General features: G+C 38.0%; 4 protein-coding genes across 5 annotated transcripts; 2 read left to right on the top strand and 2 right to left on the bottom strand.

The window, feature by feature from the left end:
• Positions 1 to 50,901: 50,901 nt before the first annotated feature.
• On the top strand, positions 50,902 to 52,762 carry LOC137826773 (ethylene-responsive transcription factor CRF3). The gene has a single exon (XM_068632910.2). The coding sequence runs from the start codon at positions 51,525 to 51,527 to the stop codon at positions 52,485 to 52,487; it is 963 nt and encodes a 320-aa protein (XP_068489011.2). The 5' UTR covers positions 50,902 to 51,524; the 3' UTR covers positions 52,488 to 52,762.
• A 15,352-nt stretch (positions 52,763 to 68,114) lies between these two features.
• On the bottom strand, positions 68,115 to 74,095 carry LOC137825819 (ubiquitin-conjugating enzyme E2 10). Its single transcript, XM_068631605.2, has 5 exons — positions 73,775 to 74,095; positions 73,607 to 73,685; positions 72,416 to 72,543; positions 72,006 to 72,110; positions 68,115 to 68,444 (listed from the first exon to the last, which is right to left on the bottom strand). The coding sequence occupies exons 2-5, from the start codon at positions 73,674 to 73,676 to the stop codon at positions 68,301 to 68,303; spliced, it is 447 nt and encodes a 148-aa protein (XP_068487706.1). The 5' UTR covers positions 73,677 to 73,685; positions 73,775 to 74,095; the 3' UTR covers positions 68,115 to 68,300.
• Positions 74,096 to 96,634: 22,539 nt separating this feature from the next.
• On the bottom strand, positions 96,635 to 100,897 carry LOC137826708 (SUPPRESSOR OF GAMMA RESPONSE 1). Of its 2 annotated transcripts, none has more exons than XM_068632797.2 (6): positions 100,588 to 100,897; positions 99,246 to 99,378; positions 98,767 to 98,953; positions 97,744 to 98,240; positions 97,165 to 97,470; positions 96,635 to 97,075 (listed from the first exon to the last, which is right to left on the bottom strand). In XM_068632797.2, the coding sequence occupies exons 1-6, from the start codon at positions 100,593 to 100,595 to the stop codon at positions 97,022 to 97,024; spliced, it is 1,185 nt and encodes a 394-aa protein (XP_068488898.2). In that variant the 5' UTR covers positions 100,596 to 100,897; the 3' UTR covers positions 96,635 to 97,021. The 2 variants fall into 2 exon arrangements, with proteins under 2 accessions (XP_068488898.2, XP_090150752.1); XM_090294626.1 differs by lacking the exon at positions 100,588 to 100,897 and adding an exon at positions 99,999 to 100,482.
• Positions 100,898 to 110,947: 10,050 nt separating this feature from the next.
• On the top strand, positions 110,948 to 114,018 carry PDV1 (plastid division1). The gene is made up of 2 exons (XM_068631523.2): positions 110,948 to 111,356; positions 113,006 to 114,018. Exons 1-2 carry the CDS (start codon positions 111,045 to 111,047, stop codon positions 113,516 to 113,518), a joined length of 825 nt encoding a protein of 274 aa, XP_068487624.1. The 5' UTR covers positions 110,948 to 111,044; the 3' UTR covers positions 113,519 to 114,018.
• Positions 114,019 to 144,179: the final 30,161 nt, after the last annotated feature.

Below are 144,179 nucleotides of genomic sequence, written 5' to 3'. Positions count from 1 at the left end.
TGGATGTGATGCGATGATTCCAGTTGAAATCCAGGAAAGCTCGCCGAGATTCCAGAACTTCGTGGCGGAAGACTCGAACGAAGAAAGAAGAATGAATCTGGATTTGCTGGATGAGGTCAGGGAGGAGGCGAGAGTGAAAGCCGAAGCGGTAAAGAGAAGAGTTGGGCGATGGTACAACTCTAAGGTAACGTCAAGGCAGTTTAGAAGCGGCGATCTGGTGATGAGGAAGGCCCATCAGTATGAGATGCATAACAAGTTATCGCCCAAGTGGACGGGACCGTTCAGAGTAACCGAGGCGCTCGGGAATGGCGCCTACCGTTTGGAGACGTTAGAAGGAGGGGCGATTCCTCGCACTTGGAACGCCACACATCTCAAGTCGTATTACAGTTAAAGCCTTGTAAGTAAGACGAATATGAAGAGATTTGAATAGTTTCTATTAAAACAATTTCAAGGGGGCACTCTTTTTTCCCTAAGGAGGGTTTTTAATGAGGCCACCCAATAAAGAAGAGTTTTCCAAATTTTAAAGCTTCTGTGTTTGCATGCTTATGGCTTCGAGAGTTTTAGGAAAAAGGTCTTATTACTCGTATGTGATCTAGGGCAACAGTAAAATCGTATTGCATGCTCTTAGTTAAAAGTTTTAAAGTCCCCATCGTTTTTCGGCGATCGGCGGCATCAGTTAAAAGTTTTAAAGTCCCCATCGTTTTTCGGCGATCGGCGGCATCAGTTAAAAGTTTTAAAGACCTCGTCGTCCTTCGGCGATCGGAGGCACCAACAATGATTAAAGACCTCAACGCCCTCGCGCGTCTTGAGGCGAGAAAGAGATAAAGTCCTCCTCGTCTTTGTGCGAGTGCAGACGAGAACAGGTTAAAATACCTCTCTGCACCAGCAGATAGAGGCAAGATTAAAAGTCCTCAGTGCATCTAGGGGGGGTGGAGATGTACACCCTGAGCAAGTTGAGGCACCAGATAAAGTCCTTCTCACCATAGAGTGAGTTCAGGCAAGATAAAGTCCTTCTCACCTTAGAGTGAGTTCAGGCAAGATAAAGTCCTTCTCACCTTAGAGTGAGTTCAGGCAAGATAAAGTCCTTCTCACCTTAGAGTGAGTTCAGGCAAGATAAAGTCCTTCTCACCTTAGAGTGAGTTCGGGCAAGATAAAGTCCTTCTCACCTTAGAGTGAGTTCGGGCAAGATAAAGTCCTTCTCACCTTAGAGTGAGTTCAGGCAAGATAAAGTCCTTCTCACCTTAGAGTGAGTTCAGGCAAGATAAAGCCTTTCTCACCTTAGAGTGAGTTCAGGCAAGAAAAAGCCTTTCTCACTGAGTGAGTCCAGGCGAAATGAGCTGAAGGTCAGGGGTGTTTGTGACCTTAACTGGTGGGAAGGGAAGGAAAATGCCTTTCCCCCTTTAAGTGAAACATCAATGTTGACCCAGTAAGACCAGATCATTGTTCTGAAACTCAGGGAGGTAGAGAAGGATCCGAAAGGCGCCTCTGTTCCCAGATGAGGGAACAATGATCAGGTCAGGAAAAGAAGAAAGGTAACATCGCCAGAGCCTTATGGCATGAAAGTTCAGATCAGAAGAGTTCCGGGTGATGAGAGAAGTAGGGGGGATTTCACTTGGCAGATCAGGTAAACTGTGTTTTAATAACTAGTTTGAGTCAAAACCTGCTGCCTAGTAAGTGATTTTATGCTAAGGTTTGTTGCCTTAAGTTCACAAGTTTTATTGAACGTCATCGCCGAAGAATTGATAGTTGCTCAAGTTTACTTTAAGTTAACAGTTTGCCAAGTTTGTTATAAGGTTAAACAACTTGCTCGAGTTAAAAGCAGTACATGGAGGGTCAAGTTCAAGTATTGCTGAGTTCACGCAGTTAAGCAAGTTTCGCCAAACAAGGTATCACCTCTGACGATCGATGTCCTCTATGCACTTAGCGCTAGAGCGATAGAGAAGCAAAGTGAAGTACGAAGAACGATGACTGATCAGTCTTGCCTTGTCGGAGGAAACTTTTCCAAACAGATTCCTACACAACAAGCTAGCAGACAGGCTATGCCTTGTCGGTCATCCAGTACAAAGCAGTGCACAAGAACTGTTAAGGACGAAGCTAAGGGAGTTGTTAGTCGTGATCAAAGTAGAGGCCAAGATCAAAGAGGGCATATCGCGCTAAGCCTAAGCTGGTTAACAGTTAGTCGTGTGCAAAGAGAAAGACAAAGCTTAAGAAAATACGAAGAGAAAGATATGCGTCTGAAACTAGTATATATTAAGCGACAAAGTTTATACAAGTTCAAGTACAACAAATTGTGCAGAAGTGTAAAATTACAAGAAAAAAGAGATAAAGAGCTCAAGGAGGAGGGATGAGTTTTCCATCTACCACTTCGTGATAAATGCTGAACTGGGAGAGGTCCAGATCCGGGAGAATGCATTTGATCTGCTCAAGTGCCAGCTCGAACCCATCAGCAAGGGCTTCAGCGCCCACGCCCATAAGGTCAGCATTCTCCACTTCGAGTTTTTTCCTAGAGGCCTCCGCAGCATTCTTCTTGGTGGTAAGGGAAGCAATGGAAGAAGCAGCTTCTTCCAATTGGCCCTTCGCCTCAGACAGCTTGCTCACCGCCTCCTCAAGCTTCTTCTCCCCAGTGGTGGTCGTTTCTCTGGCAGACTCGAGATCCCCCGCCAGTTGTGAGTTCAGTTGGCGTAAGGAGGAAGTCTCAGCCTCCAGGTGGGTCACCTTGCCCCGCAACTCCACCACCTCGCAGTCCAAGACATTGATGGCTTGCCCCATCAAGATCTCAGTCTTGATGGTCTCTTGGACCTGCGCTAGGTACTCTCCCCTGGCTTTTTCCACCATGCCCCTCATCAGATCTACGGACCCCTGGGCAGCCTCGAAGTCACTTTGCAGTGACTCCTTGTCATGCTCAAGCTCCTTGATCCTTTTCTCCAGGGCTATTTGCTTGCGGTGCTGGGTGGAGAACTCCAGGGAAAGCACTATCTACTTCGCCAGGTGCATGTCCACCTCCTCCCCGTTCCACTCGACAAGCTCCCGGCTGCGAATGAGCTGTCGGACCAAGGCAATGACTCGGCTGAAGTTCTCATTGCTTGCTTCAGAGCCGCTTGGTCGAGAACTGGCCCCGCCGCCTTCAGCGGTAGCGGCGGAGGTTGGCGGTGGTGGTGGCGTCACGAGAGGTCCCGGGAGATCCCCCGAGCGAGCAAAATCTCCCCCAGCAGGTGGAGCGGATTGACCAAGTGGTTGGCCTGCTGGGGAAGGAGATGGTGATCGAGGGGTTAAGGATGGCAGTTGTTGAGGAGAGGGAAGGCATGTTGGCACTGGGACAGGCTGAATAGAAGGAGGCGAGGGCGAGCCTTCCTCTATCTCCACTACCTCAATCCCCTCAGGCTGAAGAGATGAAGCCCCCCCAACCGCTGGAAGTTTCCTCTTGCGGTGTACGAGAAGAGAGCCAGAGCTCTTCCGTTGAGGGAGCAGGAGCAGCAGCAGCAGCAGATGAGGGAAGGGCCTTCACCAGCTTTCTTCTCTTCCTTCCTGGCTCGGGGCCTTCAGCTGGCGCGACCGAGAGAGGGGGAGCGGCGATAGGTTCGGTAATGGAAGAAGAGGAGCCAGTCCCTTTCCCCCCTTTGAGTCTAGCAAGCTCCAGCAAAGCTTTCCTCCTTTCCTTCCCTGACATCGTATCTACATCGAAGGGAAAAAGAAGAGTTAGATGGCATAGTTATGCAAGTGAGTCAAAATGTGTGCAAGCATGCATGAGAATGTGCAAGTATCCTAAGAGGTGAAAGAAGAAGAGCCTACCTATGTATTTTTTCAAAGCCAACACATCAAACTCATGTTTGATGAGAAGAGCAGAGTTGTACTTGGCCCCCAGGAACAACCCGCATAGCTCGCGCTCGTGGGGGGCCATGGCTTCGAGATCCCAGGGTTTCTTGAACTCGACCCTAGGAACCCAGTAGAGGGGGTACCCCCCGAGCAATGTTGGACTTTGTGGGGTGGCAGATATCATGTAGAACCTGCCTTTCCAATCTTTGAAGGATTGCTGATACAGGCCCAAGAGCACCCGTCTAGCGACCCCATTCAGACTAACCCAGGACCTGTCCCCAGGGTTCTTCGCCTCGAAGAAGTAGAGAAACACATCCACGGAGGCGTTAAGCCCGAAGTAATTGCAGAGAATCTCAAATGCCCGGATGAAAGCCCAGGCATTTGGATGGAGTTGGCAGGGTGCGACGTTCAGCTCCATCATCAGCTCCTTCTCGAATAAGGTGAAGGGCAGGCGCAACTTCAACCTCTTGAAGATGGCGGAGTAGATGAAGGTGAAGGGCACCCCATTGGTGGCCCTGTCATCCGCACAGATGGGCATCCCTTGATGTGATTCCAATAGCCACATAGAACAAGATTCTTGACACTTTGAGGAATCACCTTGAGCTGGAAAATGTAGAGGCACTTTCTTAGAAGTTGGATCATGGTTCTAAGATCAAGAACTCACCAATAACAAGTACCAAATCCCAAACTCATTTGGATGAACCAAATATTGTCAAATTGAATCAACAAAGGAATAGAAACTAGATTAACCGAACAGAATTAAGCTACTAAACAAAAGAACCGAACAGAATTTAAAAACAAAACAGAATATAGGTGCTGAAAATAGAAAAACCGAAAGCTAGACAACTCAAAAACACAAGGTAACATGAACAATTGAAGAAGAAGAAAGGAAGGAGAAGAGAATGCTCATGAAGATGGAAGATAGGTTGGATGATCACGCCACTAGAAGTATGGATGCTCCTAGATGAGTGTGGAAGCCGCCACTTGAGGAAACCATGGTCCTTCAAGATAAGACTAGAGAAGAAGCTCAAAGCTCTCCAAATGCTCACTCCAATTTTGAGTATAGTTTCTTTAGATAAAATTCAAATCTGAAATTTACAAGGAAGGCACCTCTATTTATAGCCTAAGGTGCTGAAAAATGAAAGCTAAACAATTCAAAAATTCCCTCCAAAAGCCACTAGAACCGGCGCTAATTGCCTAAGCAAGGAAGGTGTGATCCCTTCCTTCACTTTGGCACCCCCTATTCTACTCCTACACCTATCTACTAATACACCCCCCTAAAGGTCCTATTTAAAACCTAAAAGATGCTATAACAAAAGAGGTTTCTAAGGTTTTCCTCTAAGCACCTTCAACTAAAGACACTACAAAAAGAGAAAATAAATGTCCTCTTGCTCCCAAGGTTTTGAACATGCTTCTTGTAATCCTTTGAGGTGGACTTTGACCTCCATGGGCGTCCTCCATTTGTGCCTCCACCTCTTCTTGAGCTTGATGAGTGGCCTCCATGTTCTCTTGGGCTTGATCTCCATCATACTCCCCGAGTTGGAGAGAATTCGACCACGAATTCTGGAGACCTACAGAAAAAGGAGTTAGATCGCTGACATTAAAAGTATGACTACCTAAGAATGTATCAGGCATATCTAACTCATAAGCATTGTCATTAATCCTCTTGAGGACTTGGAAAGGTCCATCCCCTCGAGGCATTAGTTTGGACTTCCTTTGAGTAGGAAAACGATCCTTCCTCAAGTGAAGCCAAACCCAATCGCCCTCATCAAACAACAATGCTTTTCTCCTCTTATTGGCAAGTTCAGCATACTTGCCAACCTTCTTCTCAATTCTCTTCTTGATGTCTTTATGCAAAGTTTCCACAAAAGAAGCCTTTTCATCCCCATCTTTGCACAAGACATCGTCAAGAAGGGGAATAGGAAGAAGATCAAGAGGTGTTAAGGGATTAAACCCATAGACCACCTCAAAAGGAGAATGAGAGGTGGTAGAATTTACTACTCGGTTATATGCAAACTCAACATGGGGTAGTAAATTTTCCCACACTCTAGGATTCCCCGAAATAAAGCATCTCAATAGTTGTCCCAAAGTTCTATTTACCACCTCGGTTTGACCATCGGTTTGTGGATGGCAAGTGGTAGAAAATAAAAGCTTAGTTCCAAGCTTGCCCCACAAGGTCTTCCAAAAGTGACTCAAGAACTTAGGATCTCTATCGGACACTATAGACCTAGGAATCCCATGCAAGCGAACCACTTCTTGGAATAAGAGGTTTGCAATGTGGCATGCATCATCCACTTTGTGGCAAGGAATAAAGTGAGCCATCTTTGAAAAACGATCCACTACCACAAAAATGGAGTCCTTTCCCTTTGATGTCTTGGGTAAGCCTAAGATGAAATCCATAGATATATCTACCCAAGGCATTGAAGGGATAGGAAGAGGAGTATAAAGACCATGGGGATGCATTTTAGATTTAGCTTTGCGGCAAGCTATGCATTTATCACACAAACTATGAACATGTTTATGCATATGAGGCCAAAAGAAATGTTCATGCAACACATCCAAAGTTTTAGCAACCCCAAAATGTCCCATTAAGCCCCCCTCATGAGCTTCTCTAACAAGAGATAATCTAATAGAGCATTGGGGAACACAAAGACGTTTTCCCTTAAAAAGAAATCCATCTTGAATAAAAAAATCTTTGTGTCCTCCCTTAAGACACTCTTGATAGAGGAGAGAAAAATCAAGGTCATCATGATAAAGTTCCTTAATGTGATCAAAACCAAGATATTGAGAGGTTAAAAGATTTAGCAAGGTGTATCTTCTAGAAAGAGCATCCGCCACAATATTTATTTTGCCTTGCTTGTGTTTGATCACATAAGGAAATTGCTCAATGAATTCCACCCACTTAGCATGCCTCTTGTTAAGTTTGTTTTGGCTTTTCAAATATTTAAGAGATTCATGATCACTATGTATCACAAACTCTTTGGGAAAAAGATAGTGTTGCCAAGTAAACAAAGCCCTAACAAGTGCATATAATTCCTTATCATAGGTGGAATAGTTGAGATGACTTCCCTTCAATTTCTCACTAAAATAGGCTATGGGGTGGCCCTCTTGAAGGAGAACAGCCCCAATACCTATACTTGAAGCATCACACTCAATCTCAAATGTCTTAGTGAAATTAGGAAGGGCCAAGATGGGAGCATTAGTCAATTTTTCTTTCAAAGTATCAAAAGCATTTTGTTGTGCTTCTCCCCAATGAAAGACCACATCCTTTTTCACTATGTCATTGAGTGGTGCGGCAATGGTACCAAAGTTTGGGACAAATCTTCTATAGAAAGAAGCAAGCCCATGAAAACTTCGGACCTCATTCAAAGATTTCGGTGTAGGCCAATTTTGAATGGCCACCACCTTGGTTTTGTCCACATGGACCCCTTTACAACTCACAACAAACCCTAGGAATTCTATATGATCAAGAGCAAACATACATTTAGCAAGGTTAGCATACAAATGTTCCTTCCTAAGGGTTTCCAAAACTTGCCTAACATGCAACCTATGGTCATTCAAAGATAAGCTATAAATGAGAATGTCATCAAAGTAAACCACAACAAACTTATCAATGAAAGGTCTAAGAACATGATGCATGAGGCGCATGAAGGTACTTGGTGCATTAGTTAAACCAAAAGGCATAACTAACCACTCATATAAACCAAAGTTGGTCTTAAAAGCCGTCTTCCATTCATCACCCGGTTTGATACGGATTTGATTGTAGCCGCTTTTAAGATCAATCTTTGAAAAGATTTTTGAACCATGTAATTCATCCAACAAATCATCTAATCTAGGTATGGGATGCCTATACTTAATGGTTATGTTATTTATGGCCCTACAATCCGAACACATTCGCCATGTGCCATCCTTTTTTGGCACTAAGATGATAGGCATAGCACAAGGACTCATGCTATCTTGCACCCACCCTTTTTCAATCAAAGCCTCAACTTGTTGGCGAATTTCCTTGGTTTCACTTGGATTGGTCCTATATGCGGGACGATTTGGTAAAGAAGAGCCCGGTATCAAATCAATTTGGTGCTCAATCCCTCTCAAAGGTGGAAGTCCATTTGGAGGATCTTGAAACACATCTTTGAACTCTTCTACCAAATTTTCCAAGTAATGAGGACTATCAACAAGTGTTTCTATGCTAAGAGTTCTAGGGATGGCTAAAAAAAGAGGATGATGAGCCACTATTTCCCTTTCAATGTCACGCCTAGACACAAGGAGTGTAGGCTTAGAACTCTTATCTTTTTTATCTTTTTTATCTTTTTCACTCTCCCTCTTTTTCTTCATGATAACTTGGTCCTCATGGACTTCTCTTGGAGAGAGAGATTTTAAAGTAACCTTGTGACCATGGAATTCAAAAGATAATTTGTTGGTAAAGCCATCATGTAAAACTTTTCTATCAAATTGCCAAGGCCTTCCCAAGAGAACATGAGTGGCTTCCATGGGCACAACATCACATAATACCTCATCTTTGTATTTTCCAATGGAGAAATGGATGAGGACTTGTTTATTAACAATTATTTCTCCTACTTCACTAAGCCATTGTAATTTGTAGGGCTTTGTATGAGAGATAGTAGGCAATCCAAGCTTATCTACTACTCTTGTACTAGCCACATTTGCACAACTACCCCCATCCACTATCAAGGAACAAATGTTGTTTTGAATAAGACATCTTGTATGGAAAATATTTTCCCTTTGACTTTCGTCAAAAGGTTGTGAAACTTGTCCAAGAAGTCTTCTCACAACTAACAAGTCCCCTTCAAGTGGACATTCACTCTCTTCCTCACTAGATGCATGAGAATGCAATGAATGCTTTGAAGAATCCGAATCATGCTCACTAACTACAATGCCCTCATGCATGTACATACTTCGTTTTGAAGGACAATTTGCAGCAATATGACCATAACCCATACATTTAAAGCATTTAGTGTTAGATGTTCTAGTGGGAGACTTAGGTCTAGATGTTGATGGCTTAGATTCCTTGGGTTTGAAAGAAGAATCTTTGGAAGGATGTTTTGAAAAAGAAGTTTTGTTTCTCCAAGACTTGGAGTAGTATCCATTATTGGAAGCATTTTTAAAAGAGTTTTTCTTAGCAAGTTGGGCTTCCACCTTCATTGCAAGATGAACTAAAGAGCCCAATGATGAATACTCTTGTAACTCAACAATGTCTTGGATATCCTTCCTTAGACCACTCACAAACCTAGCAACCATGGCTTCTTCACTTTCTTCTAATTCAATTTTAAGCACAAGCGTCTCAAGCTCCTTATAATATTCATCCACATTTAGCGTGCCTTGTTGAAACCGTTGGAGTCTCAACATGAGGTCTTTCCTAAAATGTGGGGGCACAAACCTAGCGCGCATATGATCCTTTAAAGAGTTCCAAGAGTCCACGGGAGGACCCTTGTGATAGATAATGTCCTTTACAATCCCATGCCACCATTTCATGGCATAATCACTAAACTCTAGGGTGGCTAGCTTGAGCTTATGCTCATCTTGGATCTCATGGATCTCAAAAATTTGTTCACACTTAGCCTCCCAATCTAAATACACATTTGGATCACTAGAACCATTAAAGCAAGGTAGTTTGACCGAAGGAAGCTTGGACTTTGCATCATGATAGAAGCCATTGCCGTAGTGAATTCTTTCCCCTTGGTGATGATGTCTTTGTCCATGGACTTGGGGTGGAGGTCTCCTTCTCCTATGCTCATCTTCACGGCCAACATCATTTGAAGAAGCTCTTGAAGATGGTCTATGAGAATGATGTCCATCATGGATAGAAGGAGATGGTCTAGTTTGTTGGACCTCCATCTTTTGCAATTTCTCTTCCAACCTTCTAATTGTTCTTTGAGCTTCATGTAATTCACCAAGAATTGAAGCTTTGGAAGGAGAATTCTGCTTGTAGGATGCATCACTTGAAGATCCAGCCATTTGTAATTAAAAAACAGCAAACACACAAAACAGCAAACAAGTTAAAAATTAGCAAAAACAGTGAGCTTTGTAATTGAAACTGCCGAAGTGAATTTAAGGCTGAAAAAGATATCACTCTCAAAGAAATAATGTTCTTGCACCAATCTGATCTTGAGGCCTTGGAATCCTCAAATGAAATATGTCAAAGCAAGCACACCAATCTTAAGAGCAAACCACCACAAAACCAAAGAAACAATAAAGACAAACAAGAAAAGGTATAAGCAAGGAAAGGTAATTGCAAAAGGAATACTATATGTAAGACAAACTCAAAGAATAAGAATGAAAGACAATCAAGAAAATAAAGAACTCAATGAGAAAAGTAGGCACACAAAAGAATACCTAAGGAAAAGCACTAGAGTAGATGAAGAAAACAAAAAATATTAGCTACTGGAAATTTTTTTTTTTTTTTTTTATGCAAACTGTGCTTGATATTCACTGATTTAACTGGAACGTTGTAGAGCGAACTGGATTATGAAATTTATACCACAGAAACTTCAAGATGTTAACTCAAAAATGGCACTGGAATCAATTAAAAATAGTAAGCCAATTGAGAGAAATAAATTTTTTAAAATCACTGCCAGATTACCGTGTTTTTTTCGGCAGAATTGTACACTTTATTTTATTTTATTTATCATTTTTTGTGTACTTCGTATTTTTGAATGATTCTTTTTTCTATTCTTTTCTAACACTTTGAATATCTCAAATCCAGAATTTCAGAATTTTCCAGTAAGTAAATCAATTGAAATAAGGAAAAACAGTAAGCACTTTTTTTCAGAAACAGAGGAATCCTAATAGGAATAAAAAAACAGGATGATGAACTAGCAAAGACATAATAGAAAATGATGTATTGGAACTTGTATAGGTCTAGAATACAAGTATGAACTCAATTCTAAAAAGAAAATGCACAAAGGATCAACATCAATTCAGAAAATTATATGACACCAAAGCAAGAAACAATCAAAACAATAAAAGTACTACTAGAAGTAATGACATATATGGAATAACATGACTAAGACAAAACTTGACATGATTCAAAAATTAAAAGACACAACACAAATTGTAACAAATGGAAGGAAGCTTAAGGTAAACTCTAGGAAGGATAATGCCATTCCAAAAGAGCAACCATACTCATAAGAATTATGAGTGCCATAAACCTTTCCACAAACACTTGGAGCAAAAGAAAAACAGCAAGAATACTCAATTAAAATTCTAAAACAGCAACTAAAATTGCAAGAAATTAAAAAGAGCTCTTGAAATAAAGTGCACACAACTCAACAATTAAACAAGAATGAACCTAAGACTCATGATACCACATGATGTGATTCCAATAGCCACATAGAACAAGATTCTTGACACTTTGAGGAATCACCTTGAGCTGGAAAATGTAGAGGCACTTTCTTAGAAGTTGGATCATGGTTCTAAGATCAAGAACTCACCAATAACAAGTACCAAATCCCAAACTCATTTGGATGAACCAAATATTGTCAAATTGAATCAACAAAGGAATAGAAACTAGATTAACCGAACAGAATTAAGCTACTAAACAAAAGAACCGAACAGAATTTAAAAACAAAACAGAATATAGGTGCTGAAAATAGAAAAACCGAAAGCTAGACAACTCAAAAACACAAGGTAACATGAACAATTGAAGAAGAAGAAAGGAAGGAGAAGAGAATGCTCATGAAGATGGAAGATAGGTTGGATGATCACGCCACTAGAAGTATGGATGCTCCTAGATGAGTGTGGAAGCCGCCACTTGAGGAAACCATGGTCCTTCAAGATAAGACTAGAGAAGAAGCTCAAAGCTCTCCAAATGCTCACTCCAATTTTGAGTATAGTTTCTTTAGATAAAATTCAAATCTGAAATTTACAAGGAAGGCACCTCTATTTATAGCCTAAGGTGCTGAAAAATGAAAGCTAAACAATTCAAAAATTCCCTCCAAAAGCCACTAGAACCGGCGCTAATTGCCTAAGCAAGGAAGGTGTGATCCCTTCCTTCACTTTGGCACCCCCTATTCTACTCCTACACCTATCTACTAATACACCCCCCTAAAGGTCCTATTTAAAACCTAAAAGATGCTATAACAAAAGAGGTTTCTAAGGTTTTCCTCTAAGCACCTTCAACTAAAGACACTACAAAAAGAGAAAATAAATGTCCTCTTGCTCCCAAGGTTTTGAACATGCTTCTTGTAATCCTTTGAGGTGGACTTTGACCTCCATGGGCGTCCTCCATTTGTGCCTCCACCTCTTCTTGAGCTTGATGAGTGGCCTCCATGTTCTCTTGGGCTTGATCTCCATCATCCCTCGAGGAGGAATGCGTATACGGATGTTAAAGTCGTTTTCCCTGTCGACGGCGCAAGAAGGCTCATATGGGTCGTTGCTCAGAAGGGATTGGAGGTGACCCTGCGGTAGTAGGACGGAGGTTTCGGCCAGCAACGCCAAGGGAGCCCAGTCGTAGACCCTGGCGTTGTCATGGTAGGAGGTTGCATCGGGTGGAGGCGGCGCCGGTGCACTTACTGAAGGCTGTGCACCAGAAGACGAAGCGACGATTCGAGCGGTTTGTTTTAAACGAGCCATTGCGAGTTAACTGCAATGGAGAAAAATGAAGGGTCAGAGGAATGGAAGAAGAAGAAATGATGAATGGTTCGGTGAAAAACAGAGGAAGGGAAGAAGAAAGAGATGTCCAGGCAAAAAAGAGGAAGAGGGAGAAGCAGAAAGCAGAGTGAGGGGCGCGAAAACCCTAGCGTGGGTCGAGAAGAGGAAAAACAGAGAAGATGAATGCATGATAATGAAAGGATCAAATGCAATCGGTGAAAAGAGCCAAAATATACCAAGGAAGAAGAAAAACCATACCTTTGAGTGATCGCGAAAGGTCTGGAAGCAGAAAGCTTGAGGAAAGATGGGTGCGCAGAGAGAGAATTCGAAGTGAGTCTGAGAGTGTTGAAGAAGATGATGAAACAGTGAAAACGCGCGCCTATTTGAATAAGGGAAGCGCTAGCGGCACTCCACGCTGGCCGTTGATGCGGCCACGTGTCGCGAGATTAAGAAAGGAAGTTGTAACGTTAAAGGGCAACACGTGAGGTGGCACGTGATGCGGTCCCACTTGCGACGTGGACCGAGAGCGCGACCACTTAGTCTCTTCGCTGAGAACGAGTTCACAGCTCGAGACTAGGGGGCTTGTGATCCGGTCGGTCATCGGTAGTCGATGACGTCAGCAGCAGATAACCACGTGGACCACTCGCACGGTGACACGTGGATCAGGTGGCAGAGTAGTCATGGAGGAGATCACCCGGTATGGTTATCGGTGGTCAGTAAACGAGTGGCCGCCGACAAATCAGTTCCAAGATAAACACCCGGGGGAGAACGCGAGAAGCAAGAGAGCACCGATCAGTCATCGGGTGCATGGTCATCGGGGTTTCGTGTTAACACGCAGTTAAACTGGGACTGAGATTCCCAGCGAGAGCGTTACGCATGGACCTCGCATGATCATACCTCAGAGAAAGAAGGGCTCCTCGTCGGTATAGTCGTGCACGAGAGTGGCCTGAGGGAGTCAGAAAACCGGTCAGTGATTGATTACTCTCTCAACCCATTACGTGCATGGCATCGTGAAGGGGAAATCGCGTATGCAGAGAGCAATGCTTGGTGAGTGTGCCTAGTCCAGCCACACCTGGCGTTCTCCTGGGAATGTGCGATTCACCCAGTTGGAAGAAACGCGCTAAGTTACTCCGCAAGGGAATAACTTAGGCGCACAAAGAGATGCGCTAGAGCCCTGCAGGTGGGGGCACGTGAAAGATTAGATGCGAGTTGCATGCCTCCACGTGTCACTGTCTGAGAGGGGCGCGGCCCAGATAAAGGTGCATTCCGTGTCGTGAAAGGTACAGACAGAAAACCCAGACACCCACGACCCTGACTGTGGTACGTTTTCGTACAAAAGCATAACAGAATTCTGACACGCGCAGAGGACAGCGTAGCAGAATTCTGTTAGGCACAGACACAGAGGGGGATAAAAGGAGAATCAGAGAGAAATACACACACAGTGCTTTTTACACACATTACTTTCTAGTGATTCTGGGATCTAACTTGAGCGTCGAAGTGCAAACGGCCGCTAGAGGCGCCGTCTGTGTTTTTGCAGGTTGCGTTCGGAGTTCCCAAGAAGGAGGTTCTAAGAGTGTTCTTGCAGATAACACAGTTGCCAGAGGCGGGTCAAGCAAGCGACAAGTCAATTCCTCCACGCTCGAGTTGTCGGCAGGATCAGTTCTTGAGGGGATCAAGATGAGCATTCTTAGTGTTGGTGTGTTGGCCAAGAGAAGTGTGTGTCTTGAGGGGATCAAGGTCACTTTCTTGGTTGTGTTGTAAGACTGGATGTAGCTCTGTGTTTAGAGTGAACCAGCATAAACATTTGTGTGCATTCTCTCTTTCCTTAACTCTTTAAATTCAGTTTTGATATTTGTTTACTGGTATAAACAACCGATTGTTTTTGTGAAACAACCGATTGTTTTACTAGTGTTGTGCTTTTAGCTTTGTGTTTTGAAAAAGTGATTTCTCAATCAAGGTTTTCTCGAAGTAATTTCATTCAAGGCTTAAAAGTTTGCGAAAACCCTCTTTAAACAATTCACCCCCTTCTAGTTTAAAGCCTGTACCGCCCAGGTAGTCGAAATTGATGACGTGGCCGCAAGCAATAGTATAGGCGTGTTGAACGGGACACCTGGCTGGTAGAAGGGAAGGACGTCGGGAGGTTCGTGTGATCGCCAGTCGTTAAGTTGGCGTGCCCCGGTCTCTGGCATACCTAAACCGGCGGTCACCAAGTTTGTGTTGTAGTCGCCGGCTGCGAACCCAGGCGACAAGGCGATCGAAGATCGTCGAGAGGATGACATCGCCGAAGGATTAGGAAAGCTTGTTCCAGGCTTTCGAAGCAAAGAATGAAGTCGTCAGATGGTCATTCCCTAGCTGGCCAGAGGTTGAGGTCGGGGAACAGCTTACCCGAGCATGCACAGTGAAGTAAGTAAAGTAGAATATAACGGCGGCCGGCGAGACCACAGGGTAGGTGTGTATGAAGACACCTGTACTCGCCACGTAGAAGAGATCACGCTCCAAGGCAGTTATACGCTGAGTTGCTTCCTGCATAAGTAACTTAGTCGAAAAGCCTGAAGAGTAAGAGGTGACACTCAAGTCAAGGATGCTCCAGATGGTGACACGTGTACAGCTGGATGCGAGCCACGTGTCCAGATGTGTAACTGTCAGGAGAGAGAAAATGCACAGGTATATAAGGAATCCTAATGAACTTCTGAGGTACGCGCATTTTAGAATACTTCTTTTACGCTTGCAAGAACTTGAGTACGCTGAGAGAGAACATTGCACGGTTCCTGAAGTTCTTAGTTTTCTCTTAGTATTTTGGTGGTTCAGTCACTGACTTGGGCGTCGGAGCGCGATCGGCCGCAGCGGCGCCATTCTGTCTTTTGCAGGTTCTTGAGGTGAATCAAGGTGAAGGACGAAAGCTAGCACGGTGCGAAGTCGATCCAGATTTGACGAGGCAAGGCTCTTGCGTTTTGGTCAATAGGCAGGATCATCAGGCGCCCACCGTGGGGCCGTGTAAAACCTGTCCCCATCCACAGCGTGAGTTCTTGAAGTTTCAGTAGTTTCTGTGTGGTTGTGCGCTGGTGCAACCATTTTTCGCCGTTCATTCAAGCTGTTGTTCGGTAAACTCGGGTTTTTCACCGTTCGTTTGGGTCTTGTTCGGTGAATTCGAGGTTTCTACCGTTGTTCGAGTTTTAATCGGCGGAGTGAGGTTCTCCACCGTTCGTTCAAGCTTTCGATCGGTTTTCTTGGAGTTTCTTGTCGTTCGCGCGGTGTTCAATCGGTCGTTCGGTGTGTTTCTGTTTGATTGCGTTTCTGGTTAGGGAATCGGGGGTTTGCTGAAGAAGTGGTGGTTCTGAGGAGATTTTGTTCGTCGAATTTTGGTTTGCTGAGTTTTCATGAGAAAGATGAGAAGCAACCGTTCAAGTCCAGTTGTGCCAGTTGCCGCTGAAGGCGCCATGACCATGGTGCAGATGATGGAGATTATGCGTGCACTACAGGCGAATGTGGAGGCCTCGCGCGTAGAGCAGGCAAAGATGCATGAGGACCTAGTCGCCTCTCAGGCCAGGAATGAAGAGCTCAGCAAAGTGACTGAAGAGTTGCGCCAAGCTCTTCAGGAGCAGAGAGGCCGCCCAGTCGCTGAAGAGGTCGCACCGTCGTCGCCACCTCGCGTTTTCCCTATGCCATTTGCTCAGGCGATCACAGACACGCCTATCCCTGCGAGCGTGGTACCCGTGAAGGCTACTTTCACCGGCGTGGAGGATCCTGAGGCACATCTCACCACGTTCCACACGCAGATGATGCTGTCAGGAGGCTCGGATGCTGTATATTGCAAAATGTTTGTGAGCACGCTCCAGGGAACAGCGCTGGAATGGTTTGTGAGCTTGCCTACCGGTCACATAACCAATTTCCAACAGTTTTCGAAGCTTTTCGTCGAGCAGTACATTGTGAACAAGGCACCACCTAGGGTGTCTTATGACCTGTTCGACATAAGGCAATACCAGGGAGAGTCCCTCAGGGACTATCTGAATCGTTTTGGAGCACAGATGGTCCGCTCGCCTGCGAAAGACGAGGATATGCTGGTATACGCCTTTAAAAAGGGCGTGTTGCCGGGACCTTTCTGTGAGGCGCTGATCAGGGCTCACCCTGCCACGTTTGCTGAGGTTAGGCGACTTGCGGTGGCCCACATCGCCGATGAGAGTGAGGTCGCCGAGAAGAGAGGGAGCGTGGCCCCCGCTAGGCCACGTGCCCAGACCAGGATCCAGCCACAGAGGGTGCTGGAGACAGCGGCGGCCAAGAGGGATCAAAGGACTCGCCATCCTTATGATCCAAGGAAAAACAAGGGCAGGGGCCCAGGCCGCCCCAGGGAGTACAATCGCCCGCCACAGCATAAGTTTGTCATGGGGTTGGCGGACCTGATCGCCATCCCCAATATAGCAGCCAGGCTCAAGGCACCTGAGAAAGTGGGCGACAAGATGTTAGGGCCAAAACCAGACGCCTGGTGCGAATTCCACCAGAGTTTTGGTCACACCGTCGATTCATGTTTGGCACTGGGATACCAGCTCGACGACCTGGTCAAGAGCGGTTTCCTGAACGATTACCTGCTGGACAGGAGGACGGGGGGCGCGTTGAGCTCCCAGTCGGCGGGTGGTGAGGCTCAGCAGCATGAGATGCCCACTCATGGAGAGATCCACACCATCGCAGGAGGTTTCTCGGGTGGTGGATGCACCGCATCACAGAGGAAGAAGTATGCAAGGTCTGTGATGACGGTGGACATGTTCGAGGACCACTCGCCAGATGTGGACATCACGTTGACAAGAGAAGATCTCAGGGACGTTGTGCCTCATGACAACGATCCCATAGTTATCTCGCTTGTCACGGCGGGAAGGAAGGTCCACAGGGTACTGGTGGACCAAGGAAGCTCGGCAGATGTGATGTTCTGGCCGACTTTCACACAGCTGCAACTACCCCTTGACCAGTTGAGGCCCTATGGGGGGTGCTTATACGGTTTCGCTGGTGAGCAGGTGGAGGTTAGGGGGTACATCGAGTTAAGAACTACATTCACAGATGAGGCGGGCTCGAGGACGGAGAAAATCAAGTACCTCGTCGTGAATGCTCCCTCAGCATATAACATTCTGTTGGGAAGACCAACACTCAACAGAATAGGAGTTGTGCCCTCGACCAGGCACATGAAGGTGAAGTTGCCGTCTATGGAGGGGGTGGTGATCACCATCAAATCTGACCAGAAGGAAGCGAAGAAGTGCTATGAGAATAGCCTGAAAAATAAGAGGTCAGTAAGTTACTTCACGACCACCCCGCCTCCCGGGGTGAAGCCCAGGTCGATGCTGGTGGAGGAGACCACCGGTAGCGATGTCTTCATGGTAGATGCTGAAGCAAGGGAGGAGAACGCCGATCGGGAAGAAGAGGCGAGGAACCGCCCAGAGGAAGCGAGGGAGCTGGGAATCGCCAAGGCGGTGATCACCAGGGAAACCCGACCCAAACCCATCGAGGAGTGGTTCGAAAGGGAGATCGGGGGAAAGGTCTTCAAGCTGGGAAGATCTTTGGAGGCTGAACTCCAAGACCAGATCGCCAAGGTGATAGAGCGGCATCTGGATGCTTTTGCATGGTCTGCTTCAGACATGCCGGGAATCGACCCCGACTTCTTGTGCCATCACCTAGCAATGGACAACCAGGTCAGACCAGTGCGGCAGAGAAGAAGGAAGTTTAACGAGGAGAGGAGGCAGGCGATCAGGGATGAAACGCAGAAGCTCCTCGCCGCAGGCCATATCAGGGAAGTTCAGTACCCTGAGTGGTTGGCCAATGTCGTGCTGGTGAAGAAAAGCAATGGGAAGTGGCGCATGTGCGTCGACTTCACTGATCTGAACAAGGCTTGCCCAAAGGACTCGTATCCTTTGCCAAGCATAGATGCCCTGGTCGACAGTGCTGCAGGGTGTAAGTTGCTGAGTTTCCTGGACGCCTTCTCGGGGTACAACCAGATAAAAATGCATCCTATGGACGATGAGAAGACCGCCTTCATGACCAAGAGATCGTGCTACTGCTACAAAGTGATGCCCTTTGGGCTGAAGAACGCGAGGGCCACGTACCAAAGATTGATGGATAGGGTAGTTGCACCAATGCTGGGTAGGAATGTGCAAGCGTATGTAGATTATATGGTCGTGACCTCGCCGGAAACGAGCAAGCACGTTGCGGACCTGGAGGAGTTGTTCACCACAATCGCCAAGTTCAGGTTGAAGTTGAACCCCGAGAAGTGCATTTTTGGTGTGGAGGCAGGGAAGTTCTTGGGATTCCTCTTAACTGAAAGAGGAATAGAGGCAAATCCTGATAAGTGTGCTTCCATCTTGGCGATGAGGAGCCCGGCTACCGTGAAGGAGGTGCAGTAGCTTACAGGTCGGATGGCCGCCCTGTCTCGTTTCGTGTCGGCTAACGGAGAGAAAGGCCACCCGTACTTCCAGTGTTTAAGGCGAAACAATAAGTTTGCCTGGACGAAGGAGTGTGAAGAGGCCTTCGTCAAGCTTAAAGAGTACCTGGCGAGCCCGCCGGTCTTGTGCAAACCGTTGATGGGAACCCCTCTCAGGTTGTATTTCGCTGTGACTGAGAGGGCGGTGAGTGCGGTGCTCGCCCAAGACGAAGACCAGGCTTAGAAGCCTATTTATTTCGTCAGCAAGGTGTTGCAAGGCCCGGAGGTGAGGTATCAGGCCTTGGAGAAAGCTGCACTGGCTGTGGTGTTTTCGGCGAGGAGGTTGCGCCACTATTTACACAGTTTTACAATACTGGTGATGACCGACTTGCCAATCCAGAAAGTCCTGAAGAAGCCTGATGTAGCTGGGAGGATGGTGAAATGGGCAGTGGAGCTATCGGAGTTCGACATCAAGTATGAGCCCCGAGGACCGATCAAGGGGCAAGTTTTCGCCGATTTCGTGGTCGAGCTCTCGTCGGAGGCAGCACGAGTTGAAGGGGATGGTTTTCGTTGGGTGCTCTCGGTGGACGGATCGTCGAACCAGCAGGGTAGCGGTGCTGGAGTCATCCTGGAAGGGCCCAACGGTGTGTTGATTGAACAGTCCCTGAGGTTTGCCTTCAAAGCCAGCAACAATCAAGCAGAATATGAGGCGCTGATCACCGGAATCTTGCTGGCCAAGGAGATGGGAGCTAGAGTGCTGATGGCTAAGAGTGACTCGTTGTTGGTCACGGGACAAGTAACAGGCGAGTTCCAGGCCAAGGATCCACAAATGGCGGCTTACTTAGCGTACGTGCAGGAATTGAAGGTTTCCTTTGTCTCCTTTGAAGTGGTGCATGTGCCCAGAGAGCAGAATGCCCGAGCAGACTTGCTAGCTAAGCTCGCCAGTTCGGGCAAGGGGGGTAGGCAGAGGACGGTGATCCAAGAAACTCTGAAGACGCCTAGAGCGTTTGTGGCAGATCACATGGTCCTTCAAATAAACAAGTCGACGGAGAAAGGGGTGAGGAGTCACAGGTCTTTGACTCAGGAAACCTTGAGATCGCCGAGAATAAGAGCATGTCGGGGGGAGAAGGTGAACATGACGCAAGTCTGCGCTACGCATGAGCCAGACACATGGATAACACAATACCAGCGATGCCTGGCAGATGGCCTTCTCCCGCTGGATCCGACGGAGGCTATGAAGATAAAGAAGAATTCCAGCAAGTTCACAATGATTGATGGCGAGTTGTATAGGTTTGGGTTCACACACCCACTCCTGGAATGTGTGCACGGAGAGAAATGTACAAGAATTATGGCCGAGCTCCATAAAGGGATATGTAGAAATCACGTCGGGGGTCGAGCTCTGGCCGCAAGAACCCTACGTGCAGGTTACTACTGGCCAACAATGAGGGAGGACTGCAAGAAGTATGCACAGTGTTGCAAGCAATGTCAGCAGCACGCCGATTGGCACAAAGCACCTCCAAAAGAGTTAAAATCGATTTACAGCCCTTGGCCGTTTCATACGTGGGGAATCGACATCCTAGGACCTTTCCCATTGGCGATTAGGCAGATGAAGTACTTGGTGGTGGCAAATGAATATTTCACCAAGTGGATCGAAGCAGAACCAGTAGCCCAGATCACCGCACACAAGATCGAGAGCTTTGTGTGGAAGAACATTGTGTGTCGGTTTGGTGTGCCTAAGCGCCTGGTGTCAGACAACGGGACTCAGTTTGCGAGTCACCTGTTGAAGAAGTTGTGCGAAGAGGTAGGAATTCAACAAGTATTTGCATCTGTCGAGCACCCTCAGACAAATGGCCAAGTAGAGTCCGCCAATCGGGTGTTGCTAAGAGGCTTGAAGAGGAGGCTGGAGAAAGCCAAGGGATCGTGGGCTGAGGAGGTACCCCGCATAGTTTGGGCGTACCACACCACCGAGCAGTCAGGAACCCATGAGACCCCGTTTAGCCTGGTCTATGGATGCGACGCAATGATTCCAGTGGAAATCCAAGAGAGCTTGCCGAGATTCCAGAACTTTGTAGTGGAAGACTGGAATGAGGAAAGAAGGTTGAATCTGGATTTGCTGGATGAGGTCAGGGAGGAGGCGAGAGTAAAAGCCGAGGCAGTGAAAAGGAGGATTGAACGAAGGTATAACTCGAAGGTGATGCCGAGGCAGTTTAAAGAAGGCGACCTGGTGATGAGGAAGGCCCATCAGTACGAGATGGAAAACAAGTTGTCGCCTAAGTGGACGGGACCGTTCAGAATAACCGAGACACTCGGGAACGGAAACATTGGAAGGAGGGGCGATTCCTCGCACTTGGAACGCCACACACCTCAAGTTATATTACAGTTGAAGCTTTGTAAGTAAAAACAAACACGAAGAGATTTGCAAGTTTTCTGTTAAAACAGTTTGAAGGGGGCACTCTTTTTTCCCTAAAGAGGGTTTTTAATGAGGCCACCCAATAAAGAAGAGTTTTCAAAGTTTAAAGTTTCTAAGATTGCATGATTGTTGTTTCGAAAGTTTTAGAAAAAGACCTTGCCACTCGTATGTGATTTAAGGCAAGTTTGAAGTTATGTTGCATGCTTTCTAAAAGTTTTAAAGTCCCCATCGCTTTTCGGCGATTGGCGGCATCAGCATCAGTTAAAGTTAAAAGTCCTCATCGTCTTTCGGCGATCGGAGGCACCAGCAATGTTTAAAAGACCTCAACGCCCTCGCGCGTCCTGAGGCGAGAAAGGGATTAAAGTCCTCCTCGACTTTGTGCGAGTGCAGGCGAGAACAAGTTAAAAGTCCTCAGTGCATCCAGGGAAGAGGAGATGTAATCCCTGGGCAAAGTAGAGGCACCAGATAAAGACCTTCTCGCCGTCGAGCGAGTTCAGGCAAGATAAAGACCTTCTCGTCGTCGAGCGAGTTCAGGCAAGATAAAGACCTTCTCGCCGTCGAGCGAGTTCAGGCAAGATAAAGACCTTCTCGTCGTCGAGCGAGTTCAGGCAAGATAAAGACCTTCTCGCCGTCGAGCGAGTTCAGGCAAGATAAAATCCTTCTCGTCTCGAATGAGTTCAGGTATGGTGTGGAGGGTGGAGGAAGTTTAAAGGATGGCTAAGGTAGGTTCAAAGAGAACGCCTAGCTATCCGGCTTATTGTTCTGAAACTCAGGGAGGTAGAGAAGGATCTGAAAGGCGCCTCTACCCCCAGATGAGGGAACAATAGCCAGGTTATGAAGGCAAAAGGAAGCTTACATCGTTGGGACCCTATGGCGATCAGAAGAAGTCCAGGCGATGGCAAGAGTAAGGCCCCTTTTCGATGGAGCAGATCAGGTGAACTATATCTTAAACTATCAGTTGGATTGAAACTTGTTGTTTAGTAAGTAGTTTCATGATGAAGTTCGTTACCTTAAGTTCACAAGTTATTAAAATGCCATCGTTTAAGAGTTGATAGTTGGCTCGAGTTTGAAGCAGTAAGTAAACGATTGAGCCCACAGAATCGTTAAGTTAATTTGTTTAAGCGGTTTCTACAAGGAAAAGCAAAGTAAACAGAGAGACCATGTGCAGAAGCGGGAGAAGTTATAATAAAGGTGGTATCAGTTCAAATGCATAAGAAGAAAGAAGAGTTATTACAGATAAAATTTGTGCAAAAAGGAACAAGCATTAATTCCCAGGGAGTAAGTGATGGAGGGAGACGACTAATCTTCAGAAGGCACGATCTTCCCATCCACCACTTCATTACATATCGACACCATGGAGAGGTCGAGCTCGGGGTACTGGCAGGCGACTTGCTCCAGGGTGGCGTCGAATCCGGCGGCAAGGACTTGGGCAGAGCTTAGTTCGAGCTCTTCGTTTTGTTGTTTGAGCCCCTCGGTTTGCTGCTTCAGCTCGTCAACTCGTTTCTTCAGTTCTTCAGTTTCCCCACGAGTCTGAGCAAGGTCGTCAGCAACCTTATTGCCTTCGTCCCGCGCCTAGGCCAGCTCTGCAGCAATTTTCTCGTTTTCCTCTCGAGCCTTGGCGAGCTCGTCCACGGCGTCGTCCCTCTCCTTCTCGACCTTTCCAAGGAGAACCTCCCGATCAGCCGACCTCTTTTCAAGGTTCTCTACCTTGGCTGCATCCGCTTTCATCGATGCCTCCAAGTTGGCCACCTTAAGCCTGTAGGGAACCAGCTTGCTCTCCAGCTCGATTTTCTCTTGAGCTAGGAGGTGCAGTTTCTGGCGTAGATCAGAGGCCTCCTTGCGCGCAACCCTCAACTCGGCACTCATGGCGTCCTCCACCCTTGAGTGATCGATCTCTGCCATCATCAGGTTGCAAGACAGCTTTTCTGCCTCGATCCTTATCAGGCGATTCTCCTCCTGGAGTGTGGAGATCTCGTCCTGAAGCTTTTTGTTGGAGCTCTTCACAGCCTTTGTTATGATTGAGGGAAGGTCCTCTGCCATCATCCTTTGCTTAGCTGTGAAAGGCCCCCAGACTTCTTTGACCAAGGGGGGAAGGCTTGCAGCTGCTGTTGGTGGAGGTGCTGAAAGAGCCTGATGTTGACTCTCACCACCACCCTCTTGAATTGTTTGAGCAAGGGGGGCTTCCTGGCGTGGTGGTGAAGTGGGGGACTCGGTTATGAGTATCGGTGAGTTGTGAGCACCTTCATCCCCACCTGGTGCGGCTTCAGCAATTGAGGCGGTCGAAGGAGGACCCTCTCCAGCAGATACGAACGGCGTGGAGGCACTAGGAGGGTTCTCCATGAAGTTGGGCTCGTTGCCTTCAACCGCAAAAAGCGCGACTGCCAAAGGTGTTGCTTGGACCAGCGGGGTTGGGGCTGGGGAGAGGGCGGTGTTGGAGCTGGAGGAAAGGGCGGTGTTGGTGTTGGGAGAGCGGGTGGTGAAGAAGGTGCTACCCTTTTCCTTTTGGTGACAAGGCCGTCCTCAGTCGCCTCATCATCCTCATCCTCATCTTCTTGAACCACTTGAGGAGTTTTCCTCTTTGGTTTCCTTAAGATGAGCTTTTTTCGTTGAGGGGTGGGCAGTGTCTCTGGAGGGGCTGGGCCTTGAGGAGGCGATCTACCCTGGGCAGCGGCGATCTCCACCACCGAGTTAGGCACGGTTTGGGAACCTGTCGCCAACTTATGAGTTCGGGCGAGCGCCCTCAGTTCAGCTAATTTGCCTTTGCCCAACATGAGGTCTGCACAGGGTAAAAATATACAAGTAAGCACGAAAGCAAAAGCAAAATATACGAGTATGTGTGCGAATAATACAAACAAATGGCGCATGAATTAAAAACCAAGTCCAGTGCGCAACAAGCAGGACGCCCGATGGTAGATAACAGAGATGCGCAATCAGTTCCAACACCAAAAGAAAACCTAAATGTTGAGGTAAGTGCTAACCTATGTGAGCTTCGAGTTGGTCCCGAGGAACTCGAAGGAGATTATGGCAGAAGTGGGAAAGGTGATGTTGGCGGCTGCTACTCTCTTCCAGAAAAGGCACAGATCTTTGTCTAGCTCGCTCACGTTGTCGGGACTTCTGGGCCTCCTAAAGCTCTCTTTGGTGTCTTTGTTCCCCTTGTGTACCCAGTACAAGGGGAAGCCGTCAAGCAGGGAAGGATCTTGGTTGTTGGCGCACACCTTCACGAATTTTCCTTTCCAATCTTTGTAAGATTGCTGGAAGATGGAGAGGATTGACCTCCCAGCGATCCCGTTCATGCTGATCCAGAGGCGGTCTCCTGGATTCTTAGCTTCAAAGAGGAAGAGGAAAACGTCAACCGAAGTTGGCAGTCCCAGGTGTGCGCACATGATCTGGAACGCCCTTACGAACGCCCAGCTGTTGGGGTCTAGCTGGGCGAGGGCGATGTCGAGCTCAGTTAGTAATTCCCTCTCGAAGCGAGTAAAGGGAAGTCGGAGTTTCACCTTCTTGAAGAACGTCGTGTAGAGAAAGCAGAACCACTCGCCGTTGCTCGCTTTATCGTCAGCACAGATTGGTTCATCCGGGTGGCAGGGCAGTACGGCCATTTTGCTGTCATGCTCCTTATGGAATGAAAGATCAGATTGGTCCCCTTTCCTTAGTCGGTGCACGCCCAACGTTGTGTTTATGGAAGAGGTTTCTTTCAACAGAGTTGAGGTGGCCCACGGATAAAGTTTCTTATAGTCTTGTGTGGCGACGGAGGCTCCTCCGGCGACTGGTGGAGTTGCCTGAGCGAGATTGGGGTGAGAGGTTGCAGGCCTCTCAGCCTGGGAAGAAGGAGCACCAGATGCTCGTGGTAAGTTATGCGCTTGGGGTGGAGGGTTTCATGATGAAGGAGGACGATTTGCGGTGGTTTTCGTACGAGCCATCGCGGGAACTGCAAAGGAAAAAGGAAAAAGGGTGAACAAAGGTTACAGCAATCGACTCGATTGTGGACGAAGAATGGAGAACGAACGAACGGGAGTTCGTTGTGATGAATGTAATGGAAGACGAAGCCCTGAGTTACGAGAAGGAAGAAGAAGAGGAAACAACCCACAACGTATGCACCAGACAGATAATGGATGATGCGAATCGGTTAAAATACAACAAGTATCAACAGAAGAAGTAAAAGAGGTACCTTTCGATGATCAGATGAGAGTTGAAGGGAGTTGGAGATTGAGGGAGCTGAGAAGCGTTGTGGGTTTGTAGAGAAAACTCAAAGTGTTTTGAGAATGCAGAGAGATGATGAAACAGTAGAAATGAAGGGGTTTAAGGGTTTTTCAAACGTTTTTGGAAGCGCAAACGACAGCTGAAGATGACCGTTGATGAAGCCACGTGTCGAGCGATTGGAAAAAGGGGTTTGGTGGAGCGTCAGAAAAGTAGAGGGTACGAACGTTTGGAATTCCGTGCCAGCACCACGTAGATCGGCAGTGACGTGACCTCTTAGTCTTTTCGCTGGACAAGTCTTCGCTTAAGACTGGGGGGCTTGTGTACCGCCCAGGTAGTCGGAATTGATGACGTGGCCGCAAGCAATAGTATAGGCGTGTTGAACGGGACACCTGTCTGGTAGAAGGGAAGGACGTCGGGAGGTTCGTGTGATCGCCAGTCGTTAAGTTGGCGTGCCCCGGTCTCTGGCATACCTAAACCGGCGGTCACCAAGTTTGTGTTGTAGTCGCCGGCTGCGAACCCAGGCGACAAGGCGATCAGAGATCGCGGAGAGAATGACATCGCCGAAGGATTAGGAAAGCTTGTTCCAGGCTTTCGAAGCAAAGAATGAAGTCGTCAGATGGTCATTCCCTAGCTGGCCAGAGGTTGAGGTCGGGGAACAGCTTACCCGAGCATGCATAGTGAAGTAAGTAAAGTAGAATATAATGGCGGCCGGTGAGACCACAGGGTAGGTGTGTATGAAGACACCCGTACTCGCCACGCAGAAGAGATCGCGCTCCAAGGCAGTTATACGCTGAGTTGCTTCCTGCATAAGTAACTTAGTCGAAAAGCCTGAAGAGTAAGAGGTGACGCTCAAGTCAAGGATGCTCCAGATGGTGACACGTGTACAGCTTTATGCGAGCCACGTGTCCAGATGTGTAACTGTCAGGAGAGAGAAAATGCACAGGTATATAAGGAATCCTAACGAACTTCTGAGGTACGCGCGTTTTAGAATACTTCTTTTACGCTTGCAAGAACTTGAGTACGCTGAGAGAGAACATTGCACGGTTCCTGAAGTTCTTAGTTTTCTCTTAGTATTTTGGTGGTTCAGTCACTGACTTGGGCGTCGGAGCGCGATCGGCCGCAGCGACGCCGTTCTGTCTTTTGCAGGATCTTGAGGTGAATCAAGGTGAAGGACGGAATCTAGCACGGTGCGAAGTCGATCCAGATTTGACGAGGCAAGGCTCTTGCGTTTTGGTCAATAGGCAGGATCAAAGCCATATATTCTAACATTATGGACTTTAATTATTGATAAGTTATAATTCAACCTTAAATTTAGGAATTTAAACTTTTTACATATTTTTGGATTATGAGATGAATAAGAAGTATTTATTCCCAAGTTTGTGCTTGTTCTTGCCGGTTGACTTGGTCGCCGCTAGACTTATGCAGGCGAGCTTGGACTCTGTCTGCCTCGTGGTGGAACTCGTGTTTTCCTTAATGTCTGAATGTTGTTCCTGTTAAGACAGAGGGAACCCTGATGACCAATAGCACTCCGCCTATCAAGTCAGTACATGGCTATAATAAACAAGAAGTATCTAATTTAATGCTTAGTAAAGTCTTAGCCAAGCGTTAGAAACAGCGTACCGTAACCAAGGATCTTGAGTCCCTTTTATAGAGTGTCGCTAGGTTAGATCTTGCGGTAACAACTTCTATTATGAGAATCTTATCTCGAGTAAGGACATATTCAATGGGAGAAGATCCCACTTCAGTGTGTGTAATCTTAACAGCACAGCTGCGCAGAATCTTATCTCCTAGGAGTGTATCAAATCTTAACAGAATAACCACCTGAATACCCACTTGGGTATTGTTCCCCATGATCAAATCTGTTTTAAAGCACATTTACATGCTTTTACGTGTCACTGTACCATGCATATTCCATTACGTATCCTGTATGCCAATGTTCTATCAAACCCTAGCGCACTTGGGCTTAAGTTAACAGAGTATGTTTTACTTATACTAGACCAAAATGCACTATATGCACCCTTGATATGATTCCAATAACATGATAGAGATATAATATGAACATGTTATGGATTCAACAAGAGTTGGAATATGATTAGGCACTTTTTAAGAGTTGGATCAATGTTCTTAACATTCAAGAACTCACTAAAACACAAAAATCAAGCCAAACTCACATAGGAACTCATTTTGAACAACAAACCCATGGATAGAAACTCAAGAACACAACATATAGTATTTATACCCATTGTGGACTTGACCAAAACAGCAAGAACAACCAATTTGCACCGACTAAAATTGAATATAAGTGCAACAAATGAAAGAGGACATCATAAGGAAGATATTGCACCGATTGAAAGTGAAAACAAACAAGTAGAACAAAAATGGGTAAAAATGGACTTATGTGGATGAAGCTTTTGGAATGTGCACGCCACTTGAAGGATGGTTGGCTTCAAGATGAGTGTTGTTGCCGCCACTTGAGAGCCCAAGAATTCACTCAAGATAAGACTAGAAGAGAAGAAGACACAAGTCTCTCTCACTCACTCACCAATTTGGTAGAGGTTCTTTATTCTCAAAAATCAATCTTATCATTTCAAAGACCTAAGCACCCCTTTTATAATAGAGAGGGTTGGTCACAAAGTACAAGAGAAGCTTACAAAAGAAGCTTTTGAAAGGTCACCTTCTAACTCCTTCTATTCTAGCACCTAAAGGAGTGTGAAGAGACAACTTTCTAGATTTTTCCTAAAACTAGCGCCTAAAGTGCTATACAATGGAGGTGTCTTTAAGGTTTCCCTCTTTAGCACATCCTAAAGCTATTCTATATTATTTACAAATTTATACAAAAGAAACTATAAAGAGAGATATTAATTGGAGCCCATTCTTGAATGCTTGTAGTCTTCTTGTTGGCTTTAGGCTTGGTCCTCTCTTTATTTAATTCTTCTTTAATTTTTTAGAAGACTAGAAGGAAGAACTTTAAATGCTTGGGTGGATGGCCTCTTCCTCCATTAGTGAAATCCTCTCTTACTTGATCTCCATCATGCTCCTCGAGTTGGAGAGAATTCGTCCACGAATTCTGAATCCCTGCATATAACAAATTCAGTTTACTATCAAAATTAACAGTTGAATAAGAAAAAGGAAAACATGACTTAGAATTTGTAAGCAGTGGGAGTTCAGAAAAGGAGGTCCTATAGACTGACCAAGTTGGAAAAAATTGTTTGGGAATGATGATATTTTTTAGAAAAAAGTCCTCTTAAATGGTGAAAACCATTAGGAGGTATGAAAAAATCATACCTAACATTCTTTAACCAAGATGGTGGTGAAGTAAGAACCTTTGGTAATAAAAAAGAAAAGGAAGGAAAACACCGTGGAGGTGAAAGGATAAGACCCATGTCATCTTGGCCTTTTTGGTCTTTATCATTTTCTCTTTTGATAGGTGGTGGAGTTAGGTTTTGTTTTACCTTGTTTATCATGAAGGTTTGTTTTAGTGGACAATGAAGAGCTATGTTCCCAAAACCTAAACATTTAAAACATTTCATTTTTGAAGTTTTGGTAGGTGACTTAGGAGTAGAAGGATTTGGAGTATAAACTTTTTTTGGAGAAGTGGTTTGTTTGGAAAAATTCGAGTAGAAATTTTGTTTGCATCCTTCCTAGAAGATTTGTAGAAACCATCATCATGAGTATTTTTAAAAGTTGTTTTCAAAAGATATGATTCCACCTTGATGGCTATGCGAAGCACTTTCTTTAAACAAGAGTACTCATTTAATTCTACAAATTCTCTAATATCTCTTCTCAAACCACGTACAAACCATTTTATCTTTGACTCTTCATTAGCATTCATATTCATTTTAGTCAAAGTTGTTTCAAATTCTTTAAAGTATTCATCTACCATCCTATGTCCTTGAGGAAGCCTTTGGAACTTCAACAAGTGTTCCTTCCTAGAAGGAGGAGGAACAAACCTCGCGCGCATACACTCTTTCAAATCATTCCAAGAAACTACGGGAGGTCTCTTGTTATATCCAATGTCCATTACAATGCTATGCCACCATTTCTTGGCAAAATCTAAAAATTCTAAAGAGGCTATTTTCACCTTTTGGTCTTCATGGACCCCATAGGCTTTAAAAATTTGTTCACATTTAGCCTCCCAATCTAAATACACATTAGGATCACTATCACCTCTAAATCTAGGTACTTTTACAGTTTGAAAATAAGGCAATGCCACATGTTGGCGCCTATCTTCACGTTTATGTATTTTCCATTCTTCCTTTTTTCAAAGCTCCCATCGGTGTTGGAACTCTTTAAAACATGCCCATGATGATGTTGGTTGTGAGGAATGGAAGAATCTTTGGAAGAATGTCTAGGAGAATGATGTCTTCCATGGATGGAATGTGAGGATCTTTCTTGCTTCAATTCAACTTTTGTTAATCTCTCTTCCAACCTTTGCATAGGTTCATCTTTGAGAGCAAGGGCTCGTTTTGCTTCTTTTAACTCATTAAGAACATAAGCTTTATGAGTAGCATGTGGTTTGGAAGATTCAGCACTTGAATATGTATCCATTGGACAAAGAAAACAGCAAACACAATAGCAAACAATATTAAGAAAAAAAAAACAAGATTAGCAAATGGAACAATTATAGTCATGTACTGAAAATTAAAAGTCACTCAAGTCACTCCAAGAAAGAATACTTCCCTCAACCAATCTGCTCTTGAGGTCTTGTAACTCTCAAATGAAATATGTCAAAGCAAACATACTCTTTCTCAAAGCCAATACACCACAAAACTTAAAGAACAATAAAAGACAAGCAAGAAAAGGTGTAAACAAGAAAGGATATATCAAAAGGAATACAAGAGATAAGACAAAGACAAAGAAAAGTGAAGAAAAGACAATCAAGAAAATTAAGGTACTCAATTAAAGGATGACACACAAAAGAAACCTAGAGAAAAGCACTAGAATAGATGAAGAAAACAAAAACAGACTACTGGAATTATTTTTTTTATAAACTATGCGTGACTTTACAGATTTATCTGGAACTGTATAATGCAAACTGGATTATGAAATTTAAACCACAGAAAGTTAAAGATCTTATCTCAACAATGGCACTGGAATTACACAAAAATAGTAAGCCAATTAATTGTGATAAATTTTGCAAAATCACTGCCAGATTACTGTATTTTTTTGTGCCAGAATTACACACTGGACGTATTTCATTTATCATTTTTTTTGTACTTGGAATTTTGATGTAATTCTTTTTTCTACTTTTTTATAACACTTTGAAGAACTCAAATCCAGAATTTCAGAAATTTCCAGTAAGCAAAGAAATTTGAATAAATCGAAACAGTCAGCACGTTTTCAAGAAAACAGAGGAAACCTAACTGGAATGAAAAACAGAATTAAGAACTTCAAAAGACATAATAGAAATGATGTTTAAACCCTATTACACAAGTATGAACTCGAAACTAAAAAGAAAAAGCACCAAAGGATCAAGAAAACAAACACATAAAACTGTACTCAAAATAAAATCAAGAAACAAAAATTATCAACAAAAGGACTACATATAATTGATAACATTTTTTGGAGAAACTGTTGAACCTTGTGATGTTCAATGTTTTGAAGAATCCAAATCCTTTGAAGGATGTTGAAGCCCTGCTTTGCTTGTTGTTGCTGTGCTGGTTTAAGCTTTGTTCTGGGGTAGTTTATATGTTGTAATCCACCCTTGTATTAAATCTCAAGCAATTAGCATCTCAATCTTTATAAAAGTAAAATGTTTTTCAAACTAAGTTGAAACAACCGATTGTTTTGTCGAAACAACCGATTGTTTATACTTAGATGTTTTGAGAAAGATTGAAAACTTTTTTTGAAAAGTTGAAATTGTTAAGTACCAAAACAACCGATTGATTCGAGGAAACAACCGATTGTTTGTTTTGGAACCATAACAGAAAAACTGTTTTGTGTTTGACTGAGCTTTAAATGCTTTAACTGAATACGCTCCAGTCATTAAATGCTTTGACCAATCTTTTAATGCAATTTAAGAGTTTGTTAAGATTTGATAACAAACTACATCTTTGAATATATTAAGAAAAACAAATTTGAGAATTAAGATAATCTTTTGACAAAGTTTTTCAAAAGAGTTTTTCAAAGTGCTGAGATTGCTTAAGAGTTTGTGATTGATCAAGGTGCTGGAATAGGATTCTACTTGTATTGATTTCAGATATTCATCTGTAACAAGTGTAATCTTTGTAATCTGTTGAACAATTCGTTTCTGTGTTTGCTGAGATTGGCTGTGTGTTCTTGAGGTGTTCAAGATCAGCAATCTTAGTGTTGGCCAAGGAGAGTGTGTTTCTTGAGGTGTTCAAGGTCATTCTCTTGGTTGTTGTGTAAGTGATCAAGTGGTGATTGCTTAGTGGATATCCTCAGGGTTTCTGAGAAGACTGGATGTAGCTCTGGTTTGGAGTGAACTAGTATAAACAACTGTGTACAATCTCTCTATCTCTATCTCTTTAAATTCAGTTTATTAGTTGTTTGCTGGTATAAACAACCGATTGTTTCGCTAAAACAACCGATTGTTTTTCTGGTACTACAGTTTTTGCTTGCTGTTTTGGCTAACTGAATTGCTGACTCAATTGGTTTCTGAGATAAATTCATTCTAGCTTTGAAAAGTTTGCGAAAACCCCTTTAAACAATTCACCCCCCTCTAGTTTAAAGCCATCTTTTCTAACAGAAACATGACTTTGTCAAAACTTATAAGGATTCAAAAATCAAAATGGCACAAACACAATGTAATAAGAACAAGAAAATAGCAAGAAAACTCAAAAATAAACCTAAAACAGAAAGGTAACAACAAGAATGTAAAATTCTTGAAATAAAAGTGCCAAAACAACTCAAACACACATAACACTTTTAGACCTACTAGGCCTTATATGCGAAAGATTATACCAATGCATGAATGAGAGATAATATGGACATACCTGAGCCCAAACCTGTAGCCCCTTGTTCTCGACCCAATCACCGAGATGACCTACTTGTTGCAGGCACCGATGTCTGATCTCCAAGAACTGAGCTCTATGCATTCTGGTCTATTACACAAGTCCCTAGTCTCAAGCTGAACTTGTTTCAGTGAAGAGACTAAGTTGCTCGCCCACGGCGACCTGCGTGTTTTGTGATTAGCGCACAGTGCCTTGAGGTGATGTCTCACCATACTCCATCGTGAGCGTACATGTGGCCACATAAACGACTAGAACGCATTGCCACTTATGCTTCCTTGTAATCAGCTTCATTTTGTAACCTTCAAAACAATGTCTAACACTTTGTACATATATGCTCAATCTATTTATGTTATTATGCTTTCCCTTTACATGGCTCGACTAGCATATTGATAATGCATGCTCTTTAATAGACATGACTGCCATGGCCTAACCAATTAATGCATTTAAAGACTTCACATCTAAGCAAAATGGACATCATGATTAAATCTGATTAACATGAAAAAAGTGATTCGCTATGCGTCTCAAGTAAAGGACATAACCAATTATCTTTAACAGGATAATCATTTTAATTAAATGTAACAAATTACCGTGCACATTCATCCCTAGGACAACTTGTACCTGATGGTTGTAGTGGATGTTCCCACCTCACCTGTCATGTTCCAGACTTAAGACAAGCCAGGGAGAGCTATAATTCAGGGGTACCTCACACATCCCTCTAGGATGGCTGACTAGGGTGTTGACTCTCCCCTTAGGTCCTGTTCCAAGTGTTTCTTGTGCCGAACTGGGTTACCCCGTACCCATTACTCGCATTCCCAGGGTGTGGAGTCTTTACCAAGACAAACTGACGCCCCTGGTGGAAACAATTCCAGTTACAAATTTCTTTCACATGCCTGAGCTTAGTATTCCGCCAAGACATAGTCATTTTCCTGGTCCAGTTCAATCCCAAAACGACAGCGAGCTGCAATTAGGGGCACCCACACTTGAAATTTTGCTAAGCGGAAGGTCCGTGCGCCTGAGTTGCTATGTACCTGTTCAATGGCTCAAACCACAACGGTGGAGAGCTGCAACTTGAGAGTCGTTATGTACTTGTTCGGGTGCTCGAGCCACAAAGGTGGTGAGCTGCGATCAGGGGTGCCCATGTCCAGATTGTCTCTAAGCCAAGGGTCAGCGCACCTGAGTCGTAATGTCCCTATTCGAGGGTTATGGCCACAGTGGTGGCGAGTTGCGATCAGGGGTGCCCATGTCCAGATTGTCTTTGAGCTAGGGGTCATCGAACCTGAGCCGCAATGTCCCTATTCGAGGGTTATGGCCACTGGTGGCGAGTTGTGATCAGAGGTGCCCATGTCTAGATTGCCTATGAGCCAGGGGTCATCGCACCTGAGCCACAATGTATTTGCATGATTCCAGACTTGGAGTGTTCCCAAAGGGAAAATACCTTTGCTTATTCGAACACACAGGGCACTTTTGTGGATATCTTTCCAGCCAAGTCGCCACAGGGCACTTTCGTGGATATCTTTCCAGCCAAGTCGCCATTCTGCATGTCAATAGAGTATAATGACAAAACATATTTCATAAATCATTCTCCATTGGGTGACCTCGTTAAAAAACCCTAGTAAGGGAAAAAGAGTGTTCCCTTCATTGTTTTAAAGGAAAATATACATCAATTAATGTAAAACTCGAGATTGGCTATCAGTGGCGATCTCCACACGTGAGTCTTCTTCAACTTTTGGGGGTCGAGTGGCGACCACAGACGCCTCTCGTTTGTTCTTCAAACTATTTTCATAGCACTTGCGTGCCGCCTTCTGGTCAGACTTGATCACAATTACGCTTCCCTCGGGGGAGGGTAATTTCATCTTCATGTGCCTCGATGAGGCCACAGCGCCCACCCTGTTTATAATAGGTCTGCCTAGAAGAATGTTGTATGCTGACACGGTGTTAACCACCAAGTACTTTATATTAACAGTACGAGAGGAGGATCTATCGGTGAAGGTTGTCCTCAACTCCACATGCCCCCTCACTTCCACCTGATCGCCTGCAAAACCATACAGACTGCCGTCGTACAGTCTCAGTCGATCTGGTTACAACTGTAGTTTGTTGACTGTTGCCCAAAACATCACATCTGTTGAGCTCCCTTGGTCAACGAGAACCCGGTGTACCCTTCTCCCTACGATGACCACCGAGATCACCACTGGATCATTATCATGGAGGACCACATCGCTCAAGTTGGTATGAGTGAAGCATAAGTCAGGCTCGACGAGCTGATCAGACGCCCCGACCCCCACTGTCATTACCTCCCTTGCATATTTCTTCCGCTGGGAAGCGGTGCAACCTCCTCCGAAAAATCCTCCAGAGATGGTGTTGATTCGCCATGGATAGGCACCTCGTTCCTCTGTTCCTCCGACAACGACTCTTGTTTTGATTCCTCCTGACCTCCCACCAAATAATCTTGCGGGAGGCCTACCTTTATCAGCCCTGAAAACTGATACCCAAGGACTATGCAATTTTCCACATCGTGCCCAAAGACCTTGTCGAACTAGCACCAAGTATTTTTACCTGGCCCCAAAACCTTGTCAGTCTTTGGGGGAAACATCAGTTTGCTCACTATGTCGGGCATGGCGAGCAACTCCTTGTACGACACCTTGAACTTGGGCCCATAAGGTAGGTCGTCTATCGACTTTGACCTAGACTGATTCTTCTTTGACTCGTAAGGCGTCCATCGCGCCGACAACTTCTTCTTCGTTATAGTTTCATGTACCCTCATGGGTTGGGTACGAATTCCATCGCGTGGCTTGTATTGCCCAACATCCCCGTTCCCGTGCTTCGTTGTCATAGTTTCCTCTGCGATGATGTGGGCTATAGCTCGCCGCCTGATCTCACCGAAAGTCCTTGGTCGACTCCTTATCAAAGAATCACCAAATGGTCCTGACAAAACCCCTCGCACAAAGGCGTGGACCATCAGAGCTTCATCTTGGATGTTTAGCTCTACCACAAACACTCCAAACCGGTTCAGGAAATCCTTTAAAGGCTCTCCCTACCTTTGCTTCACCTCAAATAGGTCGAAGGGAACAGGGGGTGGAGCCTGGTTGGCAATAAATTGTTCCCTGAACAACGTAGAGAATTGGTCGAAAGTTAAGTGGCCATCAAGGAGGCCAATGCACTAGTGCAGCGCCGTACCGGTAAACATTCCCATGAGTAACTTACAGTATATAGCGTTCGTGCCTCCCAAAATCATCATCTGGGCATGGAAAACCGCCGTGAGATGAGCCTTTGGATCTTCTATACCTGTGAACGTAATTTTAGGAGTCACGAAGTTCGTTGGGACCACGACCTCCATGATTTCCTGCGAGAAGGGCATTGGACGGGCCCTAGCTCAGGCAGGCTGGATCTGCTCTCCCATGGAGCGTTCTCCCAAACGTTGTAAATCCCTACGCAATTCCTTGTTGGTTTTGCGTAACTCATCATTGGTGACACGCGAAGCATCCAGCTCGATCCTAAACTACTCTTCCCTGAGAGTCTGTTCGGCCCTAGACGCCGCCACCGACTCTTGGAGAGCGGTGAAGTTCTCCATGAGTTGTTGTATAGTGAGATCGTCGCCTCTTTTTGATCCTGTGGGACCTTGTCTAGTTGTCCTCATGCTGCTAAGTAGCTTCAATCACAAATGTGGATGAGACCTAGTTTTATCGGGCCCCACGGTGGGTGCCAAATGTTCTTATCGGTTGACTTGGTCGCCGGTAGACTTCTGCAGGTGAGCTCGGACTTCGTCTACCTCGTGGTGGAACTCGTGCTTTCCTTAATGTGTGGATGTTGTTCCTGTTAAGACAGAGGGCGCCCTGACAACCGGTAGCTCTCCGACGATCAAGTCAGTACAGGGCTATAATAAACAAGAAGTATCTAATTTAATGCTTAGTAAAGTGTTAGCCAAGCATTAGAAACAGCGTACCGTAACCAGGGATCTTGAGTCCCTTTTATAGAGTGTCGCTAGGTTAGCTCTTGCAGTAACAACTTCTGTTACGAGAATCTTATCTCGAGTAAAAAAATATTCAATAGGAAAAGATCCCGCTTCAATGTGTGTAATCTTAACAGCACAGCTGCGCAGAATCTTATCTCCTAGGAGTCTATCAAATCTTAACAGAATAACCACCTAGATACCCCCACTTGGGTATCGCTCCCCAGGATCAAATATGTTTTAAAGAACATTTACATGTTTTTACGTGTTAATGTACCATGCATATGCCATTACATATCATGTATGTCAATGTTCTATCAAACCCTAGCGCACTTGGGCTTAAGTTGACAGAGTACGTTTTACTTATACTAGACCCAAATGCACTATATGCACCCCTAGGCCCATTTAACAGACTTTTATACCTACCAGGCCTTATATAAGAAATATTATACCAATGCATGAACAAGAGATAATATGGACATACCTAAGCCCAAACATATAGCCCCTTGTTCTCGACCCAACGACCGAGCTGACCTGCTTGATGCAAGCGTTGTCTGATCTCCGAGAACTGAGCTTTACGCGCTCTGGTCCATTACAGTGCTAATTTCAAACACATTGAAATTTTCTTAGAACTCGCCCAATCAAGATCACTCCATAGGCAAACTTCCTCTCTAGAGCAAACTCGCCCAAGCGAGATTGCTCCTGAGGAAAAACTTTCTTTTTGGAGCAAACTCACCAAGGACTTGCCCATGCTCGCCTAAGACTCGCCCAAAACTCGCTCAGGCTCACCTAAGTGACTTTGCTCCTATGAAGTTGGTTTTTATTTTCGTGAAACTCGCTTGAGCAAGCAATATCTTGCTTGAGTGAGATGTCACTTAACCTACATCAAATTGGGTTAAATAAGGGCGTGATGCAGAGCCGTCAAGCACGAGGGGAGGATAATGGGAGATAGAAAACCCTAAAGGAGATAACCGTCAAGGAGAAACACTCTGGATCTTCTTTTCTTCCTTTCAATGCTTGTAATGGCCAATATGAGTGGCTAAGTCTTCCCTTTGGGATTGGGAGTAATTTGTCCAAACTCATACCTATTGAGCTAATATTTGTTTATAATATTCATTAAAAGACAAATGTGTTTAAACAAAAGAAATGGAAACAAGGTCCTTTATTATTTTTGTCAAAGTATCCATGAGAAACTAAGGGCCTTTGTTTTAAAACATATTTTTGTTCACTTTGTTTTAGTATTACTCTATCCAACAACAAAAAGAGTGTTGTTTTCGAGATTTTTGTAAAGACAAGTTAAAATTATTACCTTTTTATGAAAAAGAGTTCAAAAGAATGTATATCCTCTTAAAATTTTCTTTTATATGAGTTTCTCTAAAGGTTTGTTTATTTAACTCTTTTTCTTTTCTACTCTTTTCTTTTTCACTTTTTTCTTTTTCAATCCTTTCTTTCATTTTCTCATCCTCCTTAGTTGTTGAGGTGTGAGAAGACATCAAATTATTGTTTTTCCTTTATGAGTGATAGTTAATTTATTGGTAAAGCCATCATGGATAGATTTATGATCATATTGCCACAACCTACCAAGTAATATATGCTCAACTTCCACAAAACTTGACATTGTGTATGGAATAGGTTCTCACTTTTGTTAGAATATATGACCTTAAACGAGAGGGGGTTGAATTGTTTAAGAGAGGTTTTTGAAAAAAAATTGAGGTTTAACAAAATTCTTTGTGTGAACCTACAACAAGAGTCAAGTTAGCCAAGAATATAAGCAATTAAACAGCAAAGCAACAGAAAAACAATCGGTTGTTTCTTCGAAACAATCGGTTGTTTATACCAGTAAAGCTTAAAAACATAATTAAAGAGTTGAGAGTAAAAGAGAGATACACCAACAATTTATACTGGTTCACTCTTAAGCCAAGAGCTACATCCAGTCCCTAGAAAACCACTCGGTAATCCACTAAGCAATCAAACCAAATTACAACACACAAACCACCAAAGTAGTGACCTTGAACCCTTCCAGAAACACACTCCCTTTGGCAAAACACACCAAGAGTATTGATCTTGACCACCTCAAGAACACACAACACTCCTTGGCAACACAACACCAGAAATCCAATAGGTTGAGAAGGGATTACACTTGTTCACATTACAAACTGAAATCAATACAATTGTAATCCTATTCCACTCTCTTTGAAAAACCCAAAGCTTGATGTGAATGTTCAAATCTTATAATCAACTTTTTCACAACTGAAAAACTTAAATCTGTTTCTCTTGCTTGTTTGAAAACATAAACAAACCATTTATATGTTCCAAAGATTGGTCAAAGCAATTAATGAAGGAGCGTATTCAGTTGAAAAAACATTTAAAGCACATTCAACAACCAAAACTAAATTTTGTTAGGATTTTCAAAGAAACAATCGGTTGAAACCACGAAACAACCGATTGCTTGGCTAGACAGTTAAGTCAACCAAACTAAAACAGTTTTTAACCTTTTCAAAAACTCCTAAGAGTAAAACAACTGGTTGATTTGACAAAACAATAGGTTGTTTTTCACTTAGTTGGAAAAACACTTGATTTCAAAAAGGTTTTAAATCACATCAGTTTTAGATTCAACAAAGGAGTGGATCACATTCTATTCTACCTAGATCCCTCCCAAACATAGCAGCAACACCAGTCTTTCATCAAAAACTTTGGATTTGGATTCTTCAAAGCACTTGATCACTCTTGATCAACAATCTCCCCCTATTTGAAGAAGATAAATCCCTGATTGCTTGTGTTGATCTTGATTGAATCTGAAACTATACCTGCAAAACAAAAACTATGCAATCTAGAGCATCTCTCATAGTAGGTTATGATAATACATAAACTAGTTTTTTTGCATAATCACAAAAGCAGAAAAACCAGCCTAAACAAAGCAAAGAACATCTTCATACAAACCAATAATGCAACAGAAATTAAAAACAAAATAATAGTAGAGTTATAACAGTTTGTAAGAAAACACAAACACCATATTCTCCCCCTATTTGTCTTCACAAGTAGACTCTAGGAAGAGATTAAACAGAATATTCCAAAATAAAACAATACAAATATAGAAAGAACAACAAAGCCTTGACTTTCAAGCATTACAATCGGTTGTTTCGAGAAAACAACCAGTTGTTTTTTTTTCTTCAATCTTCTTTTCCATACTGCAGCTCGAAAATCTGATTCTGGACAACTTCAATCTGTTCATCAAGGGTCTAAAAATGTGTATCCATGCTTTGAAATCTATTATCAAAGTTCTGAAAGTTTGACACACAGAGATTATAAAGATTCCTTTGATTTTTCGCAAAGCCATCTAGCCTATTCACCATGTAGCTCTCAAAGGAAGACATTGAAGGAGTCTTATCTCCTTAATGTTTAGCACTTGTCCCAACACCAAAATCGGTAGCAGTTTGTTCTGCATCTGGAACATCCATATCAGAAGCTTCTTGATCTTCTTGACCATGTTCAGCATGAAAGCCACTTGAGGAACCACCTTGTTCACCATCCTTACTCACCCATTTTCCATTGATCTTAGTAAAACCCATCTTGCTTAGTGATCCATTGTTCACTTCAAAAGTTGACTTCACCAACCCAGATGTTTCTCCCTCAAGATTCACTTTAAAATAGTGTAAGAATTTAGAAATCAAGATAGAATAAGGATAATGATAATCACTTAACCTCATAGATTTTTGCATGTGCTCCTTGATGATATGAATCCAATTAATCTTGACTTTGCTCATTATGCAGTATATGTAGACAAGATCTTCCTCAGTTAGAATAGAATGGTTGCTTCCTTTTGGTGTTAGAATCCAAGTGACAAAGAGAACCAACAATCTTTCATTTAACTTCAGCCCTCCAACCGAGCATGTTCTTACTTGAGCATGAGGATTCTTCAAACAACTTTTGTAATATTGAATTCTGTTGAAGTCTTCCACCACACCAATGTTCCCTTTGTTGATTCTCAACCCAACATACTTTAGGTCAATCACAACAGCCCACACCTCATGAGTGATCTCCATATCCACACCCTTGACATGAGAAACGAAGATTGTTACCTTCAAATTTTAAGTTGGTGTAAAAAACCTGAATAAGATCCAGATAAATGTTTCCTTTCATCCCCAAGAACCTCTTCAGCAGCTGCTCTTTGAGAAGCCTTCTCACATCATCCAGCTTTTGACTCTTCAACCAGTTAAAAGAGACAATTTTTGGGTTGTTTATCACTTTTCTACTTGTTTCAAAGCGATATTTCTCAATCAATTCATTGTCTCCTGAAAACCAGCACTCAAGACGTCTTATTGATCTCACAACCCTAGTTTTAAACCTTTTTTATGATGAAGGAGTGGAATCCATGAAATCAGAATGAGAAAAAGCACACACAGAGAAGAATAAGAGGTGCAGCAAGAGATGAGCCAATGGGTTGTTTTTGTGAAGGAAAACATCTACAAAGGGTTTTATAGCAAAACAGAATCCTTCTTTGATCCTTTGATTGTAGTGGGTTTCAGTCTTCAAGGTAGAAATCTGGTCCAACCTTTGCACAGAAAAACGTCAGCCCAGAGCAGAAAAACACATGGTCAGCACATGTGACATTGACTAGTCATAAAGGCACTTGAATTTCCAAGATATGGAATATATTCCTTTTATGACAAGAAACAACTTTCTTCTTAACCAAATCAGACCTCATAACTGCTTTATTGACTCATAAACCCTTTAGAAAATAAATCTGAAACTGATAAAATTCGTAAAGAGATTAAATCAATTTTATGCAGTGCTGTCAGAGAATAAATAATCGGTTGTTTCGAGAAAACAATCGGTTGTTTTTCTGCAACAGCAACAATGTATGAAATTTAAGCAGAAACATAGAAGAATTTAAAATGCAATTTGTTCATATGCAGATGAAAAATTTAGTATGAATTTATAATAGAAAACCAAAGACAAAGAAGATCTTTTTGTCATGAAGTCCCTTCAATGAGTCATTATTTGTGATCAAGAATGCTTCTTTTGGCTTTCAAGACATCTTGAGCTGGTACATAGCCTTAACTCAGTTTCAGACACACTTCTTTTCTTCCAAAATCTTGATCAGATAACTCAAGACTTCATGCTTCTCTTAGTATCCCTGCAACACAATAAATTCAAGCAACAAGATTTGGTCCTTACAAATGTGGATTCTTTTGATTCAGCTTTATAATTAGAAACCTCACTACCTTTAGTAATCCATTTCAAAATACCTTTAGGAACATAATATTTCCTAATTTTACAGAATCTAACTGAGTGGCCTCTCTTCATGCAGTAAAAGCATGTAACAGCCGATTGTTTCGATCTTTCAATCGGTTGTTTTTCTTGCACTTTTGAAAAAGGCTTTGAAATTCCATTTTTCTTGTTTCGAGGATAAAACCCCAAACCAGATTTTCCAAAAACACATTTTTGGGATGCCAAGACAGTTTCAAAGTTGGATTTACCCTTTGAATGGTTGTCCACAGTTCTTAGAAGATAGTGGACCTTACTCTTAAGAGTTTTACAATTTTTACAAATCTTGGAGTCACACAAGTGAGAAGAATTTTTGCAATGCATTTCAAGTTTTTCAAAATCAATTTTTGACTTTCCCAATTCTTCTTCAAGAGTCTTGACTCTGTGTTTAAGCCAATTATTTAACTCTTTCAATCGGTTGTTTGAGAGAGCCAATCAGTTAGCTTCTTCATGAGTTTCTTTAAAAGCTTGAAGTAATTGGCTATAGTTTTCAGATTTAAGGAAGCACAAGAACTTACATCGCTTGAGCTAGATGACTCATCATCTCCTTCTGCAATCAAGCATATGTTTGCTTCTTCATCTTCACTTGATGAGGAGCATGATGAGGAGACTTCATTTTCATCCCAAGCAATATAGGCTCTTTTTGATTTCCCTTTCTTTTCCTTATTGCTTGACTTATTTTCCTTGCCTTCTTTATTTGGGCAATCAGCTTTAATATGCCCTTGTTCTCTACAATCAAAGCAAGTATAATTGTTAGAATTGAAATCACTAGTTTTCTTATTTCCATACCTTTCTTTGTTGGATTCTTTGATGCGGTTTCTCTTCAAGAATTTGCTGAACTTTTTGGACAGCAGGCTAAGATTTTCTTCCTCACCTGAGTCTTGCTTATTCTTGTGCTTGGCAGCTTTCAAAGCAATGTTCCTTACATGCTTGTCTTCACTTTCTTGAACATTGAGTATATTCATCTCCAACTCATGTTCTCTGAGCTTTCCAAACAAGGAGGTTGTAGTCAAAGATGTCAAGTCCTTTGATCAGAGATATTCGTGACTTTAGGTTGCCAAGATCTATCAAGAAACTTGAGAATATTGATGTTTAACTCCTCTTTGTCAAAGGTTTTTCCAAGACTCATTAGATGGTTGATGATGTGAGTGAATCTCTTTTGTACTTCAGCAATCGATTCCCCCTTGAGCATTCTAAACATCTCATACTCTTGTATTAGAGTATGTTTCCTTGCTCTCTTCACATCATTTGTTCCTTCATGGGTGACCTATAGAGTATCCCACATTTCCTTAGCAGATGCACATTGTGAGATCCTGACAAATTCATCCGAATTCAAAGCAGAGGTTGTGATATTCTTGGCAATGCAATCAAACTTGGCCTTTTTATTTTTAGCATCAGTCCATTGGGACCATGGTTTTTCAATAGAAGATCCATCATTTTCAATTTTAGGAATAAAATGGCCATTTTCAATTGCATCCCAAATTCCTTTATTAAGAGATTCAACAAAGATTTTCATTCTAACTTTCCAAAACTGATAATTCAAACCACAAAACAAAGGTGGCCTGTTAATTGAGGTACCTTCCCCAAAAGGTAGTTTTTCATCCATAAAAAAAATTTAGGATCAAACTTGAATATTTTTCAAGTACCTTGCTCTTGATGCCAATTGTTAGAATATATGGCCTTAAACGAGAGGGGTGGTGAATTATTTAAGAGAGGTTTTTGAAAAAAAATTGAAGTTTAACAAAATTGTTTGTGTGAATCCAGAACAAGAATCAAGTTAGCCAAGAATATAAGCAATTAAACAGCAAAGCAACAGAAAAACAATCGGTTGTTTCTTCGAAACAATCGGTTGTTTATACCAGTAAAGCTTAAAAACATAATTAAATGAGTTTAGAGTAAGTGAGAGATACACCAACAATTTATATTGGTTCACTCTTAAGCCAAGAGCAATATCCAATCCCCAGAAAACCACTGGGTAATCCACTAAGCAATCAAACCAGATTACAACACACTAACCACCAAAGTAGTGATCTTAAGCCCTTCAAGAAACACACTCTCTTTGGCAAAACACACCAAGAGTATTGATCTTGACCACCTCAAGAACACACAACACTCCTTGGCAACACAACACCAGAAATACAGTAGGTTGAGAAGGGATTAGGGTTTAGGGTTTAGGGTTTAGGGTTTAGGGATTCACAGTACAAACTAAAATCAATACAATTGCAATCCTATTCCACTCTCTTTGAAAAACCCAAAGCTTGATGTGAATGTTCAAATCTTAGAATCAACTTTTTCACAACTGAAAAACTCAAATCTGTTTCTCTTGCTTGTTTGAAAACATAAACAAACCATTTATATTTTCCAAAGATTGGTCAAAGCAATTAATGAAGGAGCGTATTCAGTTGAAAAAAACATTTAAAGCACATTCAACAACCAAAACTGAATTTTGTTAGGATTTTCAAAGAAACAATCGGTTGAAACCACGAAACAACCGATTGTTTGGCTTGACAGTTAAGTTAAGCAAACTAAAACAGTCTTTAACCTTTTCAAAAACTCCTAGGAGTAAAACAAGCGGTTGATTCGACAAAACAACACGTTGTTTTTCACTTAGTTGGAAAAACACTTGATTTCAAAAAGGTTTTAAATCACATCAGTTTTAGATTCAACAAAGGAGTGGATCACATTCTATTCTACCCAGATCCCTCCCAAACACAGCAGCAACACCAGCCTTTCATCAAACACTTTGGATTTGGATTCTTCAAAGCACTTGATCACTCTTGATCAACAACTTTAAGACTGCTTACATAAACAAGTTGGCTTTCAAGTAGCCTTCTCACCGAAGAACTCTCCTTTACTAGGGGCAATAATCTAGAACTTCTTCTTCACTAGGTGAAGAATGAAAGTCATCCTAACTTCCAATGTCTTGGTCTTTTAAAACCATTGTTCTTTTAAGAGGACACTCGTAAGAAATGTGCCTTCTTTCAGGACACTTGAAACACTGAAGACCTAGTTTCTTTAGAGGTTTCGCTATATTTATATATTTTTCATTTTCTCATTGTTTCTCTCTCTCTCTCTTTCTTTTTTTTCTCTTTCTCTTTTTTTTTTTCCTATCCTTTTAACGTGATTCTTGAAACCTAGATGTGGAATTGGAGGGGTATCCCTCCCTCTTAACTTCATGATTAGGTTGTGCAAGAGTAGAGTATTCTCTCCCACAAGCATATTTTATTTTTCATTGTTGTTCTACCCTTACACAAAGTTGAACTAGTTCATTTAGATCATTATACGGTAATAGCTCAACTTCATCGCTAATCTCTTGGTTGAGACCGCTTTAGAACTTAGCTATTATGATTCTAGGTTCTTCTATAATCCCCGCCCTCCTCATGAGTAACTCCATTTTTTGTCTATACTCTTCGATACTCATGTTTCTTTGTTAGAGTCTATAAAGTGTATCCATTAGTAAGATGGAATGTGTTGTTTTCATAGGAAAACCTTAAGTTCATTCCAATAATATATATAGGGATTATGATGAATCCTAAGGTCTCTCACTAATGAGGTCCACCAATACGCAATGTGTCATTGGAAACTCAAAGTTGCTAAGAACACCTTTTTTTCTTGATCCACTTGGTAACACTAAAAGATTTGTTCTACCTTCATCTCACAGTATAGATACTTTTCTAATTTTCTCTGCCATATAATGGCGAAAGATCTACCTAAGGTTCTTAGGGAAAAAAAATTTAAGTCTATGATGCCTAGCGGGTGGTTGATAGTAATCATCATTGTGGTGACTACTAAACACCCCTTCGAGTCATCATGATAATTCCTTCTTCTACTTGACCCCTCTCTAAGTTTTCTCTTAGGTTTTCTTGGTTTTGCATTAATTGATAAAACATGTTCTTAAGCTCTTATATGTCTCTTTTTGTGCTTTTAAGTTCATTTCCTAAAATTTCTTCCTCATGGTGGTCCTTAAAACTACCATGCACACTAGAATGATACATCTGGGAATGATAACTATTTTTTTATCAAGAAAATTATTTTCGCAAAGTTTTCAAAAGATTTTCACAAAAATGAGTGATAAGGGCAAGAGTTTAAAGACGTTTTTAACATAAAAGATACTGGAAGTGCACCAAATGAGCTCCAAGGAAAGAGAGGTGGGTCACCAATGCACTCACTTAAATATCAAGTCTTTTGTAGCTAGAACTTTCCTAGACATACACTTTCACAATTTTTTGTGAAAAACTTGAAAGTAAAAAAGAAAATCTCAATATTGTGTGCACGTGATTTTTCCAAAATCCTAATTTTCCTCAATACTTTAAAGTAAAAAAAAAATCTCAATACTTTAGGTTAATAGTCAGAATCCTGATTTTCCTTTGAGAATATGTACTAAAGAGAAACACTTAAAACTAGAAATGAGTTCCTAAGGTAGAAGTTCAAATGACATTTATTAGCCCTTTGAAACACTTCCACAAGTCTAAGCGCTTTTATTACAATGTTTTAACTTGGTAGATGAGATTGTACCAAATAAATATTCCCAAGACATCCAATAAATGAAAGAAAACTTAAAAACTAGAAAATTAAAACAAAGTTCCATGACAAAACAAGTTACAACATGAAGGCACAATTTACTATTAGTGACAAGTTGAAGTTTTTGTGATGGAATTTCCCATCACTAATCTGTTTTAATGCTTTGTTTTATTCTCTTTATGTGTTTTCGATCCAACTCTTAATTGTGCTTTCCTATCAAATTTTTTCACTCTTCGATAGTTCATTTTTTGCCTCTTAAAGTCATAACAAAAGTAGCTTCAACTATTCTTCTCCAACACTTAAAACATTACTTTAAGAGGAGGTGAGTTCTCAAGAAAAACAGTTAAACACTTAGACTTCAATTTAAGAGTAAGAAATTAACACCAAGAAAAGCTCAATTAGTAATGGACAACTTTCAAATGAAAGAATATAGATGACAAAACTCAAAGAATTCAAGAAAAAGACAAACAAAAATTAAGGCAAGTTTAGAAAGAAGACACTAAAAGAGGAACCTAGTGAATAATCACAGAATATGTGTACTTAAAACAAAAATTATGAAACAAGTTGAAGCAAGAGCATTTAAACAATACAAATGCATTTTCAATTAGAACTGAAAAGAAAAATCCAGTCAAATATGTTTCACATACAATTCAAGTCATGTAATCAACTAGAAAAGAAAGCTAATTCATCTAAGAGTGTAGAATGTACTTTGAGTTGTTCAATTCTTTTAGTTTTTCTATGAGTATGGTTCAACCTATGTTCTTTTTCTTTGTTCTCATATTTTTCTTTCTATTTTCATATTATGAAGCAATGCATTCATTTTTCTCCACTCAACTTTGCAAACAAGTAACAACTTAGGCTCAATTTCAACTCTAAATGGACTAGCAAGTGTATAGCATGTTCAACACAAGTGATTCAACTTAAAAACTCAAGGAATGAGACTAATAACCTTGCAGTCTGCACTTGCATTTATGAGACAAAATTTTAGAACTTTTCTTTTAAACTACAAGAAAAAAAATCAAATCAAGAATAAAACAAAGCACACGATTTGCTTTTCATGTTGTAGACATAGGAAAATTGTGCAAAATTTTAGTACAACTTCTAAGATAATTTTGAATAAGTAAATGAACTAAACAATCTAAGCAACTTGAAATGATTTAGAAAATTAAATTTATGTAAAGCATTGAAAAAGAAATCAAATTATGACCAAAGTAACTAGCAAAACAGGTCATAGAGTAACCAAGACACATGCAATTGATTCAAGAAAATTGGAAACATATAAGGAAAGTAAACTAACTTAAGCACAAAGGAATTATGAACAAGACAATAAAGAAAGAAAGGAAGGAAGACTTATCTCTTGAAGACCTCCAACCTAGCTTTGGTGCCAACTAATGAAAAATCACCCTGATCCCTAAACAGCGAAAATAAAATTATTAAAAGTTTCTATGTTCTTTGAGGAATTTAGATTTTCCTATCTTAAGGAAGGTTCCTTAAAGCAAATAAATAGAAAATTACTCTCATTTAAGACCTTAAGAGAACAAAAGGACAAACATTTAGCAAATCAAGTCTTATTCAATCAAAATGTGAGTTTTACAATTGGCAAGGCACTTTATATATAGATGCCTAGCTCCCTTGCACTCTTTGCTACAAAACATGTGGGACAAAATGCAAAACCAAGCTAAAAAAATAAGAATACTCGGAGCACCCATGCTTTCCATGCAACTAGCATGGCTCTATTTTCCATGAAGTAGGACTCTTAAGTGCTCTCCTTTGTGTGCAGCTAGTTCTTGACCTATTTTGACTAAGTTTGGACTTCTATAAGTGATGAGACCTAGGAGAGAGGCTGCCTACTGATCAAGCTCAACCCATGACCTCAGCACTCATCATACCTCAGAGGATTACTAGGAGTAGAGCATACACTTTGGATGCTGAGCATCAGTTGGTTTCCCTATTTGTAATTTCAGTAGAGCAGGTGTCGTTTAGTACAAATGGGGGGATGTCCCTAGTTTTTAGCTCATGAAGCCTTGTAAGGGAGGAATCTTAACCTAACTTCTAGAACTCTAGGATGATGGTGCGACATTGACCTTAGTCAATGACCTAGGCCACACCACATTTCCCTTTCCCTTCCTACCATCACTACTTGTTCTCCAAGGCTCCTCCTTTTATAAATAGGAGGCTTCCTTCATTGTATTTCCAAGTTGAATTGAATAGAAGAAAAGTTACTCTACACAATTTGTGTGATGATTAGTGAGGCTTGTTCCTCTTAGTCTTTAGTCTTATCTTGTGAGTTTTTTAGATCTCTCAAGCGGCGGCTTTCCAACACTTATCTTGGAGTAAATTCATCCTCCAAGTGGCGTGCTCACTTTCTCAACTCCATTTTCATAAGCTTCCTTATTTCTTCATCTTTGCATTTCATTTGTCATTCCATTCTATTCATAAATATGTTCTTGTTTGGTTTCTTTATGTCTATTCGAATATTATCATTTACTCTTGCTTTCCATGCTTAAATTTCGCACCTATTATTGTCATCATTGTCACCTTATAATTGTCTTTTCCTTTTGCCTTTGAGAAATAAACCTTCACATCTACTTAACTACTTGGTTAAGTTAATGTCCAGTAGGAATTTTCCTTAAGTTTTCACTCATAATTGCCTAAAAAATCTCAATCCTAAAACTAAAGTGTCACCTAAATGAAAACTCTTAAAATCAACTCACATCAATAAGTCCCTAATGAGGACCCAATTAGAATCCAATTAAGGCCCAAGTGTGCCTCTACAAAATATAGGAAAATAAATACCTATATAGAGAAAATATATTACTATACAATTTTTACAAGGCTAAGAAGAATGAAGAAAATCCTATTATTAATAATCTTCAATTTTTTTTTGTTTTTGGTCGGCAATAATCTTCAATTGTAGAGTCATCCTTCATGAGACATCATCTTCTCCTTTCCTCCTAGCCAAAGGTGTAGAGGGTGAATGGTTTCCATCAAGTTCCTACATCTAGAGTCTTTTGAATCATGTCAATGACTTAAGAGAAAACCTATAAAAACTACTTGAAATATTTGAGTTCATTAATACGGTAGATTACAATGCAACTTTTAAGTAGTACGGTAACAAATCGTAAAATGTATGAAAGCATTAACTTGATTAACATCCAAATGGTTGGTATATAAACCCTAATAATGATGATAAGAAACGAAGGGCATTAAGTATTGGAAAGGATGTGAGAGTCATCCTAATGTCATGATTTTGAAATTTATCGAATTCAACTGAGAGGAAATTCATGTTGCACTTGCTAGAATGATAATTTTTTAACTTCCTTTTGAATTTGTTAAAAATGAATGATTTAAAAAAAAATTATATATTTAAACATTGGTTTAAATTTATTTTATGTTGATGATTATTTTATGGTTATAACTTGTAAGTTTGAATAAATTGTATTATAGATTGTGTTATATATTTCCTGTCTTTAATTACTTTGGACAAATTTGTTATAATTTTGCTGATTAACTTTGTTGAAACTTCGAATTAAATTTTATAATATTTTTTATTAAATTAATACTTGAAAATTATAATTTTTAATAAAAAAATTAAAAATCTTAATACAATTAACTCAACTCAATTCATCTAGCTCCAAAGTGACTTGGGTTGGAGTCGGTTTAAAATATAAGAAAAATGCAGAATCTTAACTTAAGTTAACCCTATAATTTAATGAGTAATGATGCATTTTTGAAGATCCTGCCTAACTCAACCGGTTAATGTCTCTAACGGAAATCACCCATTCTCATTTTCAACATTAATAATTCAGAGCTTTTGTAAGAAAAAATTCTGCATCAGACCTTAAAACCTAATATAAATGTTAATTAATTTTAATATATTACCTGAATTAAACAATTAATATATATTTATTTGGGTATTCCCTTACAAATGTAAAATTTAATTGTTGTAGAAACATAATTTATTACTATTAATCATCCATTAATGTTTCTGTAATTTTCAGAGGAGTTTTTACTTGATACCCTAATCTCTGAAGTGTGTAGATTCAACCTCGATTGTAGTAATAGTGAAACAGAAAGAAGGCAGAGATGTGGTACAGCAGTTGTAGAACTGAATTGTAAATGGCGGCGAATTCTAGGTTGTCCACCATGTTCTTTTATCTCTGTCTGTAAAATCTTAATATAAAATTTTGTTTTTCAAAGCAAACCAAAAATAAAAAAGATTAAAATCCTGTTACTGCTAAAAAATTATTGACCAACACTTATGGGGGAGCTTGTAAACCCACGGTTGCTATTGTTATTGGTCAGCTCAAAATGAAACGTTCCAATTCAGCCTCTTTCATCATTAACTTTACCAAATTACGCTGATGCAATAAAACTTTATTTCACTCTTTATGGATTAATGTTGTAGTGTAACATCATGAAAAATAGGAAAAAGATACTACGGATTAGTCAAAACAATTTGACTGACTAATTCCTAATAGCCCTGAGTATCTTGCACTCACATGACAGCATCACAGTGTTCGAGATTTATTTATAATAATATAATAATATAAACATTTGTCACAATTATTGATATGTTTTTTCCACTTTAGATTCTTTTAAGAGCCAAATTAAATCACAATAAATTGGCATAAAAAAGAATTTTTGAAACAAAAGGGAAGAAAATATCCAGTGGGATTTTATATCGAATTTATTTATCGAGAAAGGAAAATAATAAAATGGTGCTATATTTTTCCGATTTCGGCTGATTGATCCTATAAAAGTGGGATTTGGGTTTTTGGGTCTTCTAAGGAACAGAAAATATTGTTTGTTTCTTAGTAGTTAGCTATAACCCATTCAACGCTACTAACACTTGGTGACTCTCTTCTGAAAACGCCACGCCACACATTTGAAAAGAGCCACCCAGAAGCAGAATCTGCATCTTTTTCCCATTTCTTCTTCTCCTCCCTTTTGAATCAATAGATTTTTCCTTTTCGAAGGATACCAAAAAGAAGTTTCAACGAAAGTCTCCTCCAGCCACTGTAGTAATTACTCAAAGAAACCTCTGAGAATCAGCTTGCTTTTAAAGCCCCATAGGAATTCAGAGCACATACTCACACGAGAGATGTTGCTATGTTTTGCTTTTTCACCCTCACCCTCACTCCATACCTTTAAACTTTTTCCTCTTTATTCCCATCTTTCTCTTCCGATTTCATTCTGCACTCACTCTAACACTCACCACTTCACATTTTAATTAATACCCTCTTTCCATTTTCACCTCCTTTTAATGCCTTTTTTGCCAGATTTCTCTCACACACAACACTACCTTTCCTCAATCTTCGCGTTCACACATCCCCCTATTTCTTCACACGAAACCAACACACTTTCTTCTCACACCAAACACTCATGGAACAACAACAGCAACAAAACAGCATCCTATGCAAATACACTGTACACAAATGTTTCATGAAAAAACACACAAAACCAAAAACTACTTCGCGTTTGCCCAAAGTTATTTCCATATCCGTAACCGATCCATTCGCCACGGATTCATCCAGCGACGATGAAAAACCCCCACGCCGAAGAGTGAAGCGCTACGTCAACAGAATCGAACTTCCACTCGCGTGCAAAGCAGTCGCTTCTAAGAAGAGACACGCCGGAGAAAGCACTGCTATTCGGGCGCCGGAGCCGGGGAGAGTGGATAATTCCGGGAACGAGAAGAAGTTCCGCGGCGTGCGGCAGCGGCCATGGGGGAAATGGGCGGCGGAGATAAGAGATCCCGCGAAGCGCATGAGGATCTGGCTCGGAACTTTCGACACCGCTGAGGAAGCTGCATTGGTTTACGACAATGCTGCGATTACACTTCGCGGCCCTGACGCATTAACGAACTTCGCGACGAACCAGGAGAAGGAAGCAACAGAAAAAGAAGACCCCACCGGAAAACGGGAAATGAACGTGGTGGTGAAGCCGGAGACCGAAGTCTCCGATTACGACTCAAGCGAGGAGTGCTGTCACAACCTCCCCTCGCCCACGTCGGTTCTCCGCTTCAACGACCCGGAGAAACCGGCACAGCCGTTTGCTGGTCGAAGTGGAGCGGTGGAAGAGTTCGAAGGCGAGATGATATCGTTTCACGAAAATAGGGAATTTTTGTTACAGGACATGCTGTGGGATGACGTGTTTAACTTTCCCGTTATCTTTGACGAGCCTGTTTCGCACTTGTTTGACGAAACGACGCGGTTTTCTGTTAATGACGGTTTCGTTGCTATTACAGATTCTGAAGAAAAATACTCGCCGTCAAAGTCTTTGTGCCAAGTAGACGATTATTTTCAAGACATTTTGTTAGGGTCAGATCCTCTGGTGGCTCTGTGAGTCTCAAAGACAAAAGGAAAATATATTTTTTTCCGGTGGCAAAAGCAAAATAAAAGTTATTTTTAACTATTTTGTTTAAATATTAGTTTGTTTGTCTTTTAGGTAACTGCATGTTATTATATATTGGTCGAGAAATTCCGGTAGCGAAAAAGGACGGGGTTGAACGAAATTTTGTTTAGATTCTATTTGTGTTTCCTTTGGCTAATAATGAAGGTTGTTGAGTGTAATGTATATTGTCTAGTATCAATCAATCCAAGTGTATGAAGTTCTTGCTAGCTCTCTGGTTTAGTTTGATTCTGGTTGCTTTGCTTTTCGCACTTTTTTATTCAAAATTTTGACACGTAATAGGAAAACGATAAAGGTACCCTCTTGTGTAGGGACAACGCAATGTGAACAACGGTGAAATGACCCTTGCAGGCGGTGATTGCGGTCGTAACTAGTGACCGATTGATCCGTCGTGCAATTGTGGTTAGGTGATTTCGACACACATTGCAAGTTTTTGTGTGACAGATTTCTAAAATCTGTTTCTATTGTTTCGTACTAATGTTCCTCAGCTAAAGCCAATAAGTTCGTTACTTGCTTATCAATAAAGAAATATGTTTTATTAACACTCTTTACCACTAATGAGGATGTGACACTGAACATAGCACACGCAAAATTGGTTACTCATGTGTTTGTAATTGGTTACTTATGTGACATTTATGGTCACCCACTCTTCATGAAAAAAAATCAACTTTTTTTATAAGAATCATATATTATTGTACTTACCGGTACTCGGTTCTTGGTAGTACTTTTGTGAATGCTTGGTTCTTGGACAGAGTGGAAGGACAGTTCGGTTGTTGGGCCTGGACGAGACTCACGCAAATGACCCTCTTCTAGGGATGGGCCCAAATCGCAGTAGGGTCGTTACGCGAAGCAATTTTATATGTTCATACTTGTAGATATATTTGGGGTGGTGAATATAATATTTGTCATTACTATGTATATTTATTGTTATTACGCGACAATATTTTTTGTTGCATGTTTGTTGCACGTGGCTAGTTACTATTAACCCTAAAGAAGATAGGGAGATGCATTAGTAACAGAAAGTGGGCCTGCGGATAGCACATGAAGATCATTGGTGCCCGTGACAGGTGGTTTTTTTGTTAGATGTAAAAGTTTAATATGATTATTTTCAGTCAAGATTTGTTTATCTCCAGGGAGAGTTGTTGCATATTGCATGTGCGGTGATAAAAGGAGAGTAAGTCTCTAGGTAAAGGTACAATGTTTTTTTACACACTTTTCTAAACGGTTGCTTTTGGTGAGCCCTAACTGACTTGATCGTTGGAGTGTAATCAACAAGTAGGGTGCCTTTTGCCTAAACGGAGCCTTATTCTAGCGCGACAGGGAGACGTAGGTTTGGTTCCACGAGAGGTAGATCCAAGGGAAGACAGTCAACACTGAGGTCAACCGACAAAACCGTCAACCGACAAGAACATTTGGCGCCCACCGTGGGGCCCGCTAAAACTTGATCCCATCCACATTCTGGTTCAAGTTTGCAGACAGAGATGAGGAATACGAGGTAAGTGCCATTGGGACAAGAAGGAGGTGAGGCTCCCACATTGCAGCAGTTTATGGAGACCATCAGAAGTCAACAAGAGGCCAACGAGCAATCCAAACAAGAGCAAGAGAGATTACGAGAAGAGTTACGCAAAACCAAAGAGGATTTGCATAGAGATCGAGAGTGAGATCGACGTATCCCGGGAGAACGAGAGTAGTACCCACGCACTATGTGGCACCCAAGATTACTTTCACAGGAGTAGAAGACCCTAAAAGTCATCTCACTGCGTTTAATGCCTAGATGATCATCTCGAGTGGGTTAGATGCAGTACAGTGCAAGATGTTCTTGGGCACTTTCACGAGTACGACAATACAGTGGTTCAGTGGACTCCCGGATGACCATATTACCTCTTTTGCACAGTTTGCCAAACTGTTTCGAGAGCAGTTTTATGCCAAGCGAGTTACACCCTCAGTCTTATATGACCTCTTCAATGTGCGCCAAAGGAAAGGGGAGACGCTGAAGGATTACCTGAATCGATTTTGGGCTCTCACTGTGAAACTCCGAACTCATGATGAGAACGTCATGGTATTCGCTTTCGAGCAAAGGGTCGCTCTAGGACCGTTTTGCGATTCCCTTATCAGAAACCCAATAGAGACTTTCTCTTAAATTAGACGAAGAGCGCTCGCCCACATTAATGCTGAAGAAGCGGTGGTGGCTAGAAACAACGGTTTGCACTCTCGGTTGGCTAAGCCGAAGAAGGTAAGCAAAGCTTCCCGGCCTATGAGGGTTAATGAGACCTCGGCTAGGAAGAAGGCAATAGCTAGACATCACCCTTACAGGAAGGGAGAATTCAAGGCAAGAGGCAAAGAGGATGAATTTTGTTCCAAGTTCCACATATCATACAAGGAACTGATAAGCATACCGACAGTGGCCAAAAAGTTGAGGTTCCCCCAAAAGGCTGACAAAAATTTGGGTGGAAGAAAAGATATTTGGTGCAAATTCCACAAGGGATTCAGGCATGATATTGAGCGGTGCATGGCTTTAGGCTACCAGTTGGCCAAGCTTTTGAAGGACGGTTTCTTAAAGGAATATCTCGAAGTCGACCAAGGAGAACCACAGAAGGAAGTTGTCCTAAAGGACCAGGCACACGAGGTCCCTGTGCACGTCGAGTTAAATATGATCTTTGATGGGTTTTCTGGAGGAGGCAACACGACTACCAAACGCAAAAGGTACACAAGGGCGGTAATGTCGTTAGAAGCAATAGATCACGATGACACAACAGAACTAGATCTCAACTTCATGAAGGCAGACTTGGTAGGTGTAGTCCCTCACGACAACGACCCGGTAGTGATATTCTTTGTTATGATAGGGAGAAAGGTGCATCGGGTTCTCATTGACCAAGGGAGCTCGGCTAATGTACTATTCTGGTCCATGTTTTTAAAGTTTTCCATTCACAGTTTCTTGCTTTTATCTTTTCTGTCGATTCTCTTCATCTCTTTTACAGTTTGTTTTCTCCAGTTTTTTTTTTATAGATTTTTTGTTTTCAGTTTGTTATGTTTTTTGCAACTGATGCAATTGTTTAGGGTTTTCTGTTCACAATTTTTTGTTTTTATCTTTTCTGTCGATTCTATTCATGTCTTTTACAGTTTGTTTTTCGCTTTCTAATGTTCATTTTTTATTCATCTAATTTCATCCAACTTTAATCTCATTTTTTATGTCTCTACAGTTTTTTTCCTTCCCTATTCAGTGTGCCTTGCATTTATCTGTTTTTTCCAATTTTTATTTACTCATTAACGGTTTGTTTTTGGATTTCTCATGTTCCCTTTTTCTTCATCTAATATGACCATTTGATCCAACTTTCATCCCAGTTTTTAAGTTTTTTGCAACTTTTTTCCTTCTTTGTTTAGTGCTTCTTGCATCTATCTTTACTGTCCATTTTTTATTTTTGCATTTAGGGTTTGTTTTTGGATTTCTCATGTTCCTTTTTTCTTCATCTAATTTCACCATTTCATCCAACTTTCATCTCATTTTTAAAGTGCTATGTAGTTTTTTTTCCTTCTTTGTTCAGTGTGTCTTGCATTTATCTTTTCTATCCATTTTTTATTTACTCATTCACAGTTTATTTTTGGATTTCTCGTGTTCCTTTTTTCTTCATCTAATTTGACCATTTGCTCCAACTTTCATCTCAGCTTTTATTTTTTCTACAACTTTTTTATCTTTTTTTTCACAGTTTCTTGCATTTTTCAACTCTGTCGATTTTTTCCATCCTTTTTTATCCTTTTTTTTTTCAACTCTCATTTGGGGTTTGTTTTACGCTTCCTGAGGTTCCTTTTTCTTCAACTAATTTGGAGTTCTTATCCAACTTTCGAAGTGTATTATTTTGTAAATATGTTTATGGTTCCATCATTAATTATGTGTAATAATGATTTATTGCTCATCAGTTCCAATTTTGTCATAATTCCTTATGTATGCATTACATTCGTTAAATGTAATTTTGATTTAATTAATTTAATTTAATTTAATCTGCTTCAGGTCATATCACTCCATTTTTTCGGAGTTGGGCCTTTGGCCTTATAATTTGACTCCATTTTAATGAGTTGGGCCTTCTAATATCAATCCATTATCTGGAGTTGGGCCTTCTAATATCACTCTAATTGTCTGACCTTAGTAATTAGTAAAATTATATAACTTAGTAAAATGTGAATTTTTTTGTATTGTTTCTTTACTTCTTCAGACCATGTCAAATTCAGATTCAGATTGGGATGAAATACTAAGGCTGCCAACCAAGGGCAGATTTAACTTCATGAACATCTACGGTGAGGTATGTTGTATTTTTTTAAGTTAATTATCATTACTGTTCTACAAAATATGATCAAAATTAATCATACAGTTATAAAAAAAATTGTAAAGGATATTGCTTTTTTTTATCATGCTTTTTCCATAGAGTTTGCAACCAAACTTCATGAGATGTGGCATCCTCAAGACAGTAATGGTGCCACCCATTATTTGTGGTACAACATGAATATGTTGTGTCTGGTGATTAAGGATAGGTGGTCAGATTTAGCAGAGTATTATCACTTTGAACATGATCATCATATAATCTTTCATTATGTTGGTGACAATAAATTTCATATTACGATTTACACTGGAAATGCTTCACCATCTTCTGTTTTAACATTTTTGGATGCCATTCATCGTGCTTTACAAGTGTCTGACAGACCATTCTGTCATTTCACATTAACAATTACTCTTTACCAATGTTATGGACCTTACTTGGTGATAGTTCTCTTGCTTTCAAATGTTTTTCCAATTTTATATTTATAATTTTTTGAATTGGCAATTTGTGTAGGAACTTCCTCCTCCGTTTGGCAGATTTATTCGGTCACGGATGTTCATTATTGTTGTTCTCCATGGTCCTTTAAATGAGTTCACATGCAATGTTTTAATCGATGAATGGAAAATAGGATGTGTACAATTTGGTAGTGGTTGGAGGGAGTTTTTTGAATTACATGTTCTTTGAGAAGGTGACAAACTATTTTTTGAACGTGATAGTGAGAAGCCCTCTAACCACATTCGAGTCATTGTGGTTAAGGAAGAAGCATTCGGGTAAATGTGACCCTTTCATGGGAAGGATTTTTTTGGATATATTTCGATGTTAGTTAAACAATGTTTGATATAATTATGGATTTACCACATTTGGGTTGTTCTTTGCATTATATGTATTCATTATTATTATTGATTTTTGAATGTGTTAATATTGCATATTGTTAATTAGGTATTTCATATTTGGATACATGTATGATTACGTTTTGTTTGGTATGTTTTTGTAAATGTGTTGGCCTAGTTTCATATGTATAACACCAATATGTGCCAGTACAGTAATTTTGAAAAAAATCACTACAAAAAACACTGCATATAGTGGCAATTATTTTCGTATAAACTGACATTTATAAACGCTACAATATACACGTGTGGTGGTTTACTAAACCGCCATAAAACTGGCCGCCACAAATTTTAATGTGGCAGTCTTGCGCTACCCGCCGCAACACCCGCCACTTTAACACTTTCTTTAAAGTGACAAGTTTTAAATGTAAGTAGTGTCAGTCATAGCTATCGCAATTTAATTCATTGAAAAGGATTTCAGCGCCATTATATAGGGTATTATATTAGGCCAGAGCACTCAGGACTCAGTGCTCGGTGGTCGAATCAATGTGCATGGCATAAGCAGGTTAGCTTGGCTGTTAGGCCAGTATAATGGGCCATGTGATTGGGCCCCAGTTAGACAAGTAAACCCATTTTGGTATAATTAAGGTAACCTTTGGTACGTAAATGCAAAGTGGTTAACAAAGGATATTTGTGAACCTAGGGGTCGCTTAGTGCGTATGGGGTCTAGGTCAAGTAAATGTTTTCTTTTAAACCTAAGCCCATGTGTTTTAGAGCACGTAGTGGTTAGGTTGCATGTATAGTGAAAGATAACATAGCACCATGAGTAGGGTGCCCACGTAAGCAGAATGTACCCATGATGTTGGCACATGAGTTGGTGCCCTGATGGTTATTCTGTTATTATTTTATGCACTTCTTGGAGATAAGATTCTTTTCTGTTGTAGCACCTTGAGAGAGGGCGCCCCTGAACAAAATGTGTTTCTCCTGTTGAGTATGCTTTTAGTTGAAAGATTCTCGTGATAGAAAATTGTTACAAGAGGTAAGCTATAAAAGGGGTTTTAGACCCTAGGTAAAGGTACGTTGTTTCTAAGACTGAAACTAAATACTTCTTAAATTCCACCAAGCCTTTACTAACTTAATCGTCGGAGTGCAATCAACAGGTAGGTTGTTTTGTTGAATTTCAACCGGTTGTTTCGCAGAATCAATCGGTTGTTTTTCTAGGCAGGTTTCCAGATTCTTTAAAAAGATGTTTTGCTCATCTTCTTCTGCACAATTCTTTAGAGAACCTTGTTCTACATGGCTAGTCTCATCAAATACATGTATAGACTCCTCTACAATCATGAGTCTTTTATTATAAACCCTATAAGCATGACTAGATAAAGAGTAACCAAAAAACCATTGTCTTCTTTCTCATCAAATTTACCTAGGTTTTCTTTACCATTATTTAGAATGTAACATTTACATTCAAATACCTTTAGATGACCTATATTGGGTTTCCTTCCATTGAGCAGTTCATATGGAGTCTTCTTCAAGATAAGCCTGATGAGAACCCGGTTCATTACATAGCATGCAGTACTTACAGCATTTTCCCAAAAGTATTTTGGCAAGGAGGATTCACTCAATATTGTCCTAGCCAATTCTTCAAGTGATTTGTTCTTTCTTTCCACCACACCATTCTGTTGAGGTGTTCTTGGAGCAGAGAAATTGTGGAAGATACCAAGCATTTCACTAAAGGAGCTAAACTTCTCATTCTGGAATTCTCCTCCATGATCATTGCGGATAACACGTATGTTGCTGCAACAAGTATTCTGCAACCTCTTGGATAGCTTTTTGAATGCAGAGAAGGCATCACTTTTTTATTCCAGAAACAGTGTCCATGTGAACCTGGAAAAATCATCAACCACAACAAGAGCATAGTAATTCCCACCAAGACTCATAGTTCTTGAGGGACCAAATAGATCCATGTGAAGTAGCTCAAGGGGTTTGAAGTGGAAACCATATTTTTCAGTTTAAAGGAACGTTTAGTTCGTTTCCCCTTCTGGCAAGCTTCACATATATGATCTTTTTCAAACTTGAGCTTAGGTAACCCTACAACAAGATCATTATTGATGTATATGAATATGAGCAATTCTTCTATGCCAAAGCCATGATTCCTCATGCTTGGTTAAAAGACAACCTATGGATGTGGGATGTGATATATCAAGAAGGTAAACATTATTAACTCTTTTACCAATCAACAACACTTCTTGTGAATTGGATAGACGAATCTCAAAAGTGTTGGGTTTGAAAGTTACTTGATACCCTTTATCACACAGTTGGCTTATGATGAGAAGATTATGCTTGACTCATTCCACATGCAGGACATCATGGATCAAGAAGTTGTTCTCATTACCAATAGTGTTTTTCCCAAGAATCTTCCCTTTGTTGTTATCCCCATAAGTCACATGACCTTCTTTCTTGAGGATGATGTTGACAAACTTGGATATATCTCTTGTCATGTGTTTGGAGCAACCACTATCCAGGTACCACATATGCTTGTTTTTCATCAAGAAATCTTGCAAAAGACAAAATCAGGTGGCAAGGTTTAATCCCCTAACAAATTTGGGTCCATAGATATTAATTTGGTTATTAAAAACCTTAGGATTCTTAAAAACCCATTTTAAAATACCCCTGAAAATAGAAACCTTTTGAATTTTACAAAACCTTACAGAATGACCCTTTCTCATACAGTAGAAACAAGAAACAACCGGTTGTTTTGATTTTTCAATCAATTGTTTTTCTGCAATAGTTGAAAAAGGTTTTGAAATGCCATTGTTCTTGCTTTGTGGATTAAAACCAAGTACAAATTTTCCAAAGAGACAATTTTGAGATGCAAGTACAGTCTCAAAGTTTGATTTCCCTTTAGAAAGTTTATCGACAGGTTTCACAAGATAGTGAACCTTCTTTTGAAGAGATTCACAGTTTTCACAAGAACTAGAGTCACACTTGCAAGAAGAATTTTTATAAACCATTTCCAAATTTTCAAAATCAGTTTTTGAATTGTTTAACTCTTTTTCCAAAATCTTGACTCTATTTTCCAACCATTTGTTTTAACTTTTCAACCGATTGTTCAAAAGGGTCAATCTATAAGATTTTTCATGAGTCTCTTTAAAGGCCTCAAGAAGTTGATAGTAATTATCATCATTAATGGAATAGTTTGTACTTACACTGCTTGATGTAGATTCTTCCTTTGCCATCAGACACAAATTGGCCTTTGTAACTTTTGGAGATGATCCAGAAGAAGACATGTCATTGTCTTGCCAAGCAATTCCACTTGAGTCTTCATGAGTGCTTTCAAGAGTATCTCACATATCCTTTACTGAAACACACTTTGAAACTCTGAAAAGCTCATTAGAACCAAGAGCAGGTGTAATAATATTCTTGGCAATACAATCAAGTTGAACCTTTTTACTTTCACTCTTAGTCCATTGGGACCAAGGTTTTTCAAAGAAAACTTTATCTTTTTCAAGCATATGAGTAAAAGGACCATTTGTAATAGTATCCCAGATTTTTCTATCAATAGATTCAACAAAAAATTTCATTCTAATCTTCCAGAGTTGATAGTTTACACCACAAAACAAAGGTGATCTATTAATAGAAGCACACTCCCCAAAGAGTAGTTTATCAGCCATAAAAAAAAAGGTTTTTGAATCAAAACTTGAGTGACTTTCAAGCACCTAGCTCTTGATGTCAAATGTTAGAATTAAAGGCTTTAAACAAGAGGGGGTGAATTGTTTAGTGAAAGATTTTTGAAAATACTAGAAGAGAATGAAGATTAATGAAGAAGCACACAAGAAGCAATCAGATCAGACAAGAAACAAAACTGTTTTAAATTGATTCCAGGAAATTAATCGATTGTTTATGCGAATCAACTAATTGCTTTTATCAACAGTTTATAAAAACACAGTTCAAACAATTTTAAGGAATGAGGATGGAGAGATTCACACATAATGTTTATATTGGTTCACTCTTACACCAAGAGCTACAACCAGTCCCCAAAAACCCCTTGGTATTCCACTAAGTAATCAACCACAGATTACACAACACAAACACCAAAGAGGTGATCTTGAACCCTTTAAGAACACTCACCCTCTTTGATACACAAACATACAAGTCACAACACCCTCTGACTGTAAGCACCAGTACCTTACCATTTTTACAAATATGAAATGAAATACAAGTAAGAACAGGAATGATCACACCTGATAAAAAAAGGATTACAACAGTTCCCTATTTCACTATTAACCAAAGCAAAGAAGCAATCTTGCAATCTTGAAAATCTTTAATCTTTTTGGTAATCTGATCTCTTTTAATTTCAGATATGTAAACACCAGTTATATGTTAGAATGGATGGCTTTAAACTAGAGGGGGGTGAATTGTTTAAAGAGGGTTTTCGCAAACTTTTAAGGCAAGAATGAAATTACTTCAAGAAACAAATGATAAGAAATTCAGTTTGCCAAAACACAAAGCAAAAACAACAGCACCAGAAAAATAATCGCTTATTTCGCAGAAACAATCGGTTGTTTATACCAATTTGCAAATATAAAAACTGAATTTAAAGAGACTAAGGATAGAGAGAATGCACACAGATGTTTATACTGGTTCACTCTAAACCCAGAGCTACATCCAGTCTTCTCATAAACCACTGAGAAATTCCACTAAGAAATCAAACCCAGATCACTTACAACACAACCAAGAAAGTGACATTGATCCCCCCAAGACACACTTCTCTTGGTCAACAGACCAACACTAAGAATGTTGATCTTGATCCCCTCAAGAACACACAGCACTTCTCAGCAAACACACAAAGGTTTTGTTCAACAGATACAAGGATTACACTTGTTACAAAAGCAAATCTGAAATCAATACAAGAGAAAATCCTATCTCACACTCTTTGATCATACTCAATCTCTAAGCAATCTCAACTTTTCAAAATCTCAAAACTTGTGTTGTTGTAAAACCCAAATCTGTTTTACTGTATTTAAAACAAATTTATTTGTTATCAAATCTTAACAAAGTATTCATTGCATTTAAGGATTGGTCAAAGCATTAAAAACTGGAGCGTAAACAGTTAGAAAATCATTTAATGCTTAGTCAAAGCACAAAACAGTTTTTTCTGTTATGGTACCAAAACAAACAATCGGTTGTTTCCACGAATCAATCGGTTGTTTTGGTTTTGATAGCGCAACCATTTGAAAAACAGTTTTCAATCTTTTCTAAAAACACCTAAGTATAAAACAATCAGTTGTTTCGACAAAACAATCGGTTGTTTTCCACTTAGTTTGAAAAACACTTTTCTTTTAAAAAGATTGAGAATGTCTATGCTTTGGATTCAAGCAAGAGTGGATTACAAAACTCAATCTACCCCAGATCCTATCTAAGACAACTCAGCAACAGCAAGCACAACTTTCAACATCCTTCAAAGGGTTTGGATTCTTCAAAGCTTGAACACCACTTGGTTCAACATTATATAGCCTCAAAAATAGTTGTTTTAGACTTTCAATTAAGGGCCAAAACAATTTTGAATTATGGAAAACAGGTTTACCAGACATAACCAATTTTTTTAAGATTTTTAGAAAACAATTGATTGAAAGCTCGATTCAACCGATTGAATTAGCCTAGACTGTGAGGTCAGCCAATTTCAGCCTTTTCAAATCCTTTTCAAAACCACCAAGTGTAAAACAACCGATTGAAACAACAAATCAACAAGTTGTTTTTCACTACTTTGAAAAACACTTTTCTTTTGAAAGAACTTAATTGATTCAGTTTTGGATTAAGCTAAGAGTGGATTGACAAATTCTAATCTACCCGGAACCCATGCCTACAAGCAGCAACCTATCTTCAAACAATCTTCATGGATTTGGAGACATCAAAGCTTTAAGTTCAATAAAAACAACTTGTTTTATTTTTGTAAAGAACTATAAAACTGAACAAAAAAATCAATTGGTTGAATTTTCAGAACTTTTCACTCTACTTTCAATCTTTGAGAAATTCTTGTGAAAACAATTCACCCCCTCCCCCCTCTTGTTTTGGTCACACATTCTAATAGTTAACACCTTCAAACATAATTAGTCTATTTATAGAAGCACCTTCAATAAAAGGTAACTTGCTATTAGTTATTGTTTCATAAATAGGATTAAATCTTGATTATGTACAATTGTTAGAAAAATAAGTTGGATTCAAGAGAAGGTAAAGTGAACTTTAAAAAATTTTATGAAAACTTAAGAAGAATTAGAATCACTTACATAATTAATTGATTAAAGTGAATTTGATACAAAATTTAACCGATTAAAACACTTAGTTGTAGTAAGAATAATTTACATTCAAACTTAGAAATAAAACAATAAAAAGAAAGAAAATTATATAATAATTTTTATACTAGTTCACTTAAACAAAAGCTACATTGAATCACTCAACTAAATACTATAACTATTGTTTACAAGAGTGTTATTTAACCTCCTGTAACACCATGTTACAAAATCACAACTAAAAACCCTACCTAATCAAGGTCAAACAACACAAAGAAAAACTAAACAAAAGTGTCACCAGATTACAACAATATCAGATTGATTCTAAGAAACTTAAGCGAAAATCCTCTAACCAAAAAGATTGATATTAAGAATACAAAAAAGAGATCTTTAAGAAAACAAACTCAAAAGAATAACTTTTTCGAAAAGGCAATGTGTTTTCAAATTTCAAACTTGAAAAATGTATATGAAAAAATCTATTATAAAGAATTTATCAAGTTAGTTCGCATTTTAATTTGTTGAGTTCACTTATTAGTAAAATAAATTGATTAAAATACTATTTTGATGTATTAAACATAGACTCATAAGAGCCCATCTAAAAACACATAAAGTTTCAATCTATTAGAATTACATTTTAACATAATACAATGTTGTCCTAAAATTAATTATGATTTTAGATAATATCAATCAATTAAATCGAGTGATTGATTAAAATATTTACTAAAGTCTTTTAAGACTTCAGATAAAAATATTTTAATACATTTTAATAGATTAAATTATCTTTAAATCAATTAAAATTGTTATTTAACCATAAAATATTATAACCAAAAAAATTGTAATTTTCTTAAAAATTCACAAAGATCAACCTAATCAAAAAAGAGAAAAAACATACAAATAAAATAAGAATACAACACACATTTTATAAAAAAAAAAAAAAATTAGTCTTTAAATCTAAAATATTCTTTAAGCTTTGATTCATCAAATATAACTGCACCAACAACTTAACACATTGGTTCATTTGAATAGATCTTGACACATCACCTGAAGCATCATCTAAAGCTCAAATAGGTCCACATGATCTTTCCATTCATCAAATTCTTCACTTTCTCAAGATGGAAAGAGTGCATCATGATAACATTAGATCCTTTAAGTAAAATTGTTAGTGCTCTAACTCTTTGAAGAGGAAGACGAGGTAGGTCAGAGAAGCGATGTGGAGATGAAGGCTTTTTCTTATCATCGATTTTATCATCCATGCCAAGATGTAGTGCTCAAACTCCTCTGCATGCAACCTTCACTGGATCTACATTCTCTATATGAAAGTTCAGGTCAAATAGATAGCCTCCCCTCAACTTCTGCAGTATAACCTCAGCAAAACAAAGTCAAAAAACCTAAAGCACCTACAAGACTAAGGAAGAAGCGCCTCAAAATGAACTAAAAATTACATGTTTCAAGTGATGTAGGATTTGAAGCTCAAAGCTCTTTCTCCATGTTTTCTTCAAGGTTTTGGACACCTATTTTGATGGGTTGTTGGCTGACTTTTCATGTTCAAATTGAGGCTCGATCAAGGTCAAAACTTCTTCTTTTTTCTATTCTCTTAGTTATCAGTTTTTTTACTCGATGATCTCTACCAAAGGATTCTTACTCTTCCAACACTTTCATCTTGTAAGGCGATTTTAGTCTATCGTATTATACATAACATTTATTGATGATCTTATAAAAATCAATTTAAAAAGAAATTGCTCAAAGTAATGAAAAGGAAAATTATATATATCTTAAAAGGTTGAAAGGATTTTTTATCAACTGAAAAGGTGTTAGAGAAGAAAAATTGTATGGATTTTGGACATTCATGGACGGAAGCATACATTTCCATAGAAAAATCCATTTATTTTGTATTAGTTTCAATGTAAAAAGAAATAACAAATAAAAAAATAAAAATAGAAAGGCACAAGAGAATCGAGAAGAATACCTTCAATAAGAAATCAAAAGATAAGAATGAAGATTCACAAAGTTTATTAAGATAAGAATCAAAACAAGAAAAAAAAAACTTCTAACACTTTTATATATAATCTTACAAAAAAAATTAATATTCAAAAGAAATTTTATAAATGAATGAGACTTCTTTTATAATAGAGAAACTCGACCTAGGAGTAGACAAGAAAAATGAATTAATTTTGTCAATCAATAATTAACTTTGTTAAATATAATTAGTACATATTAATTTCTTAAAAATGATTTAATTTTGTTAATCAATAATTAACTTTGTTAAATATAATTTGTACATATTAATTTCTTAAAAAATATATTGGTAGTTCTTTAAATATAAAAAAAAATATAATGATTATCCATAATAAAAAATAATGATAACTTGAGGACCATAAAATAACATCTAAGAAAGCTCCATAATAAAAATAATGATAACTTGAGGACCATAGATAACATCTAAGAAAGCTCCAAAATGATATAAGAAGACTCTAAAAAAACTTGAAAAATTAAGTAAAAAAGTCAAACTATTCCATATAAAAATAATATCTAGTATTTTAAAAATTTCATAAACACTTTTAACTCTCTTTAATTCATGTAAGGTATCTCAAGTTCAAAAAGCATATGATTTTAACTTCTATTAAATTCATATATTAATTAAAAAAAACTACTTAAAATTCTTCGCATGTAAAAGTTCAACAATCTCATCCTCTCAAAATTATAGGGTTTACTCTTAATGAGAAAAAAATACAAATTGACAAATCCAATTCATAATTATCCAAGTTTATATTATTTTTAATTCATTTAAATAAATTTTTCTCAAATCTAAATTTATATTTTTGAATTTTAAATCCAATCTGTGTAATTAAATATAAATTAGATATTGATTGGTTATATTTTTAAATTATCAAAAATGAATTTTGGATTGGATTTTAACTTGGTTCGGATTCAGAAATCCAAACCCTGGTCAAGCAAAGTCGACCCGAGTCTATGACTAATCAAGTTGGTCAAGGCCCAGTCGAGCCGAGTTGGTCCGGGTCAAAGTTGAGTCGAGTCAATCTGGGTCAAAGTCAAGTTGAGTCTGATCGGTCATGCCAAAGTTGAGTCGAGTTGGTTCATGTCAAGTAGAGTCAACCGAGCACAAATCGAGTAGAGTGGGCTAAAAGAGCCCAGCCAAGTCCACCCGATGTAAATCCGAATTGGTTTGAACCAATGTTGAGTTGATCCGAAAGGATTTCAAGTCAAGTCGATCTGAATCGATGTCGAGCCGAACCCAAACCCATGTTGAGCCAAGTTGAGTTGAGTTGGCCTAGCGTATGTCGAGCTGAGTCGACCTGGACTCAAGTCATGTCGTGTGGGCCTAGACCCATGTTGAGCTGAGAAGACTCATGCTCATGTCGAGTTAAGTCGACCAGCCAAAGTTGAGTCAGCACCTAGCCCATGTACCCAGACCCATCGAGCCAAGTCGATTCAGATCATTGTCAAATCGAGTCAGTTCCAATTCAGATCGATATGAATTTAATCTAATTGATAAAGTAATCTTAATCTAATTAAGAAAGTGAATTTAAAATAAATTTAATTTTTAAAAAATCTAAATTTTAAATCCAATTCATTTTACCTAGATTGGATTTTGAAAAGTCCAATGGATGACGACCCCTAACTTAAAATCTTCCTTTTATCAATGAATTTTCTTCTTATTAGCCTATCTTAAAATCTTCCTTTTATTTCTTCATTTTCTTTGTCATGTTTCTTATCTTTATTCCTCAAGTTCTTCTTCATCCTTATTTATATATTATATCACAAACAGCATTTGTAATTATGGTGATAATTGTGGCTTCACATCGTTAATAGATTCGGGCATTCAAGACTTCAAGCTTAATAGTTCCAATACCAAAAGACAGATCTAATTTCTTCAAAAGTAACTTAGTGTCAACTTCATTATAAATTTAAGCTTGAAGCATAAATTTACCAAAGTCATGTTCAGTGTCCATTAAGAGTTAGGATATATAGCTACTCAATACCCATTGGCTCTTGACAATTAAAACAGGAAATCCATCATGACCGCTATACAGTTATCAAATTCATTGATTTTAAATAAATGGCTGTTTTAGTGCATAACAAAAGAGCAACCCAAACATTCTAAATAAGCGACGGTGCTGTCAATACAAGGTTAAAATTTTGACAAACTTTTAATTGGGGCTACATTTCACTGTTTTAGAAGTAGCATTTGCATTTTGCAATACAAACAACAGAAGAAATATTTGAGTCCACAAATATTCATACAGAGGCTGTTAGGCCTAGACATTCAAAATAAAAATCGCTCTCCCTCATACTAAATGTTAATTAGCCCATGGCATATTTCTGGGTCCAGCTTCTTGCGGTTGACTCATACTTATTCCTGTCTGTCTTGTACATATGGGCAATTTCAGGGACCAAAGGATCGTCAGGATTTGGGTCCGTTAACAGGGAACAAATTGAAAGCAACACCTAAAATGTCAAAGATAAACAAAGTAAGCAATGATACCAAAATAAATCTTTTCAACTCGCTAACCATCTGCATGGGATTAGCTCAAAACCTGTCACGTGAACTTGATGCCACAGCAAATTTAATTTCAACTACAACAGTGACAACCAAGGTTTATATGGACCAGAAGAAGACATTCAACTTCATGACACAAGATTACAGAAAGCGACTAGTACAAGTGTTGGGTAGTTGAAAAAGGATGGTCATGAACCAATTTGGTGAAGATGATCCGGCTGTTATGTTGAACTGAAAGATAAACAGTTAAACCAGGACCTGCCACGTTGAACCAGTTTGAATCAAGGTGATCTAGCTAGTCTAAAATATGCTTAATTGCCAAACTAAGGATGAGAGCAGGTCCACTTTTTAGTGTATAATAAGTTCAGCTTGACCACCTTGTAAACTTAACTTTTAGTTAGTGTTTTTTATACAAAATATTTTTTACTTGTTAAATTTTATGAACGGCTTAGGTATTCAATGTTACTATATTTTATAATAGTATAACAAAACTTACTAACATCATCAATAAATGTTTCCTCTTTAGAAAATCAGTTTATTAATTAAAACTTGAAAATATATTTAAATACTGTTAAGTTTATCACAGTTTAACTAATAAATTATGAAAGTATTTGTTATAAAGTAAGAAGTTAATCCTATATAATCAGAAATATTTATTATTAGAAATGTTTTTATTTATTTTTGTATCATATCTTTCATTACTAGAGATATCAAATCCCTTTTATTTAATGTATTGACTTCTTTTTCTCAATATAAATGGAGCATCTGTGCTGTCACAGAAACACATGATTTCATTGGCCCAGTAGACTTAATGTCTCTAGAGGACTTGTTTTGCAAAACGTTCTCCCAAGTTCTTTTCACTATTTTGACGCCTCTGGCTTTTCAAAAGAAAAAAAATTGTCTACCAATGCCAAATCAACGTTCTAAATAGATTCTCCCATCTCTTCTAAACATGTTATTAGTATTGAAAAGATGGATAGTTCAAAATTTTCTACTTTCATTGTTGAGTCACCTTATACTCCTATATCCATCTCAAACAACACTTTTGAGACTTTATCAAATGATGTATGACACACCAATCCATTAGTAACACTATTTCAGTGACAAACTAGTAACTCATCTGCTGGTCTCTCTCAGTCACCTTCTCTTAATGCCTGAATCATAGACTATGGTGCAACTGATAAAAAAAGAATTGTAATTGCTTTGTTTTCTCTTCTTTTACTAATGTTACAAATTTGCTTTTTATAATTGTAGCCAATGGTTCAGAAACACAAGCTTGCAACTCTGATATTTGAAATCCTTTACTTGTTATTACCCCTTTTGGTTTTAAATCTTTTGTTACCTTTATTGATAACTAATCAAGATATACTTGGATTTGGTTAATGAAGAATCGACCAGAAGTTCTTTTCTTTTTCTAAATTTCAAACATTTTTTTAGTGAAATCAAAACACAATTTGGTATATTCATACATTTTTTCGTAGTGATAATACTCATGAATATTTGTCTAACCAGTTTTGGCAATTCACGAAATTCAATTTAGCAATTCATGATTCAATGGTATCTTTCATCAAACTGTGTCCTCATACTTCTCAACTAGATGAAGCAACTGGACACAAAGAAACAAGCTTCTTATTGAAACTACTCAAGCACTTCTTATTTCCAGTCATTTCCCACACCATTTTTGGGGAGATGTTATCCTTACATCATGTCTCATTAACTTGATGTCATCATATATTCTTAATGATGGTATCCCACTCTATCATTTTTCCTCTTTCTCATCTATACAACCTCGTTCCACGTGTTTTTGGTTCCACATACTTTGTAGTTTAACTCACACATGGTCAAGATAAAGTTCCTGCTAATCATTCAAATTTGCCTTAGTGGGATATCATATTCTCATAAAGGGTATTCATGTTTCTCTCCCGACTTTTTATAGGTATTGTGTGTTGCTGACATCTCTTTTTATAAGTCTATTTCATATTATACCACTGTTCATTCTAATAATGACAAGTATACCTTCTCATATTATCATTTTTCTTTCAGCACCAAATGGCTCTACCATAATTCAGGATGCTTCTCCTACACCACTTTAGGTATATCAACATTGTTCACAGCCTATTGATATTCTAACATGAGATCCATCTTTGACAAATAGTGAAATAGTGGAGGCCATGCCTGATCCTTCCGTAAGGCCACCTTCCGTACCAGATCTAGTTCCATCTAAAAACAATTGAGCTATTGCTACTAAAAAATGTAGACATTCTACCCATAACCCACGGTACAAACCTTATTCGTTATAGGTAGTGTTATCGATATCTGATAACGAATCATATCATAAAAGATTATATTATGCCTAAAGATTCAAATAACAATAACATCAAAACAGTTGTATTTAAATTTGTTACACCCCCTTTCATAATTTTCCTACAGTAGTTACAAACAATTGTATTTAAATTTTTTTCATCCAATGGATAACAATGTTTCCAGCCTAGATCACTTCTGCGGGATGTTCTTGAAGTGTCCTGTTCATTGGTTATTATGCTGGAAAATAGGAATATTTTTCTAAAACAATCATATTGGAAGTGAAAATGAAAAAGAAAAAAAAATAAGTGAAAAAAATCACTTGAACAGTGGCGACGGAAGGCAGCAGGCGGCGGCGACTGGTGGTCGGCAGTGGTGGCAGGGAGAAATAATCAGAGAAGGTGTAGTGACGGTGACATAGATAAAAAAATGTGTTGTGGATGAAAATAGTTAAATGGGCCCAAAATAGGCCCAAAAAGCTTAATTTTAAATAAGTTCTGATTTTTTAATTATGGTTTAACAGGACATTCAGTATTTAAATTTTAATTAGGATTTTTTATTAGGTTAAGTTGAAATGGGCCTTTGGCCCAAACTTATGTTTCTAAAAAACATAGGGTTAGGTCTTCATGCTGCAGCTTCTTCTTCTTCATGCGCCACATGCAGCTCCTTCTTCTTCGTGCTTCAACACCGTCACAGCATGCACCGCCGCCGCTATTTTTTGGATATCTCCACTTTCCAAATGTGGCCGCCATGGAAAATCCACATCGCCACGCCTTCCGCCATGGCACCGCCATAACCGAAAAGTGATAACACTGGCTTTCCTCATATATTCTAAGAAATATGATTTGCACTTACTTATATACTACAATCTAATCAAAACACATGCTTAAATCTAGAAATGAACATTTTGGGCAGAGGCTAGATATTTGTGGGTGAACGTAGGACTAGATATGTGTGGGTTATCTAATAGTAGAATGATAGCAAGTGACATAATAGGCCCAACAAACCTCATTAGGATAGGCCTTGATATCATCTTATAAAAATGGATTCAAAACTAAGTCAACCTCACCAACTTGCTTGTAAAGTGAAGTTGCACATTTATACACTACAATTTGACCATATATTTAGTCAATGTGAGATCTCCAACATTTTTAGTGGAAGAATAACAAAAACACATGTCAAAACACCTTACAAATGAACAAACCTACCTTGGAAATGGTTAGAGCAGGGCTCCACTGCTCCTTCAATATATCAAGGCAAATGCTTCCATTGCTGTTTATGTTTGGGTGGAATACTTTTGTCCTGAATGCAACCTGAAAGATCCATCACCATACATATAAGTAGGCACTAGATACCAGATTATATAATGTTGATGACAGCATACTACACATGTTCAAATGTACAAAAGGAATTTTGTAGTAAAGGAAATTTCAGCTAAACCATGAAATACTAAAACTTAGCATTTTCAAAAGAATACATGCATAAATTTTATACATTTTTGGCAAATGAAACAAAATAAGGGAAAATACATGCCATTATTGCTTTAAATAAACTTCAAAATAATTGAAGTTAAGGTATAAAACACTACATAAAGTACACTCCTAACTGATATACAAACCTTGGGTGGCTTGAAGGGATAATCTGGAGGGAAATGAATAGTCACTAGGAAAACACCTCCAGCATAAGGACTGTCTGGAGGACCCATAATTGTTGCTTGCCAATGAAACATGTCTTCAGCAACAGGACCTACAATGTTTGGACGTAAGCACATTTTTTTCTTATTTTAAAATAGTGTATAAACTCTTAAGTGATAGTGCAACGAAATGAAAACGTGAAAATGTTAGTACCTAACAGTTTATCAAACTATGTTTATCATCCAAAGACTATTAATCTTTTGCTTGTCAGCAAAAAATTACTCTTAAGTAACCAATCAGATTTTATACAAGAGTTCAAATTAAGTTCGTGTCAACCTATAACTTTTTGTTTCAAAAGAATATCAGAGTAAAGAATATTTATTAGAATTAAGATGTTACCACCTTTTCCTTCCCCTCCTCCAAAAGATACTTTTAGAATTGAAAAACTCAACATGTCCTTGCTTGATTTGAGAACTAGATGACAAACCAAGAAAGAACATGATCATGTTTGGTCCTTAAAAATATCCATGATAACATAATCTGATTTGATGACGTTTGGACTACACTCCAGTAACAATATGTATATTTCAACTACAGCAGCCACGGCTTCCTTTATTGCATAATTTTGCTTTATTGCATAATTTTGTCATCAAACACACAGCAGCCAATAGAGGCATGATCCAGGAATTAATATTAACAGGAAATATTCAATCGAGAATGAGATTTAAAACAAATCATAAGGAGAGGTTGGGGAATATGTATCCTATTCCCAGACCCTTAAAACATGTGAAACACAAAAATTACTTTTGGTCCATATAGAAAATCAATTCAGCATTCCACACAAACCCCTAATTATTTCTCCTTCAGCATCATCATCCCACAATAAGTTCGCAGCTCATCACTGCAACACGGAACCAACCAAACACTGCTTTAATCTAAACACAGCCAAGACCAATCTCAAACAACATCCGCGATAACCGATTGAAGCAAATCTCAACTAAAAACTATAAACAAAATTTTCAATTGTAATTTTACAATATAGAACAACTTTCTACTCGATAAACGGAATTATTTTCTTCCTGACCAAACTTAAACTCTAAAGCGTTAAGGCCAAACAAACAACAAATAATTGAAAAAAAAAAGACAAAACATAAAAAAATGGAAGAAAGATATACCAGCACTGCAAGAAGTTGGAGGATCCTTCTGCAAATCCTTAAGCTCCTTCAAAATTCGCTTCGACGCCATCGCGAAAACCTAAAGCAGATCGAAATAAGAAATCGAATCAGATCAAAACGCAAAAACAGGCGTGCTAAGAACATAGCATCATACAAATATTTGCATACCTAGAGAAAAAGCAAGAGAGATCCTCCTTCGGATTTGCAACTAAGAACGCAAACAAGAGAGAGAGGGAGAGCCGAGAAAAGGTGCGAGCAGAATTGGAGAATGAAACGAGTTTTTATATAAATAAATAAATGCCCTGTGTTAAGAATCGTTCACTTCTGTGATTGATTGGGTCTGTCTTATTCTTCTATAGTTGGAGATATTAATTATTGCTCCTATTTTATTTAATTAATAATTATTTATTGGTTTCCAGAATGACTCGTCATTCAGGGAATCGTATCAAGGGTACTCAGAAAGTCATCCAGAAATGAGATTAAGTGCACCTTTGAAAAGATTTTTAGCCAATTTATTTAAATTTGCATGAAATACAGTCTTTTTTTGGATTTTTTAAAATTTGCTTTCAAGTGTAAAATTCTTTGCAATAATTCTAAATCTTTGTCATTAAATTATTTAATATGTTTTAGTTAGTTAAATTAATCTGACTTAAGTTGAGGGTAAGCGTTGCAGGATTTTATTCAATATAAGTACCTGGAATATCTTTTATATATTTTTATATATAACTTAATTTTATAGGTTTTTAATTTTTATTTGTGCGCCAAATGGATGGTGTGGAGCAGAACTCCGCGTTGTTTCTACGGAATGAAAAAGTGACCGCCCCTGTTTATTTGTCTTTTTTAATTTTATTTTTAATGTTTGGGCTTATTTTGTTAGAGCTTTCCCAAGGAGTTGAACTTTCGCCACTACGTATTTCCAACAAAAAGAAATGGGAATTTGTTTCTTCCATTACTATAATTACTTTAATTTTTACTATTTTAATTAATTTGAGAATTAAGATTACTAAAGGATAAGTTAACAATAATCTTATATTGAGTCAATTATATTGAGTATAAGTTATTCAACCTTAAAATCATTAAATTTTAATATTACAAACTTAAGAGCAAGTAAAAATTCGATCAAGTTTTAAATTTACTCAATAAAATATTAACCTAATCATCTTTTGATTACATAAGAAAATATACAATGAAACATTCAGTAAGTTTACAAGGATAGAATGTACCAAAGTTTATAGCACAAGTAGATCACAAGATTTATACAATCAACACAACAAAGTCTTTTTTTATTCTAAAAAAGTAGAAAAGCACTCTTAGCAAATAAAAATAAGTCAAGTGATCTCAAAAGAACTTGTGTTTTATAGCACTATTAGTCATATAAAAAAGTGAGACCAAGCCTTTCTTTTTAGAGTTCAGAAAATGCTATTTTATTTTAGAAATGATTCAAAAGTATTTAATCAATTATTCTTATTGAAATTTGAAAAATAGATACGTTTTTTTTTTGTTTTAAACGATTATAATACGTGTTAATAGATTAGTTTTGCTTTACATTTAATTCAGAAAAAGAAAATATTTGATTACAAAATATTTTAATCAAATAAGTTCTTAAAATATTGAATACACTTAAATCTACTTTTGGATTGATCAGTTAACAAAACTATAGTATATCCTATTATGAAATCTCTCATGAAAAGTTTAAATGATTATTTAAAATTTTAATCAATTAACAAGGTCATAAAACTTTTTTCTCACTTTTTTAACTTCACAATAAATCATTTTAATTGATTTTAGTATAGGTTGTGTGTAAATAAAAAATCTTGTAATTACCTTGTGTGAAAGACTCAACAACATACAATAAAAACTAAAAACTCTCAAAACATCTTTAGGATCTTCATCTTCCTCTTCCAACATCATCATCAAAACTAAAGGTGCAATTGGCTCCAGGAGGGGGGTGAATGAAGCTTGAACTCAATTCACAAATTAAAATAAAGTAGCAATTAACAAAATAGAAAGATGAGGTATAGAGAAGTAAACACATATTTATACTAGTTCGCCCCACAACCAAGGCTACGTCCAGTCCCCTTAAGCAATCCACTTAAGAGTCTTTCACTAAGTATTCTCCATATCTTCAGGTACACAAGTATTCTTACACCTCTTTAGGTACACAAGTATTGTTACACCTCTTCAGGTTCACATAGTATTTTCAACCTCTATAGGTTCATCAAGTATTCTAACCTCTACAAGCACGATGTCCTAATCTACACTAAGATCAAAACCTCTTAATTACAATGAGAAAAATTCTTGTTCAAAGAGAACAATGAAAGCTCGCAGGGTATGCTTCACAATGTGAAGGATTTACAATGATGCAATCCTAGCTTGCATCTTCATTTGTAGATCTTCTTCTTCATTGTTTTTATTTGAATTTATTTTACGGTTGATGAATGATATTGCGGAAGCATGAAGAATTGTAGAAATTTGGAAGAGATTAAAAATTATGTCAATGAGTATAAGTGAGGTTAGGCCAACACTTAGTTTCTAGAGTGAGTTTGGGTCAACACTAGTAGGAGGAGTCTATAAAATTGTCTAGCAAAAAGACTACTCTACAGAGAACTTTGAACAAGTAAAAGTGTCTCACAAATTGGACAAGATTTCATTACTAAAATCAAAGTTAAAAAACATATACAAGAGACTCTTATTTATAGAAACAAGTCTCTCAAAACTGTTAAAGATGGATGTGACTCCTTCAAGTCAATGTGTTTTATGTAGCAAAGTGCGTGTCTTTCTTTGAAGATTATAATTGTACTTGGGTAGTCTTGTATATAGGTTAAAGTGTGTTTAAAGTGAGCTTTTTGCATCGTGACCCACCTCTTAACCCTTATCAAGGTGATAAGATCAAGCACAACATTTTCTAAATGTTTTTCTCATGTGTTTTTCCCAAAATATGCTTTACTGCACAGAAAATGAATCTGTTGTTTCTCAAATGAATAAATTCTTTTTTAATTGGTGCCTTGTTTTTTAAAAGTTTTTATAACTTTGTTTTATGCACCAAATAACTTGGCTCAACCTTTTATGTTATCAAAACGACTGAGTTGCAACAGTTTATAATCTCTCTTTGTCTTTTTTAAAATAAATTTATTCATTATAATTTCAATATGTTCTTTTTATAACAGTTTTTTGAAAATATGCTGAGAAAACGAGTTTGAAACAAAGATTAAGAGTTTTCAGGGAATTCAAAAATGAATTTACACATGTTCTTGGAAGAGTTTTTCAAAAGAAAAATGTGTGCTTGTTCTTAAGAGACTTAAGTTTAGTAGGAGGTGTTGTCATTGGTTTTGCAAGTTGTTCTACAAATCGTTTCTGTATTCTGCATTCTCCTTCCAGGAGTATTCAATTTCATCATTCTTTTCTTTGTAATTGTGGTTGTAAGACTCTTCTTGATAGGGTTTCTTGAAGAGTTGGTTGTGCTGAAATAGGGTTTTTCAGCTAGGTGTGCCTTGTTCTTGTAGGGTTCAAGAACATTAGGTTGTGTAATTGTTTGATACTGTTTTTAGTGGATTTCACCTTGGGAAAGGTGAGACTAGATGTAGCTCATTTGAGTGAACCAGTATAATCCTGTGGTGTTCAATCTCTCTTAATATTTGCACTCATTTACTGTTTCGTATGTTGATCTGACAGAAAATAAACCTGTTCAATTAAAATTGAATCTGTTCTGAATAACTTGTTGAAATCTGAGTGTCTAATTTGGTGATAATTGAAGTACATTGTTTTGCGAAAATCAAGTTTGTCAATTGGCACAATTCAGTTAAGTGTGTGGTTTTATATTCAAGGATTGTATCTTGACTCAACCCTCTGATTTTCTTTTGTGCACATATTAATGTGAAACTTTGCTTGCTGATCAATTCTCTCAATATCTGGAAATCATATAACTTAAATGTTGTTTTGTTAAAGTAAGCAGAAAAATAAATTTGTTCTTTTCAAAATAAATCGATTCTTTTCCTATGTTTTGTAAAAAGACTGAATTTGTGTGAAATTTTTTTAAGCTCAATTCACCCCCCACCCCTCTTGAACTTAGACACTATTAAACCCAACAAAAACCTCTCAAATGAGAGTGTGACAAGTGTCACCACCTTATTGGTGAAAATCATCTCCATTCGGAGAGTGACAAGTGGCATGACTTAATTGGGGTAAAGTCATCTCCATTGAAGAGAGGACTTGTGGATCCTCATGCCTTCCTTGCCTACATTTCTGTTTGCACCCCTCTTTTACTTACACTTTACTTTCTTTTCTATTTACATCCTTCTCTACTTTGACCCAAAATACAAGGCCCACAACTTCCTAACTAGGCCCTTTTATTTTTATAAAAATTTTGAAAGAAAAACATAGGGCCTTTTTAAAAAATATTTGTGTTCACTTTGTGTTGCTTATTGCCCAAGCTAGGGAACAACATCCCAAAAGTGTTTTTTTTTTAGATTTTTGTGAAGAAAAATGAGCATTATATAATTGAAAAGAAGAGTTCAAAGTATTGTAATACCCCTTTAAGGATTCTTTCTCAATTATGCTTGCAGGGGGTTGTTGAAGATGGGAAGCATTATTGATGGAGATCAAGAAAGAGAGGATTTCACTAATGAAGGAATAAGCCATCCACCCAAACATTTAAAGTTCTTCCTTCTAGTCTTCTCAAAAATTAAAGAAGAATTAAATAAAGAGAGGACCAAGCCTAAAAGCCAACAAGAAGACTACAAGCATTCAAGAATGGGCTCCAATTAATATCTCTCTTTATAGTTTCTTTTGTATAAATTTTAAAATACATAGAGTAGTGTTTAGGAAGTTGCTAAAGAGGGAAACCTAAAGATACCTCTTGTGTAAAGCATCTATAGGCGTTAGCTTTAGGAAGAGTCTAGAAGGTGCCCCTTCACTCTCCATTTTAGGCGCCAGAAGTGGAAGAGTTATAGGCAACCTTGGAAAGCTTCTCTTGTAAGCTTCTTTGTAATTCATGACCGGTCCTTTCTCCTATAAAAGGAGGACTTGAGTCCTTTGAAATAATATAATTGATATTTTGAGTAAAGAACCTCTCCCAAATTGGTGAGTGAATTGAGAGAGACTTGTGTCTTCTTCTCTTCTAGTCTTATCTTGAGTGCATTCTTGGACTCTCAAGTGGCGGCAACTACACTCATCTTGAAGTCTATCATCCTTCAAGTGGCGTGCACATCTCCAAGAGCTACAATCACATAAGTTTCCTAGTTCTTTTCATCTTCTTCATCCATTTTCATTCCAAAATAAACTCTAAAACATGTCTTTGATGTTTCTAGTCATTTCAATCGGTAGAACTTGCTTCTTTTGTGTTTTTGTTCGGTAGTTTTCTCTAGCTTGCTGTTATTGTGTTTGTAGCAGAGTTTCCTTGTGTTTTAATCGGTTCATTTGAGTTTCCTTGTGTTTTAATCGGTTCATTTGCATTCTAGCTTGTTTTAATCGGTTCATTTGCCATTTTATGGGTTTCTATATGAGTTTGGCTTGGTTACTTGTGATTTGGTGAGTTCTTGAATGATAAAGACATTGATCCAATTCTTAGAAAGTGTCTAATCATATTCCAACTCTTGTTGAATCCATAACATGTCCATATTATATCTCTATCATGTTATTGGAATCATATCATGTGGTATCATGAGTCTTAGGTTTGTTCTTGTTTGTGTTTGAGTTGTTTTGTCACTTTTAATTCAAGAACTTTACATTCTTGTTGTTACCTTTCTGTTTTAGGTTTATTTTTGAGTTTTCTTGGTGTTTTCTTGTTCTTATTACATTGTGTTTGTGTCATTTTGATTTTTGAATCCTTATAAGTTTTGTCAAAGTCATGTTTCTCCAAAATTGTTATCAATTCTATGTAGTCCTTTTCTTGATAATTTTTGTTTCTTGATTTTGTTTTGAGTATAGTTTTATGTGTTTGTTTTCTTGATCCTTTGGTGCTTTTTCTTTTTAGTTTTGAGTTTATACTTGTGTAATAGACCTATACAAGTTCTTAAACATCACTTCTATTATGTCTTTTGAAATTCTTAATTCTGTTTTTCATTCCAGTTAGGTTTCCTCTGTTTTCTTGAAAACGTGTTGACTGTTTCGATTTATTGCAATTTCTTTGATTACTGAAAATTTCTGAAATTCTGGATTTGAGTTCTTGAAAGTGTTATAAAAAAGTATAAAAAAGAAGTACATCAAAATTCCAAGTACAAAAAAATGATAAATGAAATACGTCCAGTGTGTAATTCTGGCGAAAAAAATACGGTAATCTGGCAGTAATTTTGCAAAATTTATCACAATTAATTGGCTTACTGTTTTTGTGTAATTCCAGTGACATTGTTGAGATAAGATCTTGAACTTTCTGTGGTTTAAATTTCATAATCCAGTTTGCATTATACAGTTCCAGATAAATCTGTAAAGTCCCGCACAGTTTATAAAAAAAAATTCCAGTAGTTCTGTTTTTGTTTTCTTCATCTATTCTAGTGCTTTTCTTTAGGTTTCTTTTGTGTGTCATCCTTTAATTAAGTACCTTATTATTTATCGCTTGTCTTTTCTTCAATATTCTTTGAGTTTGTCATATATCTTGTATTCCTTTTGATATAGCCTTTCTTGTTTACACCTTTTCTTGATTGTATTTTATTGTTCTTTAAGTTTTGTGGTGTTTTGGCTTTGAGAAATAGTGTTTTTGCTTTGACATATTTCATTTGAGAGTTACAAGACCTCAAGAGCAGATTGGTTGAGGGAAGTATTATTTCTTGGTGTGACTTGAGTGACTTTTAATTTTCAGTACATCCCTATAATTGTTCCATTTGCTAACTTTGTTTTTTTTTCTTAATATTGTTTGCTATTGTGTTTGCTGTTTTCTTTGTCCAATGGATACATATTCAAGTGCTGAATCTTCCAAAACACATTCTACTCATAAAGCTTATGTTCTTAATGAGTTAAAAGAAGCAAAACGAGCCCTTGCTCTCAAAGATGAAGCTATGCAAAAGTTAGAAGAAAGATTGGCTATCAAAGATGATGTTATGCAAAGGTTGGAAGAAAGATTAGCAAAAGTTGAATTGAAGCAAGAAAGATCTTCACATTCCATTCATGGAAGACATCATTCTCCTAGGCATTCTTCCAAAGATTCTTCCAATGGTCATGGCCATGGAGAAGATTATAGAAGAAGGAGGCATCACCATCATTCTCATGGAGAAAGCCATCACCGTGAACAAAGACATCACCAAGAAGCAAAGCCTCAACTTTCTTTTGTAAAAGTACTTAGCTTTAGTGGTGATAGTGATCCTAATATGTGTTTAGATTGGGAGGCTAAATGTGAACAAAATTTTAAAGCCTATGAGGTCCATGAAGACCAAAAAGGTGAAAGTAACCTCTTTAGAATTCATAGATTATGCCATGAACTGGTGGCATAGTATTGTAATGGACATTGGCTGATGGCATTGAGCTCTTCTCTTTTGTGGTTTTTGGGTGGTTTGCGAAAGCTTAGTGGTTTGTTGATGGATCAAGGCCCTCCTAGGAGGTGTGGTTGCCTTGGAGGTGCATGAGACTAGGTAAATTGAGGGAGGTTCGGCCAGCCCCCTTTGGTAGGTGAAAGAATTGAAGATTAAGACCTAAATTTAGGCAAAGGAGTAGTGTATGGCACAAAATTGACAGCATAACAATACTCTATTCAATCTTACCAAAATGAGAGACAAGCACCTCCTTATATAGGATTGGAGGGCTGGAATTTGAAGAGCCAAATACAAATGAAATGCTAGCCAAATTACATGCAAGTGTGAGCACATGGAAGCACATGGAGGACATGGCACATGGGATGGTGGCTTCCAAAATTCAGCACATGTGAGGTAGGTTCTAGAATTCTTCCATGTGTTAGGAGTTCTAGAACCTTATGCTCCACTTAGGCTAATAGTGGGTTGGACCTAAGTTTAATTAGGAGTAGGAAACTCTAATTAAACTTAGGTTAGCATTTTAGGTACCACTTTGCATGTTTCAACACATTTACAAAAATATTTAAACTATGCTACTTTGACTAAAAAATAAGAAAAACTATGACACACTAGAGTCTATGACATGTAAAATGTGTCCTCTTGACCCCTTTTTGACTATGACTCTAGTGGTTGCCTCAATGTAGCATTTTGGTGGCCTCTCAAAGGGTTGGTGTTGGGGCCTCTTCCATCATTGGCTATAACAAGAGACCTCCCGTGGTCTCTTGGAACGATTTGAAAGAGTGTATGCACCTGAGATTCGTGCCACCACACTTTAGGAAAGACCTAATGTTGAAGCTCCAACGGTTTCAACAAGGCACGCTAACTGTGGATGCTTATTTTAAGGAGTTAGAAACGCTTTTACTTAAAGTAAACATGAAAGAGAGTGAGGAAGCTATGATAGCTAGGTTTGTGAGTGGCCTAAGAAGGGATATTCAAGATGTTGTTGAACTTCAAGAGTATTCATCTTTGGGATCTTTGGTTCACATTGCAATGAAGGTTGAATCCCAACTTACAAAGAAAAATGCTTTCAAAAATTCTCCCAATGATGGTTACTACAACAACTCTTGGAAAATAAAAAAAAAATTTTTCAAACCTTCCTTCTAAAGAGTCTTCTTTCAACCCTAAGGAGTCTAAGCCTTCTACTTCTACTCATATATCACCAATCAAATCATCTAGTAAAAAATGTTTTAAATGTTTGGGATATGGTCACAACTTCTAATTGCCCTTCTAAAAGGAATATGTTTGTGCATAATGGGGTAGTAGTTAGTGAGCATGATTCCGATAAATCTAGGCATTCTTCACCTTCTAAGCCATCAAGTGAGATTGAGAGCGAAAGTCCTTGTGAAGGTGACTTATTGATGATAAGGCGAATGTTGGGGACAATTCCAAAATCTTTGGATGATACCCAAAGAAAAAATATTTTTCACACCCGCTGTTTTATCACCAACAAGTTATGTTCCTTGATTATTGATGGGGGTAGTTGCACGAATGTGGCTAGTACAAGAGTTGTGGAGAAGTTAGCCTTACCCACTATCTCTCATACCAAGCCTTATAAATTGCAATGGCTTAGTACCGAAGGTGAAATCATGGTTAATAAACAATTCATCATTAACTTTGCAATAAGAAAGTATAAAGATGAGGTTTTATGTGATGTTGTGCCCATGGAAGCAACTCATCTTCTTTTAGGAAGGCCTTGGCAATATGATAGACATGTTTTACATGATGGCCTATCCAATACAATGTCTTTTTCCTTCAATGGGTGCAAGGTTATCTTAAAACCCCTCTCACCCAAAGAGGTTCATGAGGACCAAATAAAAATGAAAACTAAAAGAGAAAATGAGAAAGAAAAAGAAGTAAGTACTAAACCGAGTCACATCACTTTATCCACTAAATCAATCATGTTGACTCGTGCTATACCTCAAGTTGAACCTCAAAGGTCTTCTTCTTCTTTATCTTTTTCATTACCCAAGGTTCCTATTTCAACACCAACTTGGTTAAAACATGTTAGGGGTGATTTTTTCTTACCTCCTAATGGTTTCACCATTTAAGAGGACTTTTTCCAAAAAATATCATCATTCCCAAACAATTTTTTCCAACTTGGTCTGTCTATAGGACATCCTTTTCTGAACTCCCACAGCTTACACATTCTAAGTCATGTTTGTCTTTCTCTTATTCAACTATTAAATTTGATAGTAAACTGACTTTGTTATTTGCAGGGATTCAGAATTCGTGGACGAATTCTCTCCAACTCGGGGAGCATGATAGAGATCAAGAAAGAGAGGATTTCACTAATGAAGGAAGAGGCCATCCACCCAAACATTTAAAGTTCTTCCTTCTAGTCTTCTCAAAAATTAAAGAAGAATTAAATAAAGAGAGGACCAAGCCTAAAAGACAACAAGAAGACTACAAGCATTCAAGAATGGGCTCCAATTAATATCTCTCTTTATAGTTTCTTTTGTATAAATTTTAAAATACATAGAGTAGTGTTTAGGAAAGTGCTAAAGAGGGAAACCTAAAGATACCTCTTGCGTAAAGCATCTATAGGCATTAACTTTAGGAAGAGTCTAGAAGGTGCCCCTTCACTCTCCATTTTAGGTGCTAGAAGTGGAAGAGTTATAGGCAACCTTGGAAAGCTTCTCTTGTAAGCTTCTTTGTAATTCATGACCGGTCCTTGCTCCTGTAAAAGGAGGGCTTGAGTACTTGAAATAATAGAATTGATATTTTGAGTAAAGAACCTCTCCTAAATTGGTGAGTGAATTGAGAGAGACTTGTGTCCTCTTCTCTTCTAGTCTTATCTTGAGTGCATTCTTGGACTCTCAAGTGGCGGCAACTACACTCATCTTGAAGCCTATCATCCTTCAAGTGGCGTGCACATCTCCAAGAGCTACAACCACATAAGTTTCCTAGTTCATTTCATCTTCTTCATCCATTTCCATTCCAAAATAAACTCTAAAACATGTCTTTGATGTTTCTAGTCATTTCAATCGGTAGAACTTGCTTCTTTTGCATTTTTTTTCGGTAGTTTTCTCTAGCTTGTTGTTCTTGTGTTTGTAGTTGAGTTTCCTTGTGTTTTAATCGGTTCATTTGAGTTTCCTTGTGTTTTAATCGGTTCATTTGAATTCTAGCTTGTTTTAATCGGTTCATTTGCCATTTTATGGGTTTCTATATGAGTTTGGCTTGGTTACTTGTGATTTGGTGAGTTCTTGAATGATAAAGACATTGATCCAATTCTTAGAAAGTGTATAATCATATTCCAACTCTTGTTGAATCCATAACATGTCCATATTATATCTCTATCATGTTATTGGAATCATATCAATTATGTATCAAATCCTCATGGAACCTGAAGTTGTGTTGTGTTTTAGGTTTGGGTTTAGTTATGGGGTTTAGAATCTATGTAAGATCAGTCTTTATTCCTACAAAAAGTTTGTTTCAATTTGTTTTAAAGAACTAAGTATTTTTTTTTCATGCAAAGGGGAAAACAACCGATTAAAGTTTCGATACAATCGGTTGTTTGTCACTTAGCTAGCAAAGAAGTTTTGAAACTGTTTTTTGAATCAGTTGTGTAACTGCTGAAACTATTCAACCTGTTAAATCGTGGTTTCAACTGATTAAAAGTAAGTTTTTATAACAGTTTTTTGAAAACCTGTTTTAACTTATTCAGTTGTTCAAATCTGCCTTAAACGGTCGTTTTTCAAAGGATATAAATATAGCCTTCTTTCAAAAGTTTCACACGAGAGAAATATAGAAGTTTTACACTCTGATTTGAGATCTAAAAGAGAGATTACAATCTGTTTGAGAAAAGGAGTTTTTCAAGTTTAGCAAGATTGCTTTTGAGCTTTGTTGTGATTCAAGAACTGATCATAGGGCTTCTGGTTTGCTGTTATTCCAGGTGTTTTCTACCCTGTCTTAGATTCTTGTAATTGTTCATATTACATTCTGTAAACGTGTTTTGTAAAATCCTGTAAAGTCAGTGTGATTCTGGCTTGAGGTGTGTGTTGTGTGTAAAAAGGGTGAGTAGGTCTTGTGGTTTCAGTATCACCTCTTTATGGGTGTTTGTAATATGTGTTTGGTTACATAGTGGAATACTCAGTGGTTTGATTGAAGGACTAGATGTAGCTCAGGGATTGAGTGAACCAGTATAAACCTTGTGTGTATATCTCTCTCTCTCAGCTCTTTAACTATTTGATATTTTCGCTGCCATAAACAACCGATTAAATCGTGTTTTAACCGATTGAAATTCTGATATCTCTTTCTGTTAGACTGTTTGATTGACTTTCTTGAATGCTTATCTGAGTTGATTGTGTTGAAGCTGGAAGAAGCTTCTTCCCTACCAAGGCTTGATGTGTGTTTGATGAAGAAAATGGCTTAAGTGCTTTGAAGATTGTAATAGGTTTTTAGATTCATTTGTAATTAGGCTTGTAAGTGTGTATGATTGCCTTTTGCTGTGTAACCTATCCTAGATGCCTAACCAAGTCTAGATCAAGCACATGATGTGGTTAAATGGTTTTTGAAAAGTCTTTTAAAATGTTTTTAACAGTTTTAAAACAGTACACAAATAAATCTGTTTTATGGAGAAAGAATCTGTTTATTTCTTCTCTGTTAAAAAGGCTTTCGTTAAATGGTTTTTGAAAAGCTTTTTAAAATGGTTTTAACAGTTTTAAAACAGTACACAAATAAATCTGTTTTATGGAGAAAGAATCTGTTTATTTCTTCTCTGTTAAAAGGCTTTTCTAAATTTCTGTTAAGGCACCAAGGGAAAGCTCAGTTCGTTATTTCAGTTAAGATGAGCTGGCTTGTGTGTTATACTTTAATCTGTTTTACTGTGAAAGAACAGGTTTATTCCTTGGTGTGCTGAAAGGTTTTTCACAAGTTAGTTAGGGCACCAAAGGTACCACTCAGACAGTTATTTCTGTTAAGCTGAGTTGGCAGTTTTCACAAAATAAATCTGTTAAGTTCAAAAATGAATCTGTTGTTTTCTTAACTGCTTTTCAACTGTTTTTTGAAAAGAAGTTAGAAACTGTTTTCTATATAAAGAAAAGTCTATCTCACATGATTTAGTGCTGAGGAATTACGCTTTTGACAAAGATCAAATAATTTCCATGTGAGAAGAAGGATTGAAAGAGTTTTTGAAAGGTTTTCCAAAGAGATTTTCAAGTGTGCTTGTTCTAGGAAACCTTGAATCTTGGGGAAGGTGCTGGTGCAGTTCTGCAGCAAATTGAACTACTGGTTTTGAGTTCTTGCATCTTCTTTTCAGGTGTAATCTTTCCTTTATTCTGTTTTGTAAAGGTGTAAGTGTTAGTCACTCCTTGATAGGGTTTCTTGGAGTGCAAGGTGTGCTGAAATAGGGTTTTTCAGCATTGTGTGTGTTGTTCTTGTAGTGTTCAAGAACTGCTGGTTTTGTAAGTGATTGGTACTGTTTTTAGTGAATTCCACCTTGGGGTAAGGTGAGACTGGATGTAGCTCTGTATGAGTGAACCAGTATAAAAACGTGTGTATCTTGTATTCTCATCCCTGCACTCTTTTCTGGTTTTTGCTTAATTCTGTCAAGAACTAAATCTGTTCTTTTTAAATTGAATCTGTTAATTCTGGGTTAAGTGAAAACTGTTCTTCCTGATTTGTTGAAGTTTTCTGATCATAAACAAGGTTGCTGCATATAATGGTTTAAGTGAATTGTGAACAAACTGATCATTCATTAAAACCTGAGAAAGGATCATACTTCTTGAAATCTTGTGTTGTGTAGCTTTTGATTGATTTCTAAGCATAGTTGTATCCTTCATCCTCACAATATTAAGCTGATCTGGTTCTGTTATATTTCTTGTTGAACACAATTTTACATTGAACAAAATTCAAATTGTGCCAAGACTGCTCTGAAGAATCAATCTGTTTCATGTAAAAACAATCTGTTCTTTTTACCTCTGGAATACTGAAAAATTGTGTGTTCTTGCGAAAATTTTATAAGCTCAATTCACCCCTCCCCTCTTAAACTTAGACACTAATAGACCCAACAGATTGTTAAACATTCATTCTAAAGGAAAGTAATTGCTAAAATCTTTTAAAAACAATTCACCCCTTCTCTTGTTTAAGCCATCAATTCTAACAATTGACATCAAGAGCTAGGTTCTTGAAAGTTACTCAAGTTTTTTTTTCTATTTACTGAAAATCTTTTTTTATGGCTGATAAAATGCCTTTTGGGGAAGGTGCTTCAATAAACAAGCCACCACTGTTTTGTGGGGTTAATTACCAATTTTGGAAAGTGAGGATGAAAATTTTTATACACTCAACTGATAAGGGTATTTGGGAGTCAATTGAAAATGGTCCTTTTGTACCTCAAGTTAAGAAAGATGATGCTTTAGTTGATAAACCTTCATCCGAGCGGACTGAGGCAGAAAGTAAGAAAGTCAAATTTGATTGGATAGCCAAAATATTATAACATCTGCTCTAAGCTGTGATGAGTTTTTTAGGGTTTCACAATGCAGCTCTGTTAAAGAAATATGAACTGATGTGAAGAGAGCTAGGAAGCATGCTCGGATTCAAGAGTATGAACTCTTCCAAATGTAAAAGGGAGAATCCATCTGTGATGTGCAGAAGAGGTTTTCTCATATTGTGAATCATCTTATGAGTCCTGGTAAGAAGTTTGATGAAGAAGAACTTAACATCAAGGTACTGAAGTGTCTTGATAGAACATGGCAGTCAAAGGTCACTGCCATCTCTGAATTAAAGGATCTCACCTCAATGACTGTGGCATCTCTTTTCAGTAAACTTAGAGAGCACGAAATTGATATCCAAAGGCTTACTGTCCAAGAAAGTGAAGACAAGCATAACAAGAGTATAACACTTAAAGCTAGTAAGCTACAACTAGATTCCAGTGAAAGTGAAGAAGAGAACATAAGTCTGTTATCAAGAAAATTCAGCAAATTCTTGAGAAAAAGACAAGCTTCTAAAAGGTATGATTCAAAGAAACCTAATGAATTCAATTCTAATAAGTACACTTGATATGGTTGTGGTGAACAGGGTCATATCAAGGCTGAATGTCAAAACATTGAAGTCAAAGAAAAGGAAGACTTCAAAAAGGAGAAAAAGGGAAAAGCTAAGAAAGCATATACAGCATGGGATGACAATGATGTCTCATCCTCAAGTTCTTCAGATGATGCGGAAGCTAATCTTTGCCTTCTAACATCAGTAACAAGTATCATGGATTCTACTGCATCAAGTAAAGGTACCACATATGATCAATTGCTTAATGTTTTTTTGAAACTCATGATGAAGCCAACCGATTGGCACTTTCTCTCAACCGGTTGAAAGGATTAAATAACTGGTTGGAAAATAGGGTTAAGGATCTAGAGGAAGAGCTAAGCAAAACAAAACAAGATTTTGAAAATCTGGATTTAATTTACAAAAATTCTTCTCGCAGTTGTGAGATAAAATCTTGTAAAAATTGTGAACTTCTTGAAAAGAAGATTTGCTATCTTTTGAAAACCTTGGACAAGCTTACAACTGGAAAGTCCAATTTCGAAGATGTTTTAGCATCTCAGAAATATGTTTTTGGAAAAGCAGGTTTGGGGTTTTACCCTCAAAGCAAAGAAAATAAAATTACAAAACCTTTTTCAAGTATTCCAGAAAAACAATCGGTTAAAAAATAGTTTCAACCGGTTGTTACATGCTTTTATTGCATGAAGAAAGACCATTTTGTCAGGTACTGCAGGTTTCATAAATCTTTTATACCTAAATGTATCTATAAGTGGATTCCCAGATGTATTGCTAGTTCAAAAGATAAATCCAACACTGAAGGTCCCAAATTCTTCAAGGGATCAAATCTTGAAATTTGACAAAGTTCTGTTTTGCATATTTCTGTTTTTTGAAAGGTTCTACAAGGACTGGATTTCTGTACATGCCAACATGCCAAAGTCTAGTGTTGATCTTTTGAACTTTCTGTATTTAGGAATCTAAAATCTGAGAATAAAATTCTCATTCTTTGTTGAGAACAATTGTTGCTTAAATTCAATTAAGTATTTTACTCTGTGTTTCAATGTGTAATTACTGTGTGCTTTATTTGTTCCTCTACTTTTAATATCTTGCAAACATGGTAAGCAATAATAATTGTATGCAACATAGGTTTTTGAAAAAAATTTCCTCAGAACAGAAATTCAACCGATTGTTTCCTCGAAACAACCGATTATTTTCTATCTGACAAACTCTGGGCAAATTTGTGTTTGAATTTTAAATTCTGGTTTGTAATTCTGTTGAACCTTATGTGTATGGTCAAAAGTGTATTAATTGAATGGTTGTATACGATTTAACTTTGTTGCATCTGCTTTTAATAGATCAGATCCCTTCATATCTTGAAAATCAAAATTGTCTTTAATGCTTGGTCAAAATCACATGTGAATTTGTACCTTTCTGGTTTGAATGACTATGTCAGCTTTATTGTTCAGATTTGATTCGTTTTTTAGTTTGAAAACATCTCTATTTGTGCCATCTTTGACCATGAAGTTTAGCTAATATAAGACAATGCAATGTGTTGCTATTTCTCACACATACAAACTGTTTTTCTCTCTTCTCTGTTTTAAGTTTTATTTCTGCAATGACTGAAAAACCTTGTCTTGAATCAAGCAATGGTTGGCACTCCTCCCTTTGCAAAAAGGATGAAATCAAGGGGTGTTAAAAGCTCTGGAAAGCTTGAAGGATGGTTTGCAGGTGATACCAATCTCATCAACAAGTATCTACTTGAGACAAGTAGAAGAATGTGAATACACCAAAGGTTGTTTCCTTCACATGGATGAAACAGCAGAAGCTAGATTTTGTGAGGAGCTTTCTCAAGGAACAAAAGTTGAAGAGATTTCTAGAACTTACAGGGAACATATATCCTGATCTTGTAAAGGTATTTTACACTAACCTTTTTTTTATGGTGACTCAGTTGTTTCACATGTCAAATGTGTAGATATGCTCATCACAAGTGATGTATGGTCTGCTGTGACTGGCCTTAAATCTTCTGTACTGAGAATCAATAGGGGAAACCTTGGAGTAGTGGAAGATTTCAACAAAATCCAGTTTTACAAAGGTTGTCTTAACAATCCCCACTCCAAAGTGAGGAATTTTTCAGTTGGTGGGTTGAAGCTTGATGAAAGGCTTGTGGCTTTCATAGTTTCATGGATTCTCACACCTAGGGGGAGCAACCATTCAAATCTTTCTGAAGAAGATCTTCTCTTGATCTACTGTATCATGAACAAAGTGAAGATCAACTGGATTCACACAATCAAAGAGCACATGCAAAAAAGTTATGAGGTTATGTGACTTTCATTATCCATATGCCATTTTGATTTCTAAGTTCCTTCATTATTTTGAAGTGGATATAGAAGGGGAGTTAGCAGAAGTAATCAAGCCCTCTAGTGAGATCAATAGTGGATCCCTAAGTAAGATGGGATTTACTAAGATTGGTGGAAGATGGGTAAGCAAGGATGGTGATCAAGCTGGCCCAAGTGGAACTAATGAAGATGATGAACCTGAAGAGGCAGCAATGCAAGATGAACCTGCTGCTGAAACTCAAGAAGGTGAACATCATGACATCAATATGGATGAAAGGATGCATGTCATCATTTGAAAGGCTAATGATCAATAGAATGGACACATTTGCTGACAATTAGAGGAACCTACACGAGATGTGCGAGTCAAGGCTCAACAACATGGATACACGCTTTTCAACTTTGGATGAACAAATTGAAGAAGTCCAGAGACAAATTTTGGAACTACAATTTGAAAGGGAGAACAATCCTTCATTTTAAATTTCTGGTTTATTATCTTAAACATTTGGTTTTATTTTAAGTTGTTTTTAATCCTATCTTTTGTCTTTTTTATGAGATAAATAGGGCGAGAAGTATTGTTGGGAGTTGTAATGTTCTTAATTGTGTTTTAACTGTTTTTGAACATTGCTATTATTGACTGTGTTAACTACTTTAAATTTGGTGTTTTAAAACTACTGTTATGTCTGGTTTACAAAATTTTAACCGATTATCTCTGCGAAATAACCGACTTTTCTTATGCATTCTTGTATAATTGCTGGTTTCTCATCTGATTGTGGCTGATGTTCCTTCTGGAAATCACCTAGTGAGAACTAGTGTATGGTGTGTTGAACCAAGTGGTGTTCATGTTTTGAAGAATCCAAATCCTTTGAAGGATGTTGAAGCCTCTGCTATGCTTGATTGTGCTGGTTTAAGCTTTGTTCTGGGGTAGTTTATATGTTGTAATCCACCCTGTGATTAAATCTAAAGCATTAGCATTCTCAATCTTTGTGAAAGTAAAATGTTTTCAAACTAAGTTAAAACAACCGATTGTTTTGTCGAAACAACCGATTGTTTATACTTAGGTGTTTTGAGAGAAAGATTGAAAACTGTTTTGAATGGTTGAACTGTTAAGTACCAAAACAACCGATTGATTCGAGGAAACAACCGATTGTTTGTTTTGGGACCATAACAGAAAAATTGTTTTCTTGTTGACTGAGCTTTAAATGTTTTAACTGCTTACGCTCCAGTCATTAAATGCTTTGACCAATCTTTTAATGCAATTTAAGAGTTTGTTAAGATTTGATAACAAACTACATCTTTGAATAAATTCAGAAAAACAGATTTGACAATTAAGAATTTTTGACAAAGTTTTTCAAAAGAGTTTTTCAAAGTGCTGAGATTGCTAAGAGTTTGTGGTTAATCAAAGTGTTGGAATAGGATTCTGCTTGTATTGATTTCAGATTATCTTCTGTAACAAGTGTAATCCTTGTACTCTGTTGAACAATTCGTTTTTGTGTTTGCTGAGATTGGTTGTGTGTTCTTGAGGTGTTCAAGATCAGCAATCTTAGTGTTGGCCAAGGAGAGTGTGTTTCTTGAGGTGTTCAAGATCATTCTATTGGTTGTTGTGTAAGTGATCAAGTGGTGATTGCTTAGTGGATATCCTCAGGGTTTCTGAGAAGACTGGATGTAGCTCTGGTTTGGAGTGAACCAGTATAAACAACTGTGTACAATCTCTCTATCTTTAACTCTTTAAATTCAGTTTATTTGTTGTTTGCTGGTATAAACAACCGATTGTTTTTCTGGTACTATAGCTTTTGCTTGCTGTTTTGGCTAACTGAATTGCTGAATCAATTGGTTCCTGAGATAAATTCATTCTAGTCTTGAAAAGTTTGCGAAAACCCTCTTTAAACAATTCACCCCCCCCCCCCCCTCTAGTTTAAAGTCATATTTTCTAACATGGTGTACATTTGTTTTGGATTGGTTTACCCTGTGTTTGTTCCATGAATGCAGGATTCAACAGATTCTAAACAAAGAACATTCCTAAAAGCATCCCAAGGATTTTTCTCCATCAAATAGGGGAAGATTGTTGAAGATGGGAAGCTTTGATGTATCAAATCCTCATGGAACCTGAAGTTGTGCTGTGTTTTAGGTTTGGGTTTAGTTATGGGGTTTAGAATCTTTGTAAGATTGGTTTTTATTCCTACAGAAAGCTTGTTTCAATCTATTTTAAAGAACTAAGTGTTTTTTCCATGAAAAGGGAAAAACAATCGATTAAAGTTTTGTGGCAATCGGTTGTTTGTCACTTAACTGGCAAAGAAGTTTTGAAACTATTTTTTGAATCAGTTGTGTAACTGCTGAAACTATTCAACCGGTTAAATCGTGGTTTCAACTTTATTCCTTTGGTTTTTTGTGAGTTTATAAAGTGTTTTGCTCAGGAGTGAAAAAGGATAAGTGTGGGGGTATTTGATGAGCATAATTTTATTCACACTTAATAACTTTAATCATAAATTATTAGACTGTAATCATGAATAAATCTTTTGTTTTAATTAATATTCTTCTAATTGGGTTTACTTGTGTCATAATTATTATTTCTATTAATTTTTTGTTTTTAACACAAGTTGCTTCTTTTTAATCAAAACAGAAAAAAAAATAGGAGATAAAGAATTAGAGAATTAAATATGTAAATATCTCAGAAAAAGAATTAAAAGCAAATCTTCTGCAGGGATATTCTCTCAAAATCCTACAATTAAAATTCATCTGCAAAACCCTTCAAAAATAGAGCAAATATACTTGAAGATATTATTCAAGAAAATATTATGCGTATATCTCATAGAAATTTGGTAATCAATTACAATCAATGCACAGATCTGAAGAAAAAATTAGAAACAAAATATTTGGAAGAGAATCAAGAATAAGATTTTAGAATGATTGGGAATGAAGATATTTGTTTAATAATTTGAAACAAGAAAGGAAACATCTAATAATTATAAAACAATATCACAAGGCATATTTTGAATATGATTTTATGTAAGCAAAAGAATATTATAAAATAAACTTCAGAGGAAGAAAGAAGAGAGCTTTTGGATCGCGTTTCATAGTCACAAACACGTTCTAGACGTAGTTTTATTTCTTTTTTGTATTTTTCTTGTTTTTCCTCCTCGTGGAAAGCTAAAACCTTTTTTGGTTGATTCCATTGTAATTCCCCATTAAGTTCTAAAGTTCTAACCAATAAAAATGTCACTTTATGGTAATTGTTTTAATCTTTTGATGTCCTAGAAAACTAGTTTTTATGAGAGGTTGTACTTAAACGTATGATTGAAAGTCTTCCCTGTTCTAAAATTTTGTTTCTTAGTTAATTCTCATTGTTCTGATTAATTTATTGGGCTCATGATTCAAGATAGAGGAGAGAAACATCCCCTAAGTACACGCATGGATACAAGTGTGATATTGAATACATCAGTAGACGCATGTTTTGCTGATAAGATTCGGTTGAATTGGATTATCCCATGTTTGATTTAGTTTAACCCTATGTCAAAATTGAAGGGTGATAATATTTAGTTAACCTGTGAGGAGTTTATTGGTGAAGGAACTTGGGAGTCAACCTACATTCTTTACTAATTTAAATCTCTACTTTATTTTTCTGCACAACTATTTCAATTTCCCTTTTATTTTTATTTGTATTGCTAACTTTTCTTGTTTGTAGATAGATTTTGAACACTAATTTATTGATTTCACTATTGGATTCGTTGGGAGACGACTTGGGGTCATCTGACCACAATTATACTATCATCTCTCTAGCATTAAAAGGTATACACTGGAATCATGAAGGGTCAAGGAAGGCATGAAGGTCCACATGTCCTCTCCTCAATGGAGAGGATTTTAATCCAATGAAGGCATGCCACTTGTCACTCTCCCAATGGAGAGAATTTGCACCAATAAGGTGGTGACATTTTTCACACTCTTATTTAAGAGGTTTTGAGAGACTTTCTCCTATAAATAGGAGTCTCTTGTACAATTTTTTTTAACTTTAATTTGAGTAATGAAATGTTGTCAAATTTGTGAGACACTTTTACTTGTTCAATGTTATCCTAGTAGTGTTGGTTGAACCTCACTCTATAAACTAAGTGTTAGTCTAAACTCACTTAGATTCATTGTCATAATTTTCATCTCTTCCAAAATTTCTATAATTCTTCATGCTTTCACAATATCATTCATCTTCCGTAGAAGATATTCAAATCAAAAAATTGAAGAAGAAAATCTACAAATGAGATGCAAAGTTGAATTGCATCACAAACTATGGTGAGGGTTAAGGAGCTTTAAGTAACCATGAACTTCTTCTAGGAACCTTGCTTGAGTTTTAAGTGAGGATTTATAGAGTTGTCTAGGTTATTTCTATCCTATTCTAGAAATGAACCAAAAATACAAAGCCTAAAATGAATCTTATTCTATTGTTTACAGTTTTATACAATTTTTATAGAGTCTAAGACTAGGATGTCTTATGTAGAGCTTGGAATTGACCTTTACTCTTAGTTGTGTGTATGGTGACCGGAAGAGTGAGGATGGTCCTCCATCACAAGATCTAATGATTTTTCTCTAATAATTTAGACTGAGATTTTTAAGAAGTTCAACAAAGACAAAGAAAATCAATTATGTTCACCACTATACATGAATTTTATCTATAAGATTAACTAAGTATGAAAGCTTGCATCTATGTTTAGAAAGAACACAAGAACACAAACAAGACAAAAGGGAATTTAGAGGTTGCAAAAATATAACACAAAAAGAAAATAGAAAAATTAAAAGACTTAGGAGAAGGAGAATTAGAGGAAATATGTGACTCCGTGCTTTTATAAGATAAACTCCAAATAAAAAATCATTACTTGACTCCTAAGAATCAAGATAAGATTTCAAGATTTTTTTATTTTTTTTTCACTCTGAAGAATTAAAATCTAGTCACAATTTCAACAGTACTAAAATCTAGTCACAATTTTAATATGTTAAAAAGTTTCTAACAAATGATAAGCATGACTATATATAGGATAATTGAAATGTATGGAGGGAGATTTTTATTCAAAATTCAAACTCTATTAGCTTTGCACCGAAAATTAAAGAGACAAGGGTCACACTTTCCTCACCTTCTCTTTACCCCTATGAAGTTACAAGTGCAACTCTCTATTAGGTTCGAATTAACTAACTAGATAACTATTCCACAATTTACTATTGTACAAAAAATATACAACAAAAGTGTTTCCTAAATTTTAAGTCCAAGAAATATAAAATAAGGAAAATAAAATTTCTTTTGGAGTAAGAGTTCTTTATTCATGTGTTTTTCTTATTTGTTTCTTCTTTTACTTTGTCATTCTTGCTCACTCACGTTTCATATTTGTTTCTCTTGAAAATATAGAATAGTATATTGCGTTTTCTTCCTGCATATCCATAGTTTTTTTTTTTACATTTCCATAAATTTTTAATTTTATAATTATCTTTCGAATTGTAGAGTTTAAAATATATTTCGAATATAGAATTTGAAATATATTTTTTATATTCAAAAATACTTTTTAACTTTACAATTTAAAATATAACTTTATATTTTAAATTGTAAAAATTAGAAGATAATTTTATATTCTAAATTATAAAATTTAAAAAATATTTTTTAAATTTGAAAATACCTTTTAGTCTTTAAAATTCAAAAATAAAATAATATTTTAAATTGTATAATTCAGAAAGTTTTTTTGAATTTTAATTTAAAATATATTCACTAAAAGTAAATTAACCTTAGTATTTTAAAAATAAATATGAAAGTACGGAAAGAATATACAAAGGTTTAGGAAGAATATATAGACCTGCAGGAAGAAAACCCCTACCCAACATCTCAAATTTCAATAAACTTATTTTAATGCTTGATAATTTCAAATTCAATAAAAAATAATCATTTATTCATGAAAACTTACGTAATACAATTCCCCTCTTGAATTCAGCATATATTTCATACATTTTTTCTCCCTGTTAAATAAGAAAACGACTAACTTATATGTCAAAAGTTGGTATTTTCTAACATAAGTATTCTAGTTTATTAAAATCATGCACACGTCACCAGGTGTCCAATAAATAAGTTTAAGAAGAAATCACTTTACTGCAGTGGATATACAGGAAATTAATGTAGGCATTAATTATATGTTCACAATATTCCCAATAGAACCGCTAAAATATTCATATCTACTATATAGTTCCCAATCGAATACACCATTCCGGATCTAAAAGATAAAGATGTATTCATCGCTTTCATTGCTAACATAAAGAGTCAAAGTAAAAGTTTAAAATAAATATGCCATAGAAGAAACAAATACACCTCAACCAATTAACACAAATAATCCCCACATGAAGGCCAAAAGTCCAGCTCTTGCTTAGATTGAGTTTAACTACATGATTTGACAAAAGGGTGGCTTGAGTTCCGTAACCGATGGCACAGTATTGTTTCAGTTCACAAGGATAAAAGCTTCACATCATGACAACCTAAGCTTGATGCCCTATATTTGCAGCATCCGAAAGAAGAAAATCCACTGCAATTGAAGGATGAAAGAAAAAAAATGGGTGCAATTGAATGAAACAACTTCTGGATTTTGTACCAATGAAGAACTTCACAACCTTCCCATCCACTGAAGGATACTGTCTTGAGAACAAAAATTGAAATTCTGCACACAAAATGAAAACCACAGTATTTTAGAAAGTTGCAGAACGCAAAATAAAAAGTGGAGTCAAAAGGGGGAAAAAAGATGCTTACAGAAAGATCAAAATCTGGAGTGTCTAATTCCAGCGTATCCAGGACAGAAATTCCGCAAGATTCGTTATCATTTCTAGCCATTTGGTTATCATAGAATGCTAAGTCATAGAGATTGCTGGAGTCTAATCCAGAATCATTTAACAGAGCAGAAGAATCTAAGATTTCCTTGCACAATAATATGTCGTCCAAGCCATCATATTCAATGTGTTCCACAGCTTGTGATTCGCCAGCTAACCATGCAGAACTGTCTAGATCGTGATTATCAGATATTGGGGCAAGTGATTCTCCAAGGATTGCCTTGGTATCCTAGTTCGTAAAAAAAGTAAATTTTAGTAAGCAAAAGAAGGTAGATGGTAAAAAAATAGTAAAACTGTTGCATAACTTCTGTACTCATTACTCACTAGAATTAGAACAAACTTCAGAGAAAATCAAGACACGTAAAACTTTTTGGGATGGCTGTTTCATTGGTAATATTATGGTTGGTTACTCTTTTCCGTTTGATTATTCTAAGAGATAATTGACCATAAACTGAAACTAATAATCATATTTAACTAATATGCATCAAATATAGCTACTCACCTGGGCAGAAGGCAGAGGTACAGTTTCATCAATGTAATCATCACAATCAGCCGAGTTTCCGGCACGAGGTGGATTGGGGGGGTTTGGTTTTGGAGTCCTTGGACCTGTTCTTGACACTATATTGTCAGGATCTTCAACCATTGGATTGCCCTCATTTTTCTCAGTCTTCTTTTGCTGTTGATAAAAAATTTTAGAAACCACATATTCACCTTCCTTTTCATCTTCTTCAGTCCCTAGATGATACTGGTGCATTACCCAGTTGGATTTGTAGGGTTTGAACCCACTCTTAGATCTTACATGAAGAACCATGATTTTCTTAAAGCCTTTGCAAATTCCATTTTCTATTATAGCTTTCGTCTTACCAGTCTTGTGCCAACGCCAATGTTCTTCAGTCACACCCTGTTGATGATGAATCTTTCTTCGCTTTCTTTGACCAGTAGCATAAGCATTGATTGTCCTGTGAAAGAAATGGAAATAACTCCCATCTTTCTTAGCACCTGAAGAAACAAAATAGACATAATTTGACGATAGTCAGAAACTTTAGGGGGTAAATTATAAAAAAGATAATCATGATTAGCAGTAACTGATATTTTTGGCAATCAAAGAATGTAGCCTTCCTTCAACCCTTATCACTGAAGTATTAAACATAGCTATCAATTAACATGGTTTGAATCTTGATTAGGATCAGATCTAAAGGGGGAAATTGAGATTTGACAAATATTCAACATTATGGATTATATTCTGCTTTCTTTAACCTTTTAAAAAAATGAACTTTAAGGTGCAGAAAGAATTCTAATTACATTAATGGGTCACTGAATGCTATTATCTATAATCCATTTCACAAGGGGCGTCTCCTGTCACTTACACATGTAATTGAGTATTTGATCAGTCTTCCTTCCAGATATTTTTCTGGTATGACAGGTTACTTTATTTTACAAGTTCATTTATCAATTCAGTATAATGGAAAGAGAGCAAAAGTTTATATATTTGAATTGAAAGCTAAAAGGGTCAGAGAATTCTCACCTTGAAGATTTTCTGGATGAGTGTAGCAAATACCTTGGTCTCCTTCCAGAGTTGTGATGAACTCGTTGATAAACATATCTGGCTGTGTGTTTCCAACACCACATTTTCCAGATAAATGTTCTAAGAGTTCTACATCAGAAGGATCAAACTTTACACCAAGAGGAAAGCCAGGCCACTCACCAGAAACCTGTATGCAGAGAAATATTCCTAATGAAACATCTCCTATCATTCAAATTCGTGCTAAACTTTTTCAAGAATTTAATCCACCTACAGAAGTAAAGTATGCAAACATTTTCACAAGCACATTACACATTTGTGTACCACGACACAAAAAAGAATGTAGGGTACAGAATAGCAGCATAAACATAATGAACTCAATAGTAACATGAAGAGCAGAGATGGCTTCTAATACTGTATTAATAGTGAATGTGCGAATTGGAGTAAGCTATGAATATAATTTTGAATTCCAACACACATACATCACTGTTTCCAATACGATAATGACAGTTAGGACATTCACGATATGCCCCACAATCCTTGATTTGATCAGCTGAAGATAGAGAATTGCTTTTCACTTTCTTTGCAAATCCTCCAAAGTCAATAAGCCAGCTCCTGTAGAAAAAATTAACAAATGTATTCTACGTCACCACTCCATAACCAACAAAATATCATGAAGAAACTTTAATACATTAATTGGATATAGTTAAAAAACGGCTGTTAGAAAACAAAAATCAATGTCTGTTGAAGAACCATATCAGTTACGAGGGCATAAGCAATTACGACATCAACATTTCATAAAAGAGACTCACATAATTCGGGCACTGGTGGATAAATGAAACTTGAATTTCATAGTTATTTATTTTATCAAAAGTGAATAAGCTTCTTTCCATCATTAAAAGACAAAACACTCAGTTATTTAAGAATGTCAAATTCATATTCTGAATACCAAGCATGGGTAAACAAAGAAAATCATGCAAGAAGTGACAGAATATGAGGGAATCGCGGGAACAGAACACAATGCTTTGGTACAGTGTTATGAGGGAAACAGAGAATAGACATGCAAGGGCAAGGTGCAGATGAGTAGTGTTATGTACTACAACGACATAAATAAAATCATTAGTAATCGGATGCAAATCCTGCTCCCTGACGCATGACAGACATAATATTCCATAGAACGTGCAAAATGTAGATTTCACTCTTGATATTCTCAATAGAAAAAAAAACAGTCATACCAAAAGGCTTATTTGAGGATCGAATGGCCAAAAACAATAAAAACAGCAACAAAGCTCAAGATGTAACTTCTTTCACTCATTGTCCATATTAAGAAGAAAATCGTTACAAGAAGTTCCCCTGCGCCATTCAGTTTATTTTCTATTGTGTTTCTCTTGTTACTCAAAGCCACACGCCCTCAACAAAAATGGGAATATCACAATACCCTCAAACAATAATTTCAAAACATGAAAAAAAAAAAAAAGCATTCATATTCATCATTGGCCATCATCACCCCAGAAGACACAACAACAAAAACTCTGCCACGCCCTATACTGCACAAAATCCCTTTTTCCTCAAAACTCAACCATATCCATGTTACACCCACAGAAGAAAAAAAAAAGAAAGGAAGCAGCTTTAGAAACAAAACGTATCTCTGCCACACCCATACTGCACAAAATCCCTTTTCCTCAAAACTCAACCATGTCCATGTTACACCCACAGAAGAAAAAAAAAAAAAAAAGTAAGCAGCTTTTGAAACAAAATGTATCTCTCCAACTTCAGAAACGAAATCTTTGCTGCCAATGTTGGATTCACTGATTCTGAACTTACCTAGCCATTGTATCGAAGAAGAACAAAAAGCAAATTCAATAGAGAAGTTCAGCGTATTCGGCAAGGAGAAAGCGACAGCGTAAGTGAGCGGGAAATTCCTCTAAGGGGTTTGTTGGAATTGGTATGGAAGAGTCTGGGTGTCCGAACCTGTGCCTCGTCCTGGGTGTTTTGCAAACGAGCCTGTGGTTTGGGGGGCCCCAATTTTGGCCCAACGGTGTGAAATAGAATGCGTAGTAGTAACTTCGAAAACCGAGTAAACGCAATTACGAACCTTGCTCATCAAGCTAAAGCTACTAAAGATGGTACCGCTGTTAAGTATCCTTCTATTTTCCAATTTATCGCTCCCAAGGAGACTTCTAGCTTAACATGTTACACCTAGATTGCTTTCATAAAATATTAATTTAATAAGAAATGCTATTTTGAACTCTCCATTTTAATCATATATATATATATATATGATAAAAACACATATGATTACCGATAGTTACCCAAAAATTCAATAAATAAACTCACGTGCTATTGGAGTAATTATTTGTTTTAATGAAAGCGATATGATAGTAATTATTTGCTATTTATTTTAATTTAGAATATTTATCTCACTGTTCACTTTATTACTCAATGGAAGCCTATTTAAAAAATGTCGGACTTTTTTTTTGTATTTGCATGAATATTTTTTAAAAAAAATTATTGAATTTTTTTAATTAGATTATTGAAAATAAATTATTTAAAATAAAAATTTAATCAAGTATAATCTAAATAAATTTCACAATAAATATTTTTATAAATAAAATTAATCCTTTTAAAACAAATAAATTTAAATAAGTTATGTTGCAAAATATAAGTTTAAATAAAGTTAATTTTTTCAAAAATAATTTTAATTTTATTAGTACAAATAAAAACATAAATCTCTAAATTCAAATTTATAACACTCATACAATTTTAATGTTTTCTTAACCAATAATTATACTTTGTTCACTTCATTCTAAAAAAAATATTCAAATAAAAATAAGGGTAAACAGAGCATTCAGTTAAAATAAGTAATGACGTATTTTAATTTTAGTATAAAAAAAAAATCTTAATACACCAAATATAATTTTGTTTTTGAATTTTAAATTTGAATTTTAGTGATTGAGGTAATTTAGTATGCATTTAGTCTTTAATAATTGTAAGTGCATTCATTAAAAGGAAAAATTAATGTTATTATGCAATTAACTTTGTAATTATTTTAACTCCACTAAGTATTTCAAATTCACAATTTTGACTATATATTAATGGAAAGTTAATTGTATATTAAGAGAAGGTTAATGTTAATTCTTCTTTTAATAAACACATGTGATAGTTATTAAAGATGAAACACATATTCAATTACCTCAATCAATTAAGTTTAAACAAAACTAACGAAATCAAAGCTTTTATACTAAGTTTTTTTACTTATTGTATATGTTAATACTTGTTCTACTCAGCTGAGTGTCTACCCTAAAAATAATTAATAATGAGTAGCAACTATTCATATTACTACGATATCCACGTGTACACATTAATAAATTTGTATTAAAATAATTGATTATTCTTCTTACTAAAATTTGGAAACAGTTACAACATTAAAAACATTTACATATTTAATCAGTTAACTAAGCTAATAATCAATTATTTTATTATGAAATCTATCATGAATAGTTTAATCAAGCACATAAAAACTTAATTGATTAATGAAGCCATAAAACTTTTTTCTAATAATTTTAACCTTAAGAAAACAATTTTCTTTGAATTGGTTTTAGTATATTGATGCAATAATGATTCTTGAGTTTTGGATGATTTGATGAAAGGTAGTGGAAGACTTGTTTAAATCAATGGAAGAAGCATTGAATGGCCCAGGAGGAGTACGGGTTTGGGCGTAAGTTTTCTAGGTGCAAGGGTCAACTTCCTTGTGTTTTTATGGATTGAGCAACAAAAAACTTATATGAAGAACCACATGTCTAGATAAAACAATTTTATCTATATTGGTCTCCAACTATCTTGTACATTTAGATAAATCATGATCAAACATTTCGCATGAGGAGCAAAATGAAGGCAACTTCACATATTCAGTATTTTCAATGAAAGGAAAGTCATATCTTTCCATCAAAATTTGATTCGACAAGGTTGATAACATCTCAATATGAACTACAACCCTATCCAAAAAATCTTCTAGAATTATTCATTGTGTAATCATCAAGTTTAGCGAAGTACCAACCCCTCTAACTATAAAAAATAGTTTAAGGTCGTCAATATTACAATGGGAGACCATGAATCCTAACCCAACATTGGGTTTTGGTAAGCTTCAAGGAAGTATGGAGAAAATCTTTCATCCAAGCTAAAACTCTAAAATCCTCAGAATTGAGATTCCAAGACCCCTACATGGACTCTCCTCGTATCCTCAAGGGATTCAAAAGCAAACTCATAAAAAAAAATTCCAAGGGGAATATCCCTTTATGGGCCTAACGAATTCTAAGCAATAAAGTTTTTTGCAAAAATCTAAATGAGTTAGAGGTTTATCACCTTTAGCTAGAATAATCCTACCATAAAGATGATTTTTGCATTCTTCCAGACCAGCTAGATAAACATCTTTAGGAATTTGAACAACAAATAATTCACCCTTCATACGCAATTGCACAAAGGCCTTCTTTTTTGCTGGACTTGCATAATAAATCTTTTTATCTAAAGGTGAACCTTGATCTTTGAGAGACTCCCAAAAAATTAATTATTTTATAATGTTGTATTTACATTAAAATATTTCTAATTAACTTACATAAATATTTACCAAGAAAATGTTTTTTAATTTAATTAAAAAAGATGGACATATTATATTTATAAACACATTTTTTTATAAAATTTAATAAAAAATTATTTTAATAATTACAATTACTTTTTTTATAATAATAAGATGAATTTTCCATAGTGTATAGAGAGAATACACATTTAATAATTTCTATCGTAATTTAAAAAAAAATATATTAGAAATATTAAATATTCTAGTTAATTTACTCTTAATTAATTATTTTATAATGTTTTATTCACATTCAAATATTATAATTAGCTTACATTAATTTTTACAAGGAAAATGTTTTTTTATTAAATTCAAAAAGGTGGATACATTATATTTATGAACATAATTTTTTATAAAATTAATAAAAAAATTATTTTAAAAATTACAATAATTTCTTTTTAATTTTTGTTATCCTAATAAAATATGTGTTTTCCATAATGTATACAAGAGAGAATACACATTTAATTTTTTTCATAGTAATTATTATAATAACTATATTAGAAATATTTTAATTTGAAAGTTACTTTACTCTTATTTAATTATTTTATACTGTTGTATTTACGTTTAAATGTTTCTATTTAACTTAAAAATATATTTATTGAGAAATATTTTGTTATTAATTTCAATAAGATGGACACATATTATATTTATGAACATATTTTTTTATAAAATTTAATAAAAAATATTTTTTTGAATAAAACTTAATGTTAGACATCCTGACATTACATAAAAAAATATTATTAAAAAAAAAAAAAACAAGTATGGGGGACTAAGTCAAAATCCATATAAAAGTGAATTACAAATCTAAACATAGGTTTTTAACACTTTGTAAGAAAAAACCCAAAGAGAAACTACGAAGCAAAGAACCAAAATAACACCTATAGATGAAGATCTGCAAAGACTTTCTGATAAAACTCAAATAGCCAAGTAGATGACCAAGGACACAAGAGACATTTCATACTTTGATCAATCATCTCAGCATCCAAGACAAGGTCCTGCCAAATTTCGGAAGGATCTCAGCAGAAGAAGGAATGGGCATAGACCAGAGTATCAAATGTTCTTTCTTCTGGTCTTCTTACAAGACAAAAATGTTTGTAAATAAATTGGACTCACTTTGGGACTCCAAATAGAAAATAAGCTAAAGTAGGTTTACATAGCATAAATAGGAGTGTACTTATCAAATTGGGTTTGTGTCAAGTCCTTTAGGTTAGGAAGGTAGCCCTATCTTCTAGAAGCTAAGACTAGGGGCGACATTAACCAAGGTCAACACCCTAGGTCGCCCCTCTCTTCTTCCATTCTTACCTCTCACCCATCTTGCCCACCAAGGCACCCCTCCCTATAAATAGGACATTGAATTTTGAAATAGAAAGGAAACTCTCCAAGAGTGATTAATAAGCTCAGTCTCCTAGTATTTTGGGTCTTATCTTGAGTTGTGTGAACACTTCAAGTGGCGGATCTTCCTCACTTATCTTGGGGTTTCCCACCCTCCAAGTGGCGTGACCATTCTCTCCATTCTCCATAAGCTTCCTTCACATTTTCTCCTTTCCTTCCTTTCATTTACGCCATTTACATTCCTTCTTTATGTTCTTGTTTATGTCTTTTCCATTTGGTCATCTTCATTCATTATTTGCTTCATTTGTTCTTTAAGTTCGTGTCCAGTGGGGATCTTCTTTGGGTTCTCACCTTACATTGCTAAAAATAAAAAATCATAAACAAAATGCAACCCATAAAATGTGACAAACTAAAATCAACTCACATCATTTTCATTCCTTATTAGCAGACATCTTAAAACCTTTCATAGGATGTCCATGCCTCCTAATAATTTTAACCACATCATCTCCATTATCACTGAGAGGTTGTCCCATATCAGCCTCACCATTCAAAGACATAGCAACAATTTCACATTTTTTTCAAGAACAAAACAACACCCGAGGAGAGGATCGCATTAGACTCTAGAGCAACATCTGCATTAGGCACAATAGTAAAAAAGAGTAGGCTTTTGAGTGACAACATCAGACACCAAAGCAACATCTAGAGGAACATCTGTTAGACCATGAGATGAAACATTTTTTTTCCAAAGGCAACTCAACTTGCATAGTGCAATTGGTTCCTACCACTACATTCTTCAAACCTGAAAGGGATTCAAAATAATTTTGCAAGGCCAAATCACTAGAGACATTTTCATATGGAACTTTTTGTAAGCAATAGGCAAGGATTCCTATTCTTGTAGCAAATCTTCTGACTCGTGAACACTCTCCAACGAAGGCATATCAACAAAAATACCATCTTCAGATCTGGACTCAATCCCTATCTCATCAATAGGGTTAACAACAACAAATAAATCCTTATTGAATTTTTGAACAACAACATCAATAGTAACAACAAGAGCTACAACAATATCCTTAACAAATATAACAATATCAGAATTTAGAACATTCTCAACGGATTGTAAAATTGACATGTCCCTGATTTCCCTCTTTTGAGAAACATCTTCTTGTTGATTATTAGAGATGCTAGCTTCCATGGACTGAGCAACAACAATCTTATATTGAACAACCATAGGTTTAGGCAAAACAATTTTACATGTATCAGTCTTTAGTTATCTCCTACATTTAGATAAATCATGACCAATTATTTTGCATGAGGATCAAAATGGAGGAAAATCCTCTTATTCAATATCCTCAATGAAAGCAAAGTCAGGCCTTTCTACCAATATTTGATTCGGCAAGTTTGATAACTTATCATTATCAACTAGAACCCTAGCAAAAAATCCTCTAGATTTATTCATTGTGTAATCATCAAAAGTTAGTGGGGTATGATAAGTGTCACATTACAGTAATATTTCATATTAAAATACAGGCACTTATGAATATTTATTGATAAAATAACTATAATTTAACCCCTTGATTTATGAATTTAAACATTTTTACATATTTTGTGATTATAATATGAATAAAAACGATTTCTTCTCAAATTTGTGTTAATTTCAGGATTCTAGGGGAAAATGGAGATGAAATGGCTAAAGGGGAACATACAAGATGAAAAGGGAATGGTGGAACGCTCAAAACTCACCTAAGCCAGAAGCACTCTAGAGGAACTTGCCCAATCTCGCCTAGGCGAGATCACTCCATAGAAGTTGGGATTTTTCTCGTCCAACTTGCCCACGCAAGCCCAATCACGCTTAGGCGAAAAGTCACTTAGCCCAAACCCAACTAGGTTAAATATGAGGCGTGAGACACAATCCTAAAGATCATTGGGAGAATAGAAGGTGATAAAAAACCCTAAAGGAGGCAGTTGTCAAGAAGAAACATCATGAATCTTCTTTTCTTACTTTCCATGATTGTAATGGCCAACATTAGTGGTTAATTCTACCATTTGGGATTGAGAGTAATTTGTTCAAAATCTTATGTATTGAGGTGATATTTAAATATAATATTATGTTTTTGATTGATGATTGATATTGTCATTTTATTCTTAATGTTTGTTTTATCATAATTTTGATCATTAGATTTGACTGAAAAATACTTCTAAGCATCTGACCTAAATGATAATACTTAACATATTTGAATACTTGGAATATATTTGAAATTTTAATTGCTATCAATATTTGCTTGTAAGGATAAAGAGTTTTTATAAATATACAAGGAATCAATATTTAGAAGATTATCTTAATAATTTTATATGCGAGAAATCAATCATGAATAAATTTTATATGGGCATCAATATCAATCAAAGATAGAATATTATTATGCTTTTCAAAATACAAAAGAGTGAGAATGATGAAACCCAATCTCAATTTTCCTAATTCAATCAACCAACTCTTTACTTTGCTTTTTTTTACAATTCTTGCAATCTGACATACAACAAACATCCAACAAAATTTAATTATTGTTTTCTCTTTAGTGAATATTTTACTTGAGAATTCAACTATTCCTTGTGTGTTTGATATCTGTCATTAGGAAAAATTATTACTTTTGACACAATATGCTTCTCGTAAAATAGTCATGAGGGTACCAACCCCTCTAGCAATATAAAAAATAGCTTATGGCCATCAATACTCCAAAGGGAGTTCATGAATCCTAACCCAACATTGGGTTTTGGTAAGCTTTAAGGAAGCAGGAACAAAATCTTTAGACCAAGAAAAACTCTCAGAAACCTCGGATAAAGATTCCAAGACCCCCGACAAAGGCTCTTCTCATATCCTCAAATGAATCAAAAGCAAACTCGTAAAACCCTTTTCTAAGAGGAATAACCCTCCAAGGGCCAAACGAATTCCAAGGAATATTAAGTTTTTTGCAAAAATCTAAATGAGTTAGAGGTTTATCACCTTTAGCTACAATAATCCTACCATGAAGGTGATTTTGGCATTCCTCCAACCAGATAAACATCTTCAGGAATTTGAACTACAATTAACTGACCCTTGACACACAGAGCTACAATTGTGAGAGATGAATGGTACAAGCATTATTCAATGCTTGCACAAAGGTCTTCTTTTTTGCTTGATTCATAAAAGAGATCTTTGTATTTGAAGAAGAACCTTGATCTTTGAGGCATCATGTTAAGGTTTTACAAGAAAGGGGTGATCTAAGAGATCATAGGGCTTTGCATACTGATAGAGAAAAACATCTTTCAACGAATAAAAGGTTAAACAACTTTTCTAGTTTGTTAAATGAACACAAATAATTATTGGGAAGCTTGGCGCATAGAAAGCTTTGAACAAAAAGTTAACTGCATTTTGATAACTCTTGATGACTTCTTGTTTTTCTTCACTTTGGAAGACTTCTGTATATAGGGAGTTGAGAAAATAGTTGTTGCAAATCATTTTCTACATGTTGAGAAGCTTCACTTCAAATCTTCATCTTAAAACATTCGTATGTCTACAAAAATGATAAAGAGGTACATTAAGTGCACTCCAAGCAACATTAAATGCTTATATCTTCTTTAAACAATATCTTGATAATTGGCATGACTTATCAATCCTCAACTAAAGAGATTTCACCCGAACTATAGTAAAGCATAGGATCATACATGTAAAATAGCCTTCCCAAAGTTTACAAAAGACATATAAGGATGTGTGTTATCGTGGAACATCTTTAACACATCCTTCAAGAGATCTTTAATGTTGACAAGAGCTTTACGAGATCTTTCTGGTAGACATGAAAATGAGAACATTATCTGCAACCAAAAAATTAGCTCGGAAAGAATTTCAAAGAAGCTTCATGTTAGGCATCCTGCCATTACTTGAAAAAGTATTATTAAAAAGAAAAAAAAAACAGAACAAACAAGTATCGGGGGACAGGCCAAATCCCATAAATAAGAAAGAACTACATCTAAACCAATCAGAACATAAGTTTTTAAAACCTTTTAAGAAAGAATCTTGAAGAGCCTATAAATGAAGATCTCAAAAAAGCAAGAGCTCTTATTTCTTATTAACAAACATCTTACAACCTTTTCTAGGACGTTCAGGCCTCCTAGTAGGTTTAACAACATCATCCCCATTATCACTAAGAGGTTGTCCCATATCAATCAGCTCACCATTCAAATACTTAGCCATAATTTCACGTTCTTTTAGGAAGAAAGCAACACCTAAAGAGATTAGACTCCATAGCAACATCTGCATTAGTCACAATAGTCAAGAGAGTTAACTTATGAGCGGCAACATCAGGCACTAGAGCAACATCTACAGGAACCGTTGTTAGACAATGGGATACAACCTTTTTTTCCAAAGCCAACTCAACTTGGGTAGTGTAATTTGTCCCTACCACAACATTCTCCAAACCTGGAAGGGAATCAAAACAATTTTGCAAGGTCAAATCATTAGAGATAGTTTTAGATGGAACTCCTTTGTCAGCAATACACAATGAGTCATTTTCTAGTAGCAAATCTTTTGACTCATGAAAACTCTCCAATGAGGGACATATCAACAACAATATCATCTTGAGATCCAAACCCAGTCCCTATATCATCAATAGGGTTAGCAAGAAAAAATCTTTATTGACTTTCTGAACAACAACATTAACAGTAGCAACAGGAGGTACAACAATATTCTTAAGTGATACAACATCAAAATTTAGAACATTTCAGTAGATTGTAAAATTAGTTTTTTCCCTATTTCCCTCTTTGAGAAACGTGTTCTTGTTGGCTATTAGAGATGTCGCATAAGAGATTTTTGTATTTGAAGAAGAACCTTGATCTTTAAGGCATTCCCAAGAAATTTGAAATCCAAAATTTTCCATACCTATCTCACAACATTCCAATAATAAACGAAAATGGAGAATATGGAATCAACTTAAAGAATTTCACTAAGTGCAAGACTACCTCAAAAACTCTTTTCGTATCATCTAACGAGGACTTTATTATCAGACAAACAAGAGAACACATATATCATCTAAACGAAGCACTTGCATCTCACATAATTTATTTAAATTATCATTTTACAAACAAAACATAATCTCTACTTTATTGTTTATTAGCACTTAATTAAAATCAACAAGAGTCGGTTGGTTTTTACGCTAAAATTTTTTATTTACTTTTCTTCCATGTACCTTTAGAAATCTCATTTAGTGTTATATAGAAATTTAGATATTTCTACATTTGATTGCTAAATACTATTTAATATATTTTTAAATGAATATTTTTTACATAGTTCTAATTTCAGTCTAACATACTTCAATGCATATATACTAACATTTTCTGTTAAATTACTCTTTTTATGGTAATTGAATGTTTCTTAATTTAAAATGGGATTAAAATTTAAATATAATTTTTTCAATATTAAAACTAAATTTTCTCAGGTGTATTGTTTATTTTACTGCTATAATAAAAAATTATGATTTTTATTAATATAATTTCATTTTTAATTAATTGATTAATACCTCAATTGTAATTAATAATGTTTCAAACTATTCTTAAAATTTCTAAGAAATTTATACTTTCTAATACAATTTTAAATATTTATTTTAATTTTCTTATCATAAATAATTATAAAGTAACATAATTTTTTCCTTTATTATTTTATACCATTAAATTTTCATATAAATCATTATTAACAATAAAAATGTATATTAAAAATTAAATTAATAACAATATTAATTTAATTTTTAATTTTCAATTTATTATTTTAAAAAATAAAAATAGAAAAGTACTTTTTCTCCATTACTTTTAGTTTTTTTAATTACTAAAAAATTTAAAGAAAAATAAAATTTTGGTTATCCGATAACTTAATTTCAGTTGGTTTTGGACCACGGTGACAATGAATAAAAGTGAAAATTCAGTTCCTTGATTATTAAATTCCGACTGAACAGTGTTGGTTTTTATAAATAGATTGGGTTTGAGTTTACTGTGATAAAATATTTAAAATATAAAGCATATTTGTAAAAAGAAAATTGAAAACTATTTGCTATTAGTAGACTGCTGAGGTAAAAAGGATGATTTAAATATTTTTGAGAACGAGTAACAACCATGCTAGCTTCATAAGGGATGTGGGGCCACAAAATTCCTTCCGTAACAGTGGAGGCACGTTAAATGGTATGGTGGTAATAATATTAGAAGGTATTTAAAAAGTGGGGTTTGGTTGTTCAAATCTGTCTTTGTTGGGTGTCACTGTCTGTGTTGTGTGTGTCTCCACTCGTCCATTTTTTCGAAACCGAAAATGAAATGGGATATGCAGATGGAAGAAATCGAAGCCATTCTCGAAAAAATTTGGGACCTCCACGACAAGCTCAGCGACGCAATTCACTCGGTTTCCAGATCCCACTTCCTCACTTCCCTCAAAACCCTCAAAAACTCTTCGCCCCTTCCCAATTCTGCCGCTAACGCCGCTGCTGACAGCTCGGGTTTCGTCTTTGTTAAGGACTTCCGACCTGCCGACGACGATGACGACTCCGCCGTTTGCGAAGCCAAGAGTCTCAACGCCATACGCACTGCGCTCGAGAACCTCGAAGACCAGCTCGAGTTCTTTCATGTGAGCTTTTTTTTCCCCTTTTCTATCTCTTTGTTTTTTTTTTTTTTTTCTCGTTTTGTTATAATTTCTCTGCTGTTATATGACTTGAAATTTGTTGAAATTGGATGTTAATTCGTTTCCGGTTGTTTTCCTTTGCTTGCCCCGTATTTTGGTTCGAAGACTGGGCGTTGTTAACGATTTGTAATGTTTGAATGTTTGAACATAATATCCGGTTTGAGCGTTCTCTTCGCCGATGCAGAACAGCCGAGTGAGGGTGGTTTTTTTTTTTTTTATAAGTCCTAGAATTCATTAGTGATGAAAATCCTAACCTGAGCACAAAATTTGCCTAATTTTGCTATGTTGTATCTTTTTGAAAAGTAGAGGCTTTGCTTTAAATTGCGTCAGTTTTGATTTGGAAAATGTTGTTTACGAATTGTTATATCTTTATTGAGCCGGTTTAGTTTTGAGTTGGACATTAGGACAAATGGACATGATCCTTAGGTGTGACTTGAGGGAAAGGAAGAAGCATGTTAAGAACCAGATATTTTATTAATAAGGTTCCATTCAATTAAAGAAAAGTAAAATAAACATTAAAAATTATGCCCTGCATTAAGTGTTTTAATGAAATTATTTATGGACTTCTTTGTTTTTATGGTGGCAATGATATTGTTTATGGATGCTTATCCCTTCCAAGGGTTCTGAAACATCTTCTTTGTAATGGAAATCATTTTTGAAGTGAAAGTCATTTGTTTGTTAAGGAAGAGAACTGAAGTTATGTTTTCATTCTGTTTTGTAGACTTTGTACTACATTTTGGTGTTTGGGTCATTATATTAAATCTATTGCCATGGTTCCCCAATCCTGAGAATTCGCTTTAGGGTTTCATCTATTTATTTGCCTCTTTGAAATTTCAGTCCTTCTTTCTTTAAATTTAATCTATTTAGGGTTTACTACCTATGTTTCTTTCACTCTATGATTTCTATAAAATTGGCCCCTTTTGTTGTGGACATTATGTTTCTACTATCCAAGTGTTAGGAAATATCAAAGAATGAAATTGGAAATCTTTTTAATTTGGTTTGTAGTGGATTTTAACTCCTTTATGTAACTTCTCATTACCTATGTTTCTTCTGCTCCTTTTTGTAGTTGGTTCGTTAAGTGGTTAAAGGCATGTCATGGTTGTATGTTGGGAGTTTTATGCTAGACCTTTTTTACTACATCATTCCTATTAGATTTTCCAAAATCTGAACAAAAATACTAGGCCAAAGTGGATCAGTTTTCTCATCAAAATCTTGCCAGATAGTCTTCGCACATTATACAATTTTCTTGACCTTTTAAGAAAAGAAAGTTAATGGGCATCTATCTTAATAAGTGGGTCTATGTCTATCTTAACCTCTAAAAAAGTGACTTGTATGGTGATGTTTGCATCCCACTTGTATATTATATTTTGGTTTTATTCTTAGTTGATGTGAGATTTCTAACCGGACATAAAATGAACTAACAATATAGAAACTTGCAATAGGCATTGTCTTTCGGCTAGTTTCTTCCGGAACTTTACAAGATTTATTAATCAATTAATTAAAAGCTTACCTTTTTTAGTACCGTCTTTGTTTGGTTTTATGTTGGATGATATTTTTATGGGAGTCTCTAATTTGGAACTTCATTCTATATGTAGACAATTCAAACCCAGCAGCGTGTTGAGAGAGATGCTGCAATTGCACGCTTAGAACAGAGCAGAATTGTTCTTGCAATGAGGCTGACAGAACACCGTGGTAAAAAGTATAAAGTCATTGAAGAAGCTCTTGCTTTTATCGGCGATGTGCATGATGCAGGCTGCCTCGTCGCTCCTGATATTCTTCTTTATGGACAACCAAACTGTTCGGCTGGGAATTTTGCGACTGTGAAAGCGAAGAGATCTAATATTCTTATGAACATTTTTGTCTCAAGTTTCAATTTTGTGAAGAGATCTCTTGGATTGGATCATATGGGCGGAATAGTGGGAAATGCTGCTTTGGTTGCAATTAGCATGATAGCTTTGCTTCATTTACATCAGGTAGCTAATCATGAGCAGTCTTTTAGGCTAGAAGATAGAGTTCACAGCAACAAAACAACCGTGAGAAGAACGAAATTGGTCGGTTCTTCTTCGTCTGATTCTTGTAATTTGGATGTATTGTTAGCTAGAGGTTAGGATTAACCTCTATCTCTGATAAACTGATGAGTGGTTTATGTTTTCAGAGTGTTATATTTTTTTTCTTCATTTTTGTGCTCTTTGTCCTTTATTTTTCTCCTCGGTGGCAAAGGATACCCGAGACTGAGGCACAAAGCTTGTTGTCACTTGAGCGTCGTCTTGATTTTTGTTGCCACTGGAAATTTTCAAAGTGACATTGCAGCTTCGGTTGTTTCCACCTGAAAAGTTGCAATATATATAGGTCGTGTTTGGTGCATTCCTTGTTGAGGTGCAGATGCTTGAAATATTATGGTTAGTTGGATCAACTCAGAAGATTCTTTCTTCTACGCATTGTCATCTATGATAAACTACTGCGCAATTTTTGTCAGCTTTAGTTGACGGAATGTGAATGCCTTACACCTTATTTTTTCTTGTTACCATCTATTTTGTGAATACTTCTATGTTTCAGTGAAGGAAATTGATTATGAGACTGATGGCGAATGGATTTGGACTTGAATCGACCGTTTGAGTTTTGATTACATTTTTATCGCCTATTCTATCCACTGCAATTGGAGTTAGAGTACAATTACGCGGAGTTTAAAATTAAGTAGTTTGTTATATTTAATTCACAACTTAGACATTAAAACTTATAATTTCAAGAAATATAAAAATCAGAATTAATATATTAATTTTATTTTCATTGTGCTTTGTGCTACAATTATTATCGGATAATCTAATACTGCTTATCATTAGCCACGTCTCCTTTACGCCTTACCTTGAACTACTATTTATGTGTGACAGTCCGTCATAAAGTTCTAATTTAATTTTAGAAACATGGTATTTTATTTTAATATTGTATTTAATCCAAACCTTCAAACAAACAAAAAAAGTTAAATTTAACATTACAGGTAACATTAAAATCGATATCAGAATCCGATTAGCGAAACATTACAAATATTTTTTTTATATATAAAATGCTGATTTCTTTACGTTTTTAATCTGAACCCAAACTAAAAAAGCCTTATTTTAACCTCTCAAATTTAATAAAATATGGTTTTAATCTCAAAATATAGTGCTCAAAAAATTGTTTTTTAATAACTCAAATTTAGTGTTGAAGGATTAAAAATTGTATTATTTTTTTCAATTTTAAAGAACTAAAACCTATTTTTTAGATTTAGAAGACCAAATTCAGAATTACCTAATAATATTAAAGGCTAAAATTGTAATCAAGCCTTAAATGTTCTTTGGAGATTTAGAGGAATTTGCTTTCGGTATTCCAAATTTTTTTCATGCACCTCCATATTTTAATTTTTTTATTCTTTTTTAGTATATTTGAAATATTATTTCTTGCATTGGTTGAAATATTACTATCAAACCTCCTACTTTGAAAGAAGTTAAGAAGGATAAAATAAAAATGAATCAAAAAGAGAAAATGAGAAGAAAAGTGAGAAAAAGAAAAATAAAGAGAGAGTTAAAACAAGCCTTTTCATCTCCCCAAGAGAAGTTAAGAAGGTAATTTTGGCTTTATTTCTTATCCTTATAGGTGTCTGCAATCCTCTCTGATGTAGTCCAAGATTTTGGTTGAAGGAGTGAATGGAGAGGCAACATAATGGAGTGAAGTTAAAGACACTGAATGGTAGAGAGGTGCTAGGGTTCGTGAGAATTTGGAGGTGCAATGAAGGGGAAAGAGGTTTGACCAACTTTCCTTATAATCACTAGGCCAAAGAGGCTCACTAGTAAGAGGGATTTGGGAGAGAATGATTGTTCAATTTCAGAACTAGTCATTCATTAATTGCAAATTTTCATACATGTGTGAATTTTAGGGTTTTTATAGATGAAGGTAGCTTGCTTTTAAGCTACCATAACTCTAGTTAAGTAGACTTAACTATGGTGAGTATGGTGGATTAAGGAAGTCGTATGCACTATTCTAATGTGCTTTAGAAGCCCTTACTTGTGTTACAAGTTAGAGTTTCTAGAGTATCCTTATTTCATCTATAAAAAACTCTTTTAGGCAAAGTAAAAACATGGATCCTAGACAAGTTATTTCTACTATAGATACAAACAGTTCATATGTCTTTTAATCCTGTGTATGGTGGCTTTGGATGGTCCTCCATCAGGTTCCCTCCCTTCAAAAGGATTTTTTCTCAGATCCGGTTGATAGTGCCACCTTATGTGAGGAAAATGGCTTTAAGTTCCTCCTGGTTCAATCCACCTTAAAAGAACAAGAAAGAGAATAAGGATACAACATAAGGAACTATAGATGATTAGAGTCCAGAAGATATGTTGTTTGGATTGTTGAGAGATTTTGTTGTTGTTTTTATGTCTTGGGGGAATAGAAAAAGAGTGTAAAGGAAAAGTACCTGTCAATGAAGATGAATTAGGAAGACACAAAGGTTTTGAATGTAGAGAAGGAGAAGCATCAATGGTGAGTATGTGTGTCTCTAACAATTTTTCTTTTTCTATTTTTATTTTGAGTTTAATAGCAAGTAATTTTATTAATATGACTCTCATGCAATATATTTTGATCAAATTTCTAAGGTCGGCCAAGAATAATATGTCTGATGTCCATAAGAATAACATTGTATAAAATTTTGTCTTCATATTTTGCTATTTGTATGGGCACAATTACTTGGGTGTTGACAATGATACCATTATTTTGGTTGATTCAATCTAAGCGGTATGGAGAAGGATGGAGTTGAGTTGTCAAAGAAAGTTTATTGACTAACCTAGAACTACAACAATTACAACAAGTTCCACTATGAACTATTAAAGAAAAGATATGACCTAGAATCTTACGTCTAGTATGAAAGAGGTTTTCTCGTTGTGAATTGTTTATTTTTAATGGTTGACTTTGAAGAAGGCGTTGGACAATGAATAATTCCCCTTTATATGGATGACATTCATCTTCAGAAATGGGGACTTCTTCTACTTCAGAAAAAGAAGGTGAAGGGTCATTTTTAGGTATCTCAGGATCGTTGAAAAAGAAAGTTTTCTTTTGTGGACATTAAGAAGAATATTGTCTATTTTCTAGACACTTAAAACATTGTAATGTTTTGGTTTTATTTTCTTTAGATGAAGATACATAAGGAGTTTCATCTTTAGATTTACTGTATAGAGTATCCTTCTATTTTTCTTGTGACCTAGTTTTGTCAGAACTATCCTTTCAAAAATCTCTATTGGAATGGGAAGAATAAGGAAAAGATTTTCTGAAAGAATTTTTTCGATTAAGTTGGTCTTCTACCCTAATGCATAGTTGGATTAGGTCATTAAGATCATTATAAGGTAGAAGTTCAACTTTATACCTAATATCAAAATTTAGGCCACTTTGGAACCTAGATATGGTTAACCTAGGTTCTTCACGAATGCCATAACATGAGTAACTCCATTTTTTTTCCCTATATTGGCCTACATAGAGATCTTTCTGAGTTATTCGATGGAGTTGATTCATAAGATCTCTATCATAATAAGAAGGAATATATATTTTTCTTAAGGTAGAGCATATTGATTGGAGGGTTATGTTGTAACTTAAGGTCTCTAGAATTAGCAGTCCACCAAGTCATGACACTCTCTTGGAAACTAAGAGTGGCTAGAATTACCCGTCTTTCATATCAACTTGATGACATTCAAAAATTTGTTTAACCTTCATCTCCCAGTTTAAGTACTCATTGACACTAGTTGTTCCATGGAAGGAAGGAAAAATTATTTTTGGTTCTCTAAAAGTAGAATAGTGGTTATGGTGAGGATATTTTTGTGGTTGTTGGTAATAGTCAGTATTATGATGGTTACTACAATCATCATGACTAGAGGGGACTAGGATGGTGAATTTTGGTAGTTCGATGTGAAGTTTCCCTATGTTGACTTCTAGACCTATGAGCCTTTTGCTCACGTTCTATAGTAAGTTGGTGTAAAAGGTTCCTTATTTCAGTCAATTGTAAATCATGGTTTTTAAGAGTAGCAGTGATATGCATGGGAGATTGATTATTTAAATTTCCATGCGCACTAGATTGATGAGAAGGATCACTCATGGTGGGAAAAAAATGTTTGTAAGTGTTTTGAAAGATAAACCAACTAAAGTAAAGTCTGGAAAAGATTTTTTTTTTTGGTGAAGATAAGATAATTGGTGGAAATTAATTTTATAGGTGAAGTTTTGTAAAGGAAGAAAAAGTGAGAGAATATCAAGTTCACTCCCATGAAAGCTAGGTAAGTCACAAGGACTTCTTAAGTACCAAGGCTTTCCTAGCCAGAGCATACCTTAAAGAAATCTCACAAAAGTTTCCAAAAGAAAACTTCAAAACAATTTAGAAAAAGAGGAAAAAATGTAGATATGAAAATGCTCTTAAAACTAAAGAAAGGTTGTCTAAGCACAAGAAAATGAACACCCTAAGGTATCACAAAGACGTAAAAAACAAGGAAAAGAAGAAAGAAAATATTAAATACAACAAGAAGAAATGAAAATGCTAGACGAGTCTTATGATGATAGTGCAATGAATACTTAGAGCTCACTGACACACCATCACACTAATGCATGAAAATATTACAAAGTTTAGTGGGATTGCTATTGGAGCATTTTCCCAAACAACGAAAAATAAAAGCAGTTATTCTAGCAAAAATTAAAGGACACAAAGTTTTGTGATACTACACAAAATTACAAGGGAAATAGAAAATGTTTGGGAAAGTTGTACAAGAAGCGTGTTGATTTTCCTCCTTGAAATGAAGTAGTCTAGAAATGTTTCTCTTGGATCCCTCTTTCTTTTCTTGGTAGAGAGTCTGGACAACCAAAGTAGAACCCAAACAAAGTTGAATCACACCACTTCTTGATGCATCACTTCAAACACCACTGTACTGGGTAGGAGCTCGGTCCTCGGTCTTGGACCAGCTACTACTCGGTTCTCGGGTTGGGTAGAAGTCAGCTTGGTCATGGACCTGGAGTCAAGGTAACGATGTTGGGCCTGTTTGGTTAATGGGCCTAATTTTCTAATGATGTGCTATGATTTAAATTCAAGTTGTATGTGCTTAAAGATAAAATATAAAGAGATATTTTATGAAGATATAAGATAAAATATAAAGAGATATTTTATGAAGATATAAGATAAAATATAAAGAGATATTTTATGAAGATATAAGATAAAATATAAAGAGATATTTTATTTGTTTGTTGCACGTTGATAGATGTTGCTAACCCTAAAAGATAGGGAGGTGTATGTATAACATAATGTGGCTTGCAGTTTAGCACCTAAAGGTCATTGGTGCATGTGGCAAGTGGTTTTCTGTTAGAGATATAAGATAATGTGCTTATTTTCAGTTAATATTGGCTTATCTAAAGTGCAATTGCTGCATGTGCTGTTATAAAAAGGGGTTGAAACCCTAGGTGAAGGTACGCTGTGTTTAGACGCTGTTTTTAGATGTTGTTTTTACACACTACACTGAGAATTATTGTTGCTTTGTGAGCCCTTACTGACTTGAGTGTCGGAGTGCAAACGACCGTAAGAGCGTCCTCTATCTCTATAGGTAAAAGCATTCAACAACCAAGAGAAGTGCAGATTCTAGAGGAGACAGGCGGAGCTTGAACCAGTCGCTAGAGTCAACCGGCGGCCAAGTCCCCAACAAGAACAACCACCAACTCACCAATTTGTTTTGTGTAATAAAGGAAGCCAAAAAATAAAGCAAGAAAAGCTAAAATTTGAAAAGCTAAACTCAAATGGAATTAAATGTGATAAACAAGAAGAGAAAGCCAAATAAAGGACAAGCAAAAAATTAAGGCAATTAAGAAAAGGCAACCCAAGGAAAATGACCTAAGAAAAGCTTTAGAAAAGATGAAAAAAAAAAACAAAATTATATAGGGTAATGGCAGGGACTGTTGCAGAATTTATATGTATTTTTACACAAAGCAATTCAACTTGAAATTTCTATGGTATATTCTACACTTAATGAGGAATAATATGCAACAAATTTGAGGCCATTTGGTTCGGTATTCACATAGAAATAAATGCAACAAGTATGCATAAACTGTAAGAAATGTGAAACAATTATGCAAGCTAGGTTTAATATTGGCTACGAGAATTGTAGGATTTATGGTAATTTTTCTACAAAGAATTTAAAGCTGAAATTTTAATTGGAAAGTGGTAACATATGAAACAAGATATTGTAATTTTTTCAGGCAAGGAATCAAGTGCAGAAAATTTTTGACCGAAAGCACCACTAGCATTGAAAAAGTGTCAAACACAAACTTATAACTTTTTGCGTGGCTAAAATTAGGATGTTCCTTTTTTACTGAGCTTTGGAAATATGTTAGTGTTTACACACAAAAAATTTCATAAGGTTTGGAGACCAATTGTGTTCAAGATAAATGTTCAAACTAAGTGTAAAGCATATAGTTATGGAAACTGAACAGAAACCTAAAGGAAGCAAGAACAATTGACAAAACTTCAAAAAACAAGGAGAAAAAGATGCTCGAAACTCACTAATGAACTAGTAACAAGTTAGAGTAATAAAGATTAGGCAACACAACACAAACCAAATCAAAGACTTAGGCAAAAAAAAAAGAAAGACTTTAAGCAAACAATTGGTGTTCACTAGAGAAAATTGAGCAAACACATTGCATACAACAACAACCAAAGATGAATTTGACAAAATGAAGAAATATTGTGACGTGAAAATGGACATGCAAAGGTGAAGAAAAGAAGATAAAACCTAAATGCTCACAAAAACAAAATTAAACACAAAAATGAACAAGAAGCACAAGTAGAATTAAGAAAAAAATAGCAAAAACAACACTGTGGGTAGGTTGAGGTGCGGACAATGCATGAATGATTTAAAGCCAAAATTAACTGAACAAAACTCAAGATAAAACAATGGAATGACAAAAAACATATTAAATGGTGAAAATTCAAAGAAAACATAATTAGAACCGATCAAAGTGAAGAAACATCAAGAACAAGTGATGAACAACAAGGGAACTCACCAGGAAGTGTTTGATGAAAGGTGTACTGAATTTTGATCAGTGGAGAAGCTGTGTTAAATGGTGAAAAACAAGTAGAAAGCTTGGAAGAGTAATAAAAATGGAAGAATGCAAGAAAACATGAAGAACAAGCAAGAATTAAAGAACAAACCGAACAAAAATGGATGTTGTACAACTAATGGCAATGGAAGGTGTTCAATGAATGTCTCAATGAAAATAAATGATGGAAAGCTGTTTTGAAATGGTGGAAATAGATTATAATCAATACAAGTGATTATAAACAATGGAAAAGAAAAGAATTATGGGAAATCAACAAGGAACAAACATGAATCGTGAAGAACAAGACTTTACAGAATTTTTTTTTTTAAATGAACTTAGCTTGACCAAAGGACCTTTGGTGTGCTCTGATCCACCCGATGTAGTCCAAGCTCTTGGTTGAAGGAGTGAATGGAGAGGCACTGGAATGAAGTGAAGTTAAAGGCACTGAATGGTAGAGAGGTGCTAGGGTTCGTGAGAATTTGGAGGTGCAATAAAGAGGAAAGAGGTTTGGCCAACTTTCCTTAGAATCACTAGGCCAAAGAGGCTCACTAGCAAAAGAGATTTAGGATAGAATGATTGCTCAAATTTAGAACTAGTCATTTATTAATTGCAAATTTGCATACATGTGTGAATTTTAGGGTTTTTATAGATGAAGGTAGCTTGCTTCTTAAGCTACCATAACTCTAGTTAAGTAGACTTAACTATGGTGAGTATAGTGGATTAAGGAAGTCGTATGCACTCTTCTAATGTGCTTTAGAAGCCATTACTTGTGTGACAAGTTAGGGTTTCTAGAGTATCCTTATTTGATCTATAAAAGACTCTTTAAGGCAAAGTAAAAACATTGATCCTATACAAGTTATTTCTACTATTGATGCATACAGTTCATCTGTCTTTTGTTCTTGTGTATGGTGGCTCTGGATGGTCATCCATCACTCTCCCTCGTTCCAATCCTCTAGTATTTCTAAATGTTTGGATATGTTGTTAAATATATTTGGGGATGTTATTCAAGATCCTCTTAAGGGTTTACCCCCTCTAAGAGGTATTGAACTTTGATAAGTGTCAAATTATAGGAAAAATTCATAGTCAAAAGGCATGTAAAACAGAAAGAATATGTGCAAATAGCAGAAAGGAAGCATGCCAAATCACTCCAACCACAACTGGACATGAAGAATATGAAGAAAAATGGAAACCAATGAAGATTGTGCAGAAAAACTAGTAATCAGGAATTGATGGAGATCAAGAAGAAGAAGAGAAAGAGGTCGAAGTTGAAGATGCTCAGAGGAATATTAGCTCATCATCCTTTTTACCTCAAAGGATTGCAAGGAGCAAATTTAAAGAATTAGGAAGTAGTGTTCAAAAGTTTTCTCTTTTTGTAGTTTCTTTTGTATAAAATTAAAAAATGCTTAAGATAGTGTTTAGGTAGGTGCTAAGAGGGAAACCTAAAGATATCTCTTGTGTAAAGAATATTTAGATATTAGCTTTAGAAAAATCTAGAAGGTATCCCTTCTTCCTCCACTTTAGGCACTAGAAGTGGAAGAGTTGCAAGGTAACCTTGGATAGCTTCCTTTGTAAGCTTCTTGTACACTCATGACCGGTCCTTCTCCTATAAAAGGAGGGCTTGAGTCTTTCTAATACATATTTGATATTTTGAGTACAGAAATTCTCCCAAATTGGTGAGTGATTGAGAGACTTGTATCTTCTCTTATTCTAGTCTTATCTTGAGTGCACTCTTGGAACCTCAAGTGGCGGCATCTACACTCATCTTGAAGCTTTGCATCCTTCAAGTGGCATGCTCCTCTCCAAGGACTCCAACCACATAAGTTCTCTTCTTCTTTCCATCTTATTCATCCATTTCCATTCCCAAATAAACTCTAAAACATGTCTTAGGTATTTCTAGTCACTTTAATCGGTTCATTTGCATCTTATCTTGTTTTTGTTCGGTTCATTTGATTCCTAGGTTGTTTTAATCGGTTCATTTGCATCTTATCTTGTTTTTGTTTGGTTCATTTGATTGCTAGGTTGCTTTAATCAGTTCATTTGCTTTCTTACTTGTTTTAATCGGTTCCTTTGTCATAAAATGGGTTTCTATATGAGTTTGGCTTGGTTGCTTGTGATTTGGTGAGTTCTTGAATGTTAAGAACATTGATCTAATTATAGAAAAGTGCCTAATCATATTCCAACTCAAGTTGAATCCATAACATGTCCATATAATATCTCTTTCATGTTATTAGAATCATATCAGGAATGGGGCATTAAAGTCAATTTGTCCATCATAGAGAGAAAGACTCAACAAAATGGAAAACTCCAAACCACTAAGCAGATCCCCATTTGTTGAGCGGATTGAGGCCAAAACAGGAGAAGAATCCAAAGATAAGAGCATTGAGAGAATGGAAAGGGGTTGAGAGAATAGAGTACTTAACCATGAAGAAAACCCAAATTCGCTTAGAAAGGGCTCAAGCCAAATTTAGTCAAATCAGGATCAAAAGGATTTTGTTTTGAGCCAAGGTTAAGCCTAGCCTACCTCATGATTAAGATTTCATAGGGATTAGTAGAATATGGAGCCAATCCTAATCCTTGACTTTGAAATATTAAGTAGCCCAAGAAATGAAGATTGAAGCTCGAAAAGAATGCTTAAGGATGAAGAAAGCTAATCCACTTGGATTTGCTTGCGTTGAGCGGATAATTAATCTCCTTGGACCCATTTAATCCCACTTCTAAGCTATAAATAAAGGCCTTAGGGTAACTTCCAAAGCATCAAAAGGCATTGAGATATAGTGATACAATCCAAGTAGCCAAGAAGATGACCAAAGACTCAAGAGACAATTGTCTTCTCAAAAATCAAGTCAAGGCCTCACCAAATATAAGATGAACCTCACTAGAAGAAGAACTTGCCATAGACCAGAACATCAACTATTCTTTCTTCTGATCTTCTTAAAAGACAAAAACATGTTTGTAAATAATTTGGGTTCACTTTTAGGGTCCAAATAGCAAAATAGGCTAGAGTAGGTTCACATAGCATAAAAAGGAGTGTACTTAGCGAAATGGGCTTGTACCAAGCCCACTTTTTCAAGATAAGGCACCTAGAATTAGGGTTTTTAACCTTCCTTCTAGAAGCTATGCCTAAAGGTGCGGTTTTGACCATGGTCAACACCCTAGGCAACCCCTCTCCCTTGCCATTTCTACCCTTCACCTATCTTGCCCACCAAGGCACCCCTTCATATAACTAGAGTGTCTTGCCTCATGTATTTTCAACTTGAAATTTGAAGTAAAGAAACTCTGCTGGAGTGAATTTGTGAGTCTGAGTACTCTAAGTTGTTTTGGTCTTATCTTGGGTGGGTAATATCCCAAATGGAGGCTCTGGGTCTTATCTTGGGTGGGTAATATCTCAAGTGACAGCTCTTGCATCAGTCATCTTGGAGACCCTCTGCTTCAAGTGGTGTGACTTTCTTTCTCCCCATAAGCTCTCTTCATCTCTTCCTCCTTTTACTTTCTTTTAACGCCTTCCTTTCACTTCCTTCATCTATACTCATAATTGTCTTTCAATTGTTGGTCCTCTTAATCGTGTTGTCTTTATTTTTCGCCTCTCTTTGCATCATTCACACCATAATTGAACCTTCACACTTACTTAATCACTGGGTTACGTTCGTGTCCAGTGAGAATCTTCTTAGGGTTCTCACCTTAAATCGCTAAATCCAAAATCATAAACAAAGAGCAACCAATAAAATGTGCAATCTTAAAATCAACTCACATAATGTGGTAAGCAGAGCAAGGTTCAATTTGTTCGTATATCGCTGAGTTGATATTATGCCTTTAAATTTCCTGCACATTTTAAATTTTTCTTTTACCTTCAAGCAATTTAATTTTCTCTTTACAATTTAGCACCTTTCTTTTCTGCCTTTAAATTCCTGTTATTTGCAATTCCACTTTTATTCATTAAGCACTTTAAATTCTTCTTTTGAATTTTTTTGGGTCAATTTTTTTCATTACCTCATTTGCTTGAGTCTAATGATTTTAGTGTTCTAGGAATCTTTAATTTCTTTCTTCTTATTTTAATTTTAATTATGAAGAATTAAATCCACATTAGAAATTGTTTGAGTAACGGTTGATTTAATTCCAAACATAGAATACAAGCGTTCATGTGAACTGAATCCCAACATCATATCTTTTTTGAAAATTAAAAAGTGAATTCAACTGCATGCACAAAAAACATATGAAAATTTGAATCCATCAAATCAGGGCAAAAAAAAAGGGAACAAAACAAATTTTTGGAGTGCATTCACTTTCAAAATTTCAATTACAAAATGGGTTCTAAGTATATGACAAATTGTTTTCGTAATTGTGGAATTTAATTCCACTTGCTTTCTCAATTTCTAAGAACTTTCACAAAGTTTCAGTAAGTTTCTTTGCGTCTTTTTCGTGCTTTTCTTGGTTGTCTTGTTCAAAGTTTTGTCTTCAGCTTAGTTCCATTTTAGTTTAGCTTTCTTTGCTTTAAGCTTTTTCTTGCTTGTCTTACCTTTTTTCTTAAGTTTTGTTGAGGGCTCTTTGGTGAGCAAGTGTAAGAGCTTTGTCATCTTTCACTTGAGGTGTTGCTACAAGTGTAGACCCTTTTGAGGGAGTATCTTTCTTGAGTGATACACGAGAGTTAAGGTTTAAATTGTTTGTTTTAACTAACCGTTTTCTTTCTTTGTGAAAACTTTAATGGCTCATTTCTCTTTCAGGAAGTCTTCCAAGCCTCAATCCCCTCAAAAGGCACGTCTTATGGGGGAATTAGCCGAAGTCCAAAGAAGTTTGGTCCAAAAAGAAGAGGAGATGAGACAACTGTTAGAAAGAATGCAGAGGTTAGAAGCCAACCAAGAAAGCATGACCCGAGAAATGAGGTGGGAGCCTAGGCGCCACACAAGACATCACATGCACTATGGGAGTTATGAAGGTTGAATTACATCTTTGATATATACTTAATTTTCATCTAAATGTTGTATTTCCCAAGTGTTAACATTAATTTTCATCTTTGATACATACTTAATTTTCTCTCTCAAAGTCTTCACTCTCACTAGTTTCTTCATCCTGGCTATTATAGATGTTATTATTCATTAAGATCATGACCTTTTTGTTGGGGCATTGACATGCAACCTGATCTTTACCAAGATATTTAAAACACTGAATATCCCCAGTGCGAGTGTGTGAGGTATGATATACCTTGTCTTTTAGGTTCTTGGAGGGTTCATCTCTTGATTTTCTTTTTGATCTCCTCCCTCCCTCCCTCTTGGAATCATTATTGAAACAAGGTACAAAGTGTTAACTTTCTTTTTGACTTGATCCTTTTCTCAAATGTTTTTGTTCAACTTTTATGCAAATTTGGACCAAGTCATTTAAATCTCTGTATGGAAAAAGTTTAATTCTATCTTTTATTTTAAGATTGAGACCACTCATGTTTTTTCGATGGAGTTGTTGGAGCTTATCCAATAGCTTCTGATTATAATAGGAAGGGATGTAGCGACACTTAGTTGCATTCCTATGATCATTCCAATACAAAATTGGAGGGTCATTATGGAGGAATCTTTCTCTCTCCAGGGAAGTCCACTTGTACATGGCATATCCCTAGAAGCTTAAAGTGGTCAGTGGTACTTTTCTTTCCTCACTAACTTCATGAAAGGAAAATAGTTGTTCTACCTTCATCTCCCAATCAAGGCAGACTTCAACAATTTCCTTACCATGAAAATGAGGTAAGTAAACTTTGGCTTCTCAAAGTTTGGCTTCCTTTCTATTCCTTCTAGGTTGGTCTTGATAAAATTCATCACTTCTTAACCTACCCTCTTCATATCACTACAAGAAAATAACAATTTAGTCATCAATTTTATCTACCGAAAGTAGTGGCAAATCATAATGGAAATAGCCACTAATTGACATTAGTCTCAAATCTGAGACCAAAACAACGAACGAACGAATTATTATTGATATTAATGTGTTTAGCGGCCGAAATAGCAGCCAAATATGAAAGTGGCAAAATGTTTGGTCGCTAAATCTGTGACTGTATCAAAGAAAATAAAAGTTGTGTTTTTCGTGATCGACTTAACAACCGAAGTTGATTATTTTCCAACGCATGATTGTTTTTTGGTCACTAAATAAAATTGTTAATTTTAGCCACAAAAATTGAGACCGAATTAAGTGAATTAATTGAATTTCAGCCACCAATTGTTTTTCGGTCGCGAAATAAAATTTTGATTTCCCACATAGAGTCATTTTCTTCTTACCTCCAACTTCATCAAAATTCCCAAATCATTTAATCCCCATGTTTCTACTTGCTTCCGCAAAGAGCTTCATTGTGATTTGTGGTTCACTGCGATGGAAGGTTTAGAGCTAAGGGCATAACTTTGTGGTTCATTATGATTGAAGAATTGGATATTAGGGCACAAATTTGTGGTTCATTGTGATTGAAGGTTTGGAGCTCAGGGCATAGTGAGCATTGAAGATTATGCAAGTTGTCAATCTTAGAAGGTACGATGAACTTTTTTGTTTTGTTTTTTTATTACGCATGTTATTGTTATGGTTAAAAACATTCTTACTGTTCTTGCCGGTTGACCTTCTCACTGGTTGACCCTAACGACAAGCTCTGACTTCGTCTATCTCTCTTGGAATCTGCTTTTCCCCTGGTTGTGTTGGAACGTGACTCCGTTGAGACCGAGAGGGCCTACATGTTGATTGCACTCCAAATATCAAGTAAGTACAGGGTTTATAAGAAACAAAAAGTATCAAGATTCAGTCTCAGAAATAGCGTACCTTCACTTGGGATCTCAAGTCCCTTTTATAGACTACGTGTAGGCTATCTCTTGTAACAACCTTCTCTCATGAGAATCTTATCTCGAGTGAAAGCATGATTAATGGGAGAAGAGTCTGTTACAATGCTCACAATCTTAGCGCTGCAACTACACAAAATCTGATCTCCTTGGAGTGCATAAAATCTTAACAGAATAACCACCCGGGGTACCAACTCACGTACCAACATCAGGGGTCCAATTTGTTTCACATAGGCATACATGCCCTTATGTATCATGCATGCAACCTGTTCTACCAAACCCTAGCGCTCTTGGGCTTAGACTTTATAGAGAATGTTTTACTTGTACTAGACTCGAATGCGCTAAACGCACCCCTAGGCCCATTAACACTCTTCGCTGATCGACTAGGCCTTATATGCGAAGGATTACATTAGGTATATGAATGAGAGTCAAATATACACATACCTGGAGCCCACTCATGTGGCCCACGACTCGACCCGTCGACCGAGCTTACTTGTTTAACGTAGACGCTAATGTCCGACCACCGAACACTGAGCTTTACGCGCTCTGATCCAATACACTTACTTTTCACAGTTATGAGAAATTCCTCAAATTTTGGATGCTGATTTTCGTTCAAAACGAGATTTTCTGAGTTTGGTAAAATTATTAATCCACTCACCCTAGTAAAGCTTTTTCTTTTTAACACAACTCATAATGTTGTTGTTGCTTAATTGATTGGAGCCATTTCGAAATCTATGTTTTACTTTGTTGGTGATTATTAAAGGAACACTAAACTGGAACTATGGAAATAGATGAATTTGTGAGTGAGCTTTTTTAATACGCCAAAATAAGTAGTGAAGTTATAGTGGAATTTAAAGTGCATATACATTGGACATGTAATTATTTTCCATGATTGATTCATAATATTGATAATATTAAATTCATGACAATAAACTTAGAGTGTTTAAGTATATATTAAGATACAAAATATCAATCAACTGAATTAATGAGGATCTTTGGACCAAGGAAGACTGAAATTAGTTGAGAGCATTCTATTGCTAACGATCTCAATCTTAACCACGGTCCGGTTACGACCTTCGTACGGCTCGTGCTACCCTCCGCGACCCGAACCGGACGCACGCAAATCTGTCAACAAAAACAACCGTGAAAATCTTCATTGCCTCTCTCTCTCTGTCTCTTACTTTTGCTTTTCTGTTGTGACGCATTTTATTCTCTCTCCCTTGTAATAATTCTCAACTCGCGCTCCGTTTCTCGCCGGCGATTGTCTCAGATCAATCGCCGTCGACTCCCCTTGCCGTTCAATTCAGACTGTTGCCCGCTCGTGCGATCGTCTCCTGAACCCGAGGATCTCACTGTTGAGGTTCTGCGGGTAATGTGCCTCTGAATTCGAGGCTCTGGAGTTGCGGCTTGGTGGGCTCCGAATTCGGAACGTTGCGGCGAGTTTGGATCTGGAATTGGACGGGAAGGGGAAATTGAATTGACGGGTTAGGGTTTGGCGCGGGGTGCATTTATGAAGGAGGCGCTGTTGGGTGGGGGAGATAAGAGTGAGAGGAAGAGAGGGAAGGTGGTTTGGGAGGGGTTGATGATGATGGGGCTTAAAGGGGAGAGTAACAACAAGCTGAGGAATTCGATGGTGGTGTCATCGTCGTCGTCGAGGTCGAGGATGAAGCTGTGGATGATACGCGCGACCACATCGGTGTTGCTATGGACCTGCGTCGTTCAGTTAACGGCGCTGGGTGACATGTGGGGGCCTAGAGTCTTGAAAGGGTGGCCTTCGTGTTTCACGTACGAATCCGCGCTCACTGAGTTGCCATCTTCTATCCCCGTAGTGCTCCCACCCAAGAGGGTGTACAAGAATAACGGTTACTTGATGGTGTCGTGCAATGGAGGACTGAACCAAATGAGAGTAGCGATATGTGATATGGTGGCTATTGCGAGGTATTTAAACGTTACACTTATAATGCCTGAATTGGATAAAACGTCCTTTTGGGCTGACCAGTGAATTCCAACACACCCCCTCACGCCGAGACTGCCAACTCCAGAGTCTCGAATTCAGAGGCACATTACCCGCAGAACCTCACCTATGAGCCGGTTTTATGGGGTTGAGTTAGGCTTAAAGTCCACTTCGTAATATGGTATCAGAGCCACTCTTTCTTAATACTGTCAAGTTTTATTTTACTTTCTTTTTTCCAGTTTGTTTTGTTGAGAGTCTAGCTAGTGAAAGAAGAAACTTTTAATTAAGGCAGTTATTTTATCATAGGAACGAAATAACAAATCAATACGAACAAAAAAATTTAAAATCAAAATAAAGGAGGATGTCAAGGACATGATTGGGAAGCTGTTGGAGAAGTATGAGTCTGGAGGAGAAATAAAGGAGGCATGTCCTTGCATGAAAGAGTTAGGAATGCCATGTTGAGGTTGTTAAGAAAGCTTTGGTGACAACCATTGAGAAGAAGAATGAAAGGTTGTGGGGTCTACTCAAGGAGTGTTTTGAATCAGGACTAATAACCATGAATCAAATGGTGAAGGGTTTTAGAAGGGTTGCAGAATCTCTTGATGACTTGGCCTTAGATGTCCCTGATGCAAAATATCAGTTTGCATACTTTTGTTGAAAGAGCAAAGACTAATGGATGGTTGGACAACTCATTTTGTTTCAGCAAACATGAACATACAACAGAGAATGGCACTCGCTAATGATAGCATGGGTAATCATCAATATTAGTTTTTCTTTATCACTTTCTTTAAAGCTACACTTGAATATGCAGACATCAGATACATACTATGCATGCACAACTAGAACTTGAAATTTCTCTGCACATGATATTTCTGTTTGTTTTCTTCTCAGATGCCCTTTTATCACAGCGGAAATTACTTCACACTTTCCCCCAAACAATTTTCAGTTCTAAATAAAATATGCACACAGATATAAATCCAAACTAGTATTGGATTACCAAATATAGTTCATAATAATTCTATACAGTAGTATTTTTGTGTAATCAAATTATTTTGAGCTATTTAATGACCAACCTTCTTGGCAGGTTCTTTGATATATACTTCATTTTTATCTAAATGTTGTATTTCCCGAGTGCTAACGTTAATAAAAAGGTCCATTTTTTAATGCTCCAAGTAGCAAAATGTGAATTTTGTTCTTGGCAGTTTTGTTGTTGCGTGGTAACTAATAAAGATCACTAAGTTTATGTTTAACAATTAGGATTGAGTTTTGGATAGGTTGCTGAATGTAGAAAAAGTTAAAGACAACATAATAAAGTTGATGAAAGTCAAGTATCGATGGAATAGTAGTATAGGACAAAAATATCGTGAACGGAGTTACAGATAGATAGTGTTAATGATAGGAAACAAATAAAGTTGTAGATTTTAACCTATTAAGAAACCAAAGCATGGCTCTACATTTTTTTAATTTAAATTATTGTTATTTCATCTTATTGTTTGATCTCTGAATGGCATTATGGCTTGCATACAATAACAAATTAAGTTCTTATCTACAGGTTCTGCTTCTTTGGGTTGCCTAATTTTTGTTTGTTAGATGTTAGATACCGTAGGCAAACAAAAATGTTGAAAAGGAGGCTTTCATAAATTGGGTGAGCATTGTGTGATGCTGCTAAAGGTGTGGGTAGTATCTACTCTCATACCTTGATGTTGTTAAAATAATTTATGTTTTTGTTTCATTTTAATTCTATTATTAGAAATCCTTTGATTTATTCTGTGCCATTTCATTACCATCAAACCTCTTTTATTTTTCTTTTAAAAATTTGTGTTTACACACAAAAAAAAAACTTAATTTTAGTGAAGGTTTTTTAATGGAGATTATAATAACTTCAGATAAGACATTCCATACTAGAGGTTTTTTAAACTCCTTGTAAGTAACCGCACTATTTTAACAAACCACACCAAATTGTTTTATTCTTTTCTGTTTTTTCACATTTATTTACACTTTTCTACACATTTCACAGTTTTCCTCTTTTGTACACACTTCACAGTTTAAGAATAACATACAAGAGTTACCTAATGGGTTTCTAAACGTTCCACACTCTATTATTTCCTTCTCACGAGAAACGCACACTATAGTCTGTTTCCAACAATCGTATAAACAACTTGATCGTCACTAAGATATTTCTCATACCAATCGATCATGCGGATATAGTTACTCTGCTCCACTTCGTAACCAAGGCATTTCTCTATGATATAATCACTTTTAATGTTGGCTACTGTTACACATTTATACATAATGAATTTACTTTTTTTATAATAAGAAACAAATTTAAACCTTTATGTTTATTATTCTAACACTTTCTAACACCGATCACTAAATGAATCTTAATGAATTAGTAAGTAATATGTATTTCTTATATCAATACAATTATTTGGTATTAATACAAAATCGTGTTAATCACATACTACACACATTACATTAATAATTTAGTGTCTATATTTTAATTATGAAAAAATTATACCTATATAGTATTACAAAACCTTGGAAGGTAAATAAAAAAAAGTTGAAGGGCAGTAGTATATTAGTGTTAGGTAGAAGAAGTAGAACACAAGGTTTGAGAAAATCGTTGGGTTATTTTGGTTCGACATTTTTGTTGTTTGTCACCTACTTTTTTTATATATGCACCTCTTAGAAGTAACATGGTTTCAAAATTGTCGGGAATAACAGGGGTTTCAAAATCGTCGAGAATAACAAGGGTTTCAAAACCGCTGGAAATAACAAAGGTTTTAAAACCGCTGGGAAGTAATTATTTTCCAAGGGTTCATAAAAATCGTTGGTAACCGTTAGCGACGCTAGATCTACTAGGGGAAAAACAAACCGCAGGTAATATATTTAACGGAGGTTGATCCTGCCTGTTGACCGGAGCGCTGGAGAATGCCTCGTCAAAGGATCGACGTGCGCACCGCTTATCACCTTCGTTCCTCCTCTGGATCTACTTCAAGAACCTGCAAAGAAACGACACGGCGCCGCTGCGGCCGATCGCACTCCGACGCTCAAGTCAGTGACGGTATCACCAAATACTAAGAACTAGAACCGTGCAAAAACTCTCTCTCACAACAGCTCTGTCACTTGCAAGCGTAAAGTGTATGAACTGAACGTGCGTAAAGTGTATGAACTGAACGTGCGTACCTCAGAAAGTCCGTTAAGAGCTCTTATATACCTGGTGATTTTCTCTCTCCTGGTAGTTACAGACTTGGACACGTGGCTTGTATCCAACTGTACACGTGCCATCATCTGGAGGCTCTCTGACTTGGCGCTGCTTCTACTCTCATTTTGGCTAAGTTACCTATGCATGGTACTGCCCAGTGCATAGCTAACTTAGGAGTGCGATCTCTACTGAAACTGGCGAGTTAGGGCCTTCATACACCTTCCCTGTGGTCTCGCCGGCCGCCTTCATAATCTGCTTCTCCTTCATCTTCGGCGATGTGCTTGTTCTGGCGATCTCCGACTGCTTGGTCGCCTGAGTCTGCATCTGGCGACTCCATCCTCAACCTGGCGATCGCCTATTCTGGTAAACTGGAAGTCGGAACACGCCAACTTAACAATCGGCGACTACACGTGCCTCCTGACTTCCTTCTTAACTGCCAACCTGGCGCCTTGTCAACACGCCTACACTGTAGCAAGGTGCCACGTCATCATACCCGACCACTAGGGCGGTACACAAGCCCCCCAGTCTTAAGCGAAGACTTGTCTAGCGAAAAGACTGAAAGAGCCTTCGTTAACACCGGTCTACGTGGCACTGACGCAGAATTCCAAGCGATAGTACTTTCTGCTGCTCTGACGCTCCACCAAACCCTTCGCTCATCGTTCGACACGTGGCTTTCATCAACGGCTATCTTCATCTGCCGTTAGCGCTTCCTAAAACTATTTCGAAAACCCTTAAACCCATTACGTTCCACTGTTCCATCACTTTCTTCGTGCTTGCAAAACGCTCTAACTTCCCTCTGCGAAACTCTCGACGCTCTTCAACGTTCCAGATCTCCATCTTCCTCCCTCGTCTTCCTGATCATTGAAAGGTAATTACTTTCCTTCATCTGCTGGGTTTCCTTGCATTTTCACCGATTTGCATCATCCTGTAACTGCCTGGTGCATACGCTGTGGGTCGTTTCTCCATTTCTCTTCTGCGTAACTTAGGGCTTTGCCGATCGTCGCAACGAACTCACATTCGTTCGTCGTTTCACCTTCCTTCCATGACCGAGTCAGCCTCTGTAACCCCCTGATTGTTTTTCCTTTCTTCTTCCTTTGCAGTTGCCATCATGACTCGCACAAAGATCACCCCGAACCCCCCTCCATCAGCACGAAACCCTTCTTCACAAACGCACGACCCAACCCAAGTCCGTGGCGCTTCCTCTTCGCAGGCTGAGAGGCCTGCATCTTCCCAAACTGCTCTGGCCCAGGCGACTCCACCAAACGCTGGAGGAGCCCCCGTGCCTCTGCCAGACTTCAAAACACTATATCCTTGGGCCACCCCAACCCTTCTAAAGGAGACCTCGTCGGTGAACACTGCGGGAGCAGTTCTGCGGTTGACAAAGGGGGACGAGGCCTATCAATCGTTTCACAAGGAGCACGACGAGAGGATGATGGTGCTGCCTTGCCCCGCCGCTCTGCCAGTGTGTGCTGATGACAAAGTGAGCGCCGACGGGCCCTTTTGCTTTGTTTACACAACTTTCTTCAAGAAAGTCAAACTCAGATTTCCCCTCACCCGATTCGAGAGGGAACTCTTGACCGAGCTCAACATTGCTGCCGCCCAGCTTCACCCCAACAGCTGGGCGTTTGTTCGAGCCTTTCAAATAACGTGCGACCACCTGGGGCTGCCTGCGTCAGTGGACGTGTTTTTGTTTCTTTTTGAGGCCAAGCACCCAGGAGACCGCCTGTGGGTCAGCCTGAATGCCATTGCTGGGAGATCCATTTTTACCATCTTCCAGCAATCATACAAGGATTGGAAGGGGAAGTTCATCCAAGTGCGCGCAAACAATAAAGACACTTCCCTTCTCGACGGTTTCCCCTTGTACTGGGTGGACAAGGGGAAAAAGGAGTCCAAGAGCTGCTTCAGGAGGCCCAGAAGTCCTGATTGCATGGGAGCTTTGGACCGAGACCTCTGCCTATTCTGGAAGAGGGTGTCGGATGCCAACATAACCTTCCTGACCCCCACCCTGATCTCCTTCGAATTCTTTGAGGACCAGCTAGAATTCCAAATAGGTTAGGGCGCTACACTCTTGTTTTGATATTGCTTCTGATACTGTTTCTGGGCGTCTTGTGCGATACGCACAAGACTTTGGTTTTACCTTTTCTGCATATACCTGTTTTGCTGTTTCATTGCCTCATACACCCATCTCTTTCTTCTCTGAGCTAACTCATGCATTTTCGTTTCATGCAGATAATATGTTGGGTAAAAACATGCTCGCCGACTTAAAGGCGCTCGCCCGAAACCACGGGTTGGCGACCGGTTCCCAGACGGTTCCCAACTCGGCGGTCGAGAAGGCTATCGTTCATGGGCGATCACCGCCCAAGGAACCCACCCAGCGAAAGAAATTGGTCCTTAAGAGGCCAAAACGGAAAGCCCCCCAAATCGTCCAAGAGGAAGAAGAAGAGGACGACGAGGTCACAGAGGATGGCCTTGTCACAAAAAGGAAGAGGGTGGCACCATCTTCTCCACCTGCTCCACCCCCTCTTCCAACCTCATCACCACCATCAACACCCGCTCCTCCTCCCTCATCGCCAACACCACAAGCCCCTTCATCACCAGTCCAAGCAATTCCACTGGCCACTGCGCCACCAGCAGCTGAGGCTCAAGAGCCAAATTTTCTTGAGGACCCCCCAAGTGCCTCTACGCCCCATATCTCAGCTGGAGGGGGCCCCCCTTCAAACGCTTCAGCTGCAGAGAACGTTCCGACCGGGGATGAGGTTGCTCACACCTCTCCAATTCTAATTACCGAGTCCCCGGTTGCGTTGCCACGCCAGGAAGCAAACACTGAAAATCCTGCTAAGGAAGGTGGCGGCGAGAACCCTCCATAAGCCCCCCTGGCGCCTCTCCAGGCATCCAACCTTTCCCTTGAAGTCACAAGGATGTGGGAACCTCTGACCGCCAAACTCAAAACCATAGCAGAGGATATCCCATCGATCATAACGAGGGCTGTGGAGAGCTCCACCAGGCGGCTTCAAGACGATCTCTACAACCTCAAGACCGAAAATAGCACTATGAAGGTTGAGGTGGAGAAGGTGTCATTCAGCCTGACGCTCGCGGAAATGGAACACTCCCGAGTAGAGGATGCCTTGAGTACCGAGCTTAGGCTGGCGCGCAAGGAAGCTGCTGACCTTCGCCGCAAAGTCCATGAACTTGCCCAAGAGAAAGTTGAGCTAGAAAGCAAAATCGTGCCTCTGCGCACCAAGGCGAGCGACCTGGAGGCTCACATTCAAGCTAGTGCCGATAAGGTACAAAAACTGGAGCAAAGGTCAATCGATCGCGAGAAGCTACTTGGGCAAGTAGAGAAAGCGAGGGACGACGCCATGGCTGATCTCGCCGAGGCAAACAAGGAAAAAGGGAAGATGGCTGCCGAGTTGACCCAAGCTCAAACGGAATCCAAGAAGGTTGCTGACGACCTTCTCCATGCTCAAAAGACCAATGAACAACTTCGAAAACAGGTCGAAGAGCTGGAGCAACAGAACAAGGAGCTCAAGAAACAGGTTGAAGAACTTCAAGGGCAAATTGAAGAACTTAAGCTAAGCTCTGCTCAGATTCTGGTTGCTGGATTCGAAGCCGCTCGGGAGCAATTCGCATGCCTATTCCCTGATCTCGACCTCAGCATGGTGTCGTTAAACAACGAAGTAGTAGATGGAAAGGTCGTTCCCGCCGAAGGCTCAGCCAACTCCACCCCATCTGCTACTTTATAATTTCGCTTGTATATACCTTGTAACAAAAACTCGTGCACATGTGTTTTGAACAGTTACTTATTTCAATTACAAAACTAGGATACTCTTTCTTCTGACTTCTTTTGAGCGCTTTAGCCTTCTTTGCATGTTTAACTTTGTCGATTCTAACTTAGCGATTTTGCAAATGCGGCCTTTGACGTAACTGCCTTGAGTCAATTCAAACTTAAGCAATAATCGCTTTAAACAACTCGTGCTCTTGAGGCACTAACCTGATCATAAGAACAGCTTCCAAGCAACAAACTGTAACTCAATCATTGGTTCAAACAACGTCCCACTCGACCTGCTTTATCAAACAAGTCTTTCAATCTTCTCGCCGTGTTTGAACTTTTCCCGATCGCCAAGACCTCTTGGCAACACCAGCTTTTCCTGGCCCCGTGCTTTGGCAATCGTTTCTTTATCTGGGGTAGAAACGCCCTTTGGGATCTTCCTTTGCCCCCTTGAACTTCAGAGCAAAAGACCGGCTGACTAGGCGTTCTCTTCGAACCTACCTTAGCCACCTTTCAACTTCTTCCACCCTCTTCGCCACACCTGAACTCGTTCAAGACGAGAAGGATTTTATCTTGCCTACGCTCGCATGTAAGCGAGAAGGTCTTTGACTCGCCTGAACTCGCTCATCGGCGAGAAGGACTTTAAATGGCCTTAACTCGCTCAACGGCGAGAAGGACTTTATCTGGTGCCTCAACTTGCCCAGGGTGTACATCTCCCCCCCCCCTGGATGCACTGAGAACCTTTCTTTTTCTCGCCTGCACTCGCTCGACGGCGAGGAGGTATTTAACTGGCCTTAGCTCGCGCAACGGCGATAAGGACTTTATATGGTGCCTCAACTTGCCCAGGGTGTACATCTCCTCCCCCCTGGATGCACTGAGGAACTTTCTCGCCTGCACCCGCTCGACGGCGAGGAGGTCTTTAACTTGCCTCTACATTGCCCCAGGAGTTACATCTTCTCGCTCCCAGAAACACGGAGGACTTTTTCTCTTTCTCGCCTGCACTCGCTCAACGACGAGGAGGTCTTTTAACTTGCCTCGACATTGCCCCAGGAGTTACATCTTCTCGCTCCCAGAAACACGGAGGACTTTTTCTCTTCCTCGCCTGCACTCGCTCAACGGCGAGGAGGTCTTTTAACTCGCCTCGAAACGCGCGAGGGCGTTGAGGTCTTTCATCTGGTGCCTCCGATCGCCGAAAGACGATGAGGACTTTAAAACTTAACTGGTGCCTCCAATCGCCGAAAGACGATGAGGACTTAAAATCTTTTAGAAAGCACGTGATATATCTTTTCTTGCCTTGAATCATGTACAAATGACAAGGTCTTTCTTCAAAACTTTCGAAAATAGCACACAGGCAACCGGAAAACACCTTATTCTTCGAAAACTCTTCTTTTATTGGGTGGCCTCATTAAAAACCCTCCTTAGGGAAAAAAGAGTGCCCCCTTGAAACTGTTTTAACAGAGACATTGTAATATAACATTTGTGTTTGTCTTTACTTACAAAGCTCTTAACTATAGTACAACTTCAGGTGTGTGGCGTTCCAGGTACGAGGGATCGCCCCTCCTTCCAGCGTTTCCAAGCGGTAGGCTCCGTTCCCAAGCGCCTCGGTTATTCTGAACGGTCCAGTCCACTTGGGTGATAGTTTATTCTCCATCTCGTACTGGTGGGCCTTCCTCATCACCAGGTCGCCTTCTCTAAACTGCCTTGGCATCACCTTTGAGTTGTATCTTCGCTCAATCCTCCTTTTCACCGCCTCAGCCTTCAGCCTCGCCTCTTCCCTGACTTCATCCAGCAGATCCAGGTTCAGCCTTCTCTCTGCATTCGAGTCTTCCTCTACAAAGTTCTGGAATCTCGGCGAGCTCTCCTGGATCTCCACCGGAATCATGGCGTCACACCCGTAGACCAAGCTAAACGGGGTCTCATGGGTTCCTGACTGCTCGGTGGTGCGGTACGCCCAGACTATACGGGGCACCTCCTCAGCCCAACTTCCCTTGGCTTTCTCAAGCCTTCTCTTCAAACCTCTCAACAACACCCGATTAGCTGATTCCACCTGGCCATTCGTCTGAGGGTGCTCGACGGATGCAAACACTTGTTGAATTCCAACCCCTTCACAAAGCTTCTTCAACAGGTGGCTTGCAAACTGCGTCCCATTATCTGACACCAGGCGCTTAGGCACTCCAAACCGGCACACGATGTTCTTCCATACAAAACCTTCGATCTTGTGTGCGGTGATCTGGGCCACTGGTTCTGCTTCGATCCACTTGGTGAAATACTCAATCGCCACCACCAAGTACTTCATCTGCCTAATCGCCAGTGGGAAAGGTCCCAGGATGTCGATTCCCCAAGTATGAAACGGCCAAGGGCTATAGATCGACTTCAACTCCTCGGGAGGTGCCTTATGCCAATCGGCGTGCTGCTGGCACTGTTTACAGCATTGGGCATACCTCTTGCAATCTTCTCTCATGGATGGCCAATAGTAGCCTGCACGGAGAGTCCTCGCGGCCAGAGCTCGACCCCCGACGTGACTTCCACATATTCCTTCGTGGAGCTCTGCCATAATTCTCGTGCACTTCTCGCCGTGTATGCATTCCAGGAGTGGGTGAGTGAACCCAAACCTGTACAGATCGCCATCAATCAATGTATACTTGCTGGAATTTTTCTTTACCTTCCTAGCTTCTGTTGGATCCAGCGGGAGGAGACCATCTGCCAAGCACCGCTTGTATTGCGTTATCCAAGTGTCTGGCTCATGGGTGGCGCAGACCTGCATCACGTCCACCTTCTCTCCTCGACATGCTCTGATTCTCGGCGATCTCAGAGTTTCTTGCGTCAAAGACTTATGGCTTCTCGCTGCTCTCTCCGTCGACTTACTTATCTGAAGGACCAGGTGATCTGCTACAAATGCCCTCGGCGTCTTCAGAGTTTCTTGAATCACCGTCCTCTGCCTACCCCCCTTGCCTGAACTGGCGAGCTTAACAAGGAAGTCAGCTCGGGCATTCTGTTCTCGGGGCACATGTACTACTTCAAAAGAGGCAAAGGAACTCTTCAATTCCTGCACATACGCCAAGTAAGCCGCCATTTGTGGATCTTTAGCCTGGAACTCGCCTGTTACTTGCCCTGTGACTAGCAGCGAGTCACTCTTAGCCATCAGCACCCTAGCTCCCATCTCCTTGGCCAGCAGAATCCCGGCGATCAGCGCCTCATACTCTGCTTGATTGTTGCTGGCTTTGAAGGCAAATCTCAACGATTGTTCGATCAGCACGCCGTTGGGTCCTTCCAATATGACTCCAGCACCGCTACCCTGCTGGTTTGACGATCCATCCACCGAGAGTACCCAACGGAAGTCATCTCCTTCAACCCGCGTCGCCTCTGATGAGAGCTCGACTACAAAATCTGCAAAGATTTGCCCCTTGATCGGGCCTCGAGGCTCATATTTAATGTCAAATTCTGACAACTCCACTGCCCACTTCACCATTCTACCCGCAACATCAGGTTTCTTCAAGACCTTTTGGATGGGCAGGTCAGTCATCACCAGTATTGTGAAACTGTGGAAGTAGTGGCGCAACCTCCTCGCCGAAAACACCACAGCCAGCGCAGCCTTCTCCAGGGCCTGATATCTCGTTTCTGGGCCCTGCAACACCTTGCTCACAAAATAAATAGGCTTCTGAGCCTGATCCTGATCTTGGGCGAGGACCGCACTCACCGCCCTCTCAGTTACAGCAAAGTACAACCTGAGAGGGATTCCCGCCAGCGGTTTGCACAGAACCGGCGGGCTTGCCAGATACTCCTTCAGCTTGACGAAAGGTTCCTCGCACTCTTTCGTCCAAGCGAACTTGTTATTGAACTTCCTTCTCCTTTGTCGCACTGGTCTCACCATGTTGTCCATCGCTAGATGATGGCACAGAAAGTCGGGATCAATCCCGGGCATGTCCGAGGCGGACCATGCAAACGCGTCCAGATGCCGCTCAATCACCTTGGCGATCTGGTCTTGGAGATCGACTTCCAGAGATCTTCCCAGCTTGAAGATTTTCCCTCCGATCTCCTTTTCGAGCCACTGCTCGACAGGTTTGGGCCTGGATTCTCTGGCGATCACCGCCTTGGCGATTCCCAGTTCTCTCGCTTCCTCGGGGCGATTTCGCGCCTCTTCCTCCTCCAGGCCAGCATTCCTCTCCCCCAGCTCTGCGTCTATCATCTCTACATCCCTTCCGGCGGCCTCCTCTGTTACCGGCGGTCTGGGCTTCACACCGGGAGGTGGGGTGGTTGTAACATAGCTCACTGATCTTTTATTTTTCAGGCTATTCTCATAGCACCTTTTCGCTTCTTTCTGATCAGACTTTATCGTGATCACCACCCCTTCCATTGACGGCAGCTTCACCTTCATGTGCCGAGTCGATGGAATGGCGCCTATCCTGTTAAGAGTGGGCCTACCCAACAGGATGTTATACGCTGAGGGGGCGTTTACGATGAGGTACTTGATTTTCTCCGTCCTCGACCCAGCCTCGTCTGTAAACGTGGTTCTCAGCTCAATGTACCCCCTGACCTCCACCTGGTCGCCAGCGAACCCATACAAGCACCCTCCATAGGGCCTTAGCTGGTCAAGGGGCAATTCCAGCTGCGTGAAAGTCGGCCAGAACATCACGTCTGCCGAGCTTCCTTGGTCCACCAGAACTCTGTGGACCTTCCTTCCCGCCGTGATCAACGAAATAACAATGGGATCGTTGTCATGAGGCACGACGTCCCGAAGATCCTGCTTGGTGAACGTAATGTCCACTTCCGGCGAGTGATCTTCAAACATGTTCACTGACATCACCGATCGCGCGTACTTTTTCCTCTGCGATGCGGTGCATCCACCACCTGAGAAACCCCCGGCAATGGTGTGGATCTCCCCATGGATAGGCATCTCGTGTTGTTGGGCTTCTCCACCTGCTGGCTGGGAACTCGACGCTCCCCCCGTCCTTCTATCCAGCAGATAGTCATTTAGGAATCCGCTCTTAACCAGATCGTCGAGTTGGTATCCTAAAGACAAACACGAGTCCAGGTTGTGGCCAAAACACTGGTGGAACTCGCACCAGGCGTCCGGTTTTGACCCCAGCACCTTGTCGCCCACCTTCTCGGGCGCCTTCAACCTAGCAGATATGTTAGGGATAGCGATCAGGTCCGCCAGTCCCATGACGAATTTGTGCTTAGGCGGGCGATTGTATTCCCGGCGTGCTGGTTGTTGGCGCGCTGGTGGTTGGCGTGCTTGGCTTCTTCCCTTATTTCTCCTATCATAAGGATAGCGAGTTCTTTGGTCTTTTCTGGCCGCCGCCGCCGTTTCCAGCACCCTCTGTGGCTGGATCCTGGTCTGGGCGCGTGGCCTGGCGGGAGCCACACTGCCTCTCTTCTCGGCGACTTCACTCTCGTCGGCGATGTGGGCCACCGCAAGTCGCCTGACTTCAGCGAACGTCGCTGGATGAGCCCTGATCAAGGCCTCGCAGAATGGCCCTGGCTGCACGCCCTTCTTGAAGGCAAAGACCAGCATTTCTTCATCCTTGGCCGGCGATCTGACCATCTGCGCTCCGAAGCGATTGAGGTAGTCTCTGAGGGACTCCCCATGGTACTGCCTTATATCAAACAGATCATAGGACACCCTGGGTGGTGCCTTATTCACAATGTACTGCTCGACAAAGATTTTCGAGAATTGTTGAAAATTGGTTATGTGGCCATTAGGCAGGCTCACAAACCACTCCATCGCCGTTCCTTGGAGCGTACTCACGAACATCTTGCAGTAGACGGCGTCTGACCCTCCCGACAGCATCATCTGCGTGTGGAACGTGGTCAGATGAGCCTCTGGATCCTCCACGCCGGTAAAAACAGCTTTAACCGGAACCACGCTCGTGGGAATTGGCGTGTCGGTAATCGCCTGAACAAAAGGCATTGGGAACACACGAGGTGGCGTCGACGGTGCCACCTCTTCAGCAGAAGAACGTCCCTGCTGCTCCTGAAGAGCTCGACGCAGCTCCTCAGCTACCTTGCTGAGCTCCTCGTTCCTGGCGCGAGAGGCGACCAGATCCTCATGTATCCTTGCCTGCTCTACGCGCGAGGCTTCCACGGTTGCCTGCAACGAGCGCATCATCTCTGCCATTTGCGCCATGGTCATGGCAGCGTCGCCTTCAGCAGCGACGGGAGCCACGGGACTGGAACGATTGCTTCTCATCTTTCTCATTAACTTCAGCGAACCACAGGAATACAGCAAACAACACCTCAACCACGATCGAAACAGCGATCAATCGGAGAAACTCAAGAAACTGCGCAAGAACTCAAGAACACCGCAAACCTTCGAAGAAAACCACAAGAGGACCCGAACTTCCACCAAACAGATTGCGTGCAAGCAACAAAAGACCTCACTCCACCGATTGAAAGTCAAACGAACGGTTCAAAACGCAAACGTCACCGAACAAAACTCAAAGAAACTGCAAACGATGGTTGCACCAGCACACAACCGCGCAGAAAACCTCGAAAACTTCCACGAACTCACGCTGTGGATGGGAACACGTTTTACACGGCCCCACGGTGGGCGCCTGATGATCCTGCCTGTTGACCGGAGCGCTGGAGAATGCCTCGTCAAAGGATCGACGTGCGCACCGCTTATCACCTTCGTTCCTCCTCTGGATCTACTTCAAGAACCTGCAAAGAAACGACACGGCGCCGCTGCGGCCGATCGCACTCCGACGCTCAAGTCAGTGACGGTATCACCAAATACTAAGAACTAGAACCGTGCAAAAACTCTCTCTCACAACAGCTCTGTCACTTGCAAGCGTAAAGTGTATGAACTGAACGTGCGTAAAGTGTATGAACTGAACGTGCGTACCTCAGAAAGTCCGTTAAGAGCTCTTATATACCTGGTGATTTTCTCTCTCCTGGTAGTTACAGACTTGGACACGTAGCTCGTATCCAACTGTACACGTGCCATCATCTGGAGGCTCCCTGACTTGGCGCTGCTTCTACTCTCATTTTGGCTAAGTTACCTATGCATGGTACTGCCCAGTGCATAGCTAACTTAGGAGTGCGATCTCTACTGAAACTGGCGAGTTAGGGCCTTCATACACCTTCCCTGTGGTCTCGCCGGCCGCCTTCATAATCTGCTTCTCCTTCATCTTCGGCGATGTGCTTGTTTTGGCGATCTCCGACTGCTTGGTCGCCTGAGTCTGCATCTGGCGACTCCATCCTCAACCTGGCGATCGCCTATTCTGGTAAACTGGAAGTCGGAACACGCCAACTTAACAATCGGCGACTACACGTGCCTCCTGACTTCCTTCTTAACTGCCAACCTGGCGCCTTGTCAACACGCCTACACTGTAGCAAGGTGCCACGTCATCATACCCGACCACCAGGGCGGTACAGAGGTTAAAACCGTCGGAAACATAAAAAATAACCCTGTTAAAAATAATTTCTTTTGTAATGTTGTTACATCATTACTTAGCAACATGGATCGTAGAAAAATTAAGATTCATAATATATTGAATGCTTCCTAATGGTCCATTACTTCTTGTTAGAAATTGTATTAAATAAAAGAGGAAATTTAGATAAATATTAGAGGTATTTTTTTATTATTATCAAAATTATAATTTTTCCCTGAGTTATTAAAGTAAGGTCTTAAATCAGGACTGACAAGCTAGAAATCGATTTCATGGCCTTATGCTTTGCTTTGCCATCGTGCAAATCCAATTGTTTTAGAATAAATAATTAATAAAAAATGCAAGTGCTAATTGTTTTAGAAGAAATATTTTTGCTAGCTTGGTTTTTCAAGTTTTAATTAAGCAAATTAAGTTACTTATATATTGCAATTATATAATTTTAAATCCTTCTCAATTGATTTACTATTACTTCTTCGATTGTTATGTATTCTAATACTCTTGGTGCTAAGTTTTCATTATTATATTATTGTATTATTAGTAATTAGGAATGCATATGCCAATAAGATGAGCAG

This window comes from Phaseolus vulgaris, chromosome 8 (genome assembly GCF_051622355.1).
Source record: "Phaseolus vulgaris cultivar YP4 chromosome 8, ASM5162235v1, whole genome shotgun sequence".
NCBI classification, from domain to species: Eukaryota; Viridiplantae; Streptophyta; class Magnoliopsida; order Fabales; family Fabaceae; genus Phaseolus; species Phaseolus vulgaris.
The sequence above is the reverse complement of the archived record's forward strand: the minus strand, read 5'-3'. Positions and strand labels throughout refer to the sequence as shown.

Coding starts and splice junctions, on each gene's coding strand:
- LOC137826773 (XM_068632910.2), top strand. CDS start 51,525: ATGGAACAACAACAGCAACAAAACAGCATCCTATGCAAATACACTGTA.
- PDV1 (XM_068631523.2), top strand. CDS start 111,045: ATGAAATGGGATATGCAGATGGAAGAAATCGAAGCCATTCTCGAAAAA. Junction 111,357..113,005: donor ACCAGCTCGAGTTCTTTCAT/GTGAGCTTTTTT, acceptor TTCTATATGTAG/ACAATTCAAACCCAGCAGCG.
- LOC137826708 (XM_068632797.2), bottom strand. Junction 98,241..98,766: donor TCATCCAGAAAATCTTCAAG/GTGAGAATTCTC, acceptor TTGTTTCTTCAG/GTGCTAAGAAAGATGGGAGT. Junction 97,076..97,164: donor CTCCAGATTTTGATCTTTCT/GTAAGCATCTTT, acceptor TTTTGTGTGCAG/AATTTCAATTTTTGTTCTCA.
- LOC137825819 (XM_068631605.2), bottom strand. CDS start 73,676: ATGGCGTCGAAGCGAATTTTGAAGGAGCTTAAGGATTTGCAGAAGGAT. Junction 72,544..73,606: donor TCCAACTTCTTGCAGTGCTG/GTATATCTTTCT, acceptor CAAACATTGTAG/GTCCTGTTGCTGAAGACATG. Junction 72,111..72,415: donor ATCCCTTCAAGCCACCCAAG/GTTTGTATATCA, acceptor TGGATCTTTCAG/GTTGCATTCAGGACAAAAGT.